General features: G+C 40.5%; 1 protein-coding gene and 2 long non-coding RNA genes across 3 annotated transcripts; 2 read left to right on the forward strand and 1 right to left on the reverse strand.

The window, feature by feature from the left end:
• Window positions 1-1324: 1324 nt before the first annotated feature.
• On the reverse strand, window positions 1325-63495 carry rgs18 (regulator of G protein signaling 18). Its single transcript, XM_077520923.1, has 6 exons — window positions 63486-63495; window positions 12855-12992; window positions 12378-12470; window positions 12163-12224; window positions 10530-10696; window positions 1325-4053 (listed from the first exon to the last, which is right to left on the reverse strand). Exons 2-6 carry the CDS (start codon window positions 12974-12976, stop codon window positions 3799-3801), a joined length of 699 nt encoding a protein of 232 aa, XP_077377049.1. The 5' UTR covers window positions 12977-12992; window positions 63486-63495; the 3' UTR covers window positions 1325-3798.
• LOC144018598 (uncharacterized) lies at window positions 9126-12567 on the forward strand. The gene is made up of 2 exons (XR_013283480.1): window positions 9126-9300; window positions 12143-12567. It is a non-coding gene; the product is annotated as an uncharacterized LOC144018598 (long non-coding RNA).
• Window positions 23846-24746, forward strand: LOC144017190 (uncharacterized). Its single transcript, XR_013283135.1, has 3 exons — window positions 23846-24112; window positions 24189-24290; window positions 24376-24746. It is a non-coding gene; the product is annotated as an uncharacterized LOC144017190 (long non-coding RNA).
• Window positions 63496-133381: the final 69886 nt, after the last annotated feature.

Consider the following 133381-nt stretch of genomic DNA (forward strand, 5'->3'; position numbering starts at 1 on the left):
TCTCAGTTGTGCTGCCCCAAGTTTTAAATGTAGCGTTATATAGCATGGGCAGACATATCTACTGTAATTGCGATACACTTGGGGCCAGTTAAATCAAATGAAGCAACTCGCCTACTAATAGCGCACGCAATCACTTAGAGTCTATGCGCAATGTAGCACATCTTAGCAAATCAGTCTGTTATTGAGTGAAAACTCTTCATTGTTGTTTGCTCCTGCTTTCCAGTTCGGACAAATCAGTTGCCATGGCAATATCATTACCAATCTCTTAGGAAATGAATATTGATTACAAGCTTATAGATGTGCTTTCCACACTTGTATCAGCTTATCAAAAATAGATTTATGAGGTTACATACAGGTACATGTATTCTTATTCATTTGTCTTGTAAGGATGTATGATATTATAGTGATATAGCTGTTATGCATTCCACATGGTGAGTGAGCGTATGTATTGTCCTCATATACTGCATCAGTATTCACAATTGATCACTTTCTTCATGTGATTATGTTTTGTTTTCCCTCAAAGTCTGCACAATTTGCGGGTGATTTCCGAGGGCTGTAGTTGCCAATCTAAAAATAAATAAATAGAAGCAGGAGAAGAAAAGAGAAATCTGGCAGCTAAGTCTCAGCAGGCAACTAATCTTAAATGGCGATGAATTTGGCACACCAGCAAGGCCCCCACCTTTGTTACCGTATCATTTATATTCCCACCCCTTGTTCTCAGACTTTCAGAGAAAAATAACATAAGAACTGCAGTATAGGCATGCCTGTAATATCTCAATTAATGCATAATTATAGGTATGCCATACAGGTCTTTGCGAGTAATATATATATATATATATCCATCCATCCATTTTTTTGACCGCTTATTCCTCACAAGGGTCGCGGGGGGTGCTGGAGCCTATCTCAGCTGGCTTTGGGCAGTAGGCGGGGTACACCCTGGACTGGTTGCCAGCCAATCGCAGGGCATAATATATATATATATATATATATATATATATATATATATATATATATATATATATATATATATATATATATATATATATATATATATATATGAGGTTGGAGAAAGAATCCTATTATCTTACTGTTAGTTTACAATGAATACGTATTTGTCTCTGATAAAAAGCATAGTTTGTGCATGCATATACACTGACATAAATTATTCTGTGCTTGTGGTGCGTGCCAGTTGATAAGGTCTATTAATTTTTCAGTGATGTGAAAAAGGGAGCTCCACAACGTCACAACTTTGCAAGCTACCATATGTATGCATGATGTTTTCATACGTCTCGTTTAAAATTGGTCATCGAAACAATCAGACATGCCTCATTAAAACAGTATTTAATTGTCTTACATTTCACAACAGTGAGGCAAAACATTGTGTGTATATGGAATGGGTCCAAACAGAAACAGCACATCTTTATTGAATCCAAAAACAAATTAATTAGTATTGCATACCGAGCATACATGTTCTGTGACTGATAATGGGATATATGTCAATTTAAACAAACATAAAGTACCGGTATATTATATGTGGAGTCTCATTAAGAAGTTTCCGTGCCCTCCTGTCACCATATAAGCAGAATTTCACTTCCAGTTAGTTTGGAGACGGTTGGACACCGGGAGGGATAAAATAATGAATCTTTTTTTTTTGTTAAGACGCGGTCAAACGAGCTTGTAACTCATATCAAATGCATTAAAGTTGCATAAGGTACTATTGCCAGTGGAAAGACAAATCGCCAGCATTGCAGCATGCCTGAATTCAGCAGAATAGATGGAGAACAGCGGGCTGGACACATTCCATCACGGACGGTCATCGCGGATGCAGCGCTTCCATCCACACTATTGTCAACCGGCTTTTAAAAAATAAAGAAACGGACAACAAATGGCCTTGTTGTGAAGCAGTCTTTATGGCGTAATCTTCTACAAAAGCGGCTACTTAAATGGCGAGGTATTGTCAATGCACTTTACGGTTGGCAAGAAGCATGCACACAATTAGGGTGAAATGACACTGCAAAAAAATATGATATATACAGTAGGCAATGTTACTAATAGCAAAAGGTTATCACGTTGGTGCAATGTACTGTACGTCTATTTTATGTACACAATTTCACAATCTTCCGCCCCCTATTTTTATTGCATATTTCAGTGGCAGTTGTCATCTCCTGAGTGGTGTATAATTTGTCACTCAACCACCACTTCAACCGAGAGATCCCATATTGCATACTCTCTCCTACAAATCAAAACTATTGTTTCGACAAGAAAGCACAAGAGTGAGGGCTCTATTTTCATAGAGGGTGCAAAAACGGGCGCATCGTCAGTTTTCTGTAGCTTACTGTGTTGCGCCTCACTGGACGTTCCGGCGGACAGAGGTGCAGCTCCCCCAGTGCATTTAGCAATTTGGTTACAAAGCATTGACAACACTTTTGACTCGGTTAAACCAAGTCTAAATTGTGGTGTAATTACTTTTAGAGTGGCTTTTTTGGGTCATTTATTTGATGGCGTGATTACACAAAAAAAAAAAAAATAGCTGTTGGAGAATGCTAAAGCAACTCGTGCGGCTTTGGTGTATCATTTTAGAGCAATATTCCCTGCTCAAGTTCCCTCCACGAGCCTCACAAATCAATGCTGCTGGAGTGTGGGCAGAATTAAACCTGTCAGAACGTTATGGGTATTATTTGTTCAAGTCCATTTTGATCGTTTTGTTTAACAGTTCTATTTTACAGAAGTATTCTATTTAGGATCTAATAAACTATTAGAACAGTCTTTGATTCTAAATATACTTTCTGTTTCATTATTCATTCTAGGATTTTACTCAACGAATTTTGTTACGAGCTTTGAAGAAAAGAGTAGAAGGAGAAGTACAAAATGTGATTAATCGCGATTAATCGCAATTAATTATGTAAAGTTGTGCAATTAATTAGTTTAAAAAAAAATGTAAATCGCTTGACAGCACTAAAAAATACTTCACCCATTGAAATGTGTGCCCGGTAATTAAATGCACAAATTTATTATCCCTGTTACAGTGCACTTCCACTGGAGCCAAGTGGTGCAGTGAGCAAACAGATCCAGTAGATAGGACTGGACGAACAGTAAGGCCTTGTACAACTTGTGTCTTCAATCAAACAACTAATTATTTGGACTCGCTGGACGTGGTTTGTTCTTTGCTGAGCGCATTGTAGTTAGTTTCTGCAAGACCAGAATCGTTTATGAAGCTCGATATAGTGTGAAAGTGTATTAAATCAAGTGCCTGGTGAATGTACACATCCTGTGTCTCAATACCAGCAACTGTGATGTCAGGATTGCTATAAAAATGCCTCTCCGCTGTTTGGCATAAATCCACCAAAAGCGCTCGCTAAACTCCTAGAAATGGTCGGCTCACGTCTGGATGCTGCACATCAGTGGGGTTTCAAAAATGAACACAAATTATCACACTTTCATGAGGCGGAATATTATCAAGCGGTGGTTTTAGTGAGGATTAGGAGCTTGCATTAGTTGCTGAACAGATGAAGGCTGGAGCTACATTAATACATAAATACATAGTCATAGTACCTAATTAAAATGGCATATTCCTCAAAATATCTCCTATTTGTTTTGCTCAATGGCTTGTCGCCAGGCTCCAATGCTGGTTGAATAATCCACTGTGATTGTAAAACAAAATTATTCATTTCGCAGACACGTTGGATGATTACAATCTCAAACACAAATTATGCAATTAAAATTCTACAGCTCGCCACTGATTATCACCAACGTAATAATCGTTTTTACGAGTCAGCGGCTATGTCTGAAACATTATTGCTACCAAGGCGAAGGCTCGGCGGTGCCAGCGCCTCGCTCGTTGAACACACAGGAGCGTGACCTTCTGCGAAACATCGTGGCTCCTGGCCCTCTCTTCCTGGTGAGGCGTAAATAAAGGTCGGAGTGCAGGAATCGGGGATAGCAGTCTTTTTTCATCAGGCTGTAGACTGTCTTCTGGGCTGCTTCGAAACAACTCCTTGTGGGATGGGCTAAATTTGTCTGGATGTCCATCTTGGTGCTGTAGTCAATATTGACCTGAGTAACAGACAAACGGATCGGTGTAACTGCAAATTGCATTTCCCCAGATATTACATGTGAATACAGGATAGTCGACTCGCATATCCGAACACGGGCTTGACTGATGTCCATTAATTTCCGAAAATCAATGCCATATTGCGTCAGCAAATTCAGATTTTTAAGTGTGTGCCACATCATACATTATGGTACTGTAGTTTCCCTTGCACACATCTAATCCCAATTCATCTATCTATCTTATATATATATATATATTAGAGAGTAGAAGGAAAAAGTCACGATCAAGTTATGGCAAAATAATAAAAGTTATTCTTTTGCAGTGTAGCATATACCAGTGAGTAATGATAAGCTTCTCTATATACATTCCTGAAGCGTTTTGTATGAATAGCAATTCTGTTGATCGATAATAGTGCCCTGAGTAGCGTGCTAATTAGCATTAGCAAGTTAGACTGGAGTAGATTGTGACAATAATTTGCTCATCTATACAATGAAGCAGAAATCATTGTCAATCAAATCATTTTGAATCAAAAATCGATTCTGAATCGAATCTCAGACCCAAAAATCGGAATCGAATCTTGAGACAATCAAAGATTCCCATACCTAGTAAATATGGAACAATTTATTTAAAAAAAAAAAAAAAAGGCTTCAAGTTGTTTCATGCCACTCCCAGTGGACGTTCATTGTCAGTTAAACATTAAGAGAATTACACTTTTAAAGTATTTAAAACAATCACATAGCTTTGCCTTAGGAAAGCCCACTTAGTTTAATGCTAACAAATCCATGCTAACTGTGAAGCAAATGTCACAGTTTTAGAACAGACAAATTAGGTCTGACTGCTGTTTTAAACTATTCTCTCTCTCTCTCTCTCTCTCTCTCTCTCTCTCTCTCTCTCTCTCTCTCTCTCTCTCTCTCTCTCTCTCTCTCTCTCTCTCTCTCTCTCTCTCTCACTCTCTCTCTCTCACTCTCTCTCTCTCTCACTCTCTCTCTCTCACTCTCTCTCTCTCACTCTCTCTCTCTCTCTCTCTCTCTCTCTCACTCTCTCTCTCACTCACTCACTCACTAGTGCCAAGTGCGTTTTGGCACTGTGAGCATTTCAACACGTACAGTACCTTGGATAATTCAAACGTTTCCATGTAAGTAAACAGTGATCGAGCAAAGGATAGCAGCAGATAATGGCAGCAAAAAACAAACAAACAAACAAACAGACAAAAGTGGTCGTGGCAAGAAGCGCCACCAGACAAACTCCATGGAAATCAAGGTTGCCATTACGAAAAAGTTGGACAGTGGTGAGAAGATGGCTAATTGCACGTCATAATGCCTTCCGCCTCAGCAGTCTCACTTGACGTTTCCACTCAATAACTCCCCCATCCGCTTCTTCGTTCTCCTCCATCTATGCAAGTGTATTTCCTGTTTATTATGGTATACGGTGTTGGATAAAAATATTCTCATTTTTTTATGTAATTTATGTATTGACAACATACTATATTTTTATACAATATCTACTGTACATAATAAAATTGATTTTTTTTATTTAATTTTTATTTAATTTTTAAAATGATGAAATCAATTATTATTATTATTATTATTATTATTGTATTTTATTTATTTTTATTATTTTTTTATTGTTTCTCAACTTACAATTTGATGTACAAACAACCTGCTTTCGAATCTGTACAACATTGTGGAAAACTGAATATGAAAAGTACATTTGGATTGCTGAAGTTCGAGTTCTAACTCACGAAGTCGGAGCGAATCTCATTTTTATCACAAATATTTCATCTTTACCAAGACGCAATGACAGTACCTAGGAGGGTGGCACAAAAATGAATGCATAAATAATATTACATAAAATGTTAAACCAGATATTTCCATTCGACACAAGTTGTTCTGGTCGGAATGTTGAGGTATGTGAGGATGTCAATCCATCCACTGACTATGACGCTTATTTTCGCAGATGAGCTAGAACCTACTTCAGATGAGAGGTGGGATTCACCCTGGACTGACCGCCAGCCAATCATACGACACATGTAGAACAGCCATTCACACTCACATTCACATGTAAGAACAATTTAGAGCAGAACTCCCCAACGACAAGGTCGTATAAAGTGATTGTACCAAAAACAAAACAAAACACAATATCATTCATTATCAGAGTCTCAGAAAAGTTTTATTAAATCAGGTGCATCCGCCTACGCCTCTGTCAAAATACTCATCTTGGTGATGTGATAAGGGCAAAAAGTAAGCCCACAAGATAGCAAAAAGGAGTTTTTTTTTGTTTTGTTTTTAAAAAAAAAGCTTTTTCATAAAGTGAGACTTCATAATGAAACAGATGAAGAGGATCTGACTGCCAAGAAAAAGAACGCTGTATTTAAGAGACAGTATCGGCATTGCTATTTAAGGTACGCTTTTATTGCTAGTTGATTCACACACACCAAAACCCCCTCTGTGTAATATAGTACATACGAGGCAATGGAAACACCCAACTGACAGGAAGGGGGAAAAAAAACAAACAAACAAAAAAAAAAAAACAATTATCAACAGAAGATGACAGAATGGGAAGCCTGACAGGTCACCAAAAGCGACGTCCTGATTCTTCAGATAAAAGATAAAATAAAAAAATAAAAAAAAATAGGAAAGGGGGAGGGGAAAGAACACGCCTAGACTACGCTTCCTGTAAGGAAGGAGCACTATATGGATTTTGGAGGGGTATGAAAAAAAAAAACACAAAAAAATAACTCAGCAAACAGCCACATGAATACACAACAAACAATAGCACGAAAACGTGCCCATGTGGACAAGGTGTAGCAGGTATCGCGCAAGGAACATTACAGCCCAGACAGTGAGCTAGCGATCGCGGCCCAAGATATTGTAGGTGCCTGCCTCCTTCCCAGGACACCTCAACTGCAATAGAAGGGCAAGGTAGCGAGCGATAACCATTGATAACAAGGTTGCGTATTCTATTGTGTGTAGTGTGTCCGTGTGTGCATAATCTGTCCTCAGTCTTGGCTAGAAAGCAGGAAAGATAAGGGAAGGGAGGGAGCAGCCAAGGGAGATGCCACTGCCGAGAACCAAGACGAAAGTCTTGTAGTTAACACTAACAGACAATCAAGAAAAAGATCCAGCTGGACTGAATGTAGACTGAATGTAGTAGACTGAATGTTCACCTTGGTCGGCTGGAAGAACGATTCATGGAGCAATGCATTAGCTGCCTGCAGAAATTCCCCATCAAATCTGAAACAATTTATCGAGGTAAGGTACAGTTTAGCTAAATAATCATTACCCTTTTGTTAGCTTGGCCCTGGTTAATGCACTGATCTGAATATATGACTGGATAGCCAGTAGCCCGAGCAGGCTACTGTATAAACTATACGGTATATGTACAGATTAGACATATACAGCTTGTAGGCATTTAGTATAGGGCCGGGAGTGATGGTGGGGGGCGGGGGTTTGTGGCGGGGTGGTCACTATTTTTTTTTTTTAACAAATTAAAAAAAATAAATTAAAATAAATTAAAAAATGAACAAGTGCGTGGTATGCGCTTTGAAGACCCCCTTTTTCCTTTTACCGCTCAGTTCTTTAAACCCCAATATTAGATTTGGCAGAGGCATTTTTTTTGCTGAATTACACTTATAATTCTTTAATTAAAAAAAGTGTACAAGTTTGAACCTGCAAACATCATTAAGCATATAATTTATATGTGTATTTAACGCAAGTTGTGGAAACTTCATTTCCATTGCATCTTTAAACCAAGGGCACCATCTAGAGGAGTAAAAAAAATGTTGCAAGTGCTCCATGAGGTGATTTGGTCAGTTTTAAGTTTTGATTTGTTCAGTGATGATCTTTTAAATTTAATTGTCTTTAAATTATATGACAGGAGGAAACATCCGGTAAACATACATTTTACTTTTACGCGTGAAGTACATTTTAGAGCCTCTACTTTTTTACTTTTACCAAATTCATTTTTTATGCAAGTACTTGTACTTTTACTCAAGTACAGAGTGTCAGTACTTTTCCCATCTCTGTAGAGCAGGCTCACATACGTGGCGGCCATGTTGGTAGGGGCGACTGTCCCATCAAAGGTAATGGAATGCATGACGATTAGCTTAGCATCGCCGTGGGCGCACAGATCAAATATCTACTTATTCATATTTAGTGTATGGTTTTTTACCGGCACACGTTCTCGTTATGTAATATGTGTAAACGTCTCTCGAGTAAGCTATCGACAGAATAGAGTTTTTGGTTTTTGTCCAAGCCCTTCTCTATGGAATTCAATTATAACAGAGTTTGCAAAAAATGCCCCTCACCTCTGAAAGAGTTTCAAGTTTTTTTTGTTTTTTTTAATTTATTGCAATAATGCTCTTCCATACTGTGAAACCAACATTTTGTACTGTATTGTGCTTTATACCACAAATAAGTAATTGAAATACCTCAGGTTCTATCTACTGTTGTATTGTACAAGTTCACCTTATGCACCTTGCAGATAAAATGTACTGCATAATTGTGAAACTTGTGTTGAGAAAACACTCACCCCAAAGTCTCTTTGGTTTTGCTTTTATTCCGTTCAGTGATTACCCCATGCCAAAATGAATGATAGTGGAAATATAAAAGCTAAGTAAAATGTACAATGGTAGTACAATGGTACGGAGCCCCTAAGGTGACATGGTAGAAAAAGAAAAAAAAAAACTTTGCGTTCCCAACTTCCCTCACAAAACATCTCTGCGTTCCCTCGCAAAGATAAGTTGTTTTTTTTCGCCTACCGTGTCACCTTAGGTACGCCTTAAACACTTCCGGGTCATCTTCCATGTGACCAAACGCGACGTGTAAACAAAGCAGTGGAAAAATACATGCTCCATCCTAGTCGCTTTGGGAAAGCTTTCCCACTGCTTTGTTTCATGTTTACAAATGTTCCGTCCTCGTCGCTTTTGGTCACATGGAAGATGACCCGGAAGTGTTTACGGCGCAGCTAAGTGTCACCTTAGGAGCTCCGTACAATGGCTATATCTGCGAAAAGGAGAGTTAATTTTCTGGATTTTAGTTTGTAAGTAAAGGTTAAAGGGGCAGGAAGCAAGATTCAGAGTTTTTGCACATTTGCAACCCCTCTGGCGAAACGTGGAATGGACCCCAGCGACGTGCACACGGCCAGGAGCGTGCGCGACGTTTCGGGCACGAGCAAACCTCCAAGTTAATCGAACAAACGTAAACACGGAGCCCAACGCCTTTTTAATGGGCTTAATAATGTCTACAGAGGTAAGAAACGTATTAATGTTCAAGTTACTTTGTATGTGAAAGTCATTTTGAGTGACAAAAGCTTATGCAATTCCAACCTTGCAAACGTAAATAGTGCGTCCCGTGAATCCGATGACATTGAGGATAGCAGTGCGTTGCTAATATCATATATGCCCAATTGCGGAGACTTTAGTAAGCGACCGTGTGGTAGTTTTATTCTGCACTGCTAATCATAAATAGACCCTATCGTATTTTCTTTACGAAGTCTTACCTTTTTAGCAAAAAGGCACCAAGCTGTGGGTCCCGTTTCATCCCCAGGATAGCTCTTAGCTCTCTCCACCTGATATTTATCCGTGTCCTCCCGTGACGCTGGTCTGAAAGTTTTTTTTACTTCTCTTTGCCTTCCGTGGAGTCTCCATAAGGGATTGAGACGTATCGAGTGCAGGTCTCTTTAAATCCAGTTTGAATTTAGCTGTCCTGTCCGTGAAGTTGCGTGAACAATCGCGAGAGCTAACAGGGAGAATAGCGTACACGCGCATGACGTCATGCTCAGAGCAAAACCTTAAAGTTTCCGGCCCGAATCCTCCATTTTTTCCTTTTACAGAAAAAACATAGTCGTGCACATGTGCGGGTGAAAAATATGGTTATTTTAACACTCAAATTTGAGTCTAATCTTGCATCGTGCACCTTAAAAAAAATAAAATCAAATCATTATTACCAATTATTGAAATGTTTGCTCTAAAAAGGTTATCATATGATGTGAAACCTGACAATAGCAACAATTATGAGGAATGCAGTCGCATTCATTTCTACAAACCATTCAAGCGGGTGCATGCAGAAGCAACGAATATATTGAAGCTGACAATCATCGTTTACAAAAGTGTGTGGGTGCTGCTCCTTTTCACTTTTGCAAGAGAAGAGTCACAGCCACAAAGCGGCCGCCTGCACTTAACGGTCAGATGCGGTCAAATCATCATCCACACTGCAAAAGGAAAATCTTCTAAACCGCAACTCCCTCTCAAGCGGCTGCTTTGCAGTTGTTGTACTTTGTTGAGATGCATGACCAAACTGCGCTTCCGCGGCTCCCCGCCGAGCGTTCAGAAAGGTCGCCTGGTTCTTGACCCGATAATGATTCAGAATTCATCCGCCATACTTTATCACCATGCCATGAATATTCTCAACCTCCAACAGCACTCAGTGACAGGCCAAAGAAAAACATTCATATCTTTCAGCAAATTAACATGAAATACCTCTTTAGGCGCATCCGACTCAATAAAAACAGTATAAATATTTTTGGCCTTGGACATCAGCTTCTTCTCAGAGTCACAGGTCTTGAATTCTTCACACGCCAGCCAGAACTCTAAGTTTTCCTCACTGAACTCTGTGCGGAGGAACTGAGAGAAAGTTTCCACACCATCTAATATAGAGAAACAAACACGGGCACACAGCTAGTTGTTAGAGAAACATAAAAAGAAAGAACATTTCTGTTCATACAATATATTCATTTAAAGGCCAGTAATGCACTAAATGTATATTTATATACAATTATATAACGCAGCATTTTCTGTTGCATTTACAACTGTTATTTTCATTGTACCAAACTTAGTAAGTACCCCCTCATGAGCACAAGCAGTTTTTCTTTCACTGTGACTCACGGGGGCAATTTTGTTATGAGGAAGTTGCAAAAGTTAAAACATATACCGCTACTAATAATTCTCTTCCTTATTATTATTTTTATTTAAAGGAATGGTGTACCCATGAATTCCTTCTCAATCGACACCTCTGGGCTTCTGTTAATGTGTGGTGGCATTTTTTTCCTAAAGCCTGTATTTTTGCCATTTTGTGTTTGTTTGGTCAACAGCGGGACATTTCAGTTGTTTTAGCCCTCCAGCAAATCGCAGAGCGGGGGTAGCGCTGGGTGTCGGCGACGGGGCCGGGCGAATTTGTCGGCTGCATGACGTAACTCCCGCGGCAACTTGACAAATTCGCCCGGGCCCGTCTGCGACACGCCAACGTCCCACCCCCCACCCCCGCCCCGCTGTTGACAAAACAAACGAGAAATGGCAAAAATACAGGCTGGGGGGGTGGGGTTTTTTAGGAAAAAAATCACCACCACACATTAACAGAATCCCAGAGGTGTCGATTGAGAAGGAATTCATAGGTAAAAATCCTGCATTTATAAAGTGCATTTTCCTGAGCGCCTTTAAGATAAAAGTGGGGGAAAAAAACATGTTAAACTAATTAAAATATGGCTGCACCTTTTAGTCATTGATACAGTAATTTTATAATAATTAATAAAATTGAGTTAAAATTAAAAGGATGTACTGTATTGTAAACGAGTGATCTTATTTGTGTTGAGGTCATTTTTCTGCCACTAGATGGCATAATTGCATTTGTAAGCCATTGGTGGCATCTCAGTGCATTTTTCTTTTCATGTTGACCTATCTAATCTTTAACATGAAGCAACTTGTGAAATTCTGCTTGTTTTTAAAGCTGTAAAATACAACTTGACCCCAGTCTGAACAAATATATGCATTATTATCGAATTTATTACTGCTAAATTTTGACACGGATGTGTCTGCTGTGTTATAACTGGAATTCCCCCCAGTACAGGCTTTCCAAGTAAGGATTAAATGCGGGTTAAAAATAAATAAATAAAAATTAGTGGCTCAGCTTGCGAATGCCACATAAACAAACTCAGAAAACAGGTGAATTTGGCTGCTTAATTGATATTCGCCAAAGGCAATATAATCAGAATGTCATGTTTATTGAAGTTGCATACAACATAATATTGTAAAGTGTATTTTGGGGTTGACTTACACTTTTAATAACTAAGACTTTTTGTTGTTGTTGTCATATTTAGAATTGGGGCACAACTCTGACCTGCATTCTTCATAAGTTCTTCAAATGAGTTGCTCCACTGCAGAGCTGTTTCTGGTGAGATGCTGAGAAAAGATGAGGAAGCTATCTTTTAGTGACTCAGCAGCAAAGTTTTAGCTTCTTGTTTATTTTTGCAAGGGACAACTTGAGGTCACATATGATTAATGTCAATCAATCCAAATACGCGTGGCACGTGAAATCAATGGCGTGAGCCTCACTTGCTGGATGCGGTCTTCCTCTGCTGACTGACATTTTCGTGAGAGCCAGACCTGGTGAGACTTGTTCGGCTCTTCCGCTCCTTGTCTTGCTGTCTGCATACGAAAAAAGAACCCATTAAGGTCTGAATGACTCCTCTTTGACACGTTTCCACTTGTTTTACATGATTGCGCAATAAATTACATTTCTGTGTGGGGCGGTAAACATTCCTTGTAACGAGTCACACGTGCACATCTCTTAACTTGCAAAAAGGGATTCATGCTGCAGCTTAATGACACGCGCTAGTGCTATAATGACAGCTGTCAAGACTTTAAATCACAATCAGGCTCCTGAACAGGTCAGTTTTTATGATAATGCACACAAAATAGGGTGTCTCTGTAGAAAGAGATGATGGCTGAACCATAAAAGCTGTCTGACAAAAGCTGCAGGAAGAATTCAATTCAAGTTTTGAAAGAATAATTTAAGAGTCGTACACCAACCTGCTGCTGTCGGCCTTCATTGTTGGCTCTGGCCCGTCTTGTGGATCAAGCCTTTTGAAATATGCTTCCTCCTTCTGGGCCATGAAGTTAAATTGAGGAAATAAGAAAACAAGCGTTTCCATGCTGTTCTGTCTGCATCTGGCGTGTGAGGTAGCAGGCCACAAATAGCTCAGTGAATTTTTTATTTTTTTTTAACCCATCACCATCGTTCTGTAAACCACGTTTGCATTTCATTTCCTATACTTTGTTGAGACTTCCTGTAATGTTGTCACCCCTTACTGCTGACGGCTGTCGTGTTAGAGAAACCCCCTTGTGTTCAACATCCTGTTGAGTTTGTATACAACGGCATTTTTTTTTTTTTTTTTTTTTTTTTTTTACATTGTAACCCACCAAAATTACCATAAAGTCTACATTTTTACTAAAAATCAATATAAAAAAAACCTATAATTGATCTATCTTCTAATATTTAGCCCCTTTCATTGAGCTAAATAAGCAACCAAATAAAAAATATAAATAAATAATACAAATATAAAATAATGTAAATAAAAACAACAATATGATGCTACAGTTATACAATATATATGCAAACACACAGTAAATACCTCAATACCGCTCTAATCGTCAATTCATCATCATCATCGTCATTTTCATTTCTTTCAGGTAATAGCGACAATTCATACTGTAGTTTCATAATATGAACAGAAAAAAAATAAGAGAAAATGAAAATTGAAATCGAACGTTGTTATTGGGGCTGTCACTATCGAATATTTGTATAATCGATTATTCTATCAATTAGTCCAATGATTAATCTAATACTCGGATAAAATATTATTTTGCATTCAACGGTATTAAAAAAAAAATGGTTCCCCGTTTCCTGTTTATGAACCATTTATTGTTGTTGACTCATTCACTGCCAGCCAACTACGTGCTAGCTTTTTCTTTTTTTTTTTTTTTTATGTTTTGACTGATTTTTCAAGACCAACAGTATATTGTGTTGTATGATTATATACACACCGTACTTATCAAATGAAAGAATATCTTCACCAGGAAAAAAAAAAAGTTCAATTCTACCATTTTCTGTTCTTTAATGCTGCCAGTTCTGCGTCATTAAAATTATACCAAAACTCAAATTTTCACTGCGGATTTAGAACAGCAGCTCCTCTGCCCCACCTATTGGAAATAACGGTCTGATGAGTACACTCATCAATGGCAGTGTATGTGTTAATTTAATATTGTTAAACCCCGTATTCCACTGAGGAACATTTGCGAAGTTAGCGAATCTTGATTTCACGTCAGGGTTCTTTTAAGGTCTCAACTATTCCCCGACAGTCTTAAGTCCGTACGCAAACAAATGTTGATTTCACGTCAGGGTTGGTTCAAGGTCGCAGCATTTCCAAAATGTTCTCTCAACAATCTTAATGGTCTTTTTTTCCTGCAACGTTGTCATTGCAACAAAAAGACCATTTAAGACCATATCCCATTGAGGCGCGAACATTTGCGACGTTAGCAAATGTTGATTTCACAGTCCTAATGATTGTTCTTATCGCAAGGCTTGAGGAAAGACCATTAAGACTATTTAGAGAACATTTAGGAAATGCTGCGACCTTGAACGAACCCGACGTGAAATCAACATTTGTTAGTGTCGCAGATGTTTGACCCTCAGTGGGATACGGTCGTTAATGCTTTCTCTTGCCTCAAGGAGAAAGAAAGAATGTTGCTGAATGTTCTGAGAGCATTTCAAGAATCGACCTTGAAAGAACCCTGACGAACCCAGACGGGAAATCAACTTTCGCTACCTTTGCAAATGTTCACCCCTCAGTGAATACGGGCTTCAGCGATGATAGAAATCGGAGAATGATCACTAATGAGGCCAAAATTGGAGGAGTTTGACAATTTTACGTTAAACAACGGCTCTAACCCAGCTCAGTGACCTAGTGGTAGAGTGTCCGAGCTGAGACTGGAAGGTTGTGGGTTCAATCCCTGGCTGGTCATACCAAAGACTATAAAAATGGGACCCATTGCCTCCCTGCTCGACACTCAGCATTATGGGTTGGAATTGGGGGTTTAGATCACCAAATGATTCCCGAGTGCGGTTACTGCTGCTGCTCACCGCTCCTTCAGGGGTTGGGTCAAATGCGGAAAATGAATTTTGCTCCACTTAGTGTGTGTGTGACAATCCGTGGTACTTTAAACGCATACTCCAGTGGTGTCCAAACTACGGCGCCGGGCCATTTGCGGCCCGCCAACCATTTTTTCAGTGGCCCACGGCATATAAGTATATATGTACAGTTGATGGAGACTATATACAGTACTACTAATGAATTAATTGTATATTTTATAGAGATTTTCTAATACACAATTTAACTATTTACTGTATAAATAAAATGGGAACATTTATCTTCATAACACTGTGGTGAATAATGGATAATTTATTTTTAGAACCAGAAATAGTTTCTGCTGCCTGCTTTGTGTCAATATATACAAACTGTGAAGATTCTGAATATGAAGAAGTGTGTTTAACAACTTAAAATGAAAAAAAAAAAATCAATGTCGCCCTTGCATTCTTTGATTTTTCTGTATGTGGCCCTCGGAGGAAAAAGTTTTGACATCCCTGGATTACTCAATTATTAAAATAGTCGTCAATCGATTACGTCTAAATTAACTGATTAATTTCGACAGCTCTAGTTATCTTCGCAAAATCAGAATTTGATCAACAATAGTCTGTCAGTTACTGTGGCAAATTGGCATAATGCTCTATTTCCATTTTGGGTTCATGGATGAGGGGTTTTATTTCATATCAAAAGTGTCAAACACCTTTTTTTTTTATTTTAAAGGTAGGACACTCTCACTATCGTGTCATTACTGAAGCATTCCTTCGTTTTATCTCCACACACCTGGAGCAGGAAATGAGGTGTGAATGTCGGCTTGACAAGAGATTGATTTCAAATTCACTAAATTGCAGGGTAGCGCCAACCAAATTTCCATTTATCACGGCGCGTTCTCCAGAGAAATGTTGGGAATATACAGCCCTGGAGCACAAACATTTGTACAGACACAGCAAAGTGAAAGTCAGAGACACCTGTGTAACTCCAGGCCCAATCAAAGCCTCTCTCAAAGTCACATTAAAAACAACACATTGATTACAAGAGACACACTGTGCGCCGCAAATGTATGCAGCTACAGCCCAATGATCCAATAAAGTGAAAGTGCGCTATCCTTTCCCTTCAGGTAAACAATGGACAGCTGAATCGCTAAAACCAAATTGAATAGCAGTCATTTAGTTTAGCTGTATGTATTTGCCTGCTGTCAACATACCAGATGAGAGAAGCAACAAAATCAATACGCAGAGTACTGCCCCGAAGGTGCTCCCACCAGCTGGGTGCAAAAGATTAGGGTTGCTCTATTTTATCATTCTGAAATAATATTCCCATTTGCACTTTTAATTCTGTAACTATTCCGCCAACAAAGTTTTTTGGTGTTGTTGTAGTTGTTCACCCATAAAATGAAAGCGGGCAAAGGACAAACAAAGGCAAGTCTGTGCTTCTGCCTTATAGACACGTTTGTCTCAAAGCCATTCATGCCAATGAAAACCTCATCGTCTCGAATGTTTCACGCTAAGCAGCAGGGAGTGTTTCAACAATCGAACCACCTGATGTAAAGTTCATGTAAATGGCAATGAACATGATCGTAATAACATGCAAATGGCCTTTTTAAAGGGAGAGGGTTTTGCAGAAAGGGGAAGTGCACGGAAGTGAAACTGCTGCGCTCACATGGTTGAAGCAGGAAGGTGGCGTGTTTCTACTTCCTGTCTGTCCTGTCCAGTCTGCCTCTTATCAACTGTTGTCCTGCTGGTTTTGTCACACGCAGCAGACCGAATAATCAAGTAGAAAAACACAAACACTACCCACACATATGAAAAGAAATAGCATGAAAACTCAGGGTCATGTTTAACAAACGTGCTGCTTTTAATATCGTGACATGACGGCGACTATATATTGTGGTAGTTTTAATATTGCAATATCACGATACATCCCTAAATATTAGGGATTGAAGCAATTATTTTAAGAGGGTGACAATATTCAATCTACGGGTAATTATGTTAATATTAAAGTGTAAGTCAAGACAAAATTGTACTTTTACAGTAATATGTTCAATATGGCCCTAAACACATTCTGATTAATATTGTTTGTGGAATAAGAATTAAACATAAAATCCCTTTTTATGCTTCTCAGGGGGCGGCCATTTTGCTACTTGCTGTCGACTGAAAATGACATCAAGGAGAATGTTAACATGCAGGCAATAACCCTTTCAAAACCCGAATTCTGCTACTATTCGGCCTTTAAAATGCCATGTAAACAGGCACCAGAATAAAATCCCTGGGTTACCCCCTTCGTAACAGGAATACGTGTTCATATAAACATATTTGGGATATCTCGATTGAATGGGCACTACTTTGTCTTGTTTGCATGATCTATTTTTATTCTTCTCCTTCTTTACTTATTTGTATTCACACGGAATCTTGGTATTTGTAGCACAGTGGAAACAACATATCCGTGGCGCCGTCCCACTCAGTAAACGAGTCTCACTTGAATTATCTGAATCTCTATGCTGTTTTCACATTATTGCCATGACACAGTGTGTCTCTATACACATTATTGTGTGTATATAAGTTCATGCTTCGGGCGGACAACCCACCGAAAATACCCAAGCAGAGATAAACAGAGCACACTTTTGGAGCGAGGAGAAAACCGACTACTTTATTTAGCGTGGTGAGTGACATAAATATCAATATAATATAAATTTAAAAGACGCCTAATGACGTTGTCCACGTGTCGCACTTTCGAACGAGAATTTTGACCTTAACTGCATGCAAAAGTCGTCACAGTCACCCAGGTAATGACTCTCATGTTTGTGATATCATCTTGGGCACCTGCGTCACTTATGATGCCACTTATGTGAAGTCATGCTGCTTCTCTGGCACACCAGCTGCGAATGGGGTTGACTTCCTGGAAAGTCTCAACCTTCTTGTAAAATACAACAAGGGAGATCCCACAGCTGATTGAACATCTGAGAACCAGCAGGCAGAGTTTTCACTTCCAGACAAAACTGATTTACTGTACTAAGAGATAAGACGATTCTTTCTGATTTTGTCGTAAAATTATTATTTTTTTCACCTCCGGAAAAATATCTGACTGTTTCATCTTCTTTCTCTTTGGGTGGGAAGTGTCCACAGTGTCAAAGTTGTTTTCACACATCAGACCTCATTGGGCCTGTTGTAACTGAGAGCATGTACATATTTTGTACAGTAGTCTACCGTATATCATCTACATATATATTTCAGACAAATAAGAATACATTAATGACTCGGGTTAATTGGATTCATCGCTGCAATGAGCCTGTTTTGCATATGTGATTCTTTTCAAATCAAGACAGCAAGTTTGTTTGTCTGCCACTGTCAAATGAATCTCAATGTTGAGCTCAGGAGAAGCCACTGACTTACATAATCACACGCTGTCAGAGGTCTTTCTGTTTGAAATTTATATATGTCTCTCTGCGTTGAACTACTGGTAAGTCTTTTTTTTTTTTTTTTTTTTAATTTGTTGTAACATGAAATATATTTTGCATGTGAAGTACTGTATCCATATTCACAGCAGCCTCTTCACCACGTTGTGAAAACGGAATGTTCAGTAATCATTTCCGCGTATCTCTTGAAAAATAAGCGAAGAGAACAACACTTAAGGCAAATTGATCTGCCAAAAAAATGTCTCATTTGAAATGAGCTGTCTTGGGGATGCGCTTCATGCTTTATTTAGTGTGTGTGCATTATTTGCAGGCTTTTGAATAGACAATTATGTGACAGGATCGATGTGGCTGATGTCGAGGGCTTGGAGTTCATCTTGGCAACTTTCTTCATTGGGGCTGTTACTTCCTCTGTGAATCAAGTTATTATTTTGGTGTAATTATCATTTAATTCTTTTTTTATATAAATAATTATGCCATTCTGCCATTATGACTTTTTTTTTAAATTCTGTATTACAACCTCTTAGGGATGATCTGCATACAAGGGAAGCTTTTGTACCGGTTTAATTGGGCTCATGAGTCACAATGGTTCTCGTGGAGTCCACAGGTTTATACAGTCAAAAAGTTTTCTGTTCGTTTTCTTGCACAGACACTTGGACCATCCAGTCATCATTAGTGCAGGAGGAACATTGACACAACTGCACGGCCAAAGCTGAAAAATACGACTTGGAAGCGAACCAAGTTTGCTGTGGTGGTGGAACTGGCAGTTTCTCCTTTTTCTTTCTTTCTTTTTTAAAGTCAGACAATAATTCGCAAACACAGTGCACCAAATGACCCACTTGTGCCTCAAGGACCCTTTTGGCTTTGCCTCATTAGCAACCCACGAGAGAAAGGCGCATAATCTGACTTTTTCAGAGTCAATATACAGGTGGAATGCAAACTACTAAAAAATGCATAAATGAGCCTTTTCGAGGGCCAACAAAATAATTCACTGTAATTTTCAAACCTTAAGGACTACATGGAAAAAAAAATATGGATTTTCTTCATGAACCCTATTATACTAAGAAGCCTAAAACACGTAAAAATAAAGTCCATAAACCTTGAATAAAATTCAGGCCACAAGGGGACAAAAATACTATGAGTAAATTCATAGAATGACACTGTCATCATTTTGAGAATTAGGTGGCGATATTATGAACGCTGAACCTCATGGCTTCATTCAGTGGCGGAAGAGGTCACCTCTATCCTTTGCAGAAAAATAGCCCAAAAACGAGATGTTCCCGCCAGTAATGGGCAGTAGCAACATTGCAAATTAAACGACATGACTCATATGTCAGTTGCGTGTCTGGAATGTTCTATTTAATATCAAACTGCTTTTCAGTTGTGATGCTACTTTTGTAATACAAACTGTAGTATAGATGCCACATTTCCGTGGGCAGTTCTAAACCTTAAATCAGGGGTGTGCAAACTTTATCATTTGAGGGCCACATACAGAATATCAGAAGGGCGCATTGGCCACATAATGTTTATAAAGAGAAATTGTGTTTAGTCCTAAAAATTGTACAAATAATTTATGCGTGCTTTTGCATATTTAGAAAAATGCTATAGTATATAAACCATTTTATTTTTAATATGGCAGTAGTGTTATTATAGTTTTTGGAAGTTTTTTAGCCCCATCACCTGATTACTACAATATTGGAGCAAGGCTTCACATACTGCCTTTGTGGTCCAGCGGATAAAAAAAAAAAAAATAAAAATAAAAAAAGGACGTTTGCGCATCCTAATTTAGAGATTCTTTGGCAAACTAATGACAAGCCTGTACTGCAAGCTCATCATTGGCAGCTTTAAGTGTCGAGAGACAATGCTAATGTTTGTAGTGTCAGGTGTGATGAGTTGTGTGGCATTTTCTGGTGTGGCTGCATTCTCCATATGTTTTACGTAACCACGTGTTTTCACGCTCACTGAGGTCCCAACTGCCTTCAAACCAAAAACAAGTTCCTGCCTAGTATTTTGAGGCTGCTCTCTTATACCTGTCTCATGTCTCATGGACAGCCCCAGTCCACCAAGACAGAATCTCCAGACTGTGAAACCAATTGGCGGCCATTTTGTGTCTCTTTTGTTTTCGCAAAATGGAGGAAATGGGCTTCACTTACAGACCAATCCTTTTGCTGATGGTTTTGGAACCTGTTTCATCTGTGTGCAGGTCTACAATCTTGTCCCTGACATGTTTTGTTTTGTGTGTTTCTTTTGCCTATAGTGAGATTGTAAGTTAGATTGATGTCTGGGACAGGTTTATTTGAACTGTATGATGACTGTACAACAAGAGTATTGGTAACTGGTGGATATTATACATGCAAACAGGTGATATAGGCGAAATTGTAGATTGTAACCCGCAGCAATAAATAAATAAATATATTATTAACAACCGCAAAATGTTTTCAAACTATGTACAATCTAATTGTGTATGATACATATAAAAATGTATTAAAAATAAATCAATATATAAATACAGAGGTGGATTGACGGAAGGTCCGTCAATGACGGACGCCCCTTTTGTTGACAATTGACGTGAAACTTCGAAAAAAAAAATGGACAAACTTGGCGGAAGGATGTTTTCACCCGCCAATGTAATCGTCACTCCGTCAATAAATTCGGCAACCGTCAATGACGGACGTCGCATTTTGATGACGGATCGACGGATGCCCATTTCGAATGGCAGAAACATTGACCGACACTCATTTTGCTGAGCAATCGATGAAATGACGACGGATCGATGGATTGTCTTCAAATATTGACAGACTGGCGATGACGGAAGGGTGTCCCAAATGCTGACAATTTCCGAATGACTGATGCTCAAAATTTGACGTGCACACCTCTGGATAAATATACAAATTTAGATATAGTAAAACTTTAGTGGTAACAAGATGACACAAATAGTGTGAAAAAAAAACTTCAGTATGCCTTGATAAGATATTTATTTAAATTAAAGAAGCAGGCAATTCTTATCTTGCATAAATTGTGGTAATGTGAAACAATGATTTATAGAATGTGCATACAAACATAAACACATGTACATAGAATGATATGCTGGCTATATTGAATGTACAGTGAACAAACACACTCAAAGAAGTATAGTAATTATGGCAGCTATTTTTGTTCTATTAAAGAAAAGACTTGTATGGAGGCAACGTTGACTATTTTTAACATTAGAAATATGGTAAGCCTCCTAATCCCTGACTTGCATTCCTTGTGGAGACTACTTGAGCAGTGAGCAGTCTCTTGTGGTTTCATAAAGTATATGTATGCCATTGTCTAACTATCCATTTATCTATCTACTACTATCTACTCTTAAAAACAAACAAACAAACAAACCAAAAAAAAAAAAAAAAAGTCAGGTTGATTTCCATTTGTGCAGTTCTAGCACCCTCTGGTGGCTATTTGTTTTAGTGCAATTAACTGTAACAAGGCATGTTTTGGCCCTACTATGCTCTTTGACTGCCACACATAAAAATAAATAAATAAATAAAAATAAAATTAAAAAAAGAATATTGTTTGCCCTTACTACATATACAATGTGGGTACTAAATGAAAGATTGCATTCCATTCATCGTAATTTTACTAATTATTATTATTCGTCTTCGGCAGTCAAAGAGTTAAAATCCACATTAATGGTCAGATGAAGGAGAACGTAATATGCTTGTGTGGATAAACTCAATGTGTGCGTGCATTAGCAAGTACGTGCCTCAATATTAAATGTTATTAGAGATTGTAGGTTGTTTAAATGCATTGCTGTAATGTAAAAAATATTGGGGGGTTTTGTGTGTTATTTTTAATTTTTAATTTTTTTACAATATTGTGACCTTTTTTTTGTATCACAAACCTCCCCACAATATCGTGATAATTATCATATTGTGACCTTCATATCATGATAATATCGTATCGTGATGCTTTGATATAGTTACATCCCTACTAATATTTGCCTAAATCATCTCCTCGTGATGCAAATGGTTAATTTTTTTTGTGTTTCCTGAAAAATCTGGGGGAAAAAATAACTTAGGCGATTATTTTAAGAAAGCGTTGATACTTCACAAGTGTGTATTTGCACCAATCAATAGCTCTCAAGTTTATCTAGAATAGAGTATATCACATGTATTGATTGATAACCAATTTTGACCTGAAAAAGAGTTGCCTATTGGAGTCATTCAAAAGTGATTTAAAGCAACCAAGTGCAATATTATGGTACTTAGAATACATAACTGACTATATGTTTAAAACAAATGAGTAAATATATCAGAATACATTTTAAAAGTAACAAGAGAGAATATTACAAGGCCGCTTCTGTCAAAATTTGATGGATGACATTCTTAATTAGATTAGGGGGGTCATGTGTGGGTCATGACCCCTCCCTAATGAAGATTAATGACCCTTTAATGACTTCCAGATGTCATATAATGAGGGTTAATGACCTTTAATGACTTCCTGATGTCATTTAATGAGGGTTAATGACCCTTAATGACTTCCTGATGTCATTTAATGAAGATTAATGACCCCTAATGACTTCCTGATGTCATTTAATGAAGATTAATGACCCTTAATGACTTCCTGATGTCATTTAATGAAGATTAATGACCCTTTAATGACTTCCAGATGTCATATAATGAGGGTTAATGACCTTTAATGACTTCCGGATGTCATTTAATGAGGGGTAATGACCTTTAATGACTTCCGGATGTCGTTTAATGAGGATGAATGACCTTTAATGACTTCCGGATGTCGTATAATGAAGATGAATGACCTTTAATGACTTCCGGATGTCGTTTAATGAAGATGAATGACCTTTAATGACTTCCGGATGTCGTTTAATGAAGATGAATGACCTTTAATGACTTCCAGGTGTTATATAATGAAGATGAATGACCCTTAATGACTTCCTGATGTCATTTAATGAAGATTAATGACCCCTTAATGAAGATGGATGATGTGTAGGTGGTGTTCCTACCTGTTTTTGCAGATATCATGGCTGACCCGGGTTCAAATGCTAATTGTTTGGTTAACTTCCGGATCCGGTGCACGCCCCCCTAGATTGAGTGAATAATGAATAATAATGAGATTGAATGACGTGATCGGAGGGAGTCGTTTAGTATGGGTAAAACCGCCGGGGGAAAAGTACTAGCCATTTCTATTATGGTGAAGGGGGAAAAGTAATATGAGGCCTTCGCAATGCCACACTCACTTCTCTGAAAAATTCTCAAGAGGTATCGGCTCTGAGCTTCCAAGATGAATCCAGGTAATTAACTCTTGATATTATCTATATATGTATATATACTCATACAAATGTGGCACTTATATTCACTTCTATTAATGTTTTTGCTATGAAATAAAATCCCCTACATCTTAATGAAGCTTCTGGAAAAGCAAGCATCTTAGTGAGTGATTTATTTATTTAATGGAATGATGCATCACTTTATTTTTATACTTATAGCGTTTATTTTATTTTTAAGTTATGAGAGATTTTGGAATAAGTCTGTATTAATATGTATTTTTTGTTTTACTTTTATTTTAATTTTATAGAGTTAGGAGAGTTTTTTTTTTATTTTATTTTTTTTTGAATGAGTGAATGAGTTCGTATTTCTTATTTTAAATTTGAATTTTTACAGAATTAGAAGCGTTGTTGGATGAAATTCAACTGTATTATTATTCAGCGTCACAAGGTGGCGATGTTGTGACAGGAATCCGGCGTAAGTATTTCTTTTTTTGAAACGTTTAGAGCTTTTTCTTGCTTTAAAATTAACTGTTAGTAATGGATATTTACAGAATTGAATGAGGATGTGAACGAGAGGGTTAGACAGCCGGAGATTTTCGTAATTACGAGTGATGAGGAAGAATTGGATGACGAATTATCTGCAGGAGTGAACGGTAAATTTCCTTTTTTTTTTTTAAATAAAATAAAACCTATGTATTACTATTTTTTAAATGAACCGGTAATGTTGTATGATTATAGGTGGTGATATACTGAGCGAGACGGTCCCAGAGACTGCTCAACCTGAGGTCATAATAATATCTGACGAAGAAGAAGAAGAAGGAGAAGAAGAAGAAGAGATATTAAGGCGTGAAAACGTGAGGGCCGAAGAGGAAGGTGAATTCGTCGGGTTTCCACCGATTGAAAGCGAATCTGAAATGGAAAACTCTGAGGGGGGTGACATGGATTTAGATAATGTAGGTCAAGGTTTGGCTGAAATTGTAAATGCCTTAAACGATGAGATCTCTATGCAAATCGAGCCTTTTCAAATGCCTGATGAAATCGTCGACGATGATGGCGATCCGTTTGTGGCTATAAGACACATTGAGGATTTTATTGATTTCTTTAATCCTTTAGAGAGGGCTCTTACACGTCTTAACCAGTCATCTTCAAACGACGAAGCCGTTGAGGACATACTTGAACCAGACATACATAGAAATGACCAACAGCAATCCTCTGTATCATTTTCACAACATTCCCAGCCACACCCACACAATCAAACGCAACATGTAGAAGGTAGCAGAAGTACACATTGCCAGCAGACACTTGTGTCAAATACACAAAACTTTCAATACCAACCATACACGCACAATCAAACGCAACAGACAGAAGCTGGTGGTAGTAGTTCACCAGCTAGACAAGACCTCCAACAACAGTCTCGGGTACATCGACACATTCAAGCAGAACATCCCCCAGCACCAACCCCCAGTACACATTCCACCTTGCAACAATCTTCAGACACAAACAGACAGGTGGGGGGACAAGTTAGGCGTCCGAATTTTAACAACTTGGAGATAAGACGACGTCTAAATACAACGAGACCCGAAGACCCCCTTGATTTTGCAGCCTTCTACACAAACATTGGCAATAATTTGAATGAAGCTGTGCAGGAGGTAATCAGATCGACTAGTCGCGGTGATATAGTCCAAGCAGAAATAGTGGGTGAAAATGTGAGGGAGCACTGTTACCTAGATGCTGTTAATGACCCGAATGACGTAACTGACGCAGTCCATAATTTGCTAGATCGCATCGCACAATCTAATACAGAGTTACTGGCCGACAATAGTCTAGAACTTGTTGTACAGATTGTATTTGATGTTAATGGCGGAGGAGGTGCCAAACGCAAACTAATTTTGACTACAAATGATGAAATGGTTCAAAAGAAGAAGAGATGTTTGTACATAACGTATGACAAAGATGATAAATTATGCTTTGCTAGATCGTTAGCATACCTGCTTGACGGATCGTTGACTGTTGATCAGGCTACACAGAGGGCTCGTTATTTACAGCAAAGCGTGGGGTTGACTTGTGAGACTGCCGTTAGTCTGAGGGACGTACACAAATTTGAAACGCTTGTGAAACGCAAAATCGTTATAGCTTATAGAGCGGATTGCGAACGCCCCCTGTCTTTTTTTGAGACGCAATACCCCAAATCAGAGGACTCAGTGTTCTTACTGCTATTAGACGGACACTATTATGGAATAAAATCGGTTAAGGAGTTCATAGGGAAATCCTACTTTTGCAGACAATGTTACAAAGGGCATAAAAACCAAGAACAACATAGTTGTGAGGGGCATTGTCACATCTGTCTCGACCCTACCTGCAAACAACAACCGTTCAAAGCCATTCATTGTAACGATTGTAACAAAATATGTCAGAACGAGAGTTGCTTCGTTAAACACAAAGAACGCAGACAGACCTCAAAATCCGAGACTAGCAACTGTGAGAAATACAAAAAATGTAGCGAATGCAGTGTGGAATATTACGTCAAATCACAGGGGGAGAATGTTAAACATAAATGCCCTCAAGCCAAATGCACAGTATGTGGAGAGGTTCTACCTAAGGGCGGTGATGAGGCGAGAGGAAACCCTCATCTGTGTTACATGCAGCCTCTAAAACCGGAAGCGCCTTGTAAACAAATAATTTACTACGATTTTGAAACATTCGTAGGTGCTGACGGTAAACACAAACCCTACCTAGTGTGTACCAAATCGACAAAGGGGGTGGAAAAACATTGGTTGGGTCTTGATTGCGTCGAACAATTTCTTGATTATGTCAGGAACCCTCGTTTTGAACAGTCTAAACTAATCGCTCACAACGCCAAAGGTTTTGACGCTTACATCATTCTAAACAAAATGGTAGACATGGGGGTTAATGTCAGCGTCATTATGCAAGGGAGCAAAGTCATTTGTTTCTCAGATACGGACTACAAACTGGGGTACATCGACTCCTTGTCCTTCCTCACGATCCCCCTCAGCTCCTTGCCTAAAGCTCTAGGTTTCATCGATCAAACTAAAGGGTATTTCCCCCATGGCTTTAGCTCTCTAGACCATTTAAATTACATCGGTCCCTACCCTGATCCAAAATATTATGGGATAGAGCGTATGTCGACGGTCCATCGTACAAAGTTTTTTGAATGGTACGAGGTAGCGTGTAAGGGAACCTTCAATTTTGCTCAGGAAGCTCTAATGTACTGCAGAAATGATGTGAATATTTTGGCGACAGCTTGTGAGAAATTTAGAGAGGAGTTTCTTAATGCGACTGGTACAGACCCGTTCAATTCTGTAACTATCGCCTCCTCCTGCATGAAGGTGTTCCGGAACAATTTCCTAACACCTAAAACATTGGCTATTACGCCGACCGATAATTACATACAACAATCCAAATCATTCTCACGCGACTCGATCCAATACCTAATGTGGGTGGCGCACAGCCAAAAAATACCTATTATTCACGCCTTAAACAAGGGGGAGGTCAAGATCGGGCAGTACTATGTAGACGGGTACGCTTTGATAGACGGCGTAAAATATTTATGGGAATATCTCGGATGTTTCTATCACGGATGCCGTGAATGTTACGATCCTACTCAAAAGTGTCCTATGAGTAAACGACCGTTTCAAGAAAAGTTTGACAGGGTTAAAAAGAAAATACAGGATCTAAAAGTCAAGCACGGTGTACAGCTTGTGTTGATGTGGGAGCATGAGTGGCTGCGGTTAAAAAAGTCAAATCCGGATATAAGAGAGTTCTTGCGCAATTCAAAATTCCCTGAGCCTCTTATACCACGTAAAGCTCTTTTTGGAGGGAGAACGAATGCCTTCGTGTTACATTATACGGCTGCCCCCGGTGAACGTGTAATGTACGTCGATGTTACATCGCTTTATCCTTTTGTCAACAGCACATGTGCCTATCCGTTAGGACATCCTACCATCATTCACGACAATTTCGATGACCCCCAAAAGTATTTCGGGTTCATCAGAGCTAAAGTCAACCCTCCACGAGGCCTCTATTTCCCCCTGCTGCCCTACAAAACGGCAAGAGGTAAACTGGTGTTTACACTTTGTCGCACGTGCGCAGAACTTAACAATCAAGAAAGTTCGTGTTCGCATAACGATGACGAGAGAGCCTTAACCGGTGTTTGGGTTACGCCTGAATTCAACAAGGCTCTCGAGCTGGGCTACACCGTATCACAAATTACGGAGGTGTGGCATTTTGACTCGTCGAGTAGCGACGTCTTCAAAGCATACATCGATACATTCCTTAAAGGGAAGCAAGAGGCCTCGGGGTATCCTTCCTACGTCGTTGATCAGGCAGGTAGGGAAAAGTACATCGAAAACTATGAGACTCACCAAGGTATTAGACTAGACCCCTCAAAAATAAATGTGAATGCGGGTAAGAGGCAGGTGTCTAAATTATGCCTCAACAACTTTTGGGGCAAATTGGGACAGCGTGATAATTTGGATAAAACAGAGATTGTAAGCAGCACAGAACGCTTCTTTGAATTGTTATTTTCGGGGTTGTACGAGATCAAAGCCTTTCACTTCCTCAACGATCAAAGGTCGATCGTGCAGTACAGCTACCACCGACGTTGCAACGTCCCCCCCTCCAAAACCGCTAACATCTTTGCAGCATGCATGACCACGGCTTATGCACGTCTAAAAATGTACGCATATTTGGAGCGACTGCAGACGAGTGTTTTGTACACCGACACGGACAGCCTCGTCTATGTAGTCAAAGACGGCGAAAGTCCTTTGGAATTAGGTGACTATTTGGGGGATTTGACTGACGAGTTGGGAGGAGATAGCATTCAGGAGTTTGTTTCAGCGGGTCCTAAAAGTTACGCCTACCAAACTAGGAACAGCATGAAAACGGTAATGAAGGTAAAAGGTATCACACAGACCCATGACACTTGCAAACGCGTCAATTTTGACAGCATCAAGAATTTAGTCGAAGGGTACATTGACTCATCAGGCACACAAACCAGAACGATTGAAACGCCTCAACACACTATCGTGCGTAACAAAAAGGGTTTTCACCTAAAAAACAGGTCATTCATGAAAAAGTTCAGGGTAGTATATGACAAGAGACGTCTTATCCCCCACGGACACACCCTGCCTTTCGGTTATTAGTGTGTTTTGTGAAATGGAGTTAAATCAAGTTGATTTTGATCCGAGGCTTCAACCCCCCTTTTCTTGTTTAATATCTGGACCAAGCGGGTGTGGAAAAACATATTTTGTAAAAAGTATCTTGGAAAATTGTAACCATGTTATGAAAAGTCTTCCTGACAATGTTGTATGGATCTACACTTCTTTTCAACCTCTGTACGAGGAACTTCAAAAGCTGAATAAAAATATTAACTTTGTGAAAGGTCTCCCTGATTCTTTTGAGGATGAAAGTTTGTTTCCAGCGCGTCAAAGTCATTTGGTTATTCTGGACGACGTCATCTTTCAGGCGTCGGACCACCCTGAGGTGGTAAGAATTTTTACCCAATATAGACATCATAGGAATATGAGCGTCATCATGTTAACGCAGAACATTTTTCATCAAGGTAAATACAGCCGGACAATCAGCCTCAACAGTAATTATATGGTGTTGTTTAAAAACCCGCGTGATAAATTACAAACGAGTGTTTTGGCTAATCAGATATTTCCCTCAAAGAAAAAGTATTTTTTGGAAAGCTTTGAAGACGCTACCAAAGACGCTCACGGGTATTTATTAGTGGATTTAACCCCGACATGTCCAGATCAATATAGACTGAGGACGGGCTTACTAGCTCATCAGTGGCCTACCGTCTACATACCCAAGACTTAATAAGATGTCGAAGCTTTTAAAAAGAAATGCTCCGCTGCTCAAAACTTTGTTTCACGCCAAGCCCAAGAAACGTAAAGACATACTTTTGCGCGGTCCCGCTAGCTTGGTGAAAGCTCTCTGCGAGATTGCTCTAAATCTCTTAAAAGGTCACATACCGCTGAGTCCTTCGCAGTATAAGAGGCTAAAAAAGCAAAAGAAGGTGATCAGAGAATTGGCCGATAAGAAAAAAAGTCTGAAGAAAAAACGTGCGGTCTTGATTCAAAAGGGTGGTTTTATCTTACCCTTGTTGGGGGCATTCGCCCCTGTCCTCGGAAGTCTTTTAGGCGGTCTAATAAATAAATAAACTTTAACCAACATGAGTTTGAGAACAGCTCAGAAAATGTTTCTTGTCTCACCTCACCAACTGGAACGTTTAAGCAGGCCCGAACCAACCATTCGAGAGACGGCGGAGCGTAATTTGGATTTTAAAATGAAGGAGGTCCTAGAAGATAGTTCTCTAGACCAGTATGAGAAAATTAAAAAGTACCAATCCTTGATGCAACGATATTTAGGGTTGCTCAAACAAGGGGAAAACGAACGACGACCAATCAACCTGACTCTACCTGCTGAGACATCAAACACATCCCCATCAGATGAAGCGACGGGTTTGGAGAATGAAGCCTGGCTCGACATCGTCCAAACAATCCCTCCTCGTTACCGTAAAAACGCCGATTATGTTTTAAGAAAACTGTCTACCGACGAAAGAGGTTGGACTCCTCGCAGCGAATTCATCTTCAGAGGTAAGCCCGTCAGAGGATCCCACATGACTGATTTACTCAAACATCTCATCGGCAAGAATGTTTCATCGCAAGGTCCTAGAGGTTGGAGCGAGTTTCTACACACCCTCTCAGAACTCAATATACCCGAAACAACGGTTTCTAACCCACATGCACGCGAGGAGTTGAGACGTCTAAAAAACGGCTCATATATACCTAATCCCATTGTTAAGGAATCTTCAAACGGGAAAAAGAAAAGAAAACGGACTGCTTCGACTATAAAGTGGGAGGGGTTTTAAATATGACACTTATTTTATGTAAGGAAAAACACATCACTCTGTATTGCCTTTTAAATTGCTTTTATTGAATAAATGATTTGAAAAACATAATCCGTTACAGACAATGACATTTTTTAAATTTGTTGAAAGAACATGATTTTTGTCCTCCGCATGGTTTGCAAGTAAAAAACCGGTGTCGCCGAACAAAAGCAGATACCATAGCATCATTCTTGATTACATCGTCGGTGTAGCAGTCCATCACATCCTGGTAAGACTCTCCACACCCTCTGTGGCTCAGGTAGTACACACAATGAGGGCCGCAGGCCGCTGACAGTTCGTGTTGTAACTGGCGATTATGGTAAATTATACGGTTAGAATACTTTTCCAGAAAAGACTTTATACTTTGTGGGTAATATTTAAAATCAGGGGGAAAGCCGAAGGGGTCGAAAAAAGATGCAGAGTCGTCCTTTTCCAAGGTGAGAGCCAACCAATGTTCTCCGGGTTTAGAGCGGGGGTGTGTATTAACTATATAGTATATGGGGGGCGAGGGTTTCAAGGAGGATAACTCGTCCGAAGCGTAAACGCCTCCAAATAAATGTCCTTGTAAACGTGTCATCAAACTCTCCAATTCCCTTCCGTTCATCTCCTCAGTAATAGTCCATTAACACTTCCCTCTTCGAGTTAATTTCTAAAATAGAGTCGTAACAAGCGTACACAATAAGTGTGGCGGTATGGGGAAGCGGGGTCCTGAATCTCATCTCCAATCTGAGTGTACCGCTGGACACAGGGGATAAAGCCTCTGTGTCCTGGCTAGGATTTAGATTAAAGGCAAACAGAGCATAGCCTTGTTGAAAGTCTTCGTGGTCTATACTTAGAGGTAAATCTTTTAAAAACCTCCCCGTCGAGGAAAACAAGTTATGAAACTCGCGCACTGCGTTTCCTGCGTTAAATTGGGGTTGAAACGCCTTAGATGGGATCTGCCGCCCTTCTTGAGTTAGGGCTAGGTATTCAATATTGTGGTGGGCAAAGTTAAAAGGATTTAAATTCTTCCGCCCCACAAAAGCGCTGTGATTGACGAGTGCTAAAACCACATACTTTGGCGTATGTCCCAAAAAGAGATTGTCTTGATGGCAGATCCTCGATAACTGGGGTATAGAGTAAGTCTTTACGTTGATCCTCGATAGGGGGTACAGCGCGTTGTCTTTGTGGAGAGCCGCTGCGTGACCCAAAGAAACGGCCGGTGCGACCGCTACTTTTTTTACAAAAAGGGTGGCTCCTATTATCTTCAGAGAGCAATCAGCGTCGGGGGGACTCATTAAACAAAAATCATCGCTGGCTCTTGTTAGCTTTAGCCTTAGATCCACGTTATTTAAGAGGTATCTCTCACAAAAGAAAATATCCGAGTGAATGGGGCCTAGGAGTTGAAATTCCCTGGACCCCTCAATCAATTGGGCTCTGTGAACCAGCCCTTCATTAACATCGTTGCCCGTGAGCGATGTTGAATCCATCCGCCCTCGTGTATCTTTGAAGAACATGGCTGTGCTAAATTGGCTTTTGAGAGAATCCTCTGAAAAGTTTAACAATGTTTCAATCATAGCTCTGTAAGGGTGAGTAGCGCTTGATTGTGAGATGAGTCTATCCCCTAATGTAACATCTACTTGGGTAAAGATTGTGTTTAACGGATAGTTAATGATGCCTACGTGGTCGGTGGGGCCCAGATGAGAGCCGTCTCTGTGTGTTACTCGCAAACGCAGGTAAAGCATTGTGTCCGAGAGATCCATATATTTAGAACCGTCCCCCGGTATGAAGAATTCAATGGGTCCTTGCTCCGTCAAAGCTGATAAGGGTGAAATTTCGACGTATTGGCTTTGTTCTATCGAAAGTTGGGTCATTGGGGGTGAGAACAAATCTAATTCCGACAGAGTGCATTCTTGCGACTTGTGATGTAAAAGAGCCATTTTCGTCAGATTGTTTAAGAGAAAATGTCGGCGTTGCTTCTTCGGCGCTTCCTTCTTGAGACTGATTTCCTTTTGACTGCACGCCTAGGCTTTTTATGAGTAACCAGTCTCTGACCTATCGGTCTCCTTGAAGGTCTTCGAGCCAAAACCATTAACCCGGATCCATCTTGATTATTTTCTCTTCTCTGTATTCTTTCCATCGCACGTCCTGCTACATCCATGGCAATATTTTTAGCCGCCGACTGCAGGTGAGGTTTCGCTACTGTAAAACCTTTTTTGACTAAAGGTACGACAAAACGGAAAAGTTTAGAAAAAATGGAGCCCAAACCTCGCCCATATTGCACAGGGGCCCCGTGAAAACCCGGAAGCGACCCTCCTGCTTGGGTTTCGTAATAATTAACAAAGCGATACAGGTCAGGGTGTGTCTCCATCACGACCATTGTTTTTTACCTCGGTTTAAAATGCAGGGTAATAATTATCTTTCCGTATTTAAAATTAACCGGCTGATTCTGATCCGTCTTAATCTGTATTCCTACTTCTTCAATATGTCTCCTACTAATAGGCAGGTAGTAAGCAGGGTTGAAAGTTTTAAAAATAAACTCCCCGTATCTCCCTTCGATCGGAACAGTCCTCAATAACGGAGCATAGGCATCCCCTACCGTCTGGTGTTGCACCACGTCTGTATAAACGTATAAATGGTATTGACCCGCCTTTATATCGGCTGGGTACGGGGCAGGTAACCAATTAGGTTTTATAGTAAACCATTGTCCTTCCTTCATACCAAGTATGTAAGCCAACGGTGCATTAAAGCGGATCTTATAACATCCGGTTGACGACATCCAAAGAAATTTCCGCATATTAATATCGTAATGGAGTAAAATTTGGTTGCCTATTTTATTTTTTATAATATACAGAACCGCCTCTCGTAGCTTGTCAAGATCTTCATATTCCCCGGATGTAATATCTAAGGTGTGGGTTACAAATTCGTTTTTATCAGATCCCCTAGCTGTCTCGGAGTTCTTTGCATCCTTAGCTTTGGAAAGCGTCATATCTTTTATATAGAAAGTAGTCTGGTTTTCGGGTACGTTTATCCAACTACGAGGGTATGAAATCTCAGTCAGGGCCACCTCCCAACTTCCTTCGAGATCAATGTGTTGGGCCAAATTCACTCTGAACTGTGAGATTGTGTTGTCCGTATACACATCCATACTAGCGTTAGAAGGTAGAGTAACGTAGAATCCTCCATCGTGTAAGGGATCCATGCCGGCTTCTGATACAAGTTGTATTTGAAACTCTTTTTTAAACGTCTACAATCTGAGAAGCGGGGACCCAGCTATCGAATTTCGAGGGCCATCCCTTCCAACGAACGAGGAATTGTCTCTGCCCCCTCACCGTGCGCCTTTTAAGGATTTTCTCAATGTGGAATGTGTGGTCTTTTGATACGCTCACCTTCTGTAATTCACCTTCGTAAAACGATCCTTCTATGACATCCCCGTCATAATCTTTCAGTTTGTAGACGGGTGGAAAACGAGGAAGACATTCAGATATGGTAAACAATTCGTCCGTAAAGCTCTGCTCGTATTTTTTATCAAACACTCCTCTTAATTTAGATATCCTCACCACATCTCCTGTTTTAAAACGCATTTTTAATTTCCCACTTTGCTCTATCGGCATATTACCGTATAGATTCTGGAAAACCTGTTGAGTATTTCCGTCAGTAACTTGATTGGGCTTCATTTTTATACTTTTATGGTAGCTTTCGTTATAACTACTTACTAAATCTTGTACGACGTCGATATACCTGCGTGTGTTTCTGGCCGTAAAATATCTCCACATTCTAGTTTTTAAAGTTCTATTAAACCTTTCAACAACCTGGGCTTTCAGATCACTGGCAGTAGCAAAATGAACAATGTTGTGTTTTTTCATCAGGTTCTGAAAATGTCTGTTAAAAAATTCTTTACCCGCGTCGGTCTGTATTTTTCGAGGCGTCCCACTCTCAGACAAAACAGATTCAAAAGCTTTAACTACCTGCGGAGCCGTCTTATCCTTCAAAATGCGTATGTAGGCTTTTTTTGAAAAAACATCGATGACGGTCAGTAAATATTTAAATCCATCGTTGACGCCAGCCAGGGCCTGCATATCGCAGAGGTCTGCCTGAAATTGATTCAGCGCCCTTGGGACAAAAACCCTGTTTCGTGGGAAATTGATTCTAGCGGGTTTGTGTAAGGTGTAGGCATCTTGCTCGATTAAGAAACCCCTGACTCGATCACGATTTACTTTTTTACCCGTAACATCCTGTACACCTAAGTGTAAACGCTCTACACCACCAAAACTGGCCGGGTGTGAGGCATCGTAGTAAAGCTTCTCCATACACTTCCTCTCAGCCATCATCATCAGAAAATGAATTTAAATGATATATGCAACGATTATTTATTGATAAATTCACACAGACATGACTTCTTTTGTTTTTTTTGGTTTATTACATGATTTCCATAGTATAATCATACACAATAGTAAAAATGATTACATGCATAATGCTAAAAGGCAATACTAAGAATTAATATACTCAAGGACTCGGGATAAGACATAGGGACTAACTTTTAATTCAACGACGGTTTGAAATTCTTTTAATTCAACAGGTAAGTCTAAAGGGTAGTTATTTTCTAGACAGTATTTTGCAGAATCAACAAACAGAGTCAAAATTGTTACCAGGTGACCTACACCCACGTCATCACACCATGCATCCAGAACGGCTTTAATTGTATTGGCCAAACCCAAATGACTCTCGTTCACAACACGTCTGACAAAACAATCCCAAGATACATGAAATAGCGAATGAGACAATGATCTGACTTTTTGCATAATCAACAACATTTTGTCAATTCGTCCGTCTCGGTCAGAAGTATGTAGAATGGTTCTCTCCAGAATGTCCGCCCAATTACACAAACCGTAATATCGAAACAACAATTTTCTGAAGATATTCCCCATCGTGTGTCTCTATTTAGAATTGTAGTACTTGTCCAGCAGAGTCTTGAGGTCGTTCGACAGCGACCCGGGGCCTTCAAGGGCGTCCAGTTGCTCGAGCTTGTCGAGTATCTTCTTCTCTTGCTCGAGATCTAGCAGGACAATCTCGGCCGCTGTCTTGACCTTCTTAATGTCGGTAGTCAGATGAAGCAAGTTCAACATGTAATGAATGCTGGGGAGGAATTTAGGCGTGCACAACAATGCTATCACACGATGATAATGTTTCCTAAAATACTCATCATCGTCTATTTCTAGACACTGGTGCTGCCTCTGGCTGGGATGGTTGATTAAACAGCCATTACATTCATCTCTACTGTATTTAACTATAACTTGATTGAGGAGATGTCCTATAGTCTGTTTTATACAGTTGTACTTATCCCGACACAGCCAACTGTCCGGGGGCCCGTTCCAGACAAGGTCCCAGTCCTTGTCAAGGTTTGTAGGTGAAGGCAAAGCTGTTGGCGGGCACCCCTCCACAACGTCCCCGTCAGAGGTTAGTTGCTGCTGAGGCTGCTGCTGCTGAGACTCCTGAGGCTGTTGAGGAGGTAGGTGTTCATGCCGGGTATTGAGTTCCTCAGGAGTCATCAGCAGTTGTGAATACTCCAGCGAGGCAATGTACTCATCGGTCAGCTGCACTTCTTGAGAGTTCTCCGGCGGAGGGGTGTTCTCGTCGGCAGTCGCGGGGTACTGAGAACAGTCCAACTGCTCTCGCTCAAGGTGGGTCGCGGCTGCCTCAACGTCCTTTCCCTCCTCAAAGTCAGAGCTGTCTGTCTGCGTACCTTTTGAGACTTTAAGCCGCGATCCTTCCACCAGAGGCACCACACTCCGGGCACCCAGAGGCGTCCACGATGTTGCCAGGCGTCTGGAACTCTGTCTGGTAGGAGGCATCGTTGTCGTCGTTGGCTTTTTCAGGCAAAGTGTAGTCCGGCTGGAGACTCCTGCTCTTATATTACATAGGGGCGGTTATATGGGAGGGATTTGTTGTAAAGAGGCGTATTTTCCCATTGTCTAAGTGGTAGGGGGGCTGTCCTTGAGGGGGGTTGGCTTATGACGTCAGAGTAGGCGGTTCATAGGGGCGTTGACTACTCAAACGTCAACGCCTTCCTTACACCCACAATGTTTCGCCAATGCCGGCTGTCCAAAAAGAGGGTGGAGATTTTTTCAGAGTGCGCATCCATCCTCTCATTCCATTCAGCCAACGGTAGGGTCAAAACCCTAAAAAAAACACCACATTCAGTGTTAAATGCTTCCAAAGTAAAAAACAGTTCATTCTGATTTGTGCGATCACCAGTCTCTATCAGGTTGTTAGAATCAATTTTCACCTTAAAAAACCAACGACCTGTAGGCGTTGTCCTCGAGACCCATGTAAATGTTAAAACATTCCATGGTTCAGACGACTTCATACATTCTTTCAACACTCGAGGTACCAGTTGATTTAATATACCCCAGTCATTAGAGTTTAGAGTCCCATAGCCACTAGGTGATGTATTTTCAACACCGTCCATGCTAAAATACAGACACAGCTCACCCATCTCGTAAAGGAAGCGGTATCCCCATGAGGCAGATGGATCCAAAGACCATATTTCCTCCAAAGACTCTGCGGGGGGTTTCTGAATACGTCGCAAAAACATCTGCTTCTTACGCGGGGCATCCAAAATCGAGTCGGTCCCAGTGCGTCCCATCTGCACTGAAACATTTGTCTCGCTGATTACATTGATTTTCCCCGCCATCCTTGCTGTAGCTCTATCGGACTGTTGAAGCGCTTGTTATATCCTTTTTACCCATACTAAACCACTCCCTCCGATCACGTCATTCAATCTCATTATTATTCACTCAATCTAGGGGGCGTGCACCGGATCCGGAAGTTAACCAAACAATTAGCATTTGAACCCGGGTCAGCCATGATATCTGCAAAAACAGGTAGGAACACCACCTACACATCATCCATCTTCATTAAGGGGTCATTAATCTTCATTAAATGACATCAGGAAGTCATTAAGGGTCATTCATCTTCATTATATAACACCTGGAAGTCATTAAAGGTCATTCATCTTCATTAAACGACATCCGGAAGTCATTAAAGGTCATTCATCTTCATTATACGACATCCGGAAGTCATTAAAGGTCATTCATCCTCATTAAACGACATCCGGAAGTCATTAAAGGTCATTACCCCTCATTAAATGACATCTGGAAGTCATTAAAGGTCATTAACCCTCATTATATGACATCTGGAAGTCATTAAAGGGTCATTCATCTTCATTAAATGACATCAGGAAGTCATTAAGGGTCATTAATCTTCATTAAATGACATCAGGAAGTCATTAGGGGTCATTAATCTTCATTAAATGACATCAGGAAGTCATTAAGGGTCATTAACCCTCATTAAATGACATCAGGAAGTCATTAAGGGTCATTAACCCTCATTATATGACATCTGGAAGTCATTAAAGGGTCATTAATCTTCATTAGGGAGGGGTCATGACCCATACATGACCCCCCTAATCTAATTAAGAATGTCATCCATCAAATTTTGACAGAAGCGGCCTTGTAATATTCTCTCTGTAACACTCCCAACCCCATTTGAACCTCCTCTAAACATCATCCTTGAATATAGTGCAGGTTCACACTCGTGAAACTACGCTGCAAACTATGCAGCAACTTTTTATTGATTGATCACCCTCAAGCAGGTGGAAGCTCCATTGATTGCACTGAACAATCCGAGATTTACCACAAAAGAAACCAAAGTCGAAGAGAGGCATGCGTTTGCGTTTGAGTGTGCACACATACCAAATGAGGGAGACAAAAGAAGTGGCAAGAAAATGTTGTTTATCACTTTAAAGTTGGTCTTGCATCCTGAGATGTCTTTTTAGGCTCATTACCTCTGGCGAGGAAAGAAAACGTGCACTTGGTCCACCTAAGTGCATGATGCTTACTTCATGAAAATGTGAAATTGTCATTTCGGGTTGAAGAATTGTATTATTCTCACTTATATGACAAGACTGTAAATAGGATGGATCTTTTGTTTGTGTCTACTTGCTCCATGAGTCAGGGGTTTAGTGAGAGCGGGCTTTTCTGCCTACTGTTGCAAAATGCTAAAAGATTCCTGATTACCATACCCGTTGCAGGAAAGGTAATTTTTCACATTTTATTTGCGTTTCTTGCCAGAATAATATTTCAAATCAAAACAAACCGCCCTATCTGCTATTGTTATCACATTCAGCTTTGCTACTGAAGCTTCTTTCCAAACAAGTCTCATCTCAAAGCTCTTCCTCTCCCCGAAGTCGCACACTTGACGACGTTCATGTCGCGATGCGGTTTCTCCGTCAGCATTGAGCCATGTTAACTTGATGGTGTCAAAAGGAGGGCAGTAACATGAACGTTTGAGGCCACATCGTGAGTGATGCGCTAGTAAAGAGGCCTCGACAGAGTTTTTTATTATAATGGCACTTTGAGACTCGAGTAATCATGTTCGCACGCCAATAGTGACGGATTCCAATCAGTAGCTACCGACGACACAAACACACACACAAATCTAAATTTATATGACCAAGCTGTTTTGGATCAATAAACATTTAGTCTTGAAAAGATATTGAATATGCAAACTATTATTTTTTTTAAATAATTAGATCAAACATTTCCATTGACATCCAACTAAATTCACAAAACTATTGTTTACGTCTGCAAAAGTGTTTACATTACACCAGAACAACTTAAAAAAATCCTTACAATTTTGTTCAGATCTAAATAATGGTGTAAATTGAATAGTTTATTTTCCACTGATTGCTGTAGTCTGTTGTATTGAGGCCAAGTAGGCCATTTTGTATTGCCATTTGTATTGTACTGCCACCTACTGGAATGTAGTTACACATTCTATGATCTGTGGCTTTAATTGTGTCCGTGTGGCACGTTAAATGTCCTGCCTTGAATTCAAATGGATATATTAGGGAGGTCCCGAATATGATTTTTGCACAAAAAGCCGAGTCAATTCATTTTGGGTATTTGCCGATACTGATCAGATACTTCAGTAATGCATTACGGAAAAGACAAAAACTAAAAACAGCACAATCAAATTGTCTGATTTGGTGTGGGCTAACTTGCTGCAACCTCAACCAGCAGTCAGATGACTTTGACAGCTCACACTTTTTTTTTTTTTTTTTTTTTTTTTTTTTGTAAATTTGATCAAAAATGAGTAAACGCACCAGTGAATATGGTCCTAACAGTCACCACTACTGTGCGAAGGTTGCTCCTCTCATTAGCCTGAAATGCTCAAGTCAACATCCGGACTAGCCTTGCATTAGAATTGTAATCCAGCCTGTATAGTAAATGTACTGGTAATAGCATTCTTGATTGTATTTATGCATTTATTTTTTTGTAACTGTAAGAGAATATTTAGTTACTGTTTTTTTTAAAAAAAAATTTTATCCTAATTAGACTGCATTAGGGGCTACAATATTGATTAATGCTAAGAACTTAAAGTTTGATACACACTTCTGAAACAGCAATTTTGCTCAAATTACTTTTAATATTAATAATTAATGATATTCATTTATGTGAAGAAACTGATGTGAATGATGTCACATGATGTGTGTAATTAGGACCTACACACAGACAACACACCCGAGCTGGGAAAGTCTTTATATATATATCATATGGGGCGGCATGGCTCAGTGGTAGACCATGACCATGTTGAAGTGTCCTTGAGCAAGACACTGAAGCCAGTGGACCTGGCAGCGCCTTGCAAGACAGCAGACTGGTGTGTGAATGGGTGAATGTGAGGTATTGTAAAGCGCTTCGGCCACCAATAAAGCGTTATATAAAAAGTAGTCCATTCTATACAAAGTAACAAATGATAGTAGCTGGGCTGATTTCAGATGGCCTTGAACGCACAATGCACAATTCTATATGACAGAATAAAGGCCTATATGTCAAAATAAGAACGACAAGTCAAAATATAAGTGGGTAAAGGTAATACAGTATTGCATAGCACCTGAAAACATCAACTTCCTAACAACACCATGACCCCATGACTCAACCCAAAACAGTCAAAACAAACAATTTCTCACAATAATTAGGAGCCAGATAAATGTCAAGATCCAACACTTTATTTTTATAAATTCTGATGTTTAAATGGTCACTTCCTAGAAAATCACGATACCCGATCACTGGTGAGATCATTTTAGTACAGGGCACCACGTTGGCGACCCATGGTCTACTTAACACTCTTACGTGTGTACACGTGCACACTCCATCCTAAATGCATAAATGGCAGTGTTATATATTTTAACTAGGGATGGCCGATACCAGCCTTTTTTCAAGTACTCGAGTACTCGTGACGCAGACGAGTACAAGCGAGCGATGGCAGAGGGGGAAGACGTTAAGTGAGTCCTCCTTGCCTGTAACTGGCGCTAGCTTGCAGCAGTTTTTCACCAAAACTTCACCGGTTTGGAAATACTTCAAAATTGTGAATCTTAAACTAAAAGAGCATTTTTGTGTTTTATTTTCAGCGTGAAGACTATTGAAGAGTGACTGTGCTGTTTTTTGTTGTTGTCAAAATTAAAGGAAATATATTTGTTTAAAAATATATTTTATTTGTCAAAATGTACTACTGGTGTCGGTATCAGTGATACTGAGGGTCTGAGTAAAAGTGGTATCGAACATCCCTAATTTTAACATTTTAAAACGCCAAACTATACTTTTGCAGCCTGCAGTCTTAGTATTAGTGATAAGACAGAATTAGTATAACACTCAGAAACAGTAGGATAATGCAACTCTGTTTTTCATTATGTAAGTAATATGCCCGATATTGCTGAGTGAGGAAATGCTTTTCCTTGATGTTCAGCGTGTTTCTAACGTCAGATGCGAGGCAAGTCCCACCAGAAACCATCCTTACTGAAATTAAGTGTTTTCTTAACCACGTCTTCTCAGCCGTTTGTGCTTTAAGTTGGACACGTCACTCTGAGAGGGGTGTCAAATGGCGGCGTGTTCTCTCTGCAAGAGCCTCTTCATATTGAAGCGCATATTTCTCCTCAGAAAATCCCATCAAGCTAATCACACCCACTCGGATGTTTTACCACCCCCTGATGATTTTGTGTTAGATTCATGTGATTCATCTGAACATCTCGTGTTGCGCAATTTCTGCACAAAATAGATGATCTTGAGCATAGTGCTAATTTCTAAGGCTCCTTTGACAAGGAAGAAGCATTTCAGTAGCATTAATATGCAGTTTTGGATGGCTAAAATGCACTTTATGTGCTTTAAATTGATAAAACCATCCCTGTTTTTAGAAGTACATTGGTAGAATTTCATTTGCAGGAGCTGCCAGTCACCATATGTATGTCTGCTACTGGCTCCACTTTATTACTTGGCTTCTAAAATATATGCTCATTACCTGCATATCCATTTATAAATGATTTCCAACTCGGCAGGGGAGGAATAGCGGGATCACACCTTTTCCTCCCCAGTTCCCGTGAAGAACCTGCTTTCTATTGATGACAATTTCTTATATCTCTATGCATGTGCAATACTTTGGGTTAATTGAGCTTAGAATCGACTGAACTCTTTTTTTTTCTCTCTCTCTCTCTCTCTCTCTCATCTGTTCTGAAAGCAAATCCTTTGCTCAAAGAGTCAGCCCAGAGTTCTGGTTCACACTCAGCTTGTTAGATCTGCTTTCCAAATCCTAGCAGTGCTTGAATTTAGTCCAAAACTCCTACCAGAGCAGGCAAGTAATAAAATCAAATACGAGAAGCTTGTGAATGAAGGTAGACACACAGCCATCTGCGGCTGCCAAAAATAATAGGGCTGTTCATGACGTTCATGTAAAGTAGAGACAAATTTGAGAGAGACAAATCAATGAGCTGATTAGACAAGACAGGAAAGCAACAAAAGTCTGTACATTAATATGAATATATTTTTTTCCCTGTAACAGAGAGACAAAACATGAGGACTACTAAAATATACTGTAGCATATATATTGATATTTTACATTCAGCCACCCCCAGACTCCATAGGGAGAAATATATTCATGTTTGACTGCTGGGCAAAACAGTGACTGTTTTAACAAATGAAAACTTGACATTATGCAAGCAGTGTGAAAATTAGCATTCATGTGGATAAATGAAAAAGATTTTGCTGGTGATATCGTGTTAGTAAGGCTACCGTGGAAAGGCCAAGAAATTGCGCAATGATTTGGTAGCTAAACCCATGAAAAGAAGGTAAAGATTACTTGGTTCTGGGGCTGGAATCAATTCAATATTTCCAGTCATTTTAATTGGAATAATTGCGTTGGTGAGCTTTGGAACAAATTGATTTTGTGAAGCGAGGTACTGCTGTAAACTGGAATAATTAATGGCCTTTTTCCCCCCTCTCACATGTTGGTCTTGTTTACAGAACACAAAGCGAGTATTCTATTGTATGAATATGAATGTCAACAGTGAGATAGACAGGTTAATTATACCTTCTGCCATCGAGTGAATGATAAATGAAAGCATTACAAGAAGCATGGAGAAAGCATAATTACATGTTTTAGCCATGACAATATATCTGCTTAAAAAGCCTTTGTTGGCTGGAATATATCACTCACAGGATTTTTTTTTTTTTTTTTTTTTTTAATAACACTTAACTCTTTGACTGCCAAAAACGTTTAATAACGATCAGTAAAATCACGACGTATGCCGCCATAAACGTTAAATGACGTCAACTAAGTTTTTACTTATTTATTTTTTCTCTAAAGTGCAGTGCTGCCTGGTCAATGGGTTGTGGAATCAAAAAAACACACTAACTATGGCCAGCAGATGGACGCATTGTATCTCTTTTTGTGAATGATCAAAGCCTTTGTCATATCAAAGTTTTTTGTTTTTTTTGGATAACGTGCGGCAGTAAAAGAGTTAATAATAGTGTTGTTACGATAAAATTTTTTTGGGCCCCCCGATTCTGATACCCAGTTTTGCGGTATCACCGATACCTACCGGTAGTTTGTTTTTTCCCTAAACATTAAAAAGCAGCCCTGCCATTGGTTCAAGGGCCAATAGGATATCTTTGCTCGGCATGCAGTGAACACGTCACACATCAGTGAATGTCATGCACAAGCAAGACACAAGATGCTGCATCCAAAGTCCTATGTTAGCGTCGGAAATAATGGTATCAGCATGTTACTTGTTAGTACTTGCCGACGCCGATATCACTGTTTTAATGCAGTATTGGGGCCTCTCCCGATACTAGTATCGGTATCGGAACAACACTACTTAGTAATAACTATGTTATAACTCGTTAATAGATCATTAGTAAACTGTTTTTTACTGAATCTTAATAACGTGTTATTTGTAGCGTTGTCAAAGTTAAAACGCTAACTAATTAATTAATCACAAAAAATATCGCATTAATCATGTATTAACGCAGATTAATCGCACTATTAATTTTGACTGCAGATGATCCTTTAGCTTGACAGCATATGGTTAAGTTAGAGGTAGCACAGGTTGTGTTTGAGCAATAAACATAACATGCATTCAAGTAAATAATTTAATAATTGTTTGTGTATGACATTCAGAATATTTGTTTATGTCAAACGATTGGGGTCATTTTTTCTTCATTTTAAATTATGCAAGTAATTAACTGATTAGAAAAAGAGGATGAAAAAATTGTGTATCAAAATTTTTTGAAGATGTCCTCTTAACATTAAATGCTGAAAAAACAACATAACAGGCACTCTTTAAATTTGGAGGTAAAAACATGTTGATAAAAAGCCCTTTTAATTAAGCAATTAATTGTGATTAATCAAAATTCTAAGATCCGATTAATCTGATTAAAAGATGTAATCGTTTGACAGCTCTAGATTTGTTTAACAGTTCGTTAAGGATTTACAATGATGGTTGTAGCCATGTAGTCCATCCATCCATTTTCTTAACTGACTCACAAGGGTCGTGGGTGGTGCTGGAGCCTATCCCAGCTGGCTTTGGTCCGTAGGCGGGGTACAACCTGAACTGGTTGCCAGCCAATCGCAGGGCAGGTTGTAGACAGTTAATATATAATTCATAAACTGTTAAGTAATGTTGTAGTTAATGATTTATAACTAAACTAAATGAGTAGTAGATAATAAACAAGCTGTTAGTAAATTACTAATGGCTTGTTGAGTATTAGTTAATAATTATATATTCTTAAGTTGCAACTATTCCTCATTAATTGTTAATAAATAACTCATTAACAGTTTACTAATGATCTATTAACTAGTTATAACAGTTATAATAAAGTATTACACATTTTATCTTTACCCCATACTTTTTTCTTTTAGAAAAAAAAAACACTATCTACTAGGGGTGTGAATTGCCTAGTACCTGACGATTCGATTCGTATCACGATTCACAGGTCACGATTCGATTCGATACCGATTAATCCCGATACGAATTTATAAGTCGATTGTTGCGATTTTTTTTCATTCAAATATAGAAAATACTAATCAGTAAGCTTGTAGAGTGTAAGATTTATATGAAAATGTATTATTTATTTATCTGAAATTTCAGTCTTATAGAGGTTGTAATTTGTTTCATGTTTGAACAGCATTGAAATAAAATATTAAGGCTTAATGTTCCGTTCATATAACATTCTTCCATGCTCAAGGTGTGAATCCTTAAAAAAAAAAAAAAAAAAATTGAATCGATTCGAGAATCGCGCGATGTAGTATCGCGATATATCGCCGAATCGATTTTTTTTTAACACCCCTACTATCTACTGTGAAATAGCAGGGTCACTCACATTCTGTGGCTTCTTTGCTAAATTCAGCACCATGCATCGATGCTGAGTGCAAAGAAATCTTAAGACTGTCAAGCCATTCTGGAGCAAAATGTGCTGCCCGGTGTCAGAACACTTGATCAAACCTGAGGTTGGAGTACTTTGCTCATGGGCATAGACAGGCACCCATGTGCTCGGCGCAAAAAAATGGCTGCATCTTCATTTTTGTGGCGGTGCAAGTGTAGTTTATGGTGTTTGGGAGTACATTGTGCCTCACTGGACATTCCTGAAGGGTCTGGTAGCTTGGTGACAAAAAGTAAAGGAGATTTTAGACTCGCTAAATCCAGGTCTAACTTGTAGCACAGATGGTGTAACGTGACTTTGGTGGATTTGATCTAGGTGCAGGCAGACAAATAAGGCGCTCCATGATGTCATATTTCATTCATAAATAGGACAACACATGGGACAATCCCTCTGAATCATTGTAGGAATCAAGTGATTGAGCAGATTATGATCATTATCCCCAGCGAGTTATTTCCTCTTCCGGACATTGTGCACTTTCATCCAACAATGGCGCATAATGTTGCATAACGCCCTCATGCATTAACAATCACACTAATATTGATCGTGTTCTTCTGTGCTTCTGCTCTCAGCTGCAAGCCAGAGGGGAAAAAAACCAAAAGATACATTTGCAGGAAGTTCAAGTATCAAAGATGGCTACAGGCAAGAAGGCCTGATGAGCAGTATCTGACATTAGTTTAACTTAAAGGATATTTCAGTTTCTTGCTGAGTACTTGTGCAGTATGTCATCCTGCTGCCAAATATTACGATTCCTGGCAAGACAGAAAATAAGATTAAAATCCAAGCAGTTTATGAAGCATATAATCTAACTCGTAGTACTGGGTGTGAATTTACTCAGAGTTACTGTTATAATGGTACACAAAAATAATGGATGGACGTTACTATCCCAAAGCAGCAATGCATCAATTTGAAATCAATATGTGAACTGCTGAATCTTTTTGCTGTTTCGAAAGCTCCCCTGTGTTACGGGATCATTCGGAGGAAGTGAGTCATAGTTCTCCAACTGCGTGCTTTTGTAACTCTAATTACTTTGGGTTCACGCTCATATTTTCATTAAGTCTATTTTATGCTACATCATGAAACATCTCCACAGTTCCACCTGCTCCCTCGTCTTGTGCTCGCTCTCTGTAATAATGTGAGGGTTTGAATCTTTCACAAATCATCACCGAGGATTCCGTTTCTATTTCTCTTTGTTGCTCATCTCCAACAGCCCAGCACAATCTCTGCGAGTGCAGTTCTCCCGCTCGCTATTGGTATCAGGCAAGTCTAATTAGAGTGAATTATTTGGCGGACGGTGTGTGAGACATATTGCTCCAATTATCAGCGTCCTATTATCTGACAAATCCTAATGTCTGGAAGCAGACGACAGATGGGGGATTAATATCCAATATCTGTGTTTTATTTTCATTTTTTGGTGCTGTTCAACTACGGAAAACTCTGAAATAAATTATTCCATTTCATACATTTATTCTGCAATGCCGGACTGTGTTCAAAATGGGAAATGAAATCAGAAAGAACGTGAAGGCAAACCTGCTTTTAAGAAATACACATTGACCGTCGTGTTATTTTCGTTTAATGAGACTGGAATGGATGACAAAGTGTTCTATTTATAATAGAAGCACTTTAAATGTTAAATGTTGGGACCTCTAACATCTCATAACCGAATGGCTCACAATGTTTACATAATGTCTATACAGTTGCCTGTTTTTCCTTCTTCTAATAGCTTGTGCTCCAGTTCACAATACATTGGAGTCTCATTAAAGGCTTTTTAATGAATAAAGCGCCAAGTTAATGAGATCAAGAAGTGGGCTGTGATGATTTTGAAGATCATTAGAATAACCTGCCATCAAAGTGTAGGCTGATCTTTGCTGATTACGAGGAATGTGGATAAAGCAGTTTTAGAACATCAAACTAAACATGGCTTGTTTACACTGTTCCACAGAAATCCAGTAAAGTACAGACAACACAAATTGTGTTGATTGCATGGAAACATTCCACATGAGTAATGAGCATGTCCACGTGTGCGTTTGAGAGAAAGGCTAACCGGTTTTCACATCATTTTATCATTTCATCAAACAGAACATTTTCTTAATATTGTAGCTGTCTTTTCATCATAGTACAATTCTTGCATCAAAACTAAGCTATTGAAATTAGTTGTCAATGTGAAAAATAAGCAATAGTACAATTTTGGTGTGGTTTTTCCCCTGCCATTGCTTTTCCCCCCACTTTCCATTATATACAATGCTCAATATGATAATATAGGAGTGAAGCCGTACGACATGACGTGTATTTAGCCAATTTTTGCTGAAGCACCCCCAAAGTGAACAATAGCACCCGCAAAATTTTACATTATATATACGTATAGCACGTTGTATGGCTGCTTAGCACTAGTGTTGTTCCGATACCGTTTTTTGGCCCCCGATACCAATACCCAGCAGTATCGGGCGATACGATACCATACCGATACCTCCGTTTTTTTTTTTTCCTCAACATGAAAAAGCTGTCCTGCCATTGGTTCAGAGCATTCAAGGGCCAATAGGACATCTTAGATCAGCTTGCAGTGACCATGTCACATATCAGTGAATGTTGTGCACGAGCAAGACACAAGATGCTGCATCCAAAATCCTATATTAGCGTTGGAATTAATGGTATCGGCATGTTATTTGTGAGTACTCACCGATACCGATACCACTGTTTTAATGCAGTATCGGCACCTCTGCCGATACCAGTATCGGTATCGGAACAACACTAGTTAGCACGTCCGCCTACCAGTACGGAGGACTCGGGTTCGACTCCAGCCTTCCTGGGTGGAGTTTGCATGTTCTCCCCGTGCCTGCGTGGGTCTTCTCCGGGTACTCCGGTCTCCTCCCACATTCCAAAGACATGCATGGCAGGTTAATTGGGGGCTCCGAATTGTCCCTAGGTGTGCTTGTGTTCGTGGATGGTTGTTCATCTTGTTCGTGTGTGTCCTGCGATTGGCTGGCAACCAGTCCAGGGTGTCCCCCCGCCTACTGCCCATAGCCAGCTGAAATAGGCTCCATGCACACTGTGATGGAAGATGGAAGAACATCTGGAATATGGAGGAGCGCAGGCAAACATTTAATCCAGCAAACCTGGATACACAGCTGTCCTGTCCAACAAGTTTGAGCAGGTGGCGTCGTAATCAGTTTCTAGGTGAGATAAAAGCAGAAAAGAACAAAGGTCCAAGACAAAGGGCCCCGCTTCATTGACTTTCACGGGCCTGGGGAGAAGGCAGACAACAAGGAGAGATCCGCAGGGATCCTTGGTGCAACAGGACTGGAATATTAGAGAGCTGACCTCAAGGCAACTAAAGTTTCCAGAGATTGTCTCTGACCAGACATACTCCTCTGGTCCCAGAACACAAAACAGGGGGCCTGATCGAGCTGTCACAATCCTGGGATGAAGCACACGAATGCAAGTGTTATCTTGAACATCCTGGAATCTACCAGTGGAGGTTGGTTGCAGGGACTTCCCTTGACCATCAATCACTGGGGTGGCTTGGGGTCCAGATGCAGACTGGCCATTGGGAATTGTGGTAGTTTCCCGAACGGCTGGTTCATTTTCCGGCCAGTCACCGCGCCACTGGCGATAAGTATCAATCAGCATATGCCGCTGGCTGATATAGTAATCGCCAGAGGTGGGTAGAGTCGCCAAAAATTGTAATCAAGTAAGAGTAGCATTACTTGAAAATGATATTACTCAAGTAAAAGTAAAAGGAGGCATAAAAGAAATCACTCAAGTACAAGTAAAAAAGTATTCGCTGAAAATAAAACTCAGCACTTACTAAGTGCTTGAACATAAAGTCTGCTTTATTTTTTAAAAACAATGTAAATGTCATGACTGTGATTTGTTTGTGTTTTGTTTGTGGCAAATGTCTAATGTTTTATTTGACTTTATTTGAACTGACGCAAGATGCAATTGGCATGTAACTACCGTATGTGATGTCAAGAATCGTTAATCTCTTTATATGGTCAGAAGCCAATCAGTTTTACCTGCGTGGTGGTCAGCAGTGAATCAGAGAAACCCATGTCAGTCCTGTTTCAGCGACCTATCAGGGTTACCCACATGTCTAGCCACAGCCAATCAGATCCATTCACTGTCTATATAAGCCCGTTATGAGAGGGTGTGTTTTGTCGGATTATTACAACTGTTTCTCTGTGCAACTCTTGTTGTTTCTCGTCTACTCAAGTTTGTTCCACGCCTCTCGATGTGAATAAATAGTTAAAATCTTATTTGTGTCTGCGCTTTTGGGATCCAACCGCAGAACATAACAGTAAATCAGCCCACGACCCTTTTGAGGAGCAAGCGGTTCAGAAAATGGATGGATGGATGGATGGATGGATGGATGGATGGATGGATGTAAATCAGACAGACAAAAACTTAAAATTATGTACAAATTCTGGCACCTTCAAATCATAAAATAAAAAAGAAGTAATTTATTTACATTTTTATTCATTTATTTATGTGTACAAAATAACATTACGCAACAACAAACTCAAGTCTTCAAATCTGTTTTTCACTGTTTTCACTTCAACAAGCTGAATTACTGTATAAAACAACTAAATATAGCAGCTTGTTTACATGCCAAGAGACTATATTAGCGTAGCATTTGTGATGAGTAATATATTAATTAAATCTGAGTGTACACTGAAAATATTGGGATTGATTTCCTAAATTTCCGTAAATACCCATCCTGCAGAACAATTCGAAAGTGTACTTTTTAACCTGAAGCTTTTATGCCTATATGCCATCATTGCTACATTGAATAAAACAGCTAAATGCTGATGTGTTTTCAAACCAGGCCCTGACATTAAACGGAGTCAATTGTTTTATCTGTTATCAAAAGTATCTTTACCTTTTCATAAATTATGAAACATAGCGGCTAATGAAAATCCATGCCTCCATAGAACATGAATAGTGGTCTGTTTATGGCACCAGTTAACAAAATGTTCACAAAAGAGTCCATCTGAAAAGGTTCTTTTGAAGTCTGGGATTTACAGAAAAAAGGGAATGTAGTAAAACTTACCGCAATCCTCAGGTTCGTCGGAAGTTTTTGTATGCCGAAATCTCGGTTTGTTTTGGCAGACACAGAAGACACCGCATTATGTAGCTGCTATTCCGCACGATGCGGAAAGCAAAACATGTTATATATGAGGCCAGGGGTGGCATCTCTGGCAAAATAAAAAGTAAATCTAATGTATGTATTGACTCTAGTGTAGCCCAATATAGTGGAGTAAGAGTAGCCTTTCTTCTTCACATATCTACTCAAGTAAAAGTATTGTGTGGTCAAATTACACCACCAATGATACTAGTTCTTGCGCCACATAATAGTTCTTGAATATTTTTTCTTTTGGGCCGTTTGACCATATTTAAGGAGGCCTCTCCATCTTATCTGAAGTGTCCGTTTCAATATTTCAAGCCAAGTCCATTTGCCCTGAAGTCAACACTCAACAAAAACATGTTATGATTTTGAAGCTATTACAGTACAGTTTGTTTGGATAAAATCATGACATACGCTTGCTTGGAGGCACCTGCAAACCAAACAAAGATGAGCACACACTGAAGTGGTAATGGCGAGTAGCCACTATAAATATTGATGTGCTCACAGGCAATTCTGTCTCCCACATAATCTTATGTTTGCAAAAAGTACAGTACCATATGCACAGTGTTCACAATGCTCAATTTAACATGAATAGCCAGCATGATTACAGATGTATCACATTCAAATGCATTCTGTGAAGGCACTCTCTTTTATCCTTAGAGTAGAGATCGGTGCAAATGTGTTTTTAGGAACATACTGTATGGAGAGCAAAAAATACAATGGATGTGAGAAATCTTTTTTCTTTGGCTCACCAAAAAATACGCTCACAGCCTGCAGTAATATAAAATGTCATATTTTTGAATCATACGGTTTTACAAGAGTACATGGATAAATATGGTCTGTGAAAAAAATAAAATCCGCCTTTTCTGGCCCCATCTTGTGCTCCTAATTTAATATTAAAGAAACTCCTGTGCCTAGGGGGAAACAACCTATCAGAGAAAGGTGTGAATTACAAGGTCACAAGAAAATAAAACTTCAAAATCAATCAGTTTTTTGATATAGTAACACTCAGAGTGCACAACCAATGGTTGATGGCTCATCAGTAACGCCCTCTGTATTCTTAGCTGCTTCAGGGTTCAAACTTAATACATCAAAATGTGAAATTTTATTGTACTAGAATGGATGTGAAAACTTTGTGCGATAGACCTTTTAAAATGTGCATCTAATATAATGGTGTTCACGTCGTAGGGATGTTGAAGAGCGCCAATTTCTCTGGCATTGTGATGGACCAGTGTTCAAAAGAAAGTATTTCATCATAAAAACAAACTTAAAAAAACAACAACCAAAACATACTAAATTAGCAAAGTAAAACAAACAAACAAACAAACAAACAAACCCCCCCCCCCAAAAAACAAGTTTCAATGCAACAAACTAACAGTAACATGACTTGGTTAACATGGGTAACAACTACACACAATAATGAAATCAACAATGATCCAATGATTTTTAGCAGTACATATTATATACACGGCATATACACTGCTCAAAACAATTAAGGGGACACTTTGTTCCTTTAATTTTTTTAGCAGTATATATTATTATTATTATTATTATTATTATTATTATTATTATTATTATTATTATTATTATGCATTCACTGAATTTAAGCCTACAATAATTCCGAGGTTCAATGCACACTGCTGTCATATTTATAAATGAAATATGATGACATCCACCACACATATCAGCGGAGAGCAGAATCCGTCTGGATGAAATCGACCAAAATCTCGTTACACCACCTGCGCCACAATTTAGACCTGCCTTCTAAAGTGTAGTCTACTTTCTGTCACCAAGTTGGGGATTTACGGAAGTCTTCATCAGTTTATGTCTTGATTAGTTTTAGCGTAGGTTATCGTGGACTTATTATGTTTCAGTTTTGTTTAGGTTGGGTTTTGTTTTGGTGAGTGTGTTATTTTTGTCTGGTGTTCTTGTGTGTTTCCCTTGTCTCGTTATGTCTGAGTAGGTCCACCTGTGTGTCATTCATATTCCCAGTGTGTGTTGACCTAATTAGTGCCCCTCTGCCTGCTGTGTTTCCCAGGTGTGTCTTCTTAGTGTCTCGTTAGTGGTGTATTTAGTTTGTTCACGCGTCGTGGGAGCATTGTATTGTCTTGTCTTCTCTTGTCCAGTTGGTGTGCTAAGCTGGGTTGCTAGTGTCTACATCTAGTCAAGTTTATCAATGTCTTGTCAACTTTCTCTACATCCGGTCAAGTTCTCCACGTCCGCTCCGGTCTCCATTTCTGCTCGGGACTCCACGTTCTGCTCGAGTCTCCACGTTCTCCACGTCTGCTCGAGTCTCCATGTCATGCCAGGTCTGTCCACGTCCTGCCAAGTCAGTCCACCTTCAGTTCAGTCACTAAAGTTATTCTTCTTCCTGCCTTTCTCCCTGCCTGGTTTCGCCGCCTTTGGGTCCATCCACCACATCCACACACCTTCATCCATAACACTTATTACCTGACCAATATAATCGATAATCGCGGTATCGTCATATCGTGAGATAATCATTATTGTATCATATCGTGAGGTTCCCACTCCTACTGGAAAATAAAGCGAAAGTCCACAAACACAGATCACGAAAGACTACAGTTTCTGTGTCCTATTTCCTACTATATCTCTCAGCCCATTTCCGGACTTTTAGTCAAGTTTAATCATCACTGGAGAAATCATCTCTACACATTATTTTCATATACTACACACTCACAGGTCCAATTTAAATTCCCGCTAGATTCCACAGACTGCAAGATCGGATTCGGTGGGCCTGTTACCTTGACACCTTGACAGTGCAGTGGGAGACACACTAGTAATTTCCTTATTTTTAACCATCCTATCCGCACGCTAAGAGAGCAAAACCAATTTAGTGCTCCAAAGTTAAAACCTCTTCACATCTGGCAGTGAAAAAGATTGGCATAAGACGTCAATGTTATAGAGAGCAGTATTTCAAAAAAAAGAAAGACAGAAAGCGAAAGTGTACTCAGATCCTACCACCCAATTGGTATTTTTTTGGGACACATTTGTGGCTTGTGATGAATTATACATTCAAACATTGTTTGTTTTTTCATTGGAGCTTCCATCAAACATCTTCCCAGTAGTGAGAGAAATGGAGCATTAACCTGCATTTCGAACATTTGTGTGTGCGTGTGTGACCTTGGGACACAGTTAAAAAAAAAAAAAAGAGTAAAATGCCAACTCTCTGGATGGTTTACCAGCTTTAACTGAGCCAGCAAGAGCGAACCACCTCAGCATTTTCTTATGAATTAATGACTTAAGTATCACTAGCCAGCTTTTTTATTTGCTTTTTGTTCCATTGTCTATGTGGAGGGAGGACTTGAGGGGTGTAATGATTAGCTCTCAATGGGGGGGAAAGCACTATCACAAAAAACAAGAAATAAGATAGGTAATTCATTCATTCCCTTTTCAAAAAAATCAATTTTGTATTCATGGGAGACCATAAGAGACCTGTGGCGGTACCTCCTTCCCAATATTCAGGGGGATTAGCGCCGGGTATGATCGAGGACACACTTGCTTTCACACATTCCTGCTATAATTAGCAGGCAAAAAAAGCCCGCTAATATTAATTATATTATTCCAGAGACTCCTCCGTCATAAAATTGCTACTAACAAATAAAATAGAGGGCATAGTGAATTATTATTTCAAACGTCACATCAGTCAGATGTTTGCCACCTGAAGATGTTTTGCTTTTCTTCAAATGCACCCTTATCACTAGCTAACAGAGAGTGAGAGCGAGCTGACAACGTCTATCAATTAGTAAAGTTTGCAAGATTATTTCAACTAAGACTAATTAAAATGTATTTTTTTTTTCCTGAGGCTAGCTTGTCAAGCGAATTGAATTTTTAATGTCTTATCTGTTTTCCGACTGAAATCCCAAATTTAAAAAAATGAGTGGAAACCAAAAATTTACTTAACTTTTGAAGAAAGTATGAAATTAAATGTTAAATGTCTGTTTAAATGTATTTGAGTTTGAATCATCAAAATCCCCTTTGATTTATAACGTATTAGTCATTCCTTTGTGGGTTTCACTTTTCCTTCTTTTAAGCACAATGAAGCACAGACACAAGTTATTTAAATTTCTTACATAGATTTGTTGGTCAGAGCTCACCTGTTTTCTGAAGCTGGGCTGTGATCGGTTGTTACCTGAGACCTGAGCAATATTGATAAAAACGGCTGGATTTTGCTGCTTAACTCATATTCCACTAACGCAATATTAAGCAGAATGCTATATTTAGACGAGTGGGGCTGCATAGAACATAATATTGTCAAAAAATGGTTTTGGGCAGACATCCCCTTTAAAGAAAAAATAATTAAGAAGCACTGCTTTAGAGGGTCAGTAAACGTTATCTTGCATTCTTTTTCCAATACCTCTTGCCCTCAGTGCAATTGTTGGTAACTGGAGCCTATGCCAAGTCTGGACTGGTCATAAGTTGATTGCAGGGCACAATTACACAAACAATTTACACACGCATTCACAATTATGGATAATCTTGAGTCGGAATATTTGTGCTATTGGAATGTAGGAAGAAGAAAACCCATATTCCGACTTAGATTTAGATTTCAATCCCAGACTGTGAGACAGATATGCCAACCAGGATAATAATAATAATAATAATAATAATAATAATAATAATAATAATAATATGTGCTGTTAATAGATACATAAATAAATAAATAAATACATATATAAAAAGCTTATTTTAAAGTTTTTATCTAGATTTATAATAATAATAATTATAATAGTAATAATAATAATAATAATAATAATAATATGTGCTGTTAATGACTAAATAAATAAATACATACATAAAAAGCTTATTTTAAAGTTTTCATCTGTGTTTATTATTATTATTATTATTATTATTATTATTATTATTACAATCCATCCATTTTCTTCAAGAGATACTTTACTTATTCAGCCATTTTTGGTAGTCAAACATTAATAGTTTGCCTATAATAAACCTGATATTCTCATTATTTTTCATGTCCAATTAGTACCTTTAAAAACACATTTTGCAACTTGCTGTCGACTGAAAATGACATCACAAGGGCTCAGGTAACCAATCACAGCTCAGCTTGTGAATGTCACATGACCAAACCTAGAAAACAGGTTAATTGTATGTGAAAAATGAAAGTATCAAATTAATTATAGACAAAATATTAACTTTTTATTGCTATAATGGGCTAAATAAGTGAAGTATCTCTTTAACCGCTTGCTCCTCACAAGTGTCGCAGGGTTGCTGGAGCCTATCCAAACTGGCTTCGGGCAGTAGGCGGGGTACACCCTGAACTGGTTGCCAGCCAATCGCAGATTATTATTATTATTATTATTATTATTATTATTATTAGTCGGGACATAAATCAGTGTTGTATTGTAAGTTCACATTTCTCTTCTCAACACAAACATATGGTTAGTGACGACAAATGATGACATCTTTCAGTAATAGCTATTATGGTGAAATTCTTCCTGCAAACAAGTCCCAAGGTGTGTACCTCAAAATTGGCTGCACGCAGAAAGAAACTCTGCTGGTGGGCAGCTTGTGGCTACAGGCAGGCTTTGATATTTTTTTTTTCTTGTTGAAAAATGCCTTTTATTTTTGGCCCAAAGCAAACAGCATGCCTTCTTTTAAAAACACCTAACAGAGACACCACCACCATCTTTTCATTGTTTCATTGTAGTCTGAGCTTGTATTTTTCCATGGTTGGAGGAGTGTTTTCTTTATCTTCAACTTGAGTATTTACTCCTGCGACCTGTAGTGCTTCCTGCTTTTCGTGTATGAGTCTCGTACTGAGCCTTTTTTTTTTTTTTTTTTTGTCTATTTGGCCCACCATTCGAATGCTGTCTGAACAACAATGGGGAAGTGACGTCATGTCATGTGACATTGAGCATCACACTGTTCCACACACACAAATACTGGAGACAATTCAATTTTTCTATGAACATATTTGGAAGTGGAGGACCCTACTTTCGTAGACAGTGCACTTGGTATAGCTCATCTAAATTTTCATGCTGGGACAAGTTTAGTTTGGGATTTTGGTGGACTGCACTACGATTCGATAGGTGCATCTCGTAATTTGGTGACAAAAAGTAGACTGGATTTTTAGACTCACTAAAACCAGGTCTAAGTGATGACGCAGGTGGTGTAACGCAATTTTTGGTGGGTTTAACTGAGGCGCAGGCAGCCAGATTCTGAGCTATGTGGGCATGTGTTGTGCACAACATCACATTTCATTTATAAATGTGACAGCAGCGTGAGACAATTCCTCAGAATCATGATAGAAATCAATGCATTGAACAAATTATTATCAATAATAGCACCCACTGTGAGGGATAACAGTGGGTTGTGGTATTGGTTTGGGGCAATGGGGTTGTCATGTAACCCTTTTTAGATGGTAGCCAATAGCAAAAATAACACCGTTACAGCCATTCAAGGCTGGGGGAATTCCAGTCATAACACAGCAGACATGTCCACATCAAAATTTAGCAGTAATAAATTTGATAATGCATATATTTGTGGAGACTGGGGTCAAGTTGTATTTTACAATTTTAAAAATGTGCAGAATTTCACACGTTATTTCACGTTAAAGTTTAGATAGCTCTCAATATGAAAACAATGCTCTGAGCTGTCTTACAAATGCAATTATGCCATCTAGTGGCAGAAAAATTGCCTCAACACAAATCAATATCACACTTGTTTTTCTTTACAGTAGAGTACAGCTTTTTAATGTCAATTTTGAGTTATTATGAAATTGCTGTATCAATGACTTAAAGATGTAGCCATATTTCAATTAGTTTAACATTTTTCCACTTTTATGTTAACAAGAGTATGAAAATTTAGAAAAACATATTGTACATTTTATTTTATATTTAGAAGAGATATAAAATGTGTGATTAATCTATTGAAGTTATGCGATGAATTACAATTAAAAATTTTAACTCATTCACTCCCAGCCATTTTCACAGAAGCAGTCCCGGCTCCCGGCTGTTTTATTGGATTTTGACTGATTTTGCAAGGCTCACAGAATATTGTGTTCTATTGCTATAAAAGCATGGAACCTATAAAAAGAAAGAGTCTCTTATTTCATCAGGAAAAAAAAAAAGTATGTTTCTATCTGTTTCCGTTTTGCAGCAATTAGCATTAGAAGAAAGCTAAGTTTCATCAGTTTTCACAAATTATTTAAAATTGGAAGTAATTTAGCTTTTTTTTCTAGATGGCCCTGGTTGATCTCCTTTGCTCTGCTGCCACCTGCTGGCCGTTTGTGTAATAACTACCATTTCTGCAACCGTTCTTTGCAGTTGAGAAGGTGCATCAAAGCCTTCTGTATGCTCTAGCATAAAAAAAAACAAACAAAAAAAACGTATAAATACGTCTTTGGGACACTTACAACATAAAAAAAAACGTATTTACGTTATCGGGAGTAATTGCTGGTATGAATATTAATATTAAATATGTATTAAATATTTTAAGTGGTGTAAGTTAATATTTTAATGTTAGTTCTTGTGTATCATATATTGCATTCTCAGTCATAATGAGCAGTGTTTTTATGATATCATTACAGTCAGGAGGTGATCCAAAGCCTTGCAGCAACTAAAATATAATAACTAAAACCTAATTTTAAAAAGCATGAAAGCATATAATACAAATAAAACCGGGGAAAAAAAAGTTTGTCCCAGTTAAGTTCTTATCTTCTATCGGCCACATGTTCTATAAGTTAAGGACTTTTTCAAATACTCTCAAAATATAAAACAGACCTAATTTTCCAAAACGTTAAAAGCCGATTGTCGAATCAGGCCCGGTTTGTTTCATTCTTTTCTCCTCGAAGTGGAAGAGTTGAATGAAAAGTTTTTGCTGCGCTTGCTATAGGGCCAAGTGGTTGCTGGAGTCTTTTTGATCTCGGGAAGAGTGCGCGTCCTAGAAAGGATTTCCACTGGGAGGATCGTGAAAGCCTCATGCTGGAACACAATATCGCGACTAGATAACATTGTGCAGACTGATGGGCGCCTTGAGCTGAGATTGCACAGATTCAAATAACTGCTCCAACTGTCAGCGCACGGGCAAATGTGGGCTAGGAAAATAATGACGGCTCGAGCCACTCATGCCTATCATTGAAGCCTCATCCCATCTGCTAATACAATCCCATTTCATTTTACGCTCTTGTGTCACTGTCATACTCTGTGGCGCCATCACCTTGGCAGCAAGTGATGAACGCTTTGAGCTGAACTTAAATGATGCAACTGCCTGTCGCTTATGCTAAAATGTGGCAAGTCGTGTAAATGAAATCGACACTCAGAATTTTCAGATGCTTGGGTGGGAAGGCGTAACGATGATCTGTGCTGACATTTTTGTTTCAACAGCACATCAAGCTAAAGTGCCCTAAATACGGCCTGGGTTTCACTGACCGCCACCAACATCTCCTCTCTCCGCTCTAATTTAATGATGATGGGTCATCGACTGAGGACAGGGGAACATTTGCACGTCAGTCACTTTTGCTGTAAAAAAAAAAAAAAGGGCCGATCATGTTGTCACGTTAGCATCAGAAAGCCTTGAAACTAAGGAATAGGGAAGCATTTGCAATTCAGGGGGATGAGGGGAATCTAAGCCGGCAGAAAATTCCACGCAGAAATCACCTGACATCGGTCATTTGCACTTCTACTGCATCAACGTCAGGTAGTGGACATGGAAGACAGCTTTGCTTTCAAGGATCGTCCAATTAAATTGGTTCAGAACACATGGAAAAATCATCCTTTTATCAGGCAAGAGACTATATTTGGGCGCAAAATAGATCTTCAAAGAAGCAGAAGAAACTTGCGATGGCTCCCACTCGATCAGAAAAAAAAATAAAAAAACTTTTATTGCTATGATATAGATGGATGTAGAAAATGAACATATTCATTAAAGCAAAAGACTATAAACATTGGAGCTGACGGTGAAGGTTATGTTCTTCTGGTTCTATACAATGTTATTTTCACACTAAATTACCTTTTAGATACGCAAAGACTATGCAGCAAAAAGTACATCAGCTCTCCCAAAACAATGTGGAAAAATGTATTTTGATATAAAGAACCTTGCTTGAATGTTTTGGTCATTCCAATGGGTATGCTTTATAAATAATGTGTTCCCTCATTATCGCGGGTTCATCTTTCGCGGCCTCGATGTTTCGCGGATTTTTTACAGTGTGCTTTTTTTTGTTTTAAACATGCATTCTGGTTTGTTTATTTACAAACCCTACGTCCGACCGGGAACATACGGGCATCCGCGGATTCGTCTCAACGAGAACTTTCCAACAGTGTTCATCCGTCCCTCCACAACATTTCATTCCGGAGATATAAAATATATACTCTGCTGTATTAACAAGTCAATTTAAAAAACAACAACAACAACATAATTTTAATGGAAAAAAATGACTGTAAAAAAAAAACCAAAAAAACATAAATGATGAATGAAAAAGCAATTATAATAAAACTAAAAATCTTACCAAAACGAAAAAAAATTATACATGAAAAAAATATATACTGTGCTGTATACTGTAATAAGTGAATTAATAATATATACTTTTAATGTAAATGAATGTAAATGAAAAAAAAGTAATGATGTAATGTAATGAAGAATGAAAAAGCATATATAATAAAGTAAAAATCATACCAAAACAAAAAAACATATATAATAAACAACAACAAAAAAACATATATATATATATATATACATACATACATACAGTCTTCCCTCGCTATAACGCGGTTCACTTTTCGCGGTCTCGCTGTGTCGCGGATTTTTTTTTAAGTGCAATGTTGCATATTTTTTTACAGTAATATACCATCCATCCATCCATTTTCTTGACCGCTTATTCCTCACAAGGGTCGCGGGGGTTGCTGGCGCCTATCTCAGCTGGCTCTGGGCAGTAGGCGGGGGACACCCTGGACTGGTTGCCAGCCAATCGCAGGGCACACAGAGAGGGAGGAGACCGGAGTACACGGAGAAGACCCACGCAGGCACGGGGAGAACATGCAAACTCCACCCAGGAAGGCCGGAGCCTGGACTCGAACCGGAGTCCTCAGAACTGGGAGGCGGACGTGCTAACCACTAGACCACCGTGCCGCCCAGTAATATACCCATTTTATAAAATGTATGAAGGTTTGAACATTGTCAATGTTTGAACGAGAGGAATGTGAGAACATGTAAATGCCTCAATGAGAAAAGTGTATAAATTGTGCGGTCGGGAACATTTAGAAGAGTTGTAAAACATAAAGCTAACTACTTCGCGGATTTCATTTATTGCGGGTATTTTTTGGAACCTAACCCCAGCAGAAAACGAGGGAACACTGTATATAAAATGGTATATTTAAAAAATAATAATAATAACGCTAATTTCCATTGTCACGGGTCGTTTTTGGAACGTAACACCCGCAATAAATGAGGGAACACTGTACAACACTTTACGTCATGATATATTGTGATCTGATTTTTTTTTTGGTCTGAAAATACACCAGTCCACTTGGTATGATTGCTTTCTATAATAGAGCATCCATGAAATTGAATACAAATAGACAAAGTAATGAAAGTAAAACAAATTTATGTTAGGTAAAATTTCTGAAGTTCCAATTTATGCCCTACAAATCAGGGTGACCAAAAGTCCTCTTTTGTCTGGACATGTCTTTTTTTTTTTTTTTTTTGCATCTTGTCCAGGCGTCTAGGGAGGTCTTGATAAATTCATGAAAATGTCTGGTTTGCATTGTTTTTCAGGAAACCAATCAGCATGTGTTGAATTTGACTGACACTTTGTGCAACAAATGGAAGATGGAGTAGAACATGCTCCCAAGTGATTGTTTAAAAAAAAAAAAGGTGTTTTGGGTGTGTGCATATGATGATTGTTAGATATTAAAAGCATTTTTTTTTTTTTTTTAGAAAAAAAGCCAGCTTTTTACATGCTTCACTTCCTGAGCATTCACTGTAGCTATTGGCAACCCAGAATTTTAGCTTACTTTCAGCACATTGTGCTCCCAAAGCAGAGATGTGGTCACGGTGCGGGTTCGATCCCCCTCCCCACCTCAAAAAATATATATATAAAAAGTTGATTGCGGCAGGTTAGGGCAAAAAAGTTTGGACTTAGAACATTATGTCATTATTTATTCTTTTGTCAAGTAGGACGTCAACAGAGTATTTTTGTTTTGTTTTGTTTTCTACCAATGCAGAGGAGGCATATGTTAAAATAGTTCAAATGTATGGCATCTCTGAGTAAAGGTAAGTATATCGAGTGTCCTCTTTTTTTTTTAAATCAACATATTGGTTACCCTACTACATATGGCCGACGAAAATCTCAGGTCACCTGATTGCTAAAAGTTTACTTCCAGACTCGGTGATGAAACTTGACTGAAAGATCCTTTAGACTGAGACATTATGCAAAGAATTCTAGGACAGCAGTCAGGCTGAAGTTCACCACATTGTTGTTTTTGTTTGTTTGTTATAATGGGCGGGCCTTGAATACATCATTTCAGCTGTTCTTCAAATTGGAACAGTACCTGGACCACTAATTATGACGCAAGAATTCAAACTAAGTCACGCGGCTTTCCTTCTGTTCATTATTTTTTCATCTGCCAATGTGGATTAATAATTTCCACTTTGAAAGAAGAAAAGTTTCATTCTTTTGCCGTCCTTTATTCCGACTCACTCAAAAGAGCTCAAATCGTGCAGTCGACGTACTGAAAGACAACAAGAGCTCAGATTTCTGGGCCAAGTATTTCCATACAACAATGGTGGTCTCGTTTTTTTTCCACCATTACAAACTGTCTCTCATCATTTATTCAAATTCTACATTTATGTCACTGTAGCAAAGAATAGCATGACTTCTTACGAGTGCAAAAATAAATCTTGCAACGCTAACCTTGGTCAATACGGTATCACCAAAGTATAGAACTGAGATGACTCAGATCACTTTGCTTGTAACCTTGATTTAAATTTGCTACACAACAACTAACGTCGGTCTCTGCTGGATAAAACGTCTGCAAGTCTCTCTAGACTGCCTCTGTACACGATACTGCAACCCCAAAAAAAGCTCATCTTCTCTTTCTTTGCCTTTGCCTTTTATCTGTGCTCATTAAAAAAGACCCTTTTAAGAAGAAAACCCAAAAGACAACTCCGTTCCTCAATACACAACCTCCCTTATCTTATGGTGGTAGTAAAAAAAATAAAAAAATAAATAAGAATAGTGTTTTATTGGATCAAATACTTTGGATGGTGCAAGTGTGTGACTCTGTTGCCCCGATATGAATCCCTGGCCTCAAAAACATGTCACCTTGTTCTTAAGGTGAAAGGAATTTAATAACCTCTAATGGACCTCCAATGACCCTATTAGGAATGGGAACAAGATGAAGAGGTGAGAGTGGAAGCACAAAAAGCTCTCAGGGCTTCCGCCGCCAACATCACACCTCTTATGGAATCAAAATGTACGTCAGGCGCAAACTGTATGCCACCCCCCATTCTTGATCTACGCTGCTCTAAAATGACTTTATAGTTCTAAAACATGATCACGCCGCTCGCTCAGCCCTTAATGACACGGGCCGACACAAAAGCATAGATTATAAATCCATTAACAGCGCTCGTAGTGCTGAATTGCCGCCATTATCAGATGATGTGTCACTACTTTGCCTGTCCGCTTCAGCTCCGAGCAATGGCAGCACCCGGTGAGTTCAAAAGTACAAGTTCTCATACTGTTAAATGGCTGGCTGGTGCACAAATAATCCATGGGGAGCAGGTGAAGGCTAATGTGGACTGTATGCTTACAGTACAACAAATAACTAGTACATTACAAACAAATGTGTCACATCTAACATGTATACAGTATATTGTGTTGAGGCCATATGGACAAGTCACACAGACTTCTGATTGTAATCATTCCAAATGAGGATCCATGGCCACCTGTTTACAAGTGATGTGATCCATTCCGATCTGCTGTTTATATACGCCCCCATTTAATAGGGTTGATTTCGAATGATGTCACATTTTCCTCATTAATATGCATGAGTCGGACAAAATAACACAGTAGGACACGAGTACACACCTTTTTGGAAGAGAACGACGTCCCAGGCGTGAAATTTCAACACGATTCAATCGACACACTTTGGAACAGCTTAAATGGTGGTTGACATGTGGAGACCTCAAAGTGGGCGGAAAGAAAGCAGTTTTTGTAGAAAGGTAAGATTTATTGTATGGATAATTTTTGACACCGGTGTGGTCTTGATAGCTGCTACTCTCGTGTTGGTCGCAAATTTGAACGAAAACGGAACACATTAAAGTCACGGTTAATATACAGGTTGGTGTTATTTCCTGCTTGGCATTGCTGCCTGTCGCACCTCCTCCGGTGCCCATGGGTCAGCTGCAGGGTCGTCAGCCAGGAACCACCAGTCATTGACGTTTCGCCCCTTTAATCCTGGAACGTCTCCTGGTGGCGGAGCAGTGACAGGGACGTCTCCCTGTCACCCCCTGCAGCTGATGTCGGGGTTAGCTCTTTCCCCAGCTCCTGTCTTTCCTCCTCAGCCAGAGCCAAAAGCTGCCTTTCTCTGCCTCCTCTGCCAGGTCTTTTATTGCCTTTCGGAGCTTCCCTCCAGTCACTCCTGCATCCCTCAAGAGGCGTGTGGCAGACAGCCCCACATAGCCTCGGCAGCCAACTTCTACTGGGTAGATGGTGGTCTTCCAGCCTACTTCCCGGCACTCAGCAGCCAGCTCCGAGTACTTGGCCTTCTTGTGCTCAAATGCAGCCTCGATCCCTCCCTCTGCTGGTACAGTCAGCTCGATGAGGTGAACCACTTTTGCCTCGGTGGACCACACTACGATGTCAGGGCGGAGAGACGTAGTGGTGATCTCTGTGGGGAACCGGAGTTGGCTGTTGAGGTCAACCCTCATGTCCCACTCATGGCCGGGGGAAAAGGGCCTTGTGATGTTTCTTGGCCTAGTGTACCTTTGCCCCCCTTCTGTGACAAAGCTGGTAAGGTTCTCTGCCGATGGTGATTCTTTGCAGCCCTGTCGACACCCCTCCAGCACCTCAGCTAGCTTCCTCAGGACCTGGTCATGGCGCCATCTATAGCGTCCCTGAGAGAGAGCAGTCTTGCAGCCCGACAAGATGTGCTGGAGGCTTGCGTTGGGAGCGCTGCAGAGTGAGCAATATTCTTCGTTGCCGAACCAATGGTGAAGGTTACGAGGACAGGGAAGCGTGTCGTAAGTTGCACGAATGAGGAAGCTGATCCTTGCCTGTGGGATCTTCCACAGGTCGGACCAACTGATGTTTCGGTTGACAACTCCCTCCCATGTTGTCCAGCTTCCTTGTCGGCCCTGTGACACGGCCTTGATCTTGTAGCGCTCCTCCTCCATCCTTGCTACCTCCGCCACCACCATCTGCTTTTGCTCCTTGCGGTTTGCCTTGGACCAGAACCGTGGTGCTTCTCCCCATCCTAGGCCTGCTCTTCCTGCCTGGACTCTGCCCAGGATCTCTTGGTGATGCAACCTACTGACAGCTTGGTCAACCTCAGACTGGGCGTTCCACTTTCGGCCGGTAGGAACCTTGGCGTTGGCGTTCCTCACTGACTGATCAGTGGACTCTCTTAGCTCGAGAACCAGCCTGGACTTCTCTTGCATGTAGCCCAAGCTGATAGACTGCAGGGGCAACTGCAGTGCGTTCTTCCCAAAGAGGCCCGTCTCAGAAAGGCACCGTGGCAGCCCCAGCCACTTTCTGATGAATGAATTGGCTTTTCCATCCATCTTACTCACGGCGGATGAGGGGATCTCGCTCATTTTCAAGGGCCACATCACCCTCCTGTAGAGTACGAACTGGTAGCACCAGACTTTGTACTTCCCAGGGAGTTGGCTCTGGTCGATTCTTGACAGGCCGTCCGTGAGCTGTTTCATGATGGTCCTCCCCATCTGTTTATCAGACAGCTCTGCAGTGTACTGCCTCCCCAGGCTTTTGATGGGTTGCTCAGACAATAGGGGGATTTTCTCTCCCCCGACGACAAAGATGGTATTGTCATTTCTGACTCCCCTTCTGAGTGACAGGCTACGGGATTTGGAGGGTTTGATCCTCATTCTGGCCCATGATGTCAGCTCATCCACCCTTTTCAGCAGTCGGGATGTACATGCTGCTGTCTGCAGGAGGCTGGTGACGTCGTCCATGTAGCACCTCAATGGGGGTAATCTCTGTCCAGATGGTAGTTTGGTTCCTCCAACCATTTGTCTTGCTCCGATGAGAATTATCTCAAAGGCTGCCACAAATAAGACTGGAGAAATGGCACACCCCATTGCGATTCCCACTTCTAGCTGCTGCCACCCGGTGGTGAAATCCTGGAGGGCAAAGCACATCTGCAGATCGCTGAAGTATCGCGCTATTAGCTTCTTGATGCAGGGAGGCATGTGGAAGAACTCCAGGGCGTAGTTGATCAGCTGGTGTGGGACCGATCCGTACGCATTGGCGAGGTCAAGCCAAACGACATGCAGGTCGGTCTTCTCCCGCTTGGCCTTCTGGATCTGATCCCAGATCATCGTAGAGTGCTCTACACACCCTGGGAAACCTGGGACTCCTGCTTTCTGGCAATTGGTGTCGATGTAACAATTGTCTAGCAGGTAGGAGGTCATCCTTCTGGCCAGCACTGAGAAGAAGATTTTCCCTTCTACATTCAGCAGGGCGATGTTTCTGAACTGGCTGATTTCTTTGGAATTCTCTTCCTTTGGAATGAAGATCGCGACGGCCCTTTGCCACTCTGATGGGATGAGTTGCTTTTTCCAGGCAGTTCTCATTAGGTACCAAAGCAATTCTAGTACCTTGGGGCAGTTCTTATAAAGCTTGTAGGGCATTCCGTTGGGGCCTGGTGCTGATGATGATCTTGCTTTCTTCACAGCTTGTCTGACCTCGCTGAGTTTCGGGGGCATGATGTTGAACTCAGTTGTCGGTGGCGCAGGCTGAGGCACGTACCCTGGTGTACCTAATGGGACGTTTCTCAGCAGATCACTGTACTGCCTTTTGACATGCTGTTCCATTTGCTCCCTGGTAGTCTCGAGCTTCCCGGATTTCTTCTCCTCCAGCAGCTGTCTGGCATGCTTGAAGGGATCTTTGAAGAAACTGGCTCTCTCTTTCTGCTTCCGTTGACTACGCTTTCGGATGCGTTCAGCTCTGCGGAGCCTAGATAGCCTTTGTCTGACCTCCTCCCACAGAACTTTCAGACCTTCTTTCTCTGGCTGGGTTGCCTTCCTCCAGCTCTTGCGGAGTTGTCGGCGTCTTTGCACAAGCTGGGCGATCTCCCTTTCCCTCCTCCCCCTTTCCCTTTCCCTTGGGACGGTACTCTGTTTGGAGGCGGCTTCGCCAAACCTGTCTTTGCAGGTCTGGTATATAATGTCCCCAAACAGGTTAAGCTTGGCTTCGACGCCTCCGTGCAATCTTTCCCCCAGAATCTTGATCAGGTCTGTGTCCAGAGTACGCCATGCCTCTACTTCATTTGACTTTGGCCATTTGAGCTTGTTCCTTCTTGTCGGTTTCTTGGTCTCTGCCTGTAGCTCTGATCTATGCGAGATGGTAGGGGTTGGGGATTGGTGCTCAAGTGGGGGCTCATCCTCCGCCGAGGGGCTTTCTTTCTCAACGCCCTCTGCGCTTTCAACAACGTTGGGTCCGTTAGCGCTGTGGTTTTCTACCTGGCTTCTGGTCCCTCTTGTCTTACCCGCTACCGCGGTGCAAGGTTGCTGTTGGCCTCTCTGACCGCACTTTGCCTTCCCCTGGTGGATTCGTAGTCCTCTGTACGTGGTCACCTTTTCCCATCCACAAGCACACTTTCGGAGGATCTTCTCTTCACTAACCGTAGTTCTGATATTCTCATTATCCGTTTCCGTTGCCATTGTTGTTACCGTGCGGTCCGTCCTGTTAGGCCCATCTTCCATCCCGCCTCTCGGAGGGCCTGCGGGCTGTCTTTCCTTTGCTTTCTTTGTAGTTAAGGGAGGGTGTCCCACTTGCGAGAGACTAGTGGGTTGGGTAACTAGCCGCCCACTCCCGGTGCGGTCTTTCCCTGCTGCCATCCAGTCTTTCCTGGCTGTCCTCCAGTCTTCCCTGGACTCCAACTGCCCTGTTCACAGTAGTCACTGGGTTCTCCAGAACTTCGGTTAATATACAGGTTGGTGTTATTTCCTGCTTGGCATTGCTGCCTGTCGCACCTCCTCCGGTGCCCATGGGTCAGCTGCAGGGTCGTCAGCCAGGAACCACCAGTCATTGACGTTTCGCCACTTTAATCCTGGAACGTCTCCTGGTGGCGGAGCAGTGACAGGGACGTCTCCCTGTCACCCCCTGCAGCTGATGTCGGGGTTAGCTCTTTCCCCAGCTCCTGTCTTTCCTCCTCAGCCAGAGCCAAAAGCTGCCTTTCTCTGCCTCCTCTGCCAGGTCTTTTATTGCCTTTCGGAGCTTCCCTCCAGTCACTCCTGCATCCCTCAAGAGGCGTGTGGCAGACAGCCCCACATAGCCTCGGCAGCCAACTTCTACTGGGTAGATGGTGGTCTTCCAGCCTACTTCCCGGCACTCAGCAGCCAGCTCCGAGTACTTGGCCTTCTTGTGCTCAAATGCAGCCTCGATCCCTCCCTCTGCTGGTACAGTCAGCTCGATGAGGTGAACCACTTTTGCCTCGGTGGACCACACTACGATGTCAGGGCGGAGAGACGTAGTGGTGATCTCTGTGGGGAACCGGAGTTGGCTGTTGAGGTCAACCCTCATGTCCCACTCATGGCCGGGGGAAAAGGGCCTTGTGATGTTTCTTGGCCTAGTGTACCTTTGCCCCCCTTCTGTGACAAAGCTGGTAAGGTTCTCTGCCGATGGTGATTCTTTGCAGCCCTGTCGACACCCCTCCAGCACCTCAGCTAGCTTCCTCAGGACCTGGTCATGGCGCCATCTATAGCGTCCCTGAGAGAGAGCAGTCTTGCAGCCCGACAAGATGTGCTGGAGGCTTGCGTTGGGAGCGCTGCAGAGTGAGCAATATTCTTCGTTGCCGAACCAATGGTGAAGGTTACGAGGACAGGGAAGCGTGTCGGAAGTTGCACGAATGAGGAAGCTGATCCTTGCCTGTGGGATCTTCCACAGGTCGGACCAACTGATGTTTCGGTTGACAACTCCCTCCCATGTTGTCCAGCTTCCTTGTCGGCCCTGTGACACGGCCTTGATCTTGTAGCGCTCCTCCTCCATCCTTGCTACCTCCGCCACCACCATCTGCTTTTGCTCCTTGCGGTTTGCCTTGGACCAGAACCGTGGTGCTTCTCCCCATCCTAGGCCTGCTCTTCCTGCCTGGACTCTGCCCAGGATCTCTTGGTGATGCAACCTACTGACAGCTTGGTCAACCTCAGACTGGGCGTTCCACTTTCGGCCGGTAGGAACCTTGGCGTTGGCGTTCCTCACTGACTGATCAGTGGACTCTCTTAGCTCGAGAACCAGCCTGGACTTCTCTTGCATGTAGCCCAAGCTGATAGACTGCAGGGGCAACTGCAGTGCGTTCTTCCCAAAGAGGCCCGTCTCAGAAAGGCACCGTGGCAGCCCCAGCCACTTTCTGATGAATGAATTGGCTTTTCCATCCATCTTACTCACGGCGGATGAGGGGATCTCGCTCATTTTCAAGGGCCACATCACCCTCCTGTAGAGTACGAACTGGTAGCACCAGACTTTGTACTTCCCAGGGAGTTGGCTCTGGTCGATTCTTGACAGGCCGTCCGTGAGCTGTTTCATGATGGTCCTCCCCATCTGTTTATCAGACAGCTCTGCAGTGTACTGCCTCCCCAGGCTTTTGATGGGTTGCTCAGACAATAGGGGGATTTTCTCTCCCCCGACGACAAAGATGGTATTGTCATTTCTGACTCCCCTTCTGAGTGACAGGCTACGGGATTTGGAGGGTTTGATCCTCATTCTGGCCCATGATGTCAGCTCATCCACCCTTTTCAGCAGTCGGGATGTACATGCTGCTGTCTGCAGGAAGCTGGTGACGTCGTCCATGTAGCACCTCAATGGGGGTAATCTCTGTCCAGATGGTAGTTTGGTTCCTCCAACCATTTGTCTTGCTCCGATGAGAATTATCTCAAAGGCTGCCACAAATAAGACTGGAGAAATGGCACACCCCATTGCGATTCCCACTTCTAGCTGCTGCCACCCGGTGGTGAAATCCTGGAGGGCAAAGCACATCTGCAGATCGCTGAAGTATCGCGCTATTAGCTTCTTGATGCAGGGAGGCATGTGGAAGAACTCCAGGGCGTAGTTGATCAGCTGGTGTGGGACCGATCCGTACGCATTGGCGAGGTCAAGCCAAACGACATGCAGGTCGGTCTTCTCCCGCTTGGCCTTCTGGATCTGATCCCAGATCATCGTAGAGTGCTCTACACACCCTGGGAAACCTGGGACTCCTGCTTTCTGGCAATTGGTGTCGATGTAACAATTGTCTAGCAGGTAGGAGGTCATCCTTCTGGCCAGCACTGAGAAGAAGATTTTCCCTTCTACATTCAGCAGGGCGATGTTTCTGAACTGGCTGATTTCTTTGGAATTCTCTTCCTTTGGAATGAAGATCGCGACGGCCCTTTGCCACTCTGATGGGATGAGTTGCTTTTTCCAGGCAGTTCTCATTAGGTACCAAAGCAATTCTAGTACCTTGGGGCAGTTCTTATAAAGCTTGTAGGGCATTCCGTTGGGGCCTGGTGCTGATGATGATCTTGCTTTCTTCACAGCTTGTCTGACCTCGCTGAGTTTCGGGGGCATGATGTTGAACTCAGTTGTCGGTGGCGCAGGCTGAGGCACGTACCCTGGTGTACCTAATGGGACGTTTCTCAGCAGATCACTGTACTGCCTTTTGACATGCTGTTCCATTTGCTCCCTGGTAGTCTCGAGCTTCAATTTTCATTTGAAGATTTTAAGCCTACCTTTGGGCTGTTACTTCTGTCTTCGTTACTTTTGATAAAGTGGCGTGGTGACACAGTGACCGCTCACATCACTGATCAACTAGCATGTTGTTGTAGGCATGGGGTTTTATAGTGCTGATACTTTATAATAATTTTCACATCGAAGCAGCAGTAGCTTCTGCAGGTGAACGAGGTCTTTTTGGTGTATTTACAATTCACCATGATGTGTAATAGCTAGCATGTTGTAGCAGGCAGCTAGCAAGGCTAACACTGAGAAACAGACGATAAACATACCTGCAGTCGCTAATATTGGTCTGGATTTCCAGCTGCTGGCCCATTTCCACCGACCAAATGTACAAAGGTGTCTTCGGTGACATTTTTCGTGTAAATTCTTGCCCTTTACATGCTCGAAGCGAGCGCAGACATTCGTCTATATTCCTCCTAGAAACTCCCTTAATTTTATCCCGGTCACAACATCACCAGTCACATGACGACACACCAAAGCAGCAGAGGTTTGTTGTTACCATAATATGTCTGTTAAGGATATGTATGGTGAAATAGCGAGTCAGTTGACAAGTTTTGACTCATACTAACACACTCGCCTTAGTTGCCTGCCTGTGCAGTGCTACATTTCTTGTCCGAAACTCAACTGGCCACGCCCACACTCTATGAAATTTACTGTGTACATATCTTTCAATATCACCTCCAAACTACTGTAAACATCTACACTATCAGTTCAAAATCAATATTTATCAATATAAAAACTTTAAATAAAACACGTTGTACTCACCAGAGATGGTGATGTAGACACAACAGACCACCTTTCATTGCTCCTGCCTGTCTGTGTAAGCTAGCTTTAGCGCTCCTTCATACTGCACTGAAAACGCAAAAAAATTAAAAATAAATAAATTTTAAAAAAAAATCAGGGTTGCCAGCTTGCAACAGTGATGGCTAGACCTAGCCTCAAAATGTCTAGTTTTTCATGGAAAGTGCAAAATGAATTTTTATCATGTCTGACATTGTCATAGGAGGAGCACATTTTTAGCTCAACCAATCAGAGAACGGGAAAATGCCCATGTCGGTAGGCCAGCTAGGAAGCATTATTTATTTATTTATTTTTGTGAATCGGATATTTGATTAGTCAATAAAGTCAACTGGGACCAGATAAAATAATATAATGTTTGATTGATTTTCACAGGGGAAATCAAGTGTTACAGCATTAGCGCACACCGGGTAGGCTCCATCTCCCCACCACCATAAACAGAATGCAATCTTACAAACACACTACACTACATTATTACTCGCGCTGTCAATCAATTATTTTTTTTTGTAATCACATTTTAAACCTGTGATTAATCACATTAAGTTGCAGTTAAGTGTTTTGTTGATGAAAAGCATGGCAAAACATTCTACATTGTTACCACCAGTTGCCAGGCTCACTTGTGCTATTTTGGTTTTAGTTGCAATTAAAGACAAGGATTGCTTTGAAAAGCCAGCTCAAATTACTGTTGTTTTGTTTGGAGCACAGTAGTGGGACCAACAAAAAGCATCCCGCTGGGGTTTTCAAATCAAATGAGAAACTATTTACTCAGTCAGCACAGTCATTATAGCAGCACCACTGATTGGACATATTGCATAGCAAATTATTGTAGTTATTTATTGCTTCCCCCCATTTTGCTTTTTTACAGCTTTTTTTTTGTGTGTGTGGGAGGGGGGTTCTTCTGTGCTTATTAAAACAAATATCAAGCAGGTAATAATTAATTTGTAAACTACTAAAAGAAAAAAAAGGCAAATGCAAAGAAGGCTTTTAACGTTTTGTCATGTGTTTTTTGCATTACTTCTTAAAAGCCATTGGTGTATTACATTTAAAAAGATAAATCGACATTTATTTTGTGGAATTACCTCAAAAGTAACGCAAAGGTGGTATAGTGCATTCCAGGTCAGTGAATAACATCGTTTTGTATCAAATATAACATTTTCTCAGAATATGCAACTGGTCTAACACTGGACTTGACCTTGAATAGAATCATAGCATCTCTGTTATGTCCAGTTCACATTTTATGGAGGCCCTAAAGTGACATGGGATGAGAAAACTTGTTCTAATGAGAAGCTATCATATTAAGAGCATAAACTTCATAGCTTTATTGAGAAACGTTCTCATTAGGACGAGAAAATTTCTCATTATAGTGAGAAGCTTTTTATTAGGATGAGAAACTTTCTTGTTAGGAAAAGAATGTTTCTCGTTTGAGCGAGAGATTCTCAGGATGGGTAAATAGTCTATTGTAGAGCTGTCAAGATTAATCGACTAGTAATCGATTATCAAATTAATCAACAACTATTTTAATTATCGAGTAATTGTTTGGAGACCTTTTTTAATTTAAAATTGTCCAAATTCTGATTTCAACATATCAACACATGGCTTGACACTGCGACCAATTCACCCGCAAATGCGACCAACTGCAAATCCTGTGCTAAAAAATTAATCCAGCCGCAATGTGTGAGTGCGTGTTTTAATGAGCGGCGCAACTGCTTATCTTTGAACCGTGATCCGTATGCATCAAGCGCCACCATTTTGGTTGTGCATAGTCCATGGAACGCGCTGCCGAGGCCGATTTCAAAATAAAAGCCTTCCAAGTAATACAATGACATTGATGCAATTGTTTTTTTTTCACTTAATTACAATCACTTTTAAAGTAATATAAATTTTTTTTTTATCTGTTTTATGGTAGACTAATCTTGTACCAGTAAATATTTTGCAGCTATATGTTGAGTCGCTGTCAACCTTTTACGTCATCTGAAATTATGCTATGCAAATTGAGACAACTATACATAAGCAAATACGGTCATGCTTTACCTCCCCCAAAAAGGGTGCGACCAAAACTTGTGTGGTGCGACCAACTGAAAAAGTTGGTACCACCAGTGTTACCAGTGCAAAAATTAGTGTAGAGCCCTGCAACAGGAACTGTTCACAGATTTCTGTAGTCCTTCATGAAAGAAGACTGATTATCTTCTGTGTTTAATCAAAATAAGACATTTGCAAATTCTGTTTTTACTTTGGAAAACAAAGACCAAACCAGTCACATATTAGATCAATCATATATATCATCTGATTCCACATAACTTACAGTACTCACACAATTTAACGATAAATATAAACTTTTCCCCATTCATTTTCAATGGGACTGACATTGAACTTTTTCCAAGTCCCACTTTCCACACCCACTTCCATACATACAACTTCTCATTATTACCAGTTCTCTGATGCTGCTCAGTAAATCTCGCTTGGGAAATGTTTTATTAGCATTCAGCTTTCAGCATTCCCATGCAATTTCTGCAGAAATTGCACTTTGTCTAGTTTATTATTACATTGATATTGAAAAAGAATTTGATTGCTAGTAAGGACAAGTGGCACACAAAAGCGGATGGATGATTGGGTGGAAACACATTATCATTATTTACGGTAACAAGGTGCCAACACTGAAAAGTCACATATGGCCTCCAGTGTGAACTCCAAGCCAACTATCTGTCAAAGTAATGGTTACAAATGCAGTGGTCACGTAGGCCTCTCTTGTTTTAGCTGCATGATTCCCTGCATAGCAGTGGTGTGAGTGTGTGCATGGACGTGACTTGCTTGCATTGTTAAACACGAGGGAGACTTGAAACTCCACACAACACTTAATACAGTCACTGGATGTGAATTATTCTGCAACAAAGTTCACTGTTTTCCCCTCACTCATCATCATCCACCTTGACTACCGCCTATTTTTCACTACAAAATGGACGTTGTCTGATTCCCTCATTGCAATATTTCGTTCCATAGAAATTCACCTTCAATGTTATTATCCAGTAGGGTTCTATTTCACGTTTTTGTTTTGCAGTGGTCTTTCTCCCAACCATATAATCGACATACACTGATAAAACCTTGTAAATATAACCTTGGTTTCATAATTATATTTATTTATTAATTTATTTTAGTTACTCATAGTTAATTAAAAACCTTTGTTATACTTCAATGTGGAACTTACTTAATTGGAATGGAAATAGTTGCGAGAATTTTTTTTTAAGTAAATCTTACAAGTTGGTTTTTACAGTGTACTTTGTTCAAAAGAATGAAATTAACATGTTTGAATCAAAGGAGTAAAACATTGATGGCACGTTTTCTTCGGTGAGAGAAAACAATAATGGCAAATGTTTCTTGCTGGAAGGCAGCAGAGAAACAAGGGCTCAGATGTTCTCTCAATCGTGTGGGAAAGGGATCATATGTCTGTGCCAAATCATCCGCTTGTTGGTTTGTGTAGCAGGTGGACTTGTGCAAACAATAAAGCTCACCACAATCCAATATGATTTCCGCTATGTTGTGCAGGATAGATAAGCTATAATCAAATGGCATCGTGACAGGGAAATTATGCCTTGGGAAATCACAAACAGTAGGCTTTTCTTCTGGCGGACCCATTGTCGTCCTCTGTAGGGTAAACACATTTCTGCTTGTTTTGACTTGAAGGACCTAATAGTCACAAGCAGACAAATGCATCAAATATTTATTTTTACCCTGATGACTTAATTGATGTCTCCTTTAAGCAAATGGCTCGTTTTCACGGTGCAGATGGCCACCTAAAGCGAAGTCCTGTTGACTAATAAAAACTAACAACTGTTCAGAGGACTTCAAATCCCTCTCTCGTATAACAGGTCCGATTCTATAAAACTCGCAACATAAAACTAGTGAAAAGGCTAAGTCTGTGTGCACAAGCCCAATGTTGGTCATAATCTGCCCTGATGATTCAAACATGAACATCTGAGGCTTTACGTTGACTGCAGGTCAAGACACGCAGAGGAGGGTACAGCTTGACCCTCTTCTACTTCGATTATATGTACATTAAAAGGTACAATGTGGCATCGATGGGTGAACAGAAAGTGTTGCTGGTTGACCTCTGAATTGCTTAGATTTGGAAACAATTGTTGCCAAAGGAAAATTATGTAAACAGATGTAGCTAATGTCATGACTGGGTCATGCAAGGGTTATGTTTACTGTCATGACTAGGGTCACGCAAGGGTTACGTTTACTGTCATGACTAGGGTCACGCAAGGGTTATGCTTACTGTCATGACTAGGGTCACGCAAGGGTTATGCTTACTGTCATGACTAGGGTCACGCAAGGGTTATGTTTACTGTCATGACTAGGGTCACGCAAGGGTTATGTTTACTGTCATGACTAGGGTCACGCAAGGGTTATGTTTACTGTCATGACTTAGGGTATGCAAGGGTTATGCTTACTGTCATGACTAGGGTCACGCAAGGGTTACATTTACTGTCATGACTAGGGTCACGCAAGGGTTATGCTTACTGTCATGACTAGGGTCACGCAAGGGTTACGTTTACTGTCATGACTAGGGTCACGCAAGGGTTATGTCTACTGTCATGACTAGGGTCACGCAAGGGTTATGTTTACTGTCATGACTTAGGGTCATACAAGGGTTATGCTTGGGCCATGCAAGGGTTATGTTTGGGTCATGACCATGCATGCTTTAAAGTGCTTTATAAATAAAGTTGAGTTGAGTTATCTGAACCCACACACGTGAATGAACATAATAGATCACGTGACCTATTATATATATTATAACAATGCTTCTGGTCTTTGCTCAGTTTCTGAATTGGGTTTTACATGCCATTTACAAGTTAGATGTGTCTAAGCAAGCATAAATGTGGGCATAACTGATGTGTGCACTGGGCTATTAAACACTCTTGGTCAGAATATACCCCAATATTTCCCAAACAATGGTCTAAAAAGTGGGCTTGGTCAGAATTTACCCTTGAGAATTTAATGGTGCAATGGCAACGGTGCAATTCTCCTTATTGCAAGCTAGTGTGCCATTAAAATGATTTGTAAGCTCTTATTTTAAAGAAGACACAGTCCATATTGTTGCTTTTACATTCCATTTTAAAAAGGCAGCAATGCTTTGTTATTGTTAACGTTAATGGTTATCTCCCACTTATTTTACATGAGGCACTGTATTCTCCTTGCATGTCAATTTCAGCGGCAGCCAGGCTATTAAATGATGCAAGGAGAAATGATATAATGCCAATCATCTTGCCTTATTTGCATCCTCCTCTCCATAAAGAGACATTCCTCTTCTTTTATGACCATTACTGCTGCTGGCACACTCCAAGATGAATTTGTGCAAAAACAGTGTCGCACCAGGATATTTTGACAGCAGCACATTCGGAGAGGTTTAAAAATATCCGCAGTTACCCAAAATAAAAGAAACATCAGACAAGCCTTTCAGACTTTGTTTTGACTGCAAATTGCAGCACAATCAATTTACCTTGACATTAACAATGCAGTTTTAATGGGTACAACATTTATTGCAGGGTAAAGAATACAACTTTTGGAACATTGCTGCAATTTATCAGGCATTACATTTCATTTTACATCCTGAAATTATCAAAGTTGGGGTTTTTTTTTGGCAAAAAAAAAAAGATAGTTGTTTGACACCTCTGAGCTTTCTGTTGTTTTCAAGTTGAGAAGTGCACGTATATTTTGTCTTGTAGCTCTTCTGTTTTACAAGTACACGGCTCTCTGGTGACTCCTAGCAGTGATTAGTTTTACCCCATGTCAACATGAGGTGGGAAACTAAGCAAAACAAGGCATTTCAACTACCAAATGGACTCATGAATTATTTTATACCTCGAGCTACAGCAAGGTCAGAAAAGCAGCAGAATTTGGTGAAAAAAACGCTATTAGCTGCACTACACCAAATTCTTGATGTGAATTGTATTGATGTCTAAACAGTATGCCGCAAACACGCAACCATCTGTAATGCAAATTCATGTTTATATTTTTGCATGTGCAACAGCATTCTTGCTTGTCTGCTGCAAGTGCTTTCAAGGTGACTGGCTGTTTTTATCGTTTAAAAGTGGATGTTTAATATTTCCGGCAAGTAAGTTCAAGGTTGAAGATGTGAATGGTGTGAGGCAAATATTTAGTCGAGACGATCTGAATGATATGCTGATTTGTTTCCACAAGATCCACAAATAGAAAAGCGCGTGACCTGTTTTAAACTTTTGCAATCCCGGAGGTCCCTTTGAGGAAATGTGAAAACTATTTGGCTTGTATGGAAAAGAACACTTTATTCTTATTGAAACAAAAAGGAATTCTGAATTCAACAATTTATTGAAATTAAAGTAGTAAATTAAATACTAGGGATGATCTGATTTCACATTTATCAGACCGATATACACATAACAGTAAAGTACTCAACTTTTGAATAGTCACTGGTACATATACCGATACCAAGTACTGATACTAGTAGTACTTTTGATATATAAAGTGTCTCCCCCACAAAACACAAAGGCAAATAATTTCAAAGAAAGAATTTTTTTTCTAAAAACTGCATGAAATTAATGAAAATTTTCCATTCTTCGCATTTGAAATTTCTAGTTCCTGATCACAAAACGGCCACATCGGCCACCGTCATGAGTATTGATACCTGCCTCATAACGATACCTGGTATCGGTACTCGCCCATCCCTAATAAATACTCTAGCATTTCATTACAGTTAAGACCATTGGAATTTGTACAATGGCCAACTTCTGAGATTATGAAATGATCTGTGAAAGCAAAATATTGTACTTCAGTTGTGTTAGATATTTATGAAAAATATTTAACATTTTTGTATATTCCACAAATATATAATATAATGTAATGTAATGACTGCTATGTGTACAACACTTGTGCCCTTTTTTTTTCGTTTTTTTTTTAAATTTATTTATTTATTTTTTTAATTTTATTTTACATTTTTGCATTTTTGGGATGTCTGCATTCTATTTCATCCCAAAAACATCCATCCATTTTCTTAACCGCTTATTCCTCACAAGGGTCGCGGGGGGTGCTGGCGCCTATCTCAGCTGGCTCTGGGCAGTAGGCGGGGGACACCCTAAACTGGTTGCCAGCCAATCACAGGGCACGATGAGACAAACAACCATCCACGAACACAAGCACACCTAGGGACAATTTAGAGTGCCCAATCAACTTGCCATGCATGTCTTTGGAATGTGGGAGGAGACCGGAGTACCCGGAGAAGACCCACGCGGGCACGGGGAGAACATGCAAACTCCACCCAGTAAGGCCAGAGCCTGGACTCGAACCCAAGTCCTCAGAACTGGGAGGCGGACGCGCTAACAACCCATCCACCGTGCCGCCCTCCCAAATACATAAAAATGTAAAATAAAATTTAAAAAAAAGACAAAAATTGACAATTGTTTTTCACATAGCAGCAATGATATAATATATAATATAAAATAAAGTACAGTCAAACCTCGGTTTTCGAACATAATCCGTTCCAGAAGGCTGTTCTAAAAACGATTTGTTTGAAATCCAAAACAATTTTTCCCATTATAATTAATGTAATTAATTTTAATCCGTTCGAAGTCTAAAAAAAAAAATTTCCAAGTTATTATTATATTTTTTTTTTTTACTATTTTACACCATAAACTGCACTGTATACTGTTTACCATAAATAGAAAAGGGTAGAAATAGACACCGTTTCATTTAGGTATCCTATCTAAAATGATGAAAAAAACAAAACAAAATGCAAACATTCTTTTTTAAATTCAATAGTCCTGCGCACTACTTTCCTCTTTTCTTCACCAGCTTGACCACTTGCACTTGCTTTCTTTGGACCCATGATTAGCGGCTTATACACGATGCAAAACTTAAAAAAAAAAAAAGATTTGCGTAAATAACAATGAACATGTCTGCTCCAAACGAACTTTGAACACGAATGTGCTACGGAGGAAGCATCCTGGGCATTCGAGTTAACTCGGCTCCCGAGTGAGTCGCGTTCATGTACGCTCGGCTTTTTTCAGTTTGATTGAGAGCCGAATTTTTGGACGAGTTCTGAGACTCTGAAAACCAAATTGGTTGAGAACAGAAGCGTTCGAAAACCGAGGTTTGACTGTAATATAATATAATATAATATAATATAATATATGAATAGCTTTGTGATGAAATGGCGAGCAGTGCGCTTTCTTATAAACACAGAGGAAAAGGACCCTTTTTTTTTGGCACAAAAGCTGTGCACAACATTATTCGCACAGCTGCCCTGCTCCCTGCGCCATTGTGCAATGGCTGTGCTTGCACAAAAGCAGCGTCTTCGCCTGTACCCTGCAGCGACTGTGGCAGAATTTGTCATTCATCTCGGCGTTTCACCAAACATAAACACAGCTCGAGTTGGACCATCAAATGGAACCTCCCAAAGCACTTGTGCAATGATCAAAACATGTAAGCGACGTCGTATATTTTAAAGGCTGATTAAAAGGTCTATAGAACATAACTGCCCAAACTGTGAATGGAATAATTAGCATTTGATTGTAAAGAGTGGTTCAGAAAAAGGATTATTTCAAATGTGGATGGATGACTTTAAAGAGTGGGAGGATCACAGCTGTCACATCTACAGGGTCTTCTTCTCTCTCATCTCAAAGTAAAGAAAGTACCGTACCGGTATGATGATTTGATATGGAAATAAAACCTTCCCCACATCTGTGCTTTCATCCCATGCACCTGAGCGCAATGCCAAAGTGTCGGATTTGTTGACCAATCCAAGGGATATGCGTTGGTGGAGAGATTAATTTATCAAGGTGATACAAACGAGAATAATCATCCCGTCTGTCCGTCCATCAATCCACCAATTTGATCCCTAACCCACCATGTCCAAAGTCAGGAGCTCTACCCACTGAGCCATGCAGACCACTCTGATTCATAGATCAATGCTACCAAATTTAGCTGATGAATTCAGCTGTCAGAATGTTTGACTTTGGGTTTTAAAGGAGCCAGATTTTGAGAGTAATCTTTGAAAGAATGGTTTGGCTTCCATGCAGGGTCACATTTTATTTTACCAGTTGTTACTAAATTGAGTTGGAAAAATTCAGCTGTCAGAATGTGTTTTAAAGGAGTCGGGATTTTAAAGTAAGGTTTCAAAAGAGGGTCTGGCTTCCATACAGAATCACAATTCTTACCAGTTGTTACAAAATTTAGATACAAATTACAGGTCTGAGAATATCCCTGAACAGGATTTGATCCACAAACCCCCAATGTCTGAAGTCAGGAGCTCTACCGCCTGAGCCATGCAGCCATCGTTGAGTCCTTACTAGTCAGGGTTACCCACGGGTACGATGTGTTAACTTTGCTCTGCAAGATGAATTTTGTGAGTTCACAAACTCCCAAGAATCTTGTACATCTTGTACCGAGGCCGTTGATTTCCGTTCGGACCAATCAGAGAGCGACATTGCGTTTGGGGTGTGATATGCAGCTGTGACGAAAACAGGAAGCTCGCGACGACGCTGGGACAGACAAACTAACATGGACGAATGAACGTTGAAATGAATTCGGTTCTTGCAGAATTACGAAAACAAAGACATTTTCATCCATGGCCGTGATTGGTCACAACAAACTTGCACAATGTCGCATTGTCCAATAAGTTTGAAGTATTGTCCAGACTGTCCTGAGCAAATCACCGTGGAGCAGTCTCAGATTGATATTGTGTATAACTCCCTTGAGTGAATCACAATTATCAATCTGGCTATTGCCAGGTTAACGATGTGTTACAGTTGTCACAAAATTCTGCTGCCAAAATGTGTGATCTCTGGTTTCAAAGTACGGTTTCAAAGAAGGTTTTAGCTTTCATGCAGAGTTATGATTTTGAACAGCTGTTAAAAGATTGAGTCTAAAAATTCAGCTGTCAGAATGTGTGACCTTGGGTTTTAAAAGAGTCACCCCGGGTTTTCACTGGATGCGGTTGCGGTGCGGTTGCGGTGCGGTCCGGCGACGCAAGCAATTAGATTCCATTCATTCGAATGGTGCAGTTTACACCGCTTGCGGGTGCGTTGCGTGTCGACTGCATCTCAGCTGCGCCGTGCCGCAGCCCTTCCGCAAGGATAGACCTATTTTCTATTTTTGCCGGACGCCGCAGCGGTAGGCCTCCGGCCAATGGCAAGCTAGCACAAAACACATCGAGCAGGACAGGAAGACCGACGCAGTTTCACAAATTTCCGGTTACCTCTCAGAATAAAACACTCGCCAGCTCCTATTTCGCAAGTTTTTCAGCAAAACGTGACGTGGGCGTCGCCGGGCCATGTGCTCATTCACGGTTTAGACACCAGCGAACATGGACGAGGAGAGGTTTATATTGGAGGTGGAAAACCACAAAATAATATATGACACGGCACATCCTTTTTATAAGGACTGTAATGTATTGTGAGTTTGATGTTCGCGATTGCTTGTTGTGCCCGTCTCGCTTGCCGTACTGAGCGGCAGCCGGACGCGGAAGACAGAAATGAAGAGTGGACCCGCACTGACCCGACTCTCGTTATTAATATACTTTACAAGGACAACCAAAAAAAGGATGCTGCATGGAATCTCATATCTTTCTGCTTCTCTGTTGAGCAGACTTTCTGTATGTTTGTCGTTGTGAAATGCCACATGATCGCGCGCGCGCGGTCCCGCGAGACACGTTGGGAAGTGGGCGGCGACGGAGCTGCCGGACCGCAGCTGTGCGGAGCCGGTGTGGATTGACAAAAAAATTGACCCGTCCGGAGCACGCAGTCAAGACGCACCGCACCGCAACCGCATCCAGTGAAAACCCGGGGTCAGGGTGTCGAAGCAGGTTTTCAAAGGAAGGTTTTGTTTCTGTACAGGGTCACAATTTTTCAGTGTCTTACAGAACAAAGCCCAATACTTGTGAAAAGTGGCATTGTAATATTTTTTTAATGTACAGTATCCCTGTGATTGGCTGGCGACCAGTCCAGGGTGTACCCCGCCCTACTGCCCAAAGCCAGCTGAGATAGGCTCCAGCACCCCCCGCGACCATTGTGAGGAATGAGTGGTCAAGAAAATTGATGGATGGATGTACAGTATCCATATTATGTTGAGCCGTATTTACAGTATAATTTTTTGAATGATGAGGGATAATATTTGGAAACTAGAGAAACATATTTGGGGCCAGTTACAACAACATACGTGGACTTGTTTTTCCCTGGGTAAAGCTTGTCCCCTTAATCAGTATTTCATTTGACTTCCTTTTGCCATTATTTTTGTGCCACTGGTGAGTAACTTCATTACAATTGCAGTCACTATTTTTTAGTCTTTCTGTAAGACTAGCTCGAGAAAAGGTGACCACAATGAGCCAAAAACTGTGCAACCAGCACATTACCTTTTTACTCCATTGGGAAGAAAGACGAAAAAAAATAAAAAATAAAAAACCATGTAAATGTGGTTTTGTGGCCACTGATCTATCTCTAATCCCAGACATCAGTCTCTACGTGACAGCATCTCCAGATGGCAGCAGACACGGGGCAAGGCCACATGACCGCTGTTTTCTGTGAACTTCCTGCTGCAAGGAAGATGAGAGGATGCTCTCTGTCTGCAGTGACAGATTGCCACAGCTTGTTTAAAACGGAGAACAAATAAGCAATGAACCCAGTCCTATGTTTGGGGAATGCTTAAGTTGGACGTGTAAAATGAAATATTACAAGGCTCATAATAACTGCAGTAATTTTTCAGCTCATGAATTTGATGCATCGCTGATGAGGCGTTTCAAACCGTTCCCGCTGCTGTCATTATGATACTGAATGTGGGTACCATAATGCAATGCTTCACATATGAACAGCTTTAGAGGAATTACAAAGTTGTTCATTAAAGTAGCCATTAGGAACTTTTATTATTTTCACATAATTCCACTGTTACCTCAAAATTTGTACACACAAAAAAAATATGTTAGCATTGCCAGTGCTAAAACAACATAATAGGGGTTCAGGTTGGTCCACCTCAAAGTCCACTAAAAAAAAAAAACAATCAACCCACCATGGAAATAACAGACACATTGCTCTTCATTTCATCCATTTTCTTAACCGCTTGCTGCTCACAAGGGTCGTTGGGGTGCTGGAGCCTATCCCAGCTGGCTTCGGGCAGTAGTAGTACACCCTGAACTGGTTGCCAGCCAATCGCAGGGCACACAGAGACGAACAACCATCCACACTCACACCTAGGGACAATTCAGAGCACTCAATTAACCTTCCATGCATGTCTTTGGAATGTGGGAGGAGACCGGAGTACCCGGAGAAGACCCACGCGGGCACGGGGAGAACATGCAAACTCCACCCAGGAAGGTCCGAGCCTGGACTCGAACCGGAGTCCTCAGTACTGGGAGGCGGACGTGCTAACCAGTCAATCACCGTGCCGCCCAATTGAAACATTAGTCAAACCTTATTGGACATGGAAAGTTCAATTAGAATTCAATTAAAATCATGTTATTGATGGAATAATGGTGGGGGCATATACTAAAAATTTGCTAAAATGTAGTTTGGTCAATTCAGTTATTGGGATTATGTTCATTCTGTTCAACATTCTTAATTATTACATGACAGATTTTTGTTGTTAACAAATTTGTCCTTGGTCTTTTTTAAAAGGATTTTTTTTTAGGAATACCAACTAATTATTACATGCTGTATTTTTGGCATTTTCCATAATTTACCTCTGAGTTTTAGTGCAAAATTCCTGCTTGTAATTAAAGTGTTCATTTTTAAATTAAGTTCTGTCCTTGATTAAAAACACTTATTACTCGGCTGGGAAAGATGTTTATCTTGACCAAAAAAGGCATCCACTCCTTGTTCAAAGCAATAGAAATAACTTTGTTAAAATTCAGATTAATTTATTGATCTCAAAAAGGGCAATTGCTCAACAACACAACCGGTTCAAGAAACAATGAAAACAACAATGAGGGAGACAAAACAGGAAGCCTGGTGGGTCACCTGTCAGCGCATCGAATTTATTAGATTAAGAAAAATAAAAAGAAGGGGGGGGGGGGGGGGCAGGCTTAACCTCTGCACCTTTAACTCATTCACTCCCAGCAATTTTCACAGAAGCAGTCCCGTTCGCTCCCGGCTCTTTTACTGGATTTTGACTGATTTTGCAAGGCCCACAGAATATTGTGTTCTATTGCTATAAAAGCAGGGGACCAATCAAAAGATTAAAGTCTCTTCTTTCATCAGGAAAAACAAGTATGTTTCTATCTGTTACCGTTTTGCAGCAATTAGCATTAGAAGAGAGCTAAGTTTCATCAGTTTTCACAAATCTATTTAAAATTGTAAGTAATTGAGCTTTTTTTTCTACATGGCCCTGGTTGAGCTCCTTTGCTCTGCTGCCACCTGCTGGCCGTTTGTGTAATAACTACCATTTCTGCAACCGTTCTTTGCATTTGAGAGGCTGCATCAAAGCCTTCTGTATGCTCTAGCATAAAAAAAAAAACAACAACCAAAAAACGTATAAATACGTCTTTGGGACACTTAGAACATTTAAAAAAACGTATTTACACGTTATTGGGAGCAAATGAGTTTAAGGGGGGCAAAGTATGAACCTGGAAAAAAACCTCAGCACATAAAGCCACACGATAAGACATTACAGCTGTTCTCAGTCTTAGCTGCAGAATAAAAAGTATCCAAAATCGCTCACCTTGTCCATATACTGTTTTAATAATTAAAATACTGGAACACAAATAGGTTGTCAGGACAACGTTGCACAATGTATAGCGGTGCAATGAGGTGAAACAGGACCGCGACACAGATGGATGATCCTCCTTATTTGACATAGTGGACACAAATCAGTCAACCAGCCTAAAGTTGAGCGTCACACAAGTGTCGGAGTGACAAAACGGACGTGACTGAAATACACACGGACACACACACACGCATTGGGAGAAAATCAGCTACATTCTCTTGGCTTTCATCAGTGTCTGTCAGGAAGGAAAATGTGTTTTCTCACAGCACCCCAGAGATTTATTTGCAAATGTCACACTTGTCAAATCGTCAGTTAGTGTATCTCCCGCGGATGCTTCATGTGACCTGCAACACTGTCATGGATGGATGTACATTTCAAAAGTACCTTCTGATTTGTTATTGCATTTCAATTTTTGAGGTGGTCAAGTGCAGGCCAAATAAGTCTCTAACATTTCTTTATGACACTCGCGCAAAAACACACTGATGCAAAAAGAACATAAACGTGCATCGGCAGGCAGTCATTTCTCAAGCACATCTTAGTTTGTCTCATTAAAAATGTTTGCCTGGATGACGGTGCTGTGTCTTTAGCCAACTGTGACCATGTCAGCTGTGCTGTAAATTTAGGAGGGGAAAAAAATACATATGTGCATTAGAAATATCTTTCAATCAGCCTTTCACTCTAGAGAGAAACTGAAAATGCTAAACCTAAAATCACAAATGAAACTGTGACAGCTGCGACTGCCTTACACTCAATCATATCATCTGTTCAAGAGGCTGAAGATTTCATTGACTTTTTCAGTCCTTTGTTTTTTCTTTATAATTTCTTGCTAAAATGATACAAGCTTGAAAATAACTGTGAATATGCTTTTAGCACTACGGCACCGTCATTGAAATGGTGAAGGAGCATTTTCTCTCAAAAACTCACTGTGGTAAAAGGTTACCTACCACATAACATATCACATTATTTAGTAAATCATTTGCCTTAGGTGGATTGGGTGTTGCTAAAACCCTTTTAGAAAAAGACAAAAAAAAAACAACTGAGCTACATGAGGGATTCAGCAGAAATTACCAACTAATTGCTCTCACCCAATCTAAGTCCTCTTTTCTATTTTTTTTTTCACATTTTCAGCTTTCATGTAATCTCTGTCACTCATACCAACCCTGTTAATCATACTATTAGAAAAACACATTAATACCATAGCCTATTTTTTGTTATAATGCTATATTTAACCAGCTAGCATAGCAACTATCACAGCTAGCATATCAATGAGCTAAAACTAACAATGTTCTCTGTTACTAACTACTAGAGTGCTCCTAAAATTATGTGAGTCCATTTCACTTTCATTGTTAAAGATTTGTTCAACAATGATTATGAAAGAAATATTTTTTTCAAGTGCCTGAGAATCTACAACCGTTATTTGCCAAACACAACAAAATGTAGCCTATGTTTACTACAGCGTGTTTACTACTGCTGATGGTTTAGTTGGGCTGACCAAATTCTATGATGGTTTATTGTCAGTTTTTCAGGAAAATGTCAAACTAAATAAATAAATAAATGACCACTTTGTTAAACACAAAAAAATACTGGCTCTCCAACTCTGAAATGACCCAGTTCAATATGTGCTCAAACTTTGCCACTGATTTTCAATATTCAGGATCGAATATAATCAAGGTTACCTCGACAACAGCGCCTCTCCTTGTGTGAGTTATCACTTCAGCTGCATGTCCTTAATATCATTTTTTTTTTTTTTTTTTTTATGATCAGGTAAATTATTTTTGTGGAAGTTGTGATCAGGGTCAGGGATCCACAGGGGGCCACACATCCACATGCCATCTGATGGCATTGAGGTTTAGCCTTCATCCCTGCTTTGATATACAGCACTTTTAAGAGGACCATAACGGGTTTACGTGAGTTCAAGCACAACCGTCGAGTGACTCATTCATCAAAAACACTCTGGGTAAGACTGACAGGTGTCTCACACATGTGTCTCGGCTAAGTCATGTGTGTTTGTGTCGGTTATAATGTACACAGGACCAACAGACCATTTAAGCAAAAGGAAGGGAAATTTACTGTTTGCATAGTAATTTTTTCATAATTAGCCTTAATGCAAATAAAATCTACGGTTGTTTTGTACTTTCACTGGTGTTTTAGAGTTATGTTTTTATTCAGATATGTTATTTATTTATGTTTTAACTATTTTTGTTGGATGCTGAATTACAAAAGTATGCATGTAAAAATGTTTCTGTTACAGATTAGAGAAATACCTAAATTTAATTACTTTCAGCTAAGTTGCCCACACATACTGTAAGTAAATACTTAGATATTTTAAGAAAATAGTTCTATATATTACAGCTCGAAAAAATATAACTTGTTTTAGTCTTAAAAAATACTATTTTCAAAACTGCTGTGGTTGATATGGGCCTAGTATTTTCTTCTTTTTAAATTTTTTTCCAAGTATTTTTTTTTCTTCTGTTTATTCTTTTTCTTTGAAATTTACACCATCTCAACATAAATAAGTGCCATCTAGTGGTTGACAGTGGAATTACACCCAATCTAAACTGGAGTTAGAACAAAATTGAGTTAACTGTATAAAAATAAATCAATCAATCTACAAAATAGCAGGACCGTAAGCCGAGAACCCAAAATTAAACAGAATTTACTGTATTATTGTGTCAATATTGTGTCATCTGAACATTCCAAGATATTGGCCTACAATTAACAACTATATCGTATTACCAAATATAACGATTGCAAAGTTTCAGTCATTTCAATCAGTTTGACATTTTTATGTTAGATAAAAAAATCATTTAACATGAGAGGATTGATTTGTATTTTACTGTTTCTCATTAAAATGCTTCTTAAGGACACATATTACAGGTACTTATGATTAATATCATTGTCAAATGTGAAAAATTAACGCAATGAGTAAGGATAGTTTTGCCCTTCAACTTCACAGTGCCATCTGTCATTCATGGCCTGCTTTTCCTGTCACTACATCCACATCAAGACATGCCGGAATGCGTTCAATGTTGTCGTGGATACTCGACGCGGGACCTTGTTTTTTTGGTCCACGTCCATCCATCACTGCTATTTCCTTCACCATCACTTACTACTTACACACACACATGAAAAAGCCCACACTCCTCAAAATGGTTAACCTTCACCTTACTTGAACCTTACAAATGGAAAAGTGTACAAGGTTTTTTCTTGGTTGTGTTTTTTTTTTTTTTTTTTTTTTTTACACCATTCGGATGAAGATTGGCTCATGCGGGCATGTGGCTTACTTGAGCGTCGGTTTGTGAGTGATGGCTGCATTCATTACTTTGGTGTAATAATTCCAAAGACATCGCGTAACTAACTCTGGAAAGTGGGTCAAAGAAAGAAAACTTGAGTGGCACTGGACCCGTTTTAACATATGAGAGCGTTTTAAGCTTAGTTTTGACTCCCCCACCACCCCATGACGAATCACAGCAGCCCTGAAACTAATACTCACAGTGGAGACGGCGCAGTAACTAAATTAGCTCTATACAGTATATGTGGCCCCACGAGCAGAGACAGCAAAGGTAGAATTCACCTCAGGGTCGAGAAAGTTAACACACAATCCAGCGGTGTGGCATACCTGATGAGGACATGTTTTTATGTATGAGGCCTGCTGCCTCTCTTAATACCCCCATGAAATGAAGTAGCAGATGGTAGTAAATTCACATGTCGACATGTTAATGTTTCCTGATTGAGTCTGTGGTTTGTGTGAGTCGGGGAAAAAAAAAAGAAGCCTATGATGTGTGCATATATCATCTATACATCTTATCCATTGTAATAATCGCGGTGGGCTGGAGTGTATCATGCCGTAAGTAACAATTGGTGAGTTGCAGGCTCAATCTGGACAGGTTGTCAATCAATCACAATCACCTACAGGCATCATTCCCCATAGAAAATAATGGCAATTGAATGAATACATTCAAGGGTCAAATATAAATGTATTATGTACAGCCGGTTTTTTAATTCTTAATGGTCATGCCAATGTGAGAAAAGCAGTGGTATCAAGTAATGTAAATACAGCAACAGTAACGCCAATGCTGATACTAATACCGATACTGTTTTGTAATAAAGGGCGAATTGCTAAATTTCACATTATTTTAACTCATTCACTGCCTTTGACAAGTATACTTCTGAATTATATTTTTTAGAGCGGGGATAGATGGGGGACAATCTGATTATGCTCCACTGTAAATGTCAAACTTGGAAACAACTTTACTGATGCCCAACCACCAATAGATGACATCATTGCCCCATTTTATACAAAATAAACAGAGTTTCAGAGTCCATGGGAGCAACGGCTGTATTTTGGCAAACCTACATTTTTCTACTGTCAATTACAAAAGAGGCAAAAAGTAGGGAGTCTATTCTGTCATTTGGTAGATTTGGTTTATATATAATTATTGAACGTAATATTGCGTGGGTATTGAAAATTTTTGAAATTTTGTAAAATGGCTGGCAGTGAATGAGTTAATGACCTTCAAGCAATATTCCCTCTAAGCTGCGCGCGTGCGCAATCGTGAAGTGCTCTCACCGTCAAAGCGCGCAGCAAATGTCTGCAGCGTATATATAAAAAAAAAAAATCTAACATGAGCTGTATTTACCTTTTGTATTTTTTGTCTAGTCTTCCTATAAAAAATGAAAACTTTATATAGTGCATGTGGTTAACAGAGTGGGAAATAAAAATGTGCCAAAAAATAAATAAAAGCCTAAATGCAACCCATATAGTGTTGTGGGACGGATCAGCTCCGTCCACAAATGAATGGGCAACACGGTGACACCGACTGGCGCCTACTACGCACACAACAGGACACCATTCCCACTTCCCTTGGAAGTTTGGGTGTACACACAGTCATTCTACTGTAGTTTGAAGCATACATAGATTACACAAACGCTCACACGACAGACGAGACTACCAGGTGACACCGCAAACCGCTCCAATCAGGAGGTCCAAATATGGGCGTAGTTTACAAGCCCCTTAAATAAAGCTCTTCATGCGTTTCAGAAACGTTCATGGTTTAGTAACAACGTAGGGCTGATTCTAATCGTGTCACAAATCTGATATATAAGTGGTGTGATTTTTTTTTGTAACATATCATATATGCATTTCACCGTAGAGACAGTAAATAACGTGAAAACACTGCGGGGTAAATTGCATTGTGAGTCCATTCATATATCAGTCTGTGGATGTTGCTCATCATAGTCCATGGAACGCTCAAGAAGTTTGTGTGACTGCACAGACACACGGAAAATTAGAGAGAATATTACCTTCAAGTGTTTTGGATGTTTCCTTTTTTATTTATTATTACTACAGGACAAAGGACAAAGCTCCATGGTAAAATAAAAAATACTACTTTTTCTCCTTCCATGGTCATGTCTCAAAGAGACTGTTCAGTTGAAACTAGAAAATCACACACACACAAAAAATAATAATAATTGCCATTTATCACTCCACCACAAATATTATAAAACATTTATGAAACCAATTATGTTTCAAATAACTGTGTTCAAGGATTACAATTTTTACAAATTAACATTTCTCTCCAAGTGTTTTTCTTTATGAAAAAAAAAAACCTGCCAAAAATAAAATAAATTAAGTGCAAAAAATTAAACAATCCCCTTCTTTAGAAAAAGAACAAGCCACCATGTAAAGAACAAAGGTTTTAATGACAGGTTTTTGTGAGCGAATCCGCCTGTTTGAAGAAACTGCAGCATTGCATAGAAAGTACGAAATTGAAATGACTGTATTGATCTCAAAATTGTTTACATGAGCAGGAGTACACATTTTCCTTTATTGAAATGTGTTAATTTACTGTATTAATAATGAAATATGTCAAAAGATATAAAGAATAATGGTAGGACTAGATAAGTTTTTAACTTCTTCCTTATCATGGTTCGATCTCAGCCCTGTTGTGTTTTGTTGTTGCAGTGCCAGTGATGGGGGTGGGGGTGGGGGTGGGGGGCGTTCCCCAGCGCCGCACCTGCAACTCATCAGTAATCATGACTTTAAAAGGACTCCAGGAGCAGCCAAAAGCTGTCGGATTATTCCTTGCTCACCGTCGTGTCCAAGTATTCGCTGCGTCATCATTTGATAATATTCCGATCCGCTATAGTCCTTGTTTTGGTTCTGTTTCTCACGTACGAGTAGCCACGTCGCTTTTTGTTGTTTAACCCCGTTTGGTTTATTCCGTGTTATTGTGCGTGTTGTCCTTGCCTTTTGCAAGCGTTTTGTGTTTATTATTTGGGTCCTTGCCTTTTGTAAGTGTTTTTCGTTACGTTAGTGCTCCTTTCCTTTTGCGAGTGTTTTTTTGTTACGTGAATATTCTTGACTGCGAGCAAGCCTTTTTGTCGGAGTCGAGCTTGTAAATAAATTTAAATGGTATTTTCCTAATCTGAGTCTGCGCTTCTGGGATCCACTTTTTCTTATCGACAGAGTCGATACCTAACATTCCTACTCCCTTTGAACATGTAAACCATCACGAATGATTGCTATTAGGGGTGTTAAAAAAATCGATTCAGCGATATATCGCGATACTACATCGCGCGATTCTCGAATCGATTCAATCGATTTTTTTTTTTTTTTTTTTTTTTTGTAGGATTCACACCTTGAGCATGGAAGAATGTTATATGAACGGAACATTAAGCCTTAATATTTTATTTTAATGCTGTTCAAAGATGAAACAAATTACAACCTCTATAAGACATTTCAGATAAATAAATAATACATTTTCATATAAATCTTACACTCTACAAGCTTACTGATTAGTATTTTCTAAATTTGAATGAAAAAAAATCGCAACAATCGACTTATAAATTCGTATCGGGATTAATCGGTATCGAATTGAATCGTGACCTGTGAATCGTGATACGAATCGAATCGTCAGGTACTAGGCAATTCACACCCCTAATTGCTATAAGTTTCTTCTTTTAAATACATTTTTATCTGCTACTTGTTTATGTTTATATGTTCAATACACAAACATACAAACAAATTGATTAGGGTTGGGAGTACTGATACTAGCAAAGTATTAGTGGTTTTGGTGACTACTGACGAATTGAGTACTCGTACTGATATCGGCCTGAAAAAAAGTGGTATTGAACATCCCTATTATCGATGCTTGGATCAATGTGACCACCACTAATTAAATGGTTGCTAATGCTAAACTAATTTTAATTAATACAAAAAAATGAATGACTCTTAAAAACTCCCTTGAATTTAATAAGGAAATAGGAGAGCATTGTAAAAGTCACATTGAAGTGCTCTTCACATATTTTTTTTAATGTCACGCACTTGTAAAAAAGAAATTTTGAGCTGCCTGAATTTTGACTTTCCAGTGTGCTCAACAATATCCAAACTGACACGGGACCGTCTGATCCAGTTTGTCTTGCATACAGCGTGCTAAGTTACGGAGAGAAACCGGGTTATGGTGTTACATTTTACATGCACTGCAGCATAGCTCCTCTGCCAGGCCTAAAAATGGCAACTAGTTGTTGGAGAGATGTTAGTCCGCTTACTGGCTACTGCCGAGGTGCTCTTGATCAACCGCGGTTGATGGTGCAGCACTGCGTGCTTGCCTCATTCACTCTGATTGTGCATGTCTGCATGCGTCTGATTTGGTTCTCCGTGTGGTGTGCAAGCAAATAAACAGCAGTGTGTAAATTGAAGTTCCCCTTGAGATACTATAATGAGTATAATAAAAATTACATTAAAATGATCCTGGTTGCCCTAAGACCTCATGACACAGAAACACATTCCTGAGCCATAATTGAACACAACTGGGAAATAACCCTGCGGCTTGAACAATAACAATCCTGGTTCAAGCATTTACACTGAAATCGTGCAGTGAGAGCTTCAAAACTTTTGGATGCATTTTAACCACTTAGCCGTGGGAACATATTGATTTAATTTCAACTTTCAGGTCTGACTTTCATGTATGAGATATAATCATTTTTAATCTTAAATGATCCTAAGTGAATTTATTCAATCTACTCATACATGAGAGCATATTGATTTTCTCATCTTACGTTGAGTGAGAAAGTAATGCGTTTCATTTCCCAAACCGCCCAAACTATTTATTTTGAATTATTCCATTGGTTTAAAAAGGGTCTTAAAAGAAATCAGAGAGCTCCTAAAGGCAAAAATAATTAGAATCCGAGCATTACCTTGGCACCACAGTGGAAACTAATACTGAACATTTGACCCATCCTGAATATTTGCTGAATAGTTGGCCAAAATGGAATGCACACGGCCTCAATTTGTCCAAATAAATCAACACAAGCACAGGAGTTGCATATGAATCCCAAACGAAAAGAATGTTATGGTGTAAACTTCATTTGGATCCCACCTTGACCTGTGGGGTTATGTCATTTTCTAATTGTTTGTCAAAGCATTTTCATTACCTGTTAATAATAATTAAAAGAAAGTAGCTCAGTGTACAGTAGAATGAAAACTTGTCATTTAATTAAACCTTTAGAAATATGCTGCTATGCAGAAGGAGCAAAATAAGAGCGAGAGAGAGAGAGAGAGAGAGAGAGAGAGAGAGAGAGAGAGATTGAATTCATCACGTTTTGCGGCCATTGCCCACTTTTGAAGCCTCCGAGGTTTTACTAACATATCCTTGGGTAAGTTGGCATCCGTTACACTAATACTGGCAAGATGTAGCATGCCTCACATTTTCTAAGGTCAAGTGATTTATTTTCCTTTTCAGATGAAGAACGTTTTCACTCAAAATGCCCCAAAATGCTTCACCCATACCCCAGGAAGTTGTACAATCAATAACCTAACCGTGTATCAAGGTTATTATCCATCCATCCACTTTCTGAACCGCTTGCTCCTCACAAGGGTCGTGGGGGGGGGGTGCTGGAGCCTATCTCATCTGGCTATGGGTAGTATGGGGGGGTACACCCTGAACTGGTTGCCAGCCAATCGCAGGGCACACAGAGACGAACAACCATCCACACTCACAAGCACACCTAGGTACAATTCGGAGCGGCCAATTAACCTGCCATGCATGTCTTTGGAATGTGGGAGGAGACCGGAGTACCCGGAGAAGAGCCACACAGGCACGGGGAGAACATGCAAACTCCACCCAGGAAGGTCCGAGCCTGGACTCGAACCGGAGACCTCAGAACTGGGAAGCGGACGTGCTAACCACTCAGTCACTGTGCTTTGTTATAGTTATAGTGTTTATTATAGTTAACAAAATTAATGAAATAACAAAACAAAAAAAACGAGATCATGGTATAGCTATCCTATCACGTCTCAAGGTCTATAATGCTTTAGAAAAGACAGTGTAATGACACTTCTAGTGGCTGTAAAAAAGTAATTACACTTGGTGACGTTTTGAAAGCCCACATATATATTTTTTTTCATAAATGTCAGGCCTCCCACATTAACATAGGCAAGGAGCAACATTCTTTACAACATTAGGTAACTCAAGTATGCAAATAACCAACAACATGCTCTTATTGGGCACATAATAATTGCGGCAAATGGCGTGTGGCCAATGTTAGCTGCCTAATGTGGCAATTTGACACAAATTTATGGACTGTTATAAGTACAGGATATGAGCACAGAACATGTACTTATTTTTTGTCATGGAACCAGTGCTGATAAGAACATCAAATTGGTACATAAAAATGAATAATAAGGAGGCAACCAAGCTGTTAGCTTTACTGCTACAACAGCACCCAAAACAGGAATTGAAATATCCGTAACAATGCCAGACAACTTATTATATCATGTATTTTATGTTACATTTATAATATTATATTACATTAAATATCATGTTGGATTGCAAGTACGCTTTTTTTTCTACAGCCTCCAGGTACTGATAAACATGCAAAAATGTGAGGGGAAAAAGGTTCTTAATTTTTATAGACCCTTGTACAATACTAAAATTTCATAAATATCACAGTATTTGAAGGTAAACTAAAACAAAACGGAGCGGCACGTCCGTCTCCCAGTACTGAGGACTCGGGTTCGAGTCTAGGCTCCGGCCTTCCTGGGTGTAGTTTGCATGTTCTCCCCGAGCCTGCGTGGGTCTTCTCCGGGTACTCCGGTCTCCTCCCACATTCCAAAGACATGCATGGCAGGTTAATTGGGTGCTCCGAATTGTCCCTAGGTGTGCTTGTGAGCGTGGATGGTTGTTCGTCTCTGTGTGCCCTGCGATTGGCTGGCAACCAGGTCAGGGTGTACCCCGCCTACTGCCCATAGCCAGCTGAGATAGGCTCCGCGACCCTTGTGAGGAACAAGCGGTTCAAAGAATGGATGGATGGATAACACGAAACAGACTTCAATGTCAGCCAGAGGAATGGAGTCCAAAAATGAAAAATTACAACAAAACAGGGAGGTGAGCATAACACTGGCAGGTAAAACAAAAACAACAAAGTCCATAATCCAAGCCAAAAAAAACAAGCAAGCGACATGTCGACGTGACAGCAGGACATGAGGAAACAACAACAACGGATCGACACAGACAGAGGGGAAACACAAGACTAAATACACACACACTAATTGACATAACAAGGCACACCTGTGCAAGACAAATGGCCGAGGGCACTGATTGGTTGACACATGAGGAAGGGCAGGCAACAAACACAGGTGGGCAGGATTACACTTAACGAGACCAAGGGAGACACACAAGGAAAAACGGAAAACAACAGATCATGACAGAAACTAAAACAAACAAGAACGCAAAAAACTGTCACGCCGCCACCAGAGTGGCGGTTCATGCTTTTGTTTTCAAAGTCAGGTTCCCGTTTTATTTTGAAAGTATTAACTCTCCTCTCACCCCAGGTCACTTACCCTTCCTGCAGCTCACTGATTACCGGTCCACGCCCATGATCACCACCACCTGTTCCCAATCAACCCGGACATAAAAGCCACCTGCATTCTCCCCTCCGTTGCCGAAGTGTCACATCTCAGTGCATGGAAGCGTCCTCACAGTCCTTGTTCCACAGTCCTCGTTCGATGTCTAGCCTTGCTTTGTCTTGCGCCCTTAGTTTGCCCCTTGTTTTCCTCCCTAGCGGAGCGCCTTTAGTTGTCCCTGTTTTTGAGTGCCCTTGTTTTATCTCCAGTTTGGAGCTCTTTTTGTTCTGCCTTTTTTCCCTCCTTGAGAGGTGTTTTTTGTTTCATTGGATTAAAGCTGCAGCCTTGTTGGCCAACTTACACTCTGCGTCTGAGTCCTACCTCCTCGCTTCGTGTCAGTACACTTCGGCCAGCATGGACCCAGCGGAGAAGTTGGAGATCTGGCTGCAGACCCAAGAGACTCGCATGTCGCACCAGGAGAAGGTCCAGCAAGCCATGGACACCCGGATGGGGGAACTTGCTGGACAAGTGCAGGAGCTGGTGAGCTACCTACAACTCTCCAAGCCGACCGTCACGAAACCAGAGACCGCAGAACCACCGATCCCAACTCCAGCCTTGACCGGGGCTGGGTTGAGACTGGCTCCCCCGGAGCGATACTCGGGAGACCAAGGACAATGTCAGGCATTCCTGACCGAATGCGACTTACACTTTGAACTCTCGCCACAGGCTTTTCCCACCGACCGTACCCGTGTGGCCTTCATGATTTCCCACCTGACGGGACGAGCCAGAGACTGGGCCACCGCAGAATGGGCACGGCACTCCCCGACTTGCTCAACTGCAGCCGGGTTTAGCAGGGCACTTCGTCTTGTTTTCGATCCCACTAACATGGATCGGGAAAAGACTCGAGAGCTAAGTAATCTCAGACAAGGCCGAGAATCGGTTAATGACTATGCGATCCGATTCCGAACTCTAGCGGCCAAGAGTGGCTGGAATGAGACAGCCCTCTTTGATCATTTTTTGAAGGGGCTCTCCGCCGCTATGCGAGAACTCCTACTGCCCGTGGACTTACCTCGCGACTTGGACTCATTGATCTCGCTGGCCATCCGCACCGATCACCGACGGCGAGATCTCATGCAGGCCAGCGGACACCATCGGGGGTCCGGCTCCGAATTCTTTCGGCACCCCGCAGCAAAGGAGTCACCACAAGAGGCACCTCTCCAGTCGTCCACCGCGGGGAGGCCCAGCGAGATTGGCGAGGAGCCGATGCAGCTCGACCGCGCCCGACTGACTCACCATGAACGCCAGCGACGCCGCCAAGAGGGGCGGTGCTACTATTGTGGAGAAAGAGGACATTTGGTGGTAGCTTGTCCCACCAAGCGAGGCCCTCCGGTGAGGTCCGAGACTCATAAACCGGTCAAGGACCGAAAACTCACGCAAGTCAAGATTTCCTGCAATGCCATTTCCACAGACCTACTAGCTCTCATTGACTCCGGAGCGGACGAGAGCCTCATGGATTGGGGTCTGGTGGAAAAATTGCAGGCAGGCACGGAGCCACTTTCCACCCATATGAGGGCCAGGGCGCTCAATGGGAAAGACTTATTCCTCATCACACATGTCACAGAGCCTCTTGAGATCCATATTGGACAGCACCGAGAACTTCTTCGCTTCCATGTCTTCCGTTCCCCATCACACACACTGGTCCTGGGTCATCCCTGGTTGCAGTTGCACAACCCCCGCATCGACTGGCGATCGGGGCGAGTCCTGGACTGGGGAGATGATTGTGAACACCATGGGGTGGAGCGGCCAGCGGCAGAGGCACCTCCCGCTGCCATCCGACAGGTGTCTCTCGTGAATGACCAGGATTACCCGGACCTGAACACCGTTCCCACCTGCTATCATCCTCTCAGGGAGGTGTTCAGCAAGACCAAGGCCATGTCGCTTCCCCCACATCGATCCTATGACTGTGCGATCGAGTTGATTCCTGGATCTACCATCCCCAAGGGGAGATTGTACTCTGTTTCGGGTCCCGAACGCAAGGCCCTAAACGAGTACATAGACACTTCCTTGAAAGCCGGACTTATTCGGCCCTCGTCATCGCCAGCTGGAGCCGGTTTTTTCTTTGTGGGCAAGAAGGATGGTTCGTTACGCCCTTGTATTGACTACAGCCCCTTAAATGAAATCACAGTCAAGAACCGTTATCCTCTGCCTCTGATGTCCTCAGTATTTGACCAGCTCCAGCAAGCCAAGGTGTTCACCAAACTAGATCTTCGAAACGCCTATCATCTCGTCCGTATTCGTGCAGGGGATGAGTGGAAGACCGGCTTCAATACTCCCAGAGGTCACTATGAATACTTAGTCATGCCCTTTGGACTCACGAATGCGCCAGCAGTTTTTCAGGCCATGATTAACGACGTGCTCAAGGACTTCATCGACCAGTTTGTATATGTTTATTTGGACGACATATTGATCTACTCACCGGACTTAAAAACCCACCAGCATCATGTCACTCAAGTTTTGAAACGCCTGCTTGACCACCAACTCTATGTAAAGGCTGAGAAGAGCGTTTTCCACACCGACACCATCTCATTTCTGGGATTCATTGTCTCCCCGGGCAAGGTTGAGATGGAGTCGGAGAAGGTCAGCGCAGTCAGGGACTGGCCCACACCTGAATCCAGGAAGAAGGTGCAACAATTCCTGGGATTCGCCAACTTTTACAGACGTTTCATCCGCAACTTCAGCACCATCGCAGCTCCACTCCATGCCTTGACCTCCCCACAGCAACGCTTCAACTGGACCCCGGAAGCCAACACTGCATTCAATGAACTCAAGAAACGATTCACAGAGGCCCCGATACTCAGAGTTCCTGATCCTACCCGCCAGTTCGTGGTCGAGGTGGATGCCTCCAATCTGGGTATCGGGGCCGTCCTATCCCAAAGGAGCCAGGAAGATGGGAAGGTGCACCCCTGTGCATTTTTGTCCCGAAAGCTCTCCAAGGCTGAGCGCAATTACAGCGTGGGAGACCGGGAACTCCTGGCGGTCAAGGTAGCCCTAGAAGAGTGGAGGCACTGGCTGGAGGGCGCAGAACACCCCTTCATCATCTGGACAGACCACCGCAACCTGGAATACCTACGTCACGCCAAAAGACTGAACCCACGACAGGCCAGGTGGTCATTGTTTTTTAACAGATTTTCGTTTTCTCTAACTTACAGACCCGGAAGCAAGAACGTCAAAGCAGATGCTCTGTCCCGAATTCATGACCCGGAAACCACAGCAACCGAACCTGAACCCATCCTGCCTAGAGACTGCATTATCGGAGCCATGTCCTGGCAGGTTGAAGAGGATGTTAAGGAGGCCCTCCAAGACACGATCGTTCCTAAGGAGTGTCCACCACGACGGCTCTACGTCCCGGAGGGTCTACGAGCACGGGTGATCAATTGGGCACACACCTCTCGTCTTTCTTGCCACCCAGGTACTCGCAGGACCCTGTACGTCGTCGCCCGGAGATTTTGGTGGCCTTCAATGGAGACCTCGGTACATGAATATGTCAAGGCCTGCCCAGTCTGTGCCCGAAATAAAACATCAAACCAACCCCGGATGGGTCTCCTCCAACCACTGCCGATCCCCTCAAGACCCTGGGCAGAGATTTCTATGGACTTTGTGACTGGACTTCCCACTTCACATGGTAAAACCGCAATACTCACAGTTGTCGACCGCTTTTCAAAGATGGCCCGCTTTATCCCATTACCCAAGCTTCCCTCAGCCAAAAGAACCGCCGAAGTCATGATCGACCAAGTGTTCAGGATCCATGGATTCCCGCGGCACATAGTGTCGGACCGCGGTCCCCAGTTTGTTTCTCGTTTTTGGAGGGAGTTCTGCAGAGCCATAGGGGCAAAGGCGAACTTGACCTCAGGCTACCACCCAGAGGCCAATGGACAGGCCGAGAGGCTCAACCAACAGCTGGAGACCGGACTACGATGCTTGATCTCCCAAAATCCGTCCTCCTGGAGCAAGAACTTGGTCTGGGTTGAACTGGCGCATAACTCCTTACCCACCTCTGCCACAGGAATCACGCCGTTCAAGTGTGTTCACGGATACGATCCACCGTACTTCGCGGACCTGGAGGAGGAAGCCTCAGTCCCCTCGGTCCTCGCCATGATCCGCCGATGTCGCCGAATCTGGTCAGCAGCTCGACTGGCACTTCAACGTCAAGGCGACAGGGTGAAAAGAGCTGCTGACCGGAGGAGGAGGGTCGCGCCACAGTACCAGCCAGGGCAGAAGGTATGGCTTTCAACAAAAAATCTTCATCTCAAAGTTCCCTGTCCAAAGTTGGCCCCGAGATTCGTGGGGCCATTCCCAGTTGCAAAGACTATAGGCCCTGCCGCCGTGCGCCTTCGCCTGCCTCGATCCCTCCGCACCCACCCCACCTTCCACGTGAGCCAGGTCAAGCCAGTCCAGGACAGTTCCCTGGTCCCGCCCGAGCCCGCGCCGCCCCCTCCGGAGATGGTGGAGGGGGGCCCGGTCTATAAAGTGAGAAAGTTGTTGGACGTCAGAAAGCGGGGCCGGGGACACCAATACCTGGTGGATTGGGAGGGTTACGGGCCAGAAGAGAGGCAGTGGGTGCCCGCCCGGTTCATCGTGGACCCCTCCCTCATCGACGATTTCTATGAAGAGCACCCTGACATTCCTGGGCCGTCGAGAGCCGGCCGTTGAGGGGGGGGTACTGTCACGCCGCCACCAGAGTGGCGGTTCATGCTTTTGTTTTCAAAGTCAGGTTCCCGTTTTATTTTGAAAGTATTAACTCTCCTCTCACCCCAGGTCACTTACCCTTCCTGCAGCTCACTGATTACCGGTCCACGCCCATGATCACCACCACCTGTTCCCAATCAACCCGGACATAAAAGCCACCTGCATTCTCCCCTCCGTTGCCGAAGTGTCACATCTCAGTGCATGGAAGCGTCCTCACAGTCCTTGTTCCACAGTCCTCGTTCGATGTCTAGCCTTGCTTTGTCTTGCGCCCTTAGTTTGCCCCTTGTTTTCCTCCCTAGCGGAGCGCCTTTAGTTGTCCCTGTTTTTGAGTGCCCTTGTTTTATCTCCAGTTTGGAGCTCTTTTTGTTCTGCCTTTTTTCCCTCCTTGAGAGGTGTTTTTTGTTTCATTGGATTAAAGCTGCAGCCTTGTTGGCCAACTTACACTCTGCGTCTGAGTCCTACCTCCTCGCTTCGTGTCAAAAACAAAAACAAAAAAAACTAGTGTTGTTCCGATACCGATACTGGTATCGGCAGAGGTGCCGATACTGCATTAAAACAGTGGTATCGGTATCGGTGACTACTCACAAGTAACATGCCGGTACCATTAATTCCAACGCTAATATAGGATTTTGGATGCAGCATTTTGTGTCTTGCTGGTGCACGACATTCACTGATATGTGACATGCTGACTGCATGTCAATCTAAGATATCCTATTGGCCCTTGAATGCTCTGAACCAATGGCAGGACAGCTTTTTCATGTTGAGGAAAAAAAAATTCACAAGTATCGGTATGGTATCGGTATCGGCCGATACTGCAAAGCTGGGTATCGGTATCGGGAGCAAAAAAACGGTATCGGAACAACACTTAAAAAAAAAAAAAACAATACCAAAACCCAAATCAAGACAACAAAACCAAACCCAGACCATACCATTGAACAAAACTAATAAAAAAAAATAACAACAAATCTGGTCTAAAAACAAGTCAAAACAAAATAAAAACTAACTATAATCAAAATTCCAATTCCAACAGTATAACAATTCTGTGTATTTTTTTTTGGGGTAGAAAGCGTACATTTCATTTGTGAGCATAAACATGTACAAGAATTGATTACTTGCATTGCTCCAAGCCTTTTTCAAAGTGGTTCAATATGTGCATCAAAACAAATGTGATGTTGCCAAAGCATTAAGTTGGAAGTCAGGAGGAGGGCAGAAAGGGCAGAATGTTGCCATTTACGCAACCACCTAAAGAAGTACAGACTGTTCCTACTGTCAAGACCTTTTTACAAGGAAGTTTTTGTGATCACATGTTAAGCTTTGTCATTTTTTTTTAATAATGTTCTCTGATAACACAATCTATTGCAACATGGCACACTATAGCATTTTATTTTAAAGTTTAAATTGCACCTTATTCAAGCATTTGCTCTCACAAGCTAGTAGATAATTTGATCTAATAGCAAAGCTATATCAGCCCTTTTGCTAGATTTTCTCTCCACTTCTCAAGACCACCCAATGACCCTCAGTTCCATCTTATGTCTTTGTGACATTCTGAAAGGTAGTCATGGAAACACACTCAAGACACATGGACACTATTATGGGAACTTGCAGTAGCATTGACTGTTCATCTTGCCAAGCAGAAAAGTGTGTTTCATGCTAAATTAATTGCTGTTAACAGTAAGTGAGCTCATTTATGACGAGCCCGCCTAAAGGTCCTCCGAGCTACAAGCATGCACACAAGACACAGGACTTACCTGTCGTCTACAATGACAATTAGGATAAACCCCTTGAAATGCACCCACTCAATTTTAGAGGGGTTCCATAATCCCATAATTCAATTTATGAACTCTGGTAATGAATACAAAACATTAAATCAACAGACACACCTGCTAATTATTCTTTGAGGATTTATTTCATGCTCAATTTTAAACTTGCTCCACAATTTAAACTTTTTTTTTTCCCTTTAGGTGAGAAGGCTGCTTCAATGTGAATACATCACGTTCTGTTTTGAATACGACTACTTGTACTCAGAGCTCCTGTCAAGACTTTTGATGACCTTTTCCAAATACAGAAGTAAACAACGCATTGTCAATTCCAAACTATTGCTCATATCATCTTTTGTTTCTCAGGTCTGAAGCTGTGTTTGTGTCCCTAACATCATCACAGGAAAAATAAAGCTGTCGCTGGGGAGCCACGAAGGTGCATTGAGGTAAAAGCCATATGGTAAGAGTCAGGTATTGAATGATAGAAGATTTTGTAGGAATTTATGCAACAACAAGTAATTGTTATGAGAACACAGGTGTCAAACTCAAGGCCAGTGGACCAGATAAGAGCTGCAATGTCGGTTGCCACAATTTTTTCTTCACTTCTGTTTAAAACTATTTCTCCATCACGAAGATAATTATCATATGATAAAAAGAATTAAAACACTCAGCTGTAATTTCACTTATTCATGACAAAATGTTTTGCAGATGCACCTCAGATGCCTCATTAAAAAAAATCTCTTGTTAAGTAAATGCGGAAAATTGACGAGGGGAGAAAAAAGGTTGGCAAGATTCTGACTACATTTATTTTCAGCATTCTGACTTGAAAGTCTCACTTTAAAGTCCGAATTCTGAGAATAAAGTGAGAATTCTGACTATAATCTCAGAATTCTGATTTTAAAGTCAGAATTCTGACATCTTTCCATCCATCGATTTTCTTAACCCACTTATTCCTCACAAGGCTCGAGGGGGTGCTGGAGCCTATCTCAGCCAGCTTCGGGCAGTAGGCGTGGTACACCCTGAACTGGTTGCCAGCCAATCGCTGGGCACACAGGGACGAACAACCACTCACACTTACAAGTACACCTCGGGACAATTTGGAGACCGTAGTACCCGTAGAAGACCCACACAGGCACGGGGGGACATGCAAACACGTAGGAGGAGGTCGTGGGTTTGAATCCCACCTCTGACTTTACATTGCAAATATATCCAGGGCCATTATGCTAAGGGATATATTAATGCTAATGTTAATGCTAAGTTAGCATGCTAAGTTAATGCCAATACAAATGGTAATGCTAATGTAGCATGCTAAGCTAATGTTATGTTAATGCTAATGCTAAGTTAGCATGTTAATGATAAACTAATGCTAATGCTATGCTAAATTATCATGTTCAGCTAATGTTAAGCTAATGGTAAATTAGCATGTTAAGTTAGCATGCTAAGCTAATGCTACACTAATGCTAAGTTAGCATGCTAAGCGAATACTAAGTTAACATGCTAAGTTAGCATCCTAAGATAATGCTAAGCTAATGCTAATGCTAAGGTAATGCTTATTTAACATACTAAGTTAGCATGCCAAGCTAATGCTAATTTAGCATGCATAGGTTAGCATGCTAAGCTAATGCAGATGCTAATGCTAAGTGAGCACACTAATACTAAGCTTTAAACAAAACAACAATTATCGGCTTACTTATCGTGCATACCTAATAAAAACATATTTCTAAATGCACTAAATAAACAACTTATATAATATTACTACTACTACTATTACTAGTAATTACTAGTTATGTAATTACTTTGTAATTTTAACAATTTATCCTTCAGTTTCCTTCATAGGCATTCAGCTTAGCATTCAGCTATTAGCATTCAGCTATTAGCATTCAGTTTAGCATTTGGCTATTAGCATTCAGCTTTGAGCATTCCCACGCAATTTCTCCAGAAATTGCACTTAGTCTAGTATATTATATAGTTTTTGTTTTGTTTGACAAAAACTGATAAACCAATTCATACTTTCCACTATATTGCTGGGGGTTTGTGAGTGGCTGGTTGGCTGTGTGGTGCTCTCATTCACTGCCTTTGACAAGTATACTTGTCAATTGTATTTTTTAGAGCGGTGCTAAATGGGGGCGAATCTGAGCATGCTCCACTGTAAATATCAAACTTGGAAACAACTTTACTGATGCCCAACCACCGGTAGATGACATCATTGCCCCATTTTATAGGAAATAAACACAGTTTCAGAGTCCATGGGAGAAATGGCTGTATTTTGGCAAACCTACATTTTTCTGCTGTCAATTATAAAAGAACGGGACGGGACAAAAAGTAGGGAGTCTATTCTGTTATTTGGTAGATTCGGTTTATATATAATTATTGAATGTAATATCACGTGAGTATTGGAAATGTAAAAAATTTCTATAATGACTGGCAGTGAATGAGTTAAACATGTACAAAACTGCGCTAAGGTAGAGTGATACTCACAGTGCTGGAGAAAAGCCTGATTATTAATGTAAAATAATGCTCCGATTTGTTTGCACTTTCTTATGAAATTCTTGTGAGAACACGATGCACACAGTGAGCGTTGCCAGTGCGGCCGTGTCGATGCCATTTCTCTGAGTCATTCAGCTCTGGGTCTTTTCCCAGTCATGCAAATGTGATTCCAACATGCATCTCCCACTGCAAATTGATGCTTGTTTGGCTGGCGTACTCCCACCCGCAATGCATGATTTTATTTTACTCTGTTATACGCATTCGTCACAAGCCGAGTGCATCAGGGTGGTGTGAATGGGTTTTTTACTGTGACGTCAGAGAAAATAAAAACAAGGGTGAAGGATTATTCCAGGTTCAAATCACAATAGTATACATATGAGTTACAGGATAATAAAAGCCATTACCAGTGTTTGAATATGAGAAAGGGAGAGTGTGCATGCTTGCAGCGTTTACGATCTGGTTAAATGGAAAACGCTTGAACCTAATTTGATGTGGCATTATTATTGCATTCCTACTCGATTTGTCTCTAATGGACAAATTGCACTTCGAATCCTGTCATCAACAAGACTGCTAAGTGTAAAATCCAAGAGTCAATAAATAAATACAGGAAATTACTCTGCACATGGGCCTGAAATTGCCGACTTCATACCAAGTTGGGTTCATTCTTAAAACCTTAAGGAAGCGATTAATCTGTCGTATCTTTCTTTATCATATGAATTGCATACAAATTACTTCTTGTCAGGGGAAGCTGCAGATGACAGATGTCTTCAGTGGAAAAATACTATGAAAAAAAAATACTAATTAAATTATCGATATAAAAATAGCAATATGCTATGTAAGGGTGTGTTTTGCCTCGTACCTGGCGATTCAATCTGTATCACGATTCATTGTCATGTCTGGGGTCACGCCAGGGTTAAGTTTGAGTTCATGACCTGTTAAGTTGGGTTCATGACCGTGAGGTCAAGTGTCTGTTATGTACTGATGTAACAAGTGTCTGTTTTGAACTGATGTAACAGCATCTAGTTTCAATTGTTTTTTGCTATGTGACAGTTTGGTGATGTTAGGACCTATGTGATGTTGATCTTTAGTCCTTTACTTAGCCACAACCAATCAGATCGATTCACTGTCTATAGTGGCAGTCTGAGAAGTGTGCGCTTTGGGATCCAACCTCCAACAAATGACATTCATATGTCACGATTCAATTTGAGACTGATTAATCCCGATACGAGTCTATAAGTCAATTGTCGTGATTTTTTTTTTTTTTTACTCAAATTTAGAAAATACTAATCAGTAAACTTGTACATGTACTAGTGTTGTTCCGATACCGATACTGGTATCGGCTAGGGGTGTGCTCAAAAAATCGATATGGCAATATATCGTTGCGGGCCTCATCACAATACACGTATCGATACGCAGGCGTCAGAATCGATATTGCTCGTTAACTTTAAATCGGCAGTTCACGTTTGCCTTTGCGGTTTGCATTGTACCTAAAAAATAAAAACCAGCAGCGTCTTTGAAGTTAATTGCCTTCAATTAATGCAAAAATAGCTCACCGGTGATTGGACACTGTGTCTTGCTAAGAAAAATGAAGCAGAGGAAGAATGTCAACATTTATTTATTGATAAACTTAACATGGCACGTGTCTCAGTGTACCAATTTTCCTAGATTTTGTTTAAAAATAAAATAAAATGTGTCTAATTTGGGATACATATGTATCGCGATACGTATCGTATCATGGCCCCTGTATCGTGATACGTATCGTATCGTGAGGTTGGCGGCAATACCCAGCCCTAATTTCGGCAGAGGTGCCGATACTGCATTAAAACAGTGGTATCGGTATCGGTGACTACTCACAAGTAACATGCCGATACCATTAATTCCAACGCTAATATAGGATTTGGATGCAGCATCTTGTGTCTTGCTGGTGCACGACATTCACTGGTATGTGACATGTTCACTGCATGCCGATCTAAGATATCCTATTGGCCCTTGAATGCTCTGAACCAATGGCAGGACAGCTTTTTCATGTTGAGGAAAAAAAAACAAGTATCGGTATGGTATCGGTATCGGCCGATACTGCAAAGCTGAGTATCGGTATCGGGAGCCAAAAAACGGTATCGGAACAGCACTAACATGTACACTGTAAGATTTGTACGAAAATGTACTTCAGTCTTATAACTGTGAGTCATTGTATTTAACAAACAGATTGCAATCTGTTTCATGTTTGAACAGCATCGAAATAAAATATTAAGGCTTAATGTTCCATTAATCTAATTTATATTAACGTTCCATTAATCTTCTATGCTTAAAGTGTGAACCCTAACCCTAAGCAAGACGTTTTGTTGAATATTTCCATCAAAAAATGATGTTTAAACATTGATTCAACTGCATATTTGTCATGGTTTGGGTTGGGTTTTTATGTTTTGTCTTTGATCACTTCAGTTGTGCCACAAGCCACGTGTCTTCTGTCCAGGTGTCACTTGTTGTGTAATTAGTTGTTGTGTATTTATTCCCTTGTTTTTGTTTGACTTGTTTTGTTTATTTATTTATTTAATTGTGTATTACTTGTGCACAAAAAACACCATGGGAATGACATCTTCTGAAGGTGCTTTTCTATTGCTGCTCGATGACGTCGCTTTTGTGTGACACACTTCAAATGTCTTTATTCCGGCGGTTAATATCAAAATAAATCTACTTAAAATCACATTTAAAATCATCCCCAAAGGCTCATGATTTGAATTAAATACCAAAGGCTAAAAACGAAGGACATGTTTGCTATTATTATAGTAAGTTTTAAATAGTTTCAGTTCGTTTTTTAAAAAGCATTTTTATTTTATTTTATTTATTTTAGTTTTTGTTGTTAGTTTTAGTTAACTAAAATAACCATGCATCACAGTTGCCCTGGTTGCAGGTAACAACCAATCACAACTCAGTTCAGAAAACCGGTGAGCTGTGATTGGTCGTTGCCTGAGCTCTGAGCAACTGTGATGTCATCTTCAGTCGACAGCAAGTGACAAAATTGCCGGCCCCTAAGATGGATCAAAATGGCTGGATTTTACTGCATAACTCATATTCCACGAATGTAATATTAATCCGAATGTCATGTTTAGCCTAGTAAGGTCACATATAACAAATTATTGTCAAGAAATTATTTAAGGTTGAGTTCCCCTTTAATGCTGTATTTACCTTTATGACAGTACGCGCTTTTGTTCTTTCAAATTGTTTGGTATTGTGTTTACCGAAAGAGCTGGCCAGGGGGTGTCATGTGACGGTTTCCTTTCTATTGTGCCGACGAGATGCATGTGTGAGTCTGAATGCTTTGTGTCCATGGGGTGTAATTGTTTGTATACACAAAGCATTTCTTTAATTTAGCTTAGTGAAGCATGGGGACAATGTTCATTCATGTCATCCTCCCATTTGGATTGCACATTCAGAATGCAGATGAGATTTCACAGTACAGTTTTGGACTTGATGTTTGGCTTTGTCCTAATGAGACATCACTAAATGGTTCCATTAGGATGGATAGAGAGCTTAAAGACTTGTCACGGTGTTGACACACGCGCGAGATTCCAGTCACGATTTCGCATTTTAGATAAAACTCTTGTCATTAGGTATGAAGAGGATATGCGGTATAGATTTTCTTCAGGGGGGAAAAGCTGTTTGTGTGTCACAATGGGGGAAAGAAAAAAAAACCTTCCCATCCTTCTGATGATTTCTTTCCATTACATCTCTATTTTGTGGCACCGCAAATGAAGCCGCACCCTGTGGGGCCAACACTCAGACATGCACACTTCGGCGTACGCTCACATACGTGCACTCTCCTCTCACATGTCCCCTTTCCACAACTCCCGCGGATTGAGATGAGAGGGATCGATGATAGTTATCTACTCAGACTCTCTCCCACCGACAATCCAGACTCTCGCAGCTGTAAGGTAAAAAAAAAAAGAGGGCGGGGAAAAACGCTGAATTCAGATACCCACTCTGAAAAATGTCTGTGGGTTTTAGGCACTCCACAAAATTACTTGAAATGTTAGCTTTAAAGGGGAAGTCAATCCACCCCAATTTTTTTTTAACAATAACATTGTCATGTCTGGGTTAAGTTTGACTTCATGACCTGTTAAATTGGGAGGTCAAGTGTCTATTTTGAACTGATGTAACTGTGATATAACCATCTAGTTTCAACTGGTTTTAGGCTCGATGATGTTTGGCAAGGATCTTTTATGCTATATGATGTTTGTTGTTGTCGGGAACAATCTGTAATTACTGGGTTAACAGCCAAACATTGATTTCCATGTCAGTACTAGTACTCGCATGTCTAGCCACAACCAATGAGATCGATTGACTGTCTATTTAAGGGTCTGAGAATTGTGTATGTTTTGCCGGATTATTGCTCAACTGTTCCTGCGTACAGCTCTCTTAGGTTCTGCCTCTCAATGTGTATAAATAGTTATAAATAACTTGTGTCTGGGATCCAACCTTCAGCACACAACAAACATGCAGTCCCACTGGTCTAAATATGGTATTACGGTTAATATTGCATTAGTGGAATATGAGTTAAGCACCAAAATCCAGCAGTTTTTATCAATATTAGAAGGCAGCCATTGTGCCACTTGCTGTCGACTGAAGATGACATCACAGTTGCTCAGGTCTCAGGTAACACCCAATCACAGCGCAGCTTCAGAAAGCTCAGGTGAGCTGTGATTGGTCGTGGCAAAATGGCCCCTGAGATGGATAAAAACGTCTGGATTTTTCTCCGTAACTCATATTCCAAAATGTAATATTCATCAGAATGTCATGTTTAAACTAGTGAGGTCACATAGAACATATTATTGTAAAGAAATGTTTAAGGTTGACTTCCACTTTAAATGTTATATGTACATACAGGAGTTCCATTATTGGACAAAATACAGTTCTAAATTTATCTCAAAACACTGCTGTCCTGGACATGCTTGTAAAACAAACAAACAAACAAACCATACATCCATTTTCCAAACCGCATATGTCATGGAGAAATAAAAATACTTAAATAGAATTAAAAACTCAAAGTAATAGAGATTCTCGATGAGGCTCAATTTTTTTTTTAGCAGTGTTTTGCGTTTTCAAAAAAAAAAAAAGTTTTTAATGTATTTGATGAGCAATTGCTTTTGACATTTTAATATACCACTTAGTAAGGATGACATTTTACTTGAGGAACTTTGTTACCTCATCCATGTCCTTTTAATGTGTGCAGATATAGCATATTGTGTTATTGGAAATGTTCCTTGAAATAAATTAATATTGGCATTTGACAGATATATATATATTTTGTTTTTGTAATGCATTACTCTTGCTGATACACCAGTAAAAAGCATTTTCATAGCCAAATCCAAATAGCAAAAGCACAATTTGGTCTCCGAACAGTGTGTGCTTATTAACTTGTGCTTAGCAGGTGATTACGCAATTGTGGATGTGTGACGCACATATGTGTGATTCATCAAAATGTACTTTGATTTTGCGTACTCTGCCAACACATTTAGAAGTTCCTGTTATTTTATTTTTTTGGAATCCAGTTGGTGCTGCTTTTTGAGAATGAGTGCCACCTGAGGGGGCGGGCTAATCAGTGTCTACAACTATTTAGGCAGCACATAATTGGTTGTTAAGTGAAAACTACGACTACCATGAAATCTCAAATGTATTCTATTTATTCACCTTTCAAGCTGTTCAAATTTCTTTTGTGACATACAATGTGAAGTGAACTGATTTGTGTCAGGCTCAAACTAAACATAACTATGAATGCTACAGATTTATTTTTAAAGTATTATTTTACAGTAATATTCCTTACTCATACACATATTTTTGTGAGAGTGACCAGTTTACAATTAAAACCGCCATAGTGTCACTTATTGATGCTGTTCTGTTCTGTTATACAGAATATTCCATGCTTTTAATAGTAGCAAGTTCAGTTTGACCTGGCACAAAAATGTAATTCAAAAGCAATCAATGTGCCAAGCTTCAGTATTTTAAACATGGTCCATGATCGGTGTGCCGGGCACTGTTTTAGCAGGAAATAATCTCACAAGTAATAACTAATGGCAACTAATCAAAGAAGTCTTAATTTGGTCTGACAATAATCCATTTCTGAGTGTACCTAAATCAAAGTATGGTGAGGCTGCTATCGCCTCAAAGTGTTCGCCCTCGGGAAAATCTTTTGATCTGAGCTCAGTTCATCAGAAACAGAATGTTATTCATAAAAAATTTGATTATTAAACATCCTTTTCTTCTGGAGACAGAAAAAAAAAAAAAAAACATCATGTTAATAACCCCCGCCCCTCTGAAAATAAAACAGGCAGACAGGTTACCTTTTTGGAATTTACTCCACATATTTGATGTGTTTTCCAACTGTGAATTTCCCATTAAAATGCAGAGGCTACAAAGCTGACACAGTCCAGCTCAAGTGCATCCAAACTCTTGGCACCATCATGATTCATTAACCCAGAAGCATGTGGTGCTCACAGGCCTGTAGGCTCTCACACAAAACAACTTCTCACTTCACTTCTGCTTCTGGAGGCTGTTCTTTAAAAAGAAAATCTTCCCATTGCTTCGTTAGACCTTCAAACACTGCCATTGATGGACACTCTCAGAACTGTATTCTTTAAGGGCCTTTTGTTATTTGTTTTGGTGAAAGATGGCCTCCGTCAAGGTCACATGATTTTTGTATGTCGCTAACGTCACGAAAGTGAAAGGTTTAATGCCACTTAAGAATTCAACAAAAAACAGGAAACAAATACAGGGGGCATATTCACTAAGCGCGAAATATTGCACCACAACTGCACCCGCAGTCTGCGCCCAGTTACCCACCTATTCACTAAGGATATTGCTCTAATCATATACCGGCGCAAACACACCCACAAAACTGACAGCTTGGAGCAAATTTGCACCTGATTTACCACACATGGCAATGGATTTGCGCCAAGAACATGGTTGTTATAATAACAGTTGCGAGAAAGATGACATTATCAGAAAACGAGGTTGGACCAAGGGTAAGCGTTTAGAACGCCATTAAGCTGTACAAGAGCAGAGAGGACGACGACATCATTCATTCATAAAGTACAAATTATTGGTGTGATCGTTTTTAAAAAATATTTTTTCAGAGGTTGGCGTGGGCGTACAGTATGCATCTGGCATGTAAAAATCGTAAAATGCCTCCCTGCCATTGGCGATCAGCCCGGGTTGTGTTATGTGTCCTAAACTAACACGAAAAAATTCCCCCCCCCTCTCTCTCTGCGCTTTCTCTCCTCTCAGCGTGATCAGCCGCGCATGTGCGGCAAATGGCATGCTCTTCCGGAGATCGAGGTGCGTCATGTTAATACATGCTTTCCAAAAACGTTATTTGCGTCACGCAAACGCGGTGTGGCTATTTGCGCTGGCGTTCGTGAATTAGACGCTGTATTATCAATGAGTCTCATTTGCATTGGGGTGGGCATATTTTGCGTCAAATGTATGCAAATTACCTAATTTACATACGCGCAAATAACAATCTGTTTGGCCGCGCACTTAGTGACGGATTTCCCCCATCTGCGCGTGTTTAGTGAATTAGGCGCTGCCAGATTGCTCCATTTTTGCCGGTTAGCGCGGTGCAAAGGCGATGCACACCTTTAGTGAATAGGCCCCACAGTGTATTATTTAGTGCCATCTAGTGGTGAACTAACTGAATGCAATGATTTTGAAGAGAGACAATAACCTTCGCAAGGCGACCACCGCCAATTATTATTTGGAGTGAGGTAGCGAGCAACCCAGAAATCAGGAGCTAGCATTAATAGCAAGCAAGAGTGGCTAGCAAGAACTCGCTGGCAAACAAGAGCGGCTAGTGGAAGAAGCTAGCAAAAGCTAGCGAGAACAAAGCAGAGCGCGACAGGCAGCGGGAGTCGAATCACAGGACTCAGTGAAGAAAGACCACCTGTTGGCCCCATCTGTGGAAGGTATGCAATGGCCGACACTAGCTACAAGCACCACCAGAGGCTAACTAGGTTCGTAAAGTTCTTCTCTTTCAGGTTTCTGTAGCAGAAAGAGGGTGGCAAAACATACGGTAAGGCACGGCGCAACCTATGCAATATCATACTGCATTCGAGGATGGTCGGAAGTCGGATATATCCGAGTTGTTTTTTCCCAGTTCCGACCTGAAAGCGTTCTAGGCGAAAGTAAACAACCAAAATAGCGGCTAGTGAAGAGTTGGGCTGTTTCGGCAATGTTAACCCTGTCATGCGCGCTGACCGCCTAGACTTTAATGCAAATTAATAAACACATTTAATAAAACCCTAACCTTTGGCCGGGAAAACACTTCGTTCCATCCTACAAAGGCACAGAATGGTGCAAATGTCCTGCTATGCCCAATTCTCCCAGCGCAAAGTCTACAAAAATACCAAAAGAAAACTCCACTTGTGCTAGACTTGTAACCTTGCTCTCGCAAGATGAATTCTCGTGGTATTTGTGAGTTCACAAACCCCGGAGAATACCATCTTGTACCGCTCCCGCAGATAACTGCCGTTCCCGAACCACTGGTGGTTCGGACCAATCACAGAGCGACAAACCAGGAAGCCAGCGCCGATGCCGGACCTAACAAACAAACCTAACATGGACGAATGGACGCTACAATTAATTCTGTTCTCACAGAATTACTTAACAGCAAGAGGCGCTTCGTGCATTTCTAGCTGGTAAGATCTTCGTGCTTTTCCCCCCTTCGGCAAGAACAAACACAAAATTTTCACCCATAGCCATGATTGGTTAAAACAAACGTGTAGAATGATGCATCCTCCAATCAGCTCAAATTATTGTACAGAATGTCCCGCCTTTTCGCGACCAAATTACTGTGGAGAGGTACCAGATGGATATTGCGTGAAGCGCATATCCATCTGGCTATTGGCAGGTTACTAAACTTGCTCTTTGAACAAAACTAGGGCCCTGAGACTCAAGTGTCTCTAGATCTGTTGTCACACTTGGTGATTATATTTCTTAAGAATGGTGTCTAACTTATTTTATGCCCCCCGCCCCCCCCCCCCCCAAAAAAAAAAAAAAATACAAAAAAAAATCTTCCTTACACCCAATGAAGGATTTTATGATTACAACAGAATGAGTTTAGAGTTTATTTTATTTTAATTTCTTACATGGGAAAAATGCTGAAGATGACAAGCAACCTAGGGCAGATTGTTTTTGAACACTGAGGTCCATCTATTATAATTATTGCCCTAAATGGTTTCATGTATCGCCGAATGGATATTATTGAAGAATTAAAATGTTCTCATGTCTTGGCAAATTAATTCAACGCCACGTAGCAATTCCTGGTCACCATTCCATCCACTTCATGCTCACAGTTTTCTAAAGTTAACATTGAAATGCTGACAGACTATAACGTCTCATTCAGGCTTATCACTGACGCAGGAAAAGCAATTTCAAGCCAATTTTCTTCCTCCTCCTCTTTCGCATGTCGCTACTCTTTTGGCCTGGGCTTGTGACAGACTCGCCTCCTGGATGTTCGGCTACTCATCAACAGCATAAATGGCCACCATGCGATCATGACATATATGTGGGGACTGCGGTGTGGCCATCAACTGGATTTTAGACTACATGGTTATGATTTTTTATTTTATTTTTTTACCTGCTTGTTTCTGCTTCATGGTAGAGCAGAGAGAAAAATAAAATATTTTCATCAGGTAACCGCAAGTCAAAATTAGGCCTCTTCCAAATATGGATACAAATCTTATATATAGTTTTAGTGCAAGTTAACTTCATAGAAATACATCCATCCATCAATTTTATTAACCGCTTGCTCCTCACAAGGGTAACGGGTGTGCTGGAGCCTATCCCAGCTGGCTTTGGGCAGTAGGCGGGGTAGACCCTGAACTGGTTGCCAGCCAATCGCAGGGCACACAGAGATGAACAACCATCCACACTCACAAGCACAACGAGGGACAATTCGGAGCGCCCAATTAACCTGCCATGCATGTCTTTGGAATGTGGGAGGAGACCGGAGTACCCGGAGAAGACCCACGCGGGCATGGTGAGCACATGCAAACTCCACCCAGGAAGGCCGGAGCCTGGACTCGATCTTGCGTCCTCAGTACTTGAAGGCGGACGTGCTAACCACTCAGTCACCGTGCCGCCCCATAGAAATACAATAAATCGAAAAGTACAACAAAAGAATGGACCATAAAATGCGGTCACACACTGGGAAAATAGGATTACATATAGTAAATAGTAGGGGTGTGAATTGCCTAGTACCTGACGATTCGATTCGTATCACGATTCACAGGTCACGATTCGATTCGATACCGATTAATCCCGATACAAATTTATAAGTCGATTGTTGCGATTTTTTTTCATTCAAATTTAGAAAATACTAATCAGTAAGCTTGTATAGTGTAAGATTTATATGAAAATGTATTATTTATTTATCTGAAATTTCAGTCTTATAGAGGTTGTAATCTGTTTCATGTTTGAACAGCATTAAAATAAAATATTAAGGCTTAATGTTCCGTTCATATAACATTCTTCCATGCTCAAGGTGTGAATCCTAAAAAAAAAAAAAAAAAAATCGATTGGAGAATCGCACGATGTAGTATCGCGATATATCGCCGAATCGTTTTTTTTTAACACCCCTAGTAAATAGGGAAATGATTACCAACGGCAGCCAGTGGAGTAACGCTGAATTTACCTGAATTTAAAAATATATTAAAAATAATATAAATAAATAAGTAAATTAATTTAATTTATCTGCAATTGGCTGCCAACCAGTCCAGGGTGTCCCCCGCCTACTGCCCAGAACCAGCTGAGATAGGCTCCAGCACCCCCCGCGACCCTTGTGAGGAATAAGCGGTCAGGAAAATGGATGGAATTTAATTAATTAATAATAATAATAACAATAATAATAATTCAGAATAGTAAATCAGGACTTGGTCTTTTCGCCTGTGTAAATTCATTTTAAAGTGTCCAGACATGTTTTTGTTGTTGTTGTTTTTTTAAACCAGAGGACAGTCCCCACCCCAAATCAACACTGTTCATTTTAAAGGCATTAGGGCTTGTGGAATTGGCTGTCATCTTAAATGTGACATCTCTTCAAGTTAAGTCTTGCACTGAACTCTTAGCCAGGCCAAATTCCCCAGTGAAAATGAACTCCTAATCCCAAATCCTAATCCTCAACTGCTGACTCAGCAGTGTGCAACAATGACTGGCTAAAATGACCGCGCTGCCCAAAATAGTCTAAAGCTCAAAATGGCACCAACAAAACAAAAGTATATACTCCACCCCCCACCCCCACACACATTATATCCTAATCCATTTCCATGCAAAGGATTGGACACGCTTCACTCTGTGGACAGCATAAGTTTACCCCTGCTGTCGCCGGTGAACTAAGTTTTACATTATATTGGATGAAAATGAAATATGAAATGCAGGTTTGTCAACTGTGTGCGCTGCTCTGCCAGACATGCAATGACTGCAGGATGGGTTAATGAGGACAACAGGTAGCGATGCGGGAGAGAGACAGGATTTCCATATAATGAGTTGTGCTGCCGACAAGACCAAAAAAAAAAAAAAAAAACATACAAAATTGTGACTGTGTGCTGATGCTCTCAGATTCTTAACTATCTGCTGGGAAGACAAACGGGAGTGTTTACAACATTCCCTCTTAGCCAGGTTTTCAGACAGATTGAAGTAAGAAGAAGAAGCCGTGGCACAGATTAACAGATAACTACACACAGCGCAGAAGCCGAGCACATGAAACAGACAAAGACCTGAAATTCAAGGAAGAGGCTTAGGCTGAGTCAAAAACTATTTTTAGTGTCCTTCGGTTGTTTTGAAAGGCTGACAGCGTAGATTAACCTGACAGTGTGAGGGCCACAACCGATGTGTTTGAGCGCCAAACAGCACCTCATATCAATAACTCCATCAGACGCCATTGCAAAGTAGATAACACTAGGAGAGAGAAGCGAAAAAGAACAAATCGTAGGAATCGTCAGCATTTATCCTTGAAAGTCAAAATTTACAAATCCATAACAAAATTTGCTATTTGCTAATGAGATCTGTTTCAGACAGCCTGAGAAGGGTCTCTGCACTTTTGTGCCCAGTTGGTCAATTTTCGGTTATTTTAAAGGCACGGTCTTTCGTTTTCACTCAGGAAAATGCACTATATAGATACAGGATTTTTACCCATGAACTCCTTCTCAATCTACACCTTTGGGCTTCTGTTAATATGTGGTGGTGATTTTTTTCCTAACCCCCCACCCAACCAGCCTGTATTTTTGACGTTTTCTGTTTGTTTTGTCAACAGCGGAACGTTTCTGTGGACAGACAGTTTACCCCTCCAGCCAATCACAGAGCAGGGGTTGGCAGGGGGCGTGTCGCAAACGGGCCGTGACAATTTGTCGGCTGCATGACGTCACTCCCGCGGCAACTTGACAGCAGTCACTCACTCATTCACTCACACGAGCTTACATGTGTGGGGGAAAAAATCTGTGCGTGCTGCCATGATCCAACCATAAACCTTGCATGACCCAAACTTAACCCTGGCATGACCAAGTCATGACACCTAACACGTGCTTCGTACAGACGCACTGTTTACCTTTTTTCCGAAGTTTGTTTTTGACTTAATTTTGTAAGATTGTTCAAATGTCCAGATAGATCACAGTCATGTTTTATAAACTGAATACATCTATGAAATATCATTCTGCCAACTTTACAAAAGATTCTGACAATATGGATAAAGTAAGATTCATTACAATTCACCATCTTGAGCATTTACCAGACTGTTAAAAAGTTAGTGGGAACTTTAATGTTGAGTTAACAAAAAGTTAGAGTGGTTTTTAAAAGCTGGGCCCTGACCTAGATCCAACATGTGGTCCGAATCAGCTGATGGGTTTTTAATTCTGGTCAGTCTTCTAAAAAGTCCATGAAAACCTAAAGGCCTTTATGGCTGACAAGTCCTATCAGCTGCTTATAGCTTCGTTTGAAGATTTACTTTTCTGGGTCTGGCCTTATTAACTTGACATGAATGCAAATAATGTTTACCAAGCTCTCACGTGCTCTTCATTAATAAAGGTGATGTGCTCCATACTACTAATACATACTTCATATTTTAGATTTAAGGATGGTCCATCCATTACCACCATAATGAGAGGCAAAACATCCTTTTCCACTTAATCTAAATTTGCTGAGTTTTTCTATGATAGCAATTATAAAATAAAACTACATATAGTTGTTATAGTTTTTTGGTCAGTCTCATCTCTATCAGTCTGTCACATGCAGATATAGCAGGCTGCTCTTTTCAGAGAGAATTCTCAATGAAAGCCTCTGTACACAAGTTTCTCAGTAGTGAGCAGCAAGCAGAAACTGTCAGCAATCATCCAGTAAACACAGCAGAGCCTTCAGCATCTTAACTATTTCTCTCTCTAGTTGACAGTGACCAAAAGCACAACTCAATCACAGTGAATATTTGACTCTCAATGTACCAGATGGACAAAGAACAACTCCAGAAAAAATGTGGGAATGCAAATTAGCACCTATAGGTTTAAAGGTTGCAGTCCATTAGTGAATGGGAATGCGGACGTTTGTAAAATATCCCATCCTGAAAATAACAGCAACCTTTTGTCACAGTTGGCTTCAGAAAGTGTTTAAAAAAAAAAAATGGTGTGGATTTTTTAGCGCTACCTTTCTGCACATTTTCTATATTTGTCACCTTAAACAGTGAAATCCAAGTATTAAACCAGATTACATCTAAATATTATGTCAGGGGTGGGTAACTGGTGCCCCGCGGCTAAACTTTAAAGTGGTTCCTTGATTATGCAAAATCCTACATTAGTGCTGGAATTAATGGTATCGGCATTTTACTTGTGAGCAGAGGTGGGTAATCCAGGTCCAGAAAGTAAAAACCCTGCCACAGTTTGTCTTTAGCCACAGGTGCATCTAATCAAACAGCAGGTAAACAAGTTACTTACCAATCGGTCAAGTAGAACCTGCTGTGACTAAAGCCAAACTGTGGCAGGGTTTTTATTTTCTGGACCTGGATTACCCACCGCTGCTTGTGAGTACTCACCGATACCGATACCACTGTTCTATTTCGTCCCTCCCAACCGCCAGGTGGCGGTTCTGTAACCAGCATGGAATTTTTAATTTTAATGCGGTATCGGAACACTAGTAATTATAAACAGTGGACCCCCACATACTTGTGACTCGACTACCCACGGATTCATTTACTCACAGATTTTTTTTTTCAACAATTATTTTTACATTATTTTTTGTTTTTTTGTGTGGCAAACCACATTTTTCTTAGTAAATGTATATTGGAGGTTTATCGTTGTTTTTATTGAAGATTTTTTATTTATTTTTTTTGACCGTCGACTACTATCCCCTGTAAATAGTGAGGTTCCACTATATAATTTTAAGTTGCAATAGCGACATTCACCACTAGATAGCAGACAATACTTAGTCATGAATGCACCAAGTGTTACACTGCACGATATTACAGTGCGAGTAGGCCTATCCATTCATCCATTTTCTTGACAGCTTATTCCTCACAGGGGTCGTGGGGGGTGCTGGAGCCTATCTCAGCTGGCTCTAGGCGGGGGACACCCTGGACTGGTTGCCAGCCAATCGCAGGGCACACAGAGACGACCACCCCATCCACACTCACAAACACACCTAGGGACAATTCAGAGCGCCCAATTAACCTGCCATGCATGTCTTTGGAATGTGGGAGGAGACCGGAGTACCCGGAGAAGACCCACGCAGGCACGGGGAGAACATGCAAACTCCACCCAGGAAGTCCGGAGTCTGGACTCGAACCAGAGTCCTCAGTACTGGGAGGCGGACGTGCTAACCAGTGAGTAGGCCTAATATTTTTTTTTATTATTATTTATTTTATTTTTGTGGATTTGGAATGTCTTGCAGAGCAAACATAGAACCTGAATAACATTAACATTTAAGTGAGTTGAGTTTTGTGAAAAATGCATGAAATAAGTTCTTGCTGTTATTATTTTTTTTGTACACTGCCAAGGCCACAGAAAATGAGAATATTGTGATAAAGTCCATTATTTTCTATAATATGCAATGCAATATTTCAGTTGATTTGGAATGAATCCAGAATGTATGGCATTTTTGCTTATTTAATTGCATTACAGAAAATAAAGGACTTTATAACAATATTCTAATTTTCTGAGACAGTCCTGTATATTTGCTTCCATATTTCCAGCAGTTACATTTCAGTTACTAAATAAATAGTGTTCCTTCCTTTTGTATCTCTTGTGGCCATGATTTACCTTTCACAAAACATTTACCAGCGTGGCTCATTTATATATTCATGTGGTGTTTTGCATTGACCGTATATGGTCAATATACTGTTACTATGATTTCCTACAGGTCTGCATACGCACGCTTTGATAGGTTATCCCGTGCAACTTTTCATAAATACGATCCCTGGTCTGATGACAAAAAGTCGTTGCCATGGTTTGCCAGAAGTCACATTCGGAGGAAACCGGGGACCTCTCATTATATGGCCAATACCAGTGGGCAGGATCATGCTGCGGGAATGTTTTTCAGTGGCCGAAACTTTAAGAGTAGTGAGCACTGAGGGAAAGATGAATACAGCAATGCACAGACATCAGAAAACTTGTCCCAGAGTGCTCTTGACCTCATACCGGGGCTGTTGATCATCTTTCAGCAGGACAATGATCCGAAGCAGGAGTGGCTTCAGGACAACTCTGCGAATGTCCCTGAGTGGCCCAGCCAGAGCCCAGACTTGAATCTGAGTGAAAATCTCTCCAGAGATCAGAAAATGGCTGTGCATCGACGCTTCCCGGACAACCTGATGGTGTTGAAACGGTACTGCAAAGAGGAATGTGTGAATCCACCCAAAGATATTGCAAGCTTGTGGCATCATATTCAAAAAGGCTTGAGGCTAAAATCGCTGCCAAAGATCAAGAAAGTATTTAGCAAACAGTTTTAAGACGTATTTTAATTTGATTTATGGCATATTTATTTTAAATAAAATGTAGGGATGGGCAAGTACCAATCAAGTCATCTTTATTTATACAGCGCTTTCAAACAGCCTTAGCTATCACAAAGCGCTTTACAGAAACAACATAAAACATTAACAACAATACAATCAAAACAAACCAACATTTTTTCATTCCTACATACGCTTTGATGTTTGGAGCAGTTATAAATGAAAGATGAAAGAATCAGTCTTCTTTCAGCATACCAGGCCTTATTTCAAAATATCGGTACTCGTGACGACGATCGATACTAGTATCGGTGTGGCTGTTTTTCAGGCACTAGAAATTAATAGAATAGATCATTGCCATTAATTTCATGCAACATTGGTATATAGAAGTCTTTCTTGAAAATTATCCGTCATTGTTTTTGGGGGAAATTTCATCTATCAAAGGTACCTAGCGGTATCGGTATTGGTATCAGTGACTTTTGCCATTATGGGGTTTTTGTCTAATTTTGAGAGGAGGGAAAATTAATTTATTTCACCTGGGAGTACAGTTGTAACAACAAAAATAATGAAATTGTAAATTAGTGAATACCTTCCAGTAGGGATGTTACGATATCCAAACATCACGAAACGATATCACGATATGAAGGTCACAATGTGATAATTATCATGATATAGTGGGGAGGTTGGCGAAGGTCACGGTATTGTGTAAAAAAAAAAAAAAAAAAAAAAAAAAAAGAGCTCAAACTTAAAAAACCAAAACAAAACAATATTGTGCCTTTGTACATTACAGCAATGCATAATTATAAACAACCTACAATCTCTAATAAGACTTAATATTAAGGCACTTACTTGCTAATGCATGCACACATTGTGTTACCTCACATATTGACTCAGTTCACAAACATATTACGTTCCCCTTCACCTGACCATTAGCGTGGATTTGAACATAGAAGGGCCAAAACATGCTTTGTGAAAATTAAACTGCACTAAAAAACTAGCCACCAGAGGATGTTGGACCTGCACAAATGAAAATCAACCTGAATTTTAAAAAAAAAATGTCATGGCATCTTTATATAGCGCTTTCAAACAGCCTTAGCTGCCACAAAGTTCTGCTTTTAATATGATGACGACGGTATATTGTGGCAGTTTATTATGGCGATATCACAATATTGCCATTATCGTTACATCCCTGCCTTCCAGATGCTTTGTATGTAGTCGGCATGTCTAGGAAAGTACACTATTCTGTCATTTATTGTTCTTTTCTTCTAATTTGCGTCATCAACCATTGACATAAATTGCACAAAGACATCATTCAATATGCATTATAAAACTTCATACCTGAAATGGAATTTTAGCTTGTTAGCAGAAGAAGCAACTTCAACAGGGTTGGCACGTTTGGCTACTTGTTAAATCATAACTTCCCTTGACCAATAATAAAGAAATGTCCACTGGACTGTTTGAATGGCAAAGCAGGGGATGACTTTCTGATGATAGACAGTCGACAGCAACAGGAAGAGACATACTTCAAAATGAACACTGACATATTTTTTTTAAACATACTGTATGAAATCACTGCACTATATTAAATATAAATATCAGAAACAAAGAAAAATAGTGTTCCCCAACCGAGTTTTCACTGAATCCATCACAGTAAAAAATGATCTTAGGGTGAACAACCGACTGTAGCAAGCTTTAATAATGTACATACGTTTGTACTTTTTATGATTATTCCGTTTCGTTATACGCTATTTCCTTTCACTGATGTGACTGCTTGAATTAAATACACTACAATACAATACACATGTACTTATCGAAGGCAGATTTTCTTCGGTTTAAGGGCAGAAACAAACATGAATCACTATTTGTGAAGTTTATCAAACGTAAAGCCACCGTCTGTATTTATTTGCATAAATGTATGCATTGTCTTTGAATACCAACCATCCTTAAGTGCATCCACTAATGCTGCATTAAGGCGATAATTGAATAGCTGGGAAAGCAGTTTTAGGTTTCTTATGGCCTCACCGCAAATTACCTTTCCTGTGCACAGATGTTCATGTCTTGTTTTGTGACAGCCTTTTAGTATTCTAGGTCGGCCCCTGCAATGCCCCAGTGTGACTCAAGAATGAAAGGGCATGCACAGGGATGGAGCAAAAATAGCAGCTGGGCCACAGAAGCCAAAGATTTGACAAAGCCTCGGACATATGTGTTTCCTGACCTGAATAACTAAGAGAGCGGCAGCTCGCTCAACCACGCTGACCCCATACACGTCGGAGAATGCCACTACTTTTCCTCTTTCATCCATTTGCACTTCCATTAGTTGTTGTTTTTTCCCCCTCCCTTCCCTGGTGAGCTGAGCTGAAAACATTGTCTGGAAGGTTGTTTTAGCATGTCAAAACAGAAAAAAAACACTGCATTGTTATACAACACAACAGGGGAACAAATAAATACTATAATTAATTGATTTCAATAACATCAAGTGCATGTTTAATGTGCTGAAACAGCTGCTCATTTGACAGGCTGCTTGCACATGAAGGTGAAAGGGCATTCGCAATTTACAGCAGTTTCCAAACATCTTTTCCTTAACTAGATGAAACAATTTCTGGAGAAATTGTGTGTGAATGCTGAAATGCTGAATGTAAAAAAAATACAGAAAGGTGGAATCGTATTGAATAATGTGGAATGTTGGAAAAAGATTAGCCTGGATTGCGATTAAGTCTGGTCACAGTCTCATCAGGCACAGGCAAGCATGAGCAAACAGACAGCAGATGGAACCAATAAGTGAAGAGCGGTCATGACGTCAGGAAGGTGATTTGTGGGCCCTTCCTACATTTTTAAACCCAGTGTAGTTGACAAACAAATGTGGCCGACTTTCTGCGCATGTGCGCCTCAGATTGTGTAATCGCATTCTTACCGATGAAGTGTGCATGTAGAACCGTTAGTCATACACGGTGACATTTTCGCCCTGGAGACAGACAATAATGTGAAAATTGTGTGGAGAAATCCGTCTATTTAAGATAGGCAGGAAGGCGTTTCGGCGGCGCGTTTGCATTGTAGTCCTTGGACTTCGTACAGCGAAAATCCGCACATTCATGACGAAAATCGGCACACTTGCATATTCGCCAAAGTTGAAAAAAATTGTTTTTTGCATTTCGCCTCATGGTAGCCAATCGGCTTCGAGTAAGGGGCTACGTCACACACACAGCGTCCTCTCTATTGTCACCCCGAGCGCAACAACACGCCAGCCGGGACAGAATGGCGAGCAAAGAAGTAGCATTCAAGTGCTGGTAAGTCTGTTTACTTGTTAGTGAACTGTACCGAGGTAGCAACAGTGTTTATCATCCATACCAAAGCTATTTTTAAGGCAACTGTCGGCCGTCAGATTGCCACTAAAAATGCGAAAGTGCTATCATGTACCTGAAAAAAGGAGAAAATAGTGCTACGGCTGTTTAGTCCCAGGAAAGAAGTGGAAGTAGTCGGCGGTGCTCACTTTTTGTAGACTTGCTAAAGTGGTCCACGGTCCTTGTTCACCAAGGGACACGCCTCCTCCGCTCCGGCACGAAAGCACGAATGAGCGGCAATCGTTCCAGAAAAACTCACGAAACGCTCACGAAAAGAAGTGTTCCAGATCGCCTTTTTGGATTTGGTGAGAATCCAGCATTAGCGAGTAGCAACGTAAGATGGCCGCCATTGGCTTCACCTTTCCCGATGGTGAGTAAGCAGCATTGTTACTTCATTTATATATAAAATGGTCTTGTCACGCGTCATCTTTTCAAATAAATTATTCCAGTGCTGTCAGCTGCTGGGGTTTTAATGATATATGTGGTTCTGCTCATTTTAATCGTTTCTCCTGCACTCCATTTTGAATGTTATGAGGACAGACTTCCGCCCCCGAAAACTGATGCTGCTTACAAAGAATATGTCACAGCAAATAAACAAATTTGATTGCATGGTTCGTTTTGAACCGGTTGGAGTCATGGTCGAGGGCAGGCTGTCCAGCATGCCAGGCTCGAGAAAAGTATGGAATTATGTCAAATTGCATTGAATCATATTAAATGATCGTGAACGATAAAGAATGATCTTGAATGGCAGTGGTGAAAATGCAACCATTGAATGTTATTGAATGATATTTGATAATATGGAATTAGGTTAAATTATATTGGTTAAAATGTGCAATATGTAAAAAAATAAAATGTGGTTTTTATGCTGGATAGCAAAAATGTTTTTGTTAGCAGCTCTTGTGGTTTACCACCAAGTGGCATGCCTGGTCTAAATGTGCACGCACTGCAGAGCAAGGAGCAGCTTTCACAGACACACCGGAAAAAATTCTGAATAAGCATGAGCTAATATGAGTAAATTAGTATTATAGTATTAAAATTATAGCTCTAAAATATGCTTATTTGGAACATTTTTTTCATGTAACATTCTATTTTGTTTTCAAAATAAAATACAGAAAAATTGGTACATTTAGAAACATGTACCATGTTAAGTTTATAAGTAAATAAATATTTATTCTTCCTCTGTTTTAATTTTTCTTAGCAAGACAGTATCCGATCACTAATGGGCTATTTTTTAACCCGTGGGCAGTATTCTGATGCGTTTTGGGCTTTTTGATGGTTCTACAGACTTCACACGTACACTGTTGTTGTTGTTTTTTTTTTAATAAGTAGGCTACAGTGCACCCAACACCCAACACCCAAGGCACTCATGTCCCTTTCGTCTGTTACCACCACTACGCTCCTCTGCGGCGCTCGTGCGACACGCAGACTAATTGATGGCAATTGACTTCAAAGACTGCTAAAAAACTGTACAATATGTAATGGAGGTGTCGGGAAGGAGACCCAAACTTGTGACCTCTGAGTAGGACTGTACTAGGACTGATTCAAATATTCTCAATCTCCTCAGGTTGTCCGGCCAGAACAATGAAGAAGACTTTTCACACTCTCATGCCACTCTTTATTGAGGATTTGTGATGATGATGATATTTATAATTGTGATGAATTACATGTGAAGCCTCTTCTGGAATAAGGGTGTGCGTGTCCGCGTCTGTGCGAGTGTGTGTGTGTGGTTTCTAAATGGAAAATAAGAAAAGAACAAATAATTACAAATGATGGTCAATAAATCACCATATAATACAATAAGAGTGTTATATTAACACAATAATAATTACTGTGACAATATTAACACACCTAAGGCATGGTAGAAACGAAATAATTTTTTACAGATACTATTTAGCTGAGAGGGGTTAGAAGGCTGAATGAGTTGGAGCACGTGTCTAACATGAGTGAGAATTACACCCGCAATCAACGAAAATAACACTTCTCATGTTTATAGAAACAGAACACAATTACTATTTACACATTAAAGGGTACTGTCTAACAACAATTCTACCCAATATGGCTAGTTTAGCTAGCTTCTCTAACAAAAGACATTGATGGACCAATAAATTAGCAGCCATTGACGGAGTTACTCAAGCAAGAATACACCGCATATTAAACATAAACTTACTTTCTCATGGACGCACAAATGATTATAGGAATATAGATAATTATGAAGTCCACTGAATCATGCCGAAGAGGACGAGGCGAGTGCACCCCCGAACGACAGCTTTCTGCACACACTGTCCAGAAGCGGCTCGCTAGTGGCTAGTGAAACCTGAGTCCTGATTGGTGGAGACAGTAAGGCAACTTCTGATTGGTTGCTGGTTGCTAGGCGGTTGCTACCTGCCTCTTACATTTGTTCAATCATGCAGGAATAACAAACAAACTTAAAGAAATGAGAAATAGCAACAAATACTAGAAATCAAAATCTTCTTAACACAATATATAGATGGAAATGTGGAATTTTTACTGCACGTGAATTGGGGAAATGTTGAAAATTGATCTCAAGGTGAATTGACTGAGCTGAACATTTTGAATTTTGAATGGGAGCGAATTGTGAATGTGTCATAGGAAATGAATGGGAATTATATGGGTGAAAAATGTTGAACTGTGGGAAAACTGTGAATATTTGAAATGAGAAAAGTAATATCTCATAAAGTGTGAATTTTTAAAACATGTTGATGTTGGAATTGTTTGAACCAGTCGAGAAATGTAGAGGTAGTTGAACAACAAAACATCAGTAGAATAAGAAAAGGTAAACAACCATATGAGTGAATGCTTTTAGCATTCACACAGTATTCAGTGTTTTACTCCAGTGGTGAATAAAATTATGACTTATAAGACCAAAGCCTCCTCCAGACCCCCTCTGTCACAGTCACAACTTGCTAACATATGTTGCATTTCCATTTTGGAATGACTTTCGGTGGGAAAATTGGGGTGCAGCACAAGTGTGGCCATGGAGCTGCTCAACACAGCTGTGCTTATCAGGAACAATTTATCCTTTCACAATAAAAGGTTTCAAGGAAGCAATTACTCAGTAAATCACTCTAAGTGTGGGCCAAACAGCACCGTGGCGCCAACAGAAACACACAACTCCAGAGCTCTTGAGCAAACAAAATGAGATGATGCCAAGCCACAAATAGAGACGTGTGCATTCTGCCAAAGCTGTTTATATCAAATAAGGTGCACTTAAATCTGTCACCGTCTCCCACCCACAATCTTTTCTTTCTAACACGGGATGAAATCACAATGCCATTCCTGGCTTGTCATTACTTTGGCACATTGCATGTTAGCGGGCTTGGCACATTAGTGTTCAGGCAATGCCGCTGCCATGTCAGATCTTCTCATGTCATGTTCCTGAACTAAACTCGGTTTCTCGCGCCATTTCCCCTCTGCCGGCCAAGGTTGATTCGCCTTCATGGTTGGGGCGCAAGTGATCAAACCCATGTACAGTCATCCTAAAGCTCAGCAGGAAGCCAAGGCGAGAAGAGGAAGAGCACGAGGGAGGGGGGGTGGCAAGAATGAGTCAAATGAGAGATGACAGAGAATTAAAATAAAGAGGAGAAAAGGCGAGAGGCTGAAGGAACACAGTGCGGAGGAGAGAGGGAGGGGATTGCTGGATGGTGGAGAGAGGAAGTTGGGGATGTCAGACAAGGAAATCAGGATATAGAGAGCATGAAGGAAGCAAAATAGTGAGGAGAGAAGAAAGAAACTGGGGGGCTGGAACTTTTCAATTACAGCACTCGCAGACAACAAAGACCCAGATTTCAAGAGACTATAACAGTCTGCTGCCCAGAGGGAGACACTCATTTATCCTCCTTCATTTCTTCTATCTTCTCTCTACACAATTTACAAGTTGGAATATTTAAAGTGTTCCTTTTGTTGCACAAGCAAATGCGGGCTTTCCTGTCATTACTGCTGTCCTGACTGCTAGAACTAGATAACTAGATACCACGGGAGGCAAATGTTGTTCATTAAAAAATAAAAAAAAATAAAAAGCTTCCTGCATTGTGTATTCAGTTCCTGTGTTTTGTTTGTGAGCTGTTGTAGCTAAGTGAGACAGTCCAAGAGTCTGTCAGTAGAACTGACAGGAACTATAGCTATTTAGACTTGGAAGATGTGACCTCTTGATATTGAATTGACTGCGCTAATTTGAGATAGAGGGTGGAAGAAAAATCATTCCCTGTCTTCCTGAAGGGTTCCTGCCAAATAACATTAAGGCTAAAGCGGATCGATGGAAGCAGACTATTGATTGCATCTCGTCATGGATAACAGACGCGCTTCTCGCAGCCCATTTAACACTGTTTTTCGGGGAAAATGACATGCATAATGACAAGAATGCTGGAAGGATTGAGACAAAGGAGTCTCCTGGCAAACATCAAATTTAAATGGAGCGACAACCTCCGCTTTCGAAATTACCTTTTCTATTGTTGTCAACACTGCGGATCAAACACAAGAGTCTAATCAGAGATTGATTTGCTGTATCTGACGCGCACACAAACACAACGCAGGGCTGTCAGCAGCTATGAGTACGAGTCCCCGACAATCTGGACATCTGTGATTTATATTCATCTGTGACTTTATGTAAATGGAAAAGACAGATGTTAAAGGGATGTGTGTCGGTGAATGGACGGACTCACAGAAATTTCACCTGCACGGATTAAAACGACACCTGAATATGTTAAGAGTGCTTACAAACGGGGGGGAAAAAATAAACAGATTTAAAAAAAAAAAAAAAAAAAAAGCCAAATCTTCGTCACTATTCGGCGTTCGTGAGGGAGTGAGCATGGCGGCCAGCTAAATTCGACGATTAGTACCTATCGATGTGGGGGCGGGGCACCGGCCCGAAAATGAACTGGCCATTCAGGAAACTCCCGAAATTCCCAATGGCTAGTCCACCCCTAAGTAGGCGTATGTACTGAAATTAACATTCCACATGTTGGCAACGGCATATGGATTACTTTTTACGGGTAACATATTGTGTGTAATTATAATACAACAATTTATAGTGTACATCACAAATAAAAGTGCTTATTCGACCAAGTTCCATTAGTCCACGGCTCAACCATGTTCTGCTCATGTTGACTCAAAACAAACTGTCCTTATGTGGTGCTTCATAGAAATTATAAATATACTTAAATTGTTGTCATAATACAAGATTTTATGTCTGAAATGAAAACAAAAATTATTTTGTCGTTGACCTGATGTGTTCAGTGGTGTAAAAAATAAAGTGCACTTTAACACACATAAGAATAAACTCAACTTGTTTATAAATGTTGTGCGCATACAGTAAGTTACAGTGGCTTACAATAATACTCAATATACTTTTTCAGGAATTAAACCACCTTGTTTTTGATGATGACAGTATACAATAGAAGTATTTTGTGAAGTGGTACTTCGTGCAGAAGGTTTGAGAACCACTGAGTGAGTGAAACAGCCGAGAAGAGTTCAAAGCAAACATGGTGAGGAAGCATCTAACCATTATGCTACATGCAAAAGGAATAAACTTCAAGTTGAAATGAAATAAGCCCAGAGTGTAAATACATTTAAATACAGATTAAACAATTTTAACTTGTTTTAAAAAGTTTTGTGGGCGTGTTTGCGCCGGTATATGATTAGAGCAATATCCTTAGTGAATAGGTGGGTAACTGGGTGCAGTTGTGGTACAATATTTCGCGCTATTAGCGAACACAGCCCATTTCTCGTGAATATACCTTTATATATATCTATATACCCTTTGTGTTTTACATTCTTCTGTTAATGTGTTTAAATGTTGTCAATGTGTGTTCTTTTTTCGCTTTTTTCGGAATGTCATTAGCTGTTGTGTTTTTAAATGCTTTTAGGTGTGTATGAAATGTTCTATATAAATAAAGCTGTGTTGCCTTTCCTTGAAAGACAACATGGAACAAAACTGTCCTTTGTTGATAACTGTAATAACAACATGGAAAATTTACCAAACTACACTTAATGAATGAGCAAATGATCATCCTTCGTATGGTGAAATAATCTACCAGACACCAAGCTGAAGAAGTGTTGTTTGGTACTTTAAGTATATCATCAAGCTATTTAGAATAACTTTGCCAATTGCATCATATCATGGTTGGACTCTTTCTCACCACAACCAAGCATCAGCAGAGTTTGTTTGGAACGCCACAGGGACCAGCTAGAGGGCTGCAGTTGATTTGATCCTTGCCAGAGTTTGATTACTGTGTTCACACCTGATCAAACAACTGCACCAAGGAGGAAAATGAACTGCAGTTTGATTAAAACGTACTAAGCACCTATAGGAGGCATTAAAAAACAAAAACAAACAAACACAGTGATAACAAAACCTTCAAAAACAGTCCAGTCACAAACCCTGTGCCATAAAGAACTCCTTGAACGCAATTAGCGTGTTACTGTGCTTAGATGTTATTTAAAAAAAAAAAAAAAATCCTTATGTGAATTTTGTTTTCAATTAGCAAACAAACCTATTCATGCATTTTAAATAGCATGCTTTAAAATGTTGCAAAGTGGGCGCTTTGTGTGCCCAAGATCTGTGCTTGGGGAGCTGATTGGCATTGCAGCTGTAAGCACTCTGCCACACAACACTGAAATCAACTTCTCATCAGGCAGGCTGATGGATAAGTCTGACTGACTGGCCAATATAAGAAAAAGAAAACATACGACCAGCCTGATTGCAACGCGCCAAATAAATAGTTTGGCGCCGCAAGATTAATGCTTCTGGGAGCCAGGCCCTTTCGTCCAACTTCAAGGACCTCAAGAGTATTTGTGTGGCAGGAATGAGGAATTCACATATTAAAAAATAATAATAAATAAATCCAAGACTCCAAGGTTCTGTTATTGTGTCAAATGAAGGGCTTGGTTTGGCATTCTTGAATTTGCCTGTTCACTGATTTTTATTTATTTTTTTTAACTCACCTGTTTGCTGTTCTCATGCCGATAGGAACTGTTGGTGAGTTGACAAAAGTAGACTTTTACAACCCTATTGTGACATCAAAAGGCAATTTAAGTGCTGTATAACCCTTTTATGAGGACCTGTGAATAGCTCTCATTAAAGAAAAAAAACAAAAACAAAACAAATTTGGATGGGGTGGGGGGATGATTACACAGGAGGCTTGATAAGAAACATTTAGTTCACATTGTTTAGCCTCTTCCCAGTACATAAGCAATAACTAGAAAAAAAAATCAGAGGTGTAGCGCATTTTATACACAACGTAACTTCAAAGAATACACACACCACTTATAACTCATTTTCCAGTATTCGATGAGGCATTGTGTGTAAAGAATAAAAATGCAAATATCGTGCGTAAACGACAGCCGCCTTCTTTCATTTGAATCGGAGTTTGCTGACGTCATGGGCAAGAAAATTGCCATCTTATATCGCTAATACTTCGCCAATTCTGATCGGAGTAATCCTCAGCTCGTCAGGTTTCATGTTATTAATTAAGAGTAGGACGATATCGATATCCCGATAAATCGTGATACATTGTATCCCGATAGATTATCGATACACCTATGCTAGCATCGCGATATTTGTAGTTAATATTCAGCCACTATAATGTCTCCATTGTTCATTACTTACTGAGCAATTACTTGACAGGCCACTAGGGGGAGCACCTCATTAGAGTGGTGGGGAAATGGATGGAAGTCTTCAGACGAAGAAGACTCATGAGCTTACTTTTATTTATCTGTCCAGCAACTGACTCACTTTTGCATCCGTTTATATGAAAAATGCGTATATCTTCAATTTTAACATTTAAAAATATTTTATGTTTCAACTTTTTGAAGCACACAATTTTTTAGCAATATTAATATTGATGTAATTGGATTTAATATTTCAGTAATTGTATTTATTTATTTACTTCGCAATGTCATACACAAGAAAATTGTCACAGTTTATAAAATATAAATAAATAAATAATAAAAATGTAACTAGCTGACATGTTGCATGACAGTGTTTAAGAAAGACACTAATTTGTTCTCAGAAAGTGGTCTCTGTTAAGTATTTGTAAAAAAAAAAAAAAAAAAAAAAAAATTCCACGAAAGTACTCATTGTGAAGAAGACACCTGTTTTATTTTTGTGTTTCAGTGATGGTACAAAAAGAAACTGGTTTCTCATTGAAAAAACATCAATTTATGTCTTGAATAGTTTTATCGTAGATTATCGTGGATTTATTACCTGACAATATATCGATAATCGTGGTATCGTCACATTGTGAGATAATTGTTATCGTGAGCCTTGTATCGCATATTGTACTGTGAGGTACCCACAGGTTCCCACCCCAACTCTTAATGTGGGCTAAAGCGTGCTGAGCGTACAACATGTAGCTGACCTAGCAGACTAAAAAGTCCGCCCGATGTTTACCGTCCAGGATAGGGACCGTCCACAATTTACGTTTCCAGAGTGACCAATGTCAATGGTGACCTGACTGGTAACTTGGGTAACTGCAACATGCAAATTGCAGACTGTTCCTAACTTCTCCTCGGTATGGGCCGTCTGAATGCGTCCTCCCGTATTGGCCACAGTTTCATCTTCACTTTCGGTTGGACACAAATCTTTGGCAAGTCCCCCGTGGCTGTATTGCCTTTGAAGTGCTGCTTTGCTATAGGACGTAATTCCCCCTTTGATGTCCGCCGTGGGACGCGATAATTCCTCGTGAGTCTCTTTGTAGTCATTGGCAGCCATGTTATTGTATGTGTGTTTACAGCACGTGATTCGTCACGATGATCAGGTGACTGTTCAAAATGGCCGATACTGTACTTAATGCAAAAATATTCATAAAAAGTACTATAAAATCATAATCGCTTAACATAAATTGCCATGTTTTTCAGAGAGGAGTTGAAAACCATTTCACAAAATAGCTGGTTTGTTTTTTATAAATCTTGTGTTCCTTTAACCCCTTGCTTCACATACTGTAATTAAAAGTGCATTGAAAAGCAGTTACAAAAGTTGAAGCAATTTGAAAGCAAAGTGAAGAACTAAAAGAATACCTTACTAAAATTACTAAAAGACCATACAGTGCAAGAACAAACAAAGCAAATGTGTGTTTCTGCTAAAAGATTTTGTGGAACAATTATGAAATTATGAAATTGAACTGGAAAAAAATGTGAATCAATTACTGTGTTTAAAAAGAGGTTTGCTAGAAAAATATGTAAATCGGGTATAAATCTCAATAAATATGTGTCTGCATGTATGTTTATATGTGTATGTACTCATTATGTGTGTGTATGGGCATGTGCATGTGTGCCCACGTGCTGTATGTTCAATACTTAATGTTTGGGAATTTATTGTATTGTATATTTTGGGCTTTACATTTGGCTTCTCTTCTTTGCGT

Source organism: Festucalex cinctus, chromosome 1 (assembly GCF_051991245.1).
Source record: "Festucalex cinctus isolate MCC-2025b chromosome 1, RoL_Fcin_1.0, whole genome shotgun sequence".
In the NCBI taxonomy this organism is placed as follows: Eukaryota; Metazoa; Chordata; class Actinopteri; order Syngnathiformes; family Syngnathidae; genus Festucalex; species Festucalex cinctus.

Excerpts from the sequence above, each read along its gene's own strand:
- rgs18 (XM_077520923.1), bottom strand. The coding sequence starts at position 12,976 with ATGGAAACGCTTGTTTTCTTATTTCCTCAATTTAACTTCATGGCCCAG. Across the intron at positions 12,471-12,854 it reads ATGAAGGCCGACAGCAGCAG|ACAGCAAGACAAGGAGCGGA; the intron begins GTTGGTGTACGA and ends TTTCGTATGCAG. Across the intron at positions 10,697-12,162 it reads AGAACTTATGAAGAATGCAG|ATGGTGTGGAAACTTTCTCT; the intron begins GTCAGAGTTGTG and ends TCTCTATATTAG.